Genomic DNA, 143,418 nt, shown 5'->3' on the forward strand with positions numbered 1-143,418 from the left:
ATCCATGATTTTTGGAAAGGCGATAATCCATACAGTCAAAAAAAGAAAGAAAGAAAGCTATACAGCAACAGAAGGCGATCCAGACAGCATCTTAGGTACAAGATCAAGCCCCTGTACTCCCCCTCCTCCCCTAACCCTTCTCTGAAAATAAAGTTGCAGTTTCCCTCAGCTTGGGCCACTAAGCATAAAGAGGGGAAGCTGAGGGCCTGGGATAAGCACCCTTTCTATTACCGGCTTCTTCCGAGCTTCTTCGGTGGTGCCTCTGCGCATTGCTGCTTTGGCTGCTCAATTTCCGTTCGGTCTGAGGATTTTTGCCAGCGTCTTTGGCATCCTGAAGCTGTTCTAATGCTGATACCACTTCATCCATGTTTGGCCTGTATTTAGCTTCTGCGGATAAGCACTGAACTGCAATACCAGCAGCCTTCTGGGCTCCTCCCAGCGAGTACTGCCCTCCCAGTCGGGTGTCCAAGATGCGGAAGATCTTTCTCTTGCTTGCGAGATAAGGCCTTGCCCACTCCACCAGATTGTGCTCCCCGGGTGGGCGGTTCTTGTCCACAGCCCTCCGTCCAGATAACATTTCCAGAAGAACGACCCCGAAGCTATACACATCGCTCTTGGCAGTCAAATGACCTTTAAAAATGCAACAGTGTTAAAAATATACACTCATATAACACCCTCATGCTTCAATGCCGTACAAAATGCATTCACACTTATCCAAACATAATTAGCAACTTGTATATTTAGAAGGCTACCAATGCATGTGAGTTAGAAATGCATGTCTACATCAATCCAGGCTGTGCATATGAAGTCACCGACGACGCAGAGATCTGATACCATATACTAACTACAGAACTTCACTTACCCCATTGACTTCATTACCTCATATTTTTTACTAAAAAAAAAACAATTCTATATTTCTGATTCTTTACTATTTAATATTTTCCATCAATGAGCAATGCCGATATCTGAAATTATTTAAGTTGTGCAACCTACATTACCGTTACATAAGCTGAGTGATCTAGCCGTCCAACAGTGCCTTGGATAACTGGTACATCCCGATTTGCTGGTTTATATACACACACAAGTTGTCAAGTATAGCTTGCATAAATTATGCTGGTTACAGCTTGCACCGCAATATCCTTTACAGCTTGCACAATGGTATCCTCTCATCAGGGCCATACACAAACCATATTGAGCCAAATCAACCCAGCAGCTCATATATTTTTCTTTCAAAAGGTACCCCAAATCTATACTCACTGTTTCACATTGTTTGGCTGACACACAAACTTAACAACTCGAAAGCAAAGGGCCCCGAGCATCCGCATCTATACAAGTAGAAAGTCACAGGATTGGCTTTCAGAAATAATTCAGCGACAGGAAATATTCAAGTTCAGGGAAAATATGAAAATTTTCAACAGAAGTTTGGCATAATTTTGGAATACATAAAATTCCAGAAAAATTTAAATGCAATACCATAAGTGAATCTTCAATAAAAGCCGGGTGGCTATCTCTGCCTCCCTTTCATTCAAAAAAATATATATATATATATACGTGAATCCATACACAAGTGCATGTATTAAGAAGATGGTAGTGGGGGGTGCAAGGGGAACTGACACAAGAAACAGCAGCAGCAACAGATAAAGTCCTCAATAACTTGACAATATTTTCATAAATTAGCTGCCATAAAATTTATAAATCCATGATCTAAATAATTCATTTTACAAGTATGATTTGCTGAGTCATTTGGTCAATGAAATGTTGCCAAATAATTGATCAATTTCAATAATCTGGAGAACTGAAAATTTCCACGAGCATCACAAGCATGCAGATATGTATACAAGTCAAGCTACAAGAGCAAGTTCCCCGAAGCATCAGATAAAAACAGCTTGAGGGCACTTAAATAACCATGTAGGCATGTACAAGAAATATACCTGTCGCAAGATATTCAGGAGCGGCATATCCATATGTTCCCATGATCCTGGTAGAAACATGACTTTTATCCCCAGTTGGACCATCTTTTGCCAATCCAAAATCAGAAAGTTTTGCATTGTAGTTCTGTACATAGACCAAAAGGATAAATTTTAAGTGTGAATATTAAAGCTGAATTTGAAAGAAAATAAAATGCCAGATCATTACGTACTGAATCAAGAAGGACGTTAGATGTTTTAAAATCACGATAAATAACTTTCGCGTTGTCACTGTGGAGAAAAGCAAGCCCTTTTGCAGCTCCAAGGGCAAGCCTCATCCGGAGGTTCCAAGAGAGAGGTTGAAAGTGTGAACCCCCTGCATCCCCACAAAATGCAATAATTAGGATTGATAAATCACATTAAGGAAATATTGCCAAACCATATCATCTCTCAAAGAGAATGATGTAGCATCTAGTAAAACATGAAGCTTCATACATCCACTATTAAAGCATATCAAAAGGCAAGCACGTAGTCCAGAAAGAACTTACTCCTGAAAAGATGATTTTCCAAGCTCCCCCGAGGCATAAATTCATAGACAAGAAGCCGTTGCTCATCCTCTACACAGTACCCAATAAGCTTTACAAGATTAGGATGAGCCAACTGGCCCAGGTAGTTAACTTCTGCCTGCAACATTCCAAAAAGAATTGTGTGTCAGAGTTAACCAGGAACTGGAAGGGGCAAAAAACTAATTTGCCATAGAACAGAATACACACTTGTCAATCCATGAGAGCAAGTATACCACATTTCAGCAGACATGCATGAAAATAATTTAAGCAATTCTGCAAAGTTAAGCAAATGTCTTTTAAAGAATACTTCTGAAAAAGATTAAATTATCAAGAAGAGGATACTCACCAACCATTCTCTGTGACCCTGAAAGCCTTCCTGGTTAAGCTTCTTCACGGCAATAACAATTCCAGTCCCAGGCTTGGTCGCTGCAAAAGTGTGCTCATCAATCCATCCCTTAAAGACTGAACCAAATCCTCCCTCTCCCAAAACACTGTCTGGTCGGAAATTCCTGGTGGCATTTCTCAGTTCATTGAATGTAAAGCTCTTCACGTTTGACGACTGCAAGATCTCACCCTCGCTCCGAGGGGTTGGAGGAACAGATGCTGCAGAAACCCGGCTGCTAGAAACACTTCCCTTTCCATCTCTACTACTGCATTTAGAGTTCACACCTAGGCATCCAAACATGATATCTACTAGTAATTCAGATTCAAGGCAAAAATATATTTTAGACATGTATCATAGTAGCAAACCAATTGATGAAAAAATTCCACTAGTCCAGATGAAGTCTCAAATGACCATTAAAATTTCAGAATACTACTAGCTGGATCGACAAATTCAAGTCTAAAGCAATTTCAGCAAAACTTCAGTAAAAACATTTCCATTTTTCCAAATGTATTTATAATGATACAACTCTAACAATGACAAACTTTCAGTAAATCCTATCTGTCTTTCCAAATGTATTTAGATCGAGACGACTCCAACCACGACAGACTTTTGGCAAATCAAACCCATCTTTCCAATGTAATTAGACAGACACAACTCCAACCACGACAAACTTTCAGTAAATAAAATCGATCTCTCCAAATGTATTTCGACTGGCACAACTCTGATCACAACAAACTTTCAGCAAATCAAATCCACAATACTTAGAAAAAGGACAAGAAATTCACTTTCCTCACATTAAAATAGCCTCAATAAATTTTAAAAAATGACCGTATTAGCAGTTAAATTTCAAAAAGAAAGTCGACAATATTGGTATGGATGCTAAGACGGAAATAAGATGTGGTTGAATCACTCATAACCTACCGGCAACACCGCAAATTTCCACATAGAGAAATTCCGTCTACTGCGCGAGATAGAAGACAAAGTTATGGCCGGCAGCTTCCGGAGTTACAACAGACAGATGTAATCACAACCCAAGCCCGAACCTCCTAATTGTCATTCACAACGCGGAAACGAAACAACGATATGATCCTTTTAAAAATCCTAAAAAAAGGAATTCCTTTTAGCATTGACCAAATGAGTCTGGAGTGACCATAAAACCATAATTTCAACTTAGCCCACCTAAAACTCAGCATCCACCAAAAAGAAAAAAAAAACTAAATCAGTACTCCATAGAACCCTAAAGAACCCAATCAATAAAAACCATCTTTTTGCCTGATCTCCGACCTCCAATTAAACCAGAAAAGAACTGGAAAATGAATCAACTTTAGTATTAGAGAATTGGTACAGGAATCTATTTTAGTGGTACCTGAAGCAGAGACGTTGTTGGAGGGGCTCTCCGCCTTGACCTGAGCGCCCCAGCAATTCCCCATCAAGAACAACTTTCGAGACCCAATCCCTCCTCGGATGCCCCTAATAAGCCTCGCCCCCACCAAGAGGACGAGAAAAAACCCGCGGCTGTATTCGTGAGGAAAACCAGCGAATCGAACCAAAAGACGTTCTTTTCGATAGAAAGTGAGGCCAATGAATCCACCAAAGCAACTCCCTGAGCGTGCCAGAAAGCGAGCCGACCACCACGTGAAACCCACCTCCCTGGAAGGCTCCGACTCAACACGGGAAAAAGATTGGAGACGCGAAATGATCCGAAATCACGAATAGAGAGAAGGATAGAGATAAGAAGAGGAGAGAGAAGCCCAAAGGTGGCTCCTTTTTCTTTCCCCCCTTTCCCTCGTTTCTTTTTCCCTTGGGAGCTATCCTTTTAGACCTTCCCGAAGGTTGACCTGGCTCACCTTCTCTCTCACCAACTCGAGGGGAGAGAGAGAGAGAGGAGGGGGGGGGGGGGGGGTGTGAGAGCTTATGGGGAGAGAGAGAGAGGGAGAAGGTGAGCGGCGTTGGATGGTGGGAAGCATTAATGGCCGACGGTCCCCAGCTCGGGACTGGGCTTATCTGCTCTCTTTAAGATACCTGAATACATCCCCAGACACAATCGCCAACTTTCTAAAAACCAGGGGATGAGATCCGAATGTCCGGTTCGATGGTGCGGGTAAATGTTTCTAACCGAAATTTCCGGTGTAACCACAGATATCGAACCGGCTTTTAGACTCCAGTCCGGTTTTTGACTTGTCGGAGATGAAGCGTGGGAGAGGTGAACGAGATTGTACCGTTTCTTTGGATTTTCCTTTTTCTCTAAAGTTTCTCTCGTATTGATTATTGGTGGCGTACGTAGGGCATTGCCTCTGCGTAACCGGTTTCCGGGAAGTGGGTCGGTGAAGCCTACGCCGTCGGATGGGCATCGGATGGACAGACACGCCATGGCAGGCGGCGCACCGGAAGCTCCGTGGTCTCCGCTGGACCCGGTTCCGTGCCGCCTCTTGCCTTAATCGTGCGAGAATGATATCCGCGCGCGCGATGCACGGGAGGCTAATGAAAAAATAAATATAAGTTTATATAATAAAAAGGAATGAAAATTTTTAAAATAAAATAAATAATCAATAATAAATAAAATATATTTAATAATTAATGATCAATCTACAACGCTGGGAGGTACTTTAATCTTCCCAAACATTTTGATCACAACCACACCGGCTGGAACATAAATTTTTAGAATTTGCTGCATATCAAATTTAAATAAAACTCAACAAAAAATAATTAGGAAGAATTTTTTATTTAGAAAAAATAAAAGTTTCTACATTTTCTACAATAGTTAATAAGATTTTTGTATTTTAAAAATAATTAAAAAATTTCTATAAGGAAGAAATTATTTCTAAAATAATTAAGAAGCATGCTTTTTGAAATAATTTTTTCCTCTAAAACTTTCTAGCCAGGTGGTTTCAAATAATTCTTTCCTCCTTTTTTTTAAAAAAAGAATTTGAGAAGAATCTATTAGTTGGTGACATTTCTAATGGTTTCCCATTCTATTTGGATAGTTTTAAATATTTTCTAAAATTTCTATGTGCCCAAAATAATTTTTTTATTTCTTACATTATTTTCTATATGGAGATTATAAATGGACACTTTTCTATCATTATATCTTTCTAAAATAATCTTAAATATACATAAATATATTTTTTAACACATTTAGATAACTTGAATATATATAGATATGTTTACGATATTTAAAATAATTTATGTATTTCCTAAACTTTATACATTCCTAAAATGATTTATGCATTTTCTAAATTAATTTCTACATGAAGATTATAAATGGACACCGTTCGATTATTACATTTTTCTAAAATAATTTTAAATAGTTCTAAACATTTTTCTAACATATGGTGACACTGACAAAAATGTAAATCTTTAGAATTTTTTGCATTTAAAATTTAAGTAGAGATCAAAATAATAATTAAGAAATTTTTCTATATTTCATAAAATTATTAATAAAATTATTATATTTTTAAAATAATTAATAATTTATTATATTTTGAACAAATAATTAAGAAATTTCTACATGGAAGATATCATTCTCTATAATCATTAAGAAGCAAGCTTTATGGAATAATCTTTTCTTCTAAGAAATTTTAAACAAATGGCCTCAAATGATTTTTACCTCATAGATTTTTTTTTAGAAAAAAAATGAGAAGAGTCCTCATAATATTTCTAATGGCATCCAATATGTAGAGATGCTAAATGGATAGCTTTAAATATTTTTTAAATTTTTGTATTCTTAAAATAATTTTTACATTTCTTAAAATATTGAGACAATAAATGAGAATATTTCTATTATTATATTTTTTTTCAAAATAATTTTAAATATTTATAAAAATATTTTAAATATATTTAGATAATTTTAAAATATATATATATTATAAATTTTTGAGATAATTTTCTTCTAATTTTTTCTGAGGGAGAGGTTCAATTTTTTATTTTTTTTATTTAATATATATATATATAATAATATGTTTCTCGTTATAATGGCTCTATTTATCTGACCTCTAATAAGAACAAGGGTAGTCAATGACCAGGTGTAAGAGGGATGAGAAGGGCCATTATTGCTCGAAAAAATTTTAAAATATTTATTTTTTATATATTTATATATACGGTACTTTCTCAATATTTTAATCTTACATATATTACGGATCCATCGATTTGAAAAAAATTATCTAATTAATTTATATATTAATTTTTTATTTAAAATAATAATTTTTTAAAAAAATAATTATTTATTTATTCTTCAATCTTCAATATAGAAGAGATTATTTAGATTTTTATACAATCAAAATCATTTTGTAAATGATATAAGATAATATTTTTTATTTATCTTTATTTATATATAAAATTAATTATTTATTAATATTTTATAATAATTTTAAATATAAAAAATTATTAATAAATTATTTTTATCCTTCTAATATTCGATGTCAGGCTCCGCCACCGTCGGTGACCATCTCATCAGCCGAGCCGCGACTGGGGCGTGGGAGGGTAGTTGGTGGAAGCGTGGAATATAGTCACCGGGAGTGAGCGGATGGTTTACGTTCTGGCTTCTTCGCAGGTGCTGCCGTCCGCTAGGAGACAAGGGGTTCATATTATATTACCATATTGGCGTAATCCTTTTCGGAAGGGGAAAGCTAACATTTGGGGATTACGGCATGGATTCTTGGTGGTTTACGTAACCAAGAACAAGGGTCAAAAGAGGGCTGCTACTTGGAGGAGAAGCACGGGATTCGGTGTGACCGCACCCACTTTGTCGAACTTTTGGGGGGACAGATAGTTTAGGTGCATGCTACCGGAGGCGCACTCACGGGAAATGCCTGATCCGAGAGTTATCTCTGCACCTAGTAGAAAGATCACTGAACTAAAGTTTGGCCAGATATGGGACGAAGACCCACAACATGACCTAGGCTGCTGAAGGAAGATAGCTAATGGACATTGATGCTGCCTCAATTGTACTTAAGATTCATTGAAGTGCATCATGCTTGGCACATCGACGCCTACGACCATGCATCACACTCGTGTTTGTGTCGCACAATGGTGGATCCATAATTAGTAATTTTCATAAATAATTTTTGAATATTTTTAAGTTGCTTCTTGTTTTGTTCTATTTTTTTTCTCTCTTCTTTTCTCTCTCTAGATGGGCAGAAGATTGTTAATAGCTAGCGAAGTTGCTACTATGATAATATTAAAGAATAATTTGGTTAGTATTAGTTCACTATCTAAGAGCTTCTATATATACAAAAATAGGAACTTGGTCAATTATACCAAGTAGTCTAGAGAAAAATAAATAGGAGAAACACATAATTTAAGAAATAGAATGTGTATTTCGATTTTCACTAGAAGTATTAATTAAGGCTGAGGTCGTTGCTTCAACTAGATGGATGGATGATCGATTCTTTTCCAAGTACAAGCATCGTTGCATTATAGTTCTTGTTTATTTCATTAGATATAAATATATGACAAACATATGCAAGACCACATTATCGGCCAGTATGAACAAAAACTACCCGCATACGCAAAGTGGATCAAATGGCTTAAGTTACAAGAGATCCTGGATTTAGTTGGGGCACACCGAAAGAGACCACCACGTGGGCTTTCTACCTCAAAGACATCTTTTAATCTATGGGGATCAGCGTGTGATTGTTAAATACCAATACCGTCTTCTTCTTTTTTTTCTTCCTTTTCTATCCTTTTTGTTCCCCAGGTTCTTCATTTATTTATTCCTCCATTAAAGAATGGGTGGGCGAAGGGGCCCAATCGGGAAGGGAGTATAATAATAGGTTGGTGTTGGCGTGCACCTTGATTACGAGATTGGACTTTTGTAATAGGCTTGGCTTTTTTTTTTCCATAAGAAACAGCCATTTCCTTTCGTCCTTTCGCAGTTAGGCAGAGGCAGGCAGCGCCCTTTTGACTCTGCTATCCTTATCATGATGTCTCTCTCTTCTTACTTGCCTCCTTCCTTCTATTGGATTATTTTGCTGGTGACGTTAGGTTGGAGAACAGAGAGGGGATTTAGATGTGCTTGGGTCAAAGGGGAAGGTCGAAGTGTTTGATTCGAGGAACAGTCATTTTGGTACTTTTATTCCATTAGACACTGACTTTTTCCTACTAAAATATTGAGAGTAACATGCCTATCAACTGGTTACAGTATTAAGTGGTGATGCATGGTGCGAGGCATATGTCAAACTCTCATTGACCATGCAGAATTGCATTCTAGTATATTGGCCAGCTACATGCATTACAGGTTCTTGCATGTGCTTAGGAACATTAAAATAATTCTTTCCCGTAATTTATGTTGCATCTACTGAAATGAAGCATCTAACAGAAGTGCTACGAATTGATGGAGATGATAAACCAAAGCACAAAACATTAATCAGTTGTCCGCCATTTCGGTCATAGTGATGTAATCACAGTGTCATTAGGCACTAAAAATTTGTCATTTTATGACGTTAGATGTTAACCACTCTACTGTTCATTATCTTTATAAAATTTATCTGTGTAAGCAAAATATAATGTTCTGTCTCTCAATTTAAAATGTGAATATGAAATGGTTTTATACACCCAACCGCATGGCGATGTGGATGGAGCATTCCAGCTATTCAATATTAAATAGTTGGTCTATTTTTTAAAAGAATAGTGACACAAGCATTCTTAATTTTGTTGGTAGAAACAAGCATTCTTAATTTAGTGAATCTCTATCATAGAACTTCATTAACAGCTAAGTAATCCATAAGAAGGACCATGTGCATAGGTGATGAACCCTGCTACGGCCTACGGGCAAAATTTCTATTAGAAAAAGGAAATCAGCAATAGGCCTCCTCGAGTTCCCTGTCGCAGCATTGATCATGTAAGGTTTTTGTCTACTCTCGCTCATTTATAATTGAGTCTTATCTGCCAACAGCTAGAACAGATGAACATAACAACTGGTTCATCAATCAATAGTTGATTGCTATGACCATTCATGCAGCTTATTGCTATATCATGTTCCTGAGTTAATTAATGACTTGGTTACAATGTATAAGATGTATTCTAAGCTGTACTTGATGATGGAGGACTGGCTCAGAGGAATCCAATGTTCTTTCCTGCTCGGATTACACGCTACGACCAGTTAAATCCTCTCACCTTAAAGCCAAGTCGGATATCACATGGACTTGTTCTTTTGGCATTATTCTATTAAAAAATCAGGCATCTTGTGGCCATTGGTTGCAGTAAAACATGCCCTGATAAGCAGATTTGTGAACAGTTAAAAGGGAGCGGTCAGCTCATGAGGTACTTCTTAGTGTCAAAATCCAATGCCATATGAACTAATAATCCAGAATCATTGTATTAGAAAAACGAGGAATTGTTATCTACTTAATAATGCAATCGGAATCACAGAATTCTCTGGGCCGTATACGTTATTATCAGTGCTTGGATTATTAATTTACAGGGCAGTTGGAACCTTAATATTCTTTGGATGCCATACACTCTATTAGAGGACATGACACATTGTTGCCAATGAGTGGATTATTAATTTGTATGCCCATTCATTTTGCTCATGCTGGTGCTCCATAGGAAAATTTACATTATCTAGCATTCATCGTCCACATGCCCAGAATCCATATCAACCATAAAATTGGCACCGAGGATCATGGAACACGGCTAATTCTCTCCATTAAATTAGCACTTCTCCTCACCAAAAAAGGATATTTACTCAGGATGGAATAATAAATCAAGAAGATTTTAAGCAATCAGGACATGGTTCTTCATATCATGGTCCAGTTCCATTTAACAAATTAATGTCATGAAGAATAGTAGCATTTTAATTCTTGCAACAAGGGCAAAGGCCAACCTGCCCCGTGCGGCCATATGAGCAACCTGAATGAAGATTCTAAAGATGCAAAATCTTAATATGGAAAAGTCCATTTGACAGTTTTGAATAACTAATCAGTTGATGCTTCCAACGTTCACAAAAAAGCATTGTCAAGTTTTATTAGCATTTGTAACCCACATCTAGTACCATGCAAAAACCACAAAAAGATTTCAGACAAAATTCAGGGAGTTAAACATAGAATACTGTTCTTAGATCCTGCAGATAGATTTTATAAGCATGAGTGAACTCCTTAGGCGGAAGACTTCACCGTAGCAGACTTGATGATGTCCACAAATTCAGCCTGTGAAAGAAAGGAAGCAGACAAAAATGAGAACGCAAGGATGACCAACACGACAAAAGGTCATGCTAACTTGGAAGACTAGAATAATTAACAAAAATAGTTGAAACTCTTCAGTGGTCTCTGTATTACGCGATGCCTGTGACAAGGTTGGAGGGTGAGAAAACACGTAATGGATTTACCAGCCGTAAGAGTACACACTGCTGCTTGTTTAGCAAATTAGGTGGGATTTCCTGTTATTATGTTCTAAATATCAGGAATGCTGTTCAGCATAATTATAGCAGTCAATCAACTTAGTTAGGCACACCAAATCCAGGACGGTATTTGCTTTATGTTATATCAAAGGTCACTATCTAGTGGATTGATAGCTCCAGTCTTGGACAGCATCCTTGCTATTCCAACCAAAAACGAGAAACTCTTACACTTGCACTAAATGGTGGCAGGGGCAAGCCCACATAAGCAAAGAAGGACCAGATCAACCAAGATTTTCATCTTGCCTGGCAGAGATCTCAGTTTGTATCAGCATTGGGTCAATACAAAACCAATAATCCGAGATATCATCCAATATACGATATCTCATATCAGCCAATATTTTAATCGCTTCTTGCTTCTTTAATTCGGACTTTAATAATAAATATCAAATCAATACTTAAATATAATTCTAAATCCAGATTTACCATTTCAGCTGAGATTTCTATATCTAAGACCAAAAATATTGACCAATGTCTCAGTTCGTTCCAAATTTTCTCATTTATCATGTCGGCCAAGATAAAACAACGTCTTGATTCATCTGGCTCTCGGCCACCCCACCAAGATACCCAATAAAATATATCAAGATTTTAAAAACCTTACAGATAACAGACACAACGTTAAGTATGGTATGCATATTGAGCAACCATCATGAGTAGCCTACTCTTCACAAATGTTGGTGCTTTGTCGGTAAACCTCAATATGCATTGAAAAATAAAGAAATAAAGGATAAAAACCTTCAAAGAAGCCCCGCCAACAAGAAAACCATCAACATCAGGCTGTGCAGCTAGCTCTTTACAGTTCGCTCCATTTACGGAACCTGCAGTCATTATCAGCTATCAGTGATCCGATATTCCATTTAGATGGAAATGCAGCCAAAAAATTTTAACATTCCATGCTAACAGTGAATTCACAACTTCAAAGATAAAAAAACATAATTAGTTATTTCTCACTCATAGTGTTAAATAAAATGAAGAAAGGAATTATATATACCAGTATATTTCAGAAATTCCTTAAAAAGATCAACATGGCTGGAACATTTACCTCCATATATGATCCTAGTTGATTCTGCAACTTGTGCACTCACATTAGTTTCCAGCCACTTCCTTAAGGCAAAATGCACCTAACATCAAAATTATGAAGGTTGAGATGAGTAGAAATCGAACAATTAAATGATGAAGTTCAGCAAAAATGCCTTGTCATGTAGAGAAAGAATTTAGAAAGAACAATAATCCTCCCCAAAATTGGAGTCTCATGATGTATTACAAATTGAAAAATGCCCCTCAAATTTTAGTTGCATCTAAATAAAAGACTTCTGTTGCAGGAAATCATCACATAAAATGTTGCTAGACACATATGATATATGCTTCAGATGTAGTTTAGAATTAATCAACATGAAGAAATACATGTTCATGGGATGCATGACCATGGGTGAAGCTCCACTGAAGTTATTCTTTTGTGAAAAGCATTAAGCATGTCCTTTAAGTGGGGAAAAAATCAATCAAATAAATAGTATTTTATAACGGAATGGTAGAATTCTGATTTCAGCATATGTTAGCAACCAGAATGGTACCTAGAAGTCCCGCATGATAAACAAGAGTCGATTCAATAGAAGTCTGATGAAAAGTTGGAGGACTTAACCTTCAAAATGATGGAAAATTGCTTTAGATATGCTATTCCTTTTCCGTTATCGCTAGATACACCAGGTATTTTATCATAAAATATGCCCTTCACCACTAAATGGAAACGGTTAAAGCAAAAGGTCTTCATTAATCAGAAAAGTAGCCTATGAACATGACAACTTTTTCAATAATTAATACTTATAACTGTGCTACCTTCTACAAATGATAAGCACAAACAAACATCCTATTATTGGAGCCATAAGAATGTGAGAAAACAGGTGCTTGGACATGTAGAATTCTTAGTGTGGCAATAAGCAATCAGTGGTTCGGCACGGGAGCAAATGTGGTAATGTTCTCATCTAAACACAGTACCATCCAACATAACATGAATTATTTGCATTTACTGAATGTGGAACTTCATTCGCTGAGCATCACTACTATAGGAGCTGGCAGACTAACTGGTTAAATCAGGTCCAACTGGAACCATCAGGTCTCTAGGGTTTCACTCAGCACTTCCCAGAACATTGTTCAGAAAGGTTGATTTTCAATTAATCCGTAAGGACAGATCAAGCCAGCAAATTTTAACTGAACAAGCCAAGCTGCATGTTGGAGGTCAGTGATATGTTTGATTTATTACAAGGTTGGGCTGAAAGCATTGACGAAGATTCAATTGAATGACATTTAATTTGACATAGAATCATTCAACCATCAAGCAATAAACCTAATTGAAACCACTAGGGCATTTAAACCTAATCAAACTTAAAAACTAAAGCCCCTGCACCTGACAAAAAAATAGCAACATTATTTGGTTCAACTAAAATGAAGCAGATTATTAGAATGTTTAGGACTGGACATAAAACTATCAACAATGCCTACACCAGCTTTGATAACACTGGAGCACAAGCGTGCAAGCAAAAAAATATTTCACAGGCATGTGGAGCACTTGCCTCAACGTGAAGCCATAAGTTCCTAGGATAAAGAATGAATATCTTGCAAACTAGTAGGACCATTCTTGTTAAAGTCACCTACTAGAGGATGATGCAAGTAACATAACAGAACATCTATCACACTTACTTCCTGAGCCTGAGCTGGAGTTGCAACCTTGCCGGTTCCAATAGCCCAAACTGGCTCATAGGCAACAACTACATTTGTCCAATCTGATATACGCTCTGCAAAACAAATCAATCTAGCATCAAACATAAAGAAATGGTGACACATTCACTGCATGCTATAAAACTGGATGCCATTATTTCAGAAGAGCTATAATTATTTGAATAAGGATACTATTCAATCAAAAATGAAACCCATTTATCTCAATAAAATACATGTAAACACCGTTGTCTGTTAGCATATTTTACAAGATTCCAATCTCTCCAATGTGATGTTCTTTGAACAAGAAACGTTCCACATGCCTTTTGAATATGATCAAACCATATTCAAAACACATGGCTGGCTCATTCTTCTCAAAGTGTATTAACACCATGCATTCCTTCAAGCCAGAAACAAATTTCACTAGCACAGATCTGATCATCTTCTTTCGCCAATAGCCCTTAGACAAATATAAACTTACATTTGAACTCCAAAAAAAAAAGTGAAATAATACAAGAAAAACAGCTGCAATGCACATTCTATATAAGCCATACTAATAGATATGCATATAACTACATTTTGAAATAGCAACACCAAGAAAAAGGAGAGTAGATTTTTTCAAGGACATTCCCAGTACCTGCAATTGCTTTTGTTTGTGCAGCAACTACATCCATAGTGGCTCCTGATTCCCGCTGTTCAAGGGTCTCACCAACACATGCAATCACCTTTAGCCCTTGAGACAGTGCATATGCAACTTTATCTCCAACAAACTGCCATTAGAAAAATGCAGAGTACATGTTAAATAAGAAATTTTTGAATGTCTAAAAATTCGATGAAATATCTGTTAGTGCATTATTTTTTATGTAAAATGATGAAACAATAATTAAAAATACATTAAATAGTGTAGCGCTTTAGGAAAGAGAAGTTAAATAGTCTAGTTGTGTTTACAAAATGCAAATTAATAATTTTCCTAATGTACCAATCTTGAAAAAACATTTTTCCAATGTATTAGATATCTACAATGGTGTAATGTAAGCAAATATTAAAACTGCAAATGATCAGAAAAAGACTCAAAAACGTACTACAATATTGTGCAATATTATTGAAAATTCAGAATCTAATGAAACAGCACTAAAAGCTGGATACACCAGTAAATGAAAACTACAACACTGGCACTGTTTCATTTTCATCAATCTCATGCATCAACTTTTCAGTGGATCAAAATCAAATCCTTTCTCCGTTTCTCGTACACCTTGCATCAACAAACAGTGATACAGTATTTCAAAAATTGTTTATATAAATCTGAAAATGCTTTGCTGCTTAGCATCCTTGCTAAACCATCATAGGTTTTTTTTGGTTTCACCAAACCACAACATCTATTCATTATTTGAACGTAACATCTATTATGAACTCAAACAAGATATACTTTTGGCTTAAGGTCAAAGAGAGAATACATTCAATAAAACAAATCCTAGTCACTATAGCCGCTGAAGATAAATGAGCATACAACCATAAACAATACTAGTTAATGCACATGCAAATACCATATACATGATAATAACTGATTTCCCTATAGTATGTCTCTTGGGGAGCTCACTTCATTTGATTCACCCAACAAGAGTCTTCGTTCTGAGTGTCCAAGAATGACCCAATGGATGTCGATATTTTTAAGCATTTCCGCGCTGCATAAACAAAAAGTTTAATCAAATTAATAAAGATTTTTATCACAAGTCCACATGCTGTCATACCAAGAGCTTGAATGCTCAGCATAGGCATTATTTTGATAATTTGACCTTTCACAGGAAGCCAAGATAAAAATACTAAAAGAAACACAGGGTTAATAGCAGACCTAGGACTTCAATACTTAATAAATGAAAGTAGGCACTTTTTTCTTGTCTTATTGTCGGTTGAACAAATACAATAAAGAAATAGGCTTTTTTTTGAGAGAAACAAGATATAGACACATTATAGTATAATAAATTTACATTTTGTCCAGTGGAACATTCTTGATATTTATGGCCATGAAATTATATTCAGCTTGCAATCAATCACTGATAGCAAAAGGTTCCCATATGCATCCTCCTAGAAGTTCTTTGTACAAGTCAGACTGACAACATGCATTCAGAAACTAAGCCTCAGAAGGTTAAGAATCAGGTATGGCTCATTAACTCAAAGGTCAAAATGAAGCTTTTACACTTCAAGACTCCATTGTAAATCTTCCATGTCATTATATGTAGACAAGCTGAGCTTTTTTTTTTTTTTTTTTTTCCAAATACCAACTGATTTTAATTATTTTTGTTCTGTAAACAGATACTACTCTTTGAAGGTATTTTTAGTAAATGCTATATAACACGTTTCTTCAATCACCTTTTTAATCATAAACCCTCAGATAAACCATTCTATTGCATAACACATGCTCATGTGAAGATAGCATCCATGATCAATGGTCTTCAACAATTTTACAATGCCTACAATTCTCTTGATGGCAATGAACACTCTTCCTCATATGATTGCAACATCCAGCATTCCCATTCGTCGGTGATAGCCTAACATATAATGTTTCAAGCCACATGAGATATGCTCTCTTCAAATGTTGCATCACCCTTTTAGAAGATCATAACAATCCCCTCTCTTCCATATCCTACTAACAATATCTACATCACCTTTCCACATGCTTTATCAGTCTTTCTCACCTGATCAAAAGCATACATACAAGCACCATGAGCGAAAAAACAATTTCCACACCACAAAGACAAATGATCACAATGTGATCAGAACAATGGTCACCACCAGCATCCACATATCACAGCTTTCCAAGTAAAGCACAGCACAACAAGCAGCAATATTCATCATTGTTATGAAAAATCAAGATAAAAAATGGATGACAGGGAAACAGATGATATAGGGTAGTCAGATCTTACCTAACCTCACCGGTGAATGCACCTCCTTTCTTTACCCAGCAATTCTGTGCAGCGACATGAAAATCAGGACGCAATGAACTTTTAACCAGAGGAAGAAACACATATGGAGGGCTTATCACAACCTCTACAAGATGACCATTTGCAACGTATTAGTAGTGATAAAGTAATTCTGCATTTGATAACTACATTATTGATCAAATATGAAAATGTAATATGTATTTATGATCTTTAAAAAAAAAAGTTCCTAGATAAAACTGCAAGTCCCACTTCTCACTATCTGCAAACAAGAAAAGATGAAGAGCATAATAAGATATTAAATAAGCATAATGGCCCTTTGAAGGCAATACGGTTGGACATTAAACAATAAAAAAGCAAATAGAATGAAAAAGCCTTGGCAATATAGATGCAGTGATAATATTTTCAAGATGTTATGCTAATTTGTGTCTATGTGCTCCAGAAATCCTACAACAACATGACGAGCTAAATTTCATATAATTAGTGATTCCATACCACTCACCAAGATACTCTACATTAAGAATTTGTATTATTAAAATTAAAGTATCTAGAAAATCTACCATCATGTATTCTAACAATGATTTTGGAAGGGATTGATTGCTTCATAGCTTCACAGGGATCAATTGCCTTTAGGTAACCCATTGGTTTCCCAGGAATTATTGAGATATCATAGACTGGAAAAATAAAATTAAACAAAATTCTACATTGCCCAACAATCAATGTAGCTCATGTCATGGAGTAGAGATGGTTAAAATATTCTTGGGAATGAAGGATTCCAGCATAAATTGATCGTGCATCAACGGAATATCACTAATCCACAATAAACATTTAGATGATCTAAAAAACTTCACAGCAGGACGCAACCACAATATCAGCATCCGAAGTGATCTGTTCTTACATAGTCGATCTCAACAAGGATGCCAGAAAAACAGCAATCAGAAATAAGCTAAAACAAAATAGCACGCAATGGATCGAGATCATAAGCTACATGTCCATACCCACAACATCTGACGAGGGGACTTGGCCATCGTTCAAGGTGCTGACTATCTTCTTAACCTCCTCGCTTGTCCCATTCTGTACAAACATCCAATCAGCATCACAGTTAAACAACAACTTCTACGTGCTAATCCAATAGGAAAATAATTGAGCGATGGCAATCAGAAGCGTGTAAAACAGTATACGTATATAAAAACAGTAATCGTGAAGAAGATTTTCCCCGATATTCAAGTTCTATCATCGACCTGTGCCAAAACTTAAAACTCCAGTGAAAAAAAGACGCGTTATTAAGATCTACTGCTGATCTAATAACGTTATCGGTTAGAAATAGAAAAATACAATCATCGTGTTTGGAGGGGAGAAAAACAAAGATCTGATTATCTTCGATTTAATCTACAAAGAATCCGAGTGAATCAAACCAGAAAATAAGAATCTAAGTGCTTCGATTTTGATCTACAAATGAAGCGCGACAGGTAATCGATTTTGATCGAAATTAAGAGAGTTGAAAGGATCGAAAAATTACGCATTTCCAGTTGCCACCGACGAAGAACCTTCTGCCCATTTCTGCGACTGCGAGGACGGAAAGCAAGGTTCAACCAAGGATTTGTTAGCTGGGAAAGGAAAGGGTTGAGACTTGAGATTGATGAGGTGTTTTTATACGAGAGAAAACGGGTGACATCAGAAAGAACGCCTGAGTGCATCAAATTACCGATATGCTCCTGCGATACATTGCGTTTCGGGTGATCGGACGGCGGCTGATCGATTTGAGGCCCGGTGGGAAATTCAATCGAGCAATCATCAGCCGTCCGGCAACTTATGATCCCAGGGACAAGAAAAAATAGAAGAGAAGTGAGGGTAATGCGGCCCAAGGGGTATAAGTCTTTTCTGGAGGGCGTGAACTGGGGTGATCAGATCCACTGTTACGCTCCCGTCTAGCGGACAGCATTTTTCTCTTATCAGTTCCGAACACGTACACGTTGTTAATGGGCCCACGTGGTTGAGGACTTCAACCTTTCTCGTGTCACGTGCCGAGCCGCACACCGAGGAGTGGTGGGATCGTGGCGGAGCGCCTCGCGTGGTGGATTCCACGTATTTGCTACATAAAAAAACAAAAGGCCCTCTTCTCGGGCTGCAATTACGTTAATACCATCCATCATTCGCCAGGCTTCGTGATCACTAATCAAGCAACGTGAAGGCATTCTTTCTGGTCGTGGATTGCTGAGTTGAAGACCATTCTTTTTCGTTCTCTTTATCCTCTTTTTTTTTTTTTTTTTTTTTTTTTAGAAAAAAATTTAATAAGAATCCCCTTATCCTTTCGCGATTCTAGTCGGTTGGAGGAAAGAAGAGAAGGATTTTCTCTCAAATATACAGACACACCCGTGCACGCACGCACTAAATTAGGGCCGTATCAAACCTGGTTCGATCCGACGGGCCTGACCAACACTACGAGCATATGACCCATTCAAAATTAATCCAAACAAAATTAGATGTTAAAAATTATATTTTAAAATAATTGAGTTCTTTTTTGTATATAAATTATTGATTAATGAATAAAAATTATTCTAACATTTTTCATTACAAAAGATTCATTTGGTTGACGAGAAGTGAAGGGAGAAGAGGCACTTCCTGAGAAGTGAAGAAAGAGCATCTTATTTGATTGAAGTTTTAAGAGAAAAGAGAGTAGAAAATGTACTTTTCATAGGAAGTTACTTCCCACATCTTATGGAGAGTGGAAACCTATGGAGAGGTGGGTTTTGGCACTTTCCGTGATATGAGAAGTAGTAATACTTTTTTTAAAATATTTTTTTAAGATCTATAATTAAAATTTAGTAAAATATCAATAGATGGTTATGAAGAAATACTAAATAGTAATATAATATTATATTAATATTATCATAATATTTATATAAATATAATATTAATATTTATTATATTTTAATATTATTTTAATATTTATATTAATATAATATTTTTATTAATATTAATATTATATTATATTTATATCTATTTTAATAAATTTATTATATTAAATATTCATATTGTATTAATATAATATTAATATATTAGTAATTATAATATATTAATATTATATTAATATTAATATAATATAATATTTATATTTATATAAAGTTTATAAGTAAAAATGTATGATTTTATATCTACTAAGGATATAATAGGTATTTTACATAGTTTTCTTAGAAAAATATGTGCTTATCCAAACATAAGCTATTTTATAATAAGTCATCTTCTTATGGTCAATCGAACATACCAAAATTCTATTCTCAATAAGTAACTTTCCATAAGAAAAATTTTTTTCACGAACCAAACGAGTCCAAAGTTGCATCTTTCTTGAACTCTTATGCAGTGATGAAGTCCTTAGAACTATGTTAGTATACGATAAAGAAATAATTTATCGTATAGTTCTTAAACATGTTCGTGACCAAATGATACATTATTATAGGACGATGATGTTCATCGAATAGAGATCATTATGTGCTATATAGGATGGTTGTCTTCTTAACCAAGGAGTGTGGTAACACTGGTATGACATACAGGTGAGATGTAGGAGTACATCATTACTAAATAAGTAACTCACATGCTGAGCGTTCGACTATCAAGAGCTGCTCACAAAAGCATATGGGTATAAATATCCCTCTGATCTGAAATCATCATAGTAACTTGCAAGCAACTCACTGTACTTTGATGTCGGACTATCTAAATTTCTAATGCAGTGACGGAAGGCTATTGGGTACAGTCAAGTACTTACGAAGTCTGTGTATAGATCAAGATGGGATTTATCCCTCCGGATTATTGAAACTGATGTATTGCTGTATTTTAATTTACTAAAATCTTGATCAGGATAATCCATGAGATGAATTTGAAAGGTTGAAATACAATGTAGATGAAGTGATCTCAGTTGACAGTTAACCTCAGACCATTCCAAAGCATCCAGGATCAAAATGATGAATTATGCAGTAACCATGTGTATGGATTCTAAAATATTCTTTTACGATAATTCAACATATCTGGATGTCGAAAATCATTGCTAGATGATATCTCGATTAGTGCAGGAATCGATTCCTATACTACTAGCTTAGTGTTTGAACTTATGAAGTCACGCACACAAGTCAGACACCATAGAAAAGTATTGACCTATGTTTATGTGTCCAATTTGGAAGTACTAGACTTGATCGAACATATAAGCTAACTTGATTGAGAATTAAGTTATGGATCAAACGGGATTGAAGAGTTGACTATATCTAGCTAGCACTACATATGAGGTTCAGGTTCAATCCCGGAGATAAATAGTTTCTGATCTATGATCTATGGAGCATATGAAAGATTGAATTTAAGCATTAATTAATTTTATATTAGATCTGAATTAATTAAGTATAATTGGATCTAAAATTTCAACTTATAATCAGTATAAAAGTCCTAAAGAGTTTGGGATTGACAGCCTTTCGAAATTATTTCGAACCAGCTTCGAATTAGATTCGAATCGGATCCGTTTTGGATGAGAGATATTAGAAATCCTACTTGCACTAAGATTTCTTCCTTTCCTAGACCGACCAGCACCTTGTGTAGTGCTGGTTGTGGGTATCCCATATGGGTGTGGGAATGGATGCAATGTGGTTGCCATATGTGATGACAATTCTATCTCATGTAGGAATCCCTCTTTCATAAGTATTGGACTGATTCAAAGCATGTTTGAATGAAGAGTCCTATACTTATTGGGTCATGTGAATCATCTATAAATGGAGAGAGAGTCTCTACCTATGGATGCATAAGAAATAAATCAGATTGAGAGAAGAGAGAAAGAGAGAGAGGCATAAGAAGAGGGAGCTCCTTCTTTTCTTAGCGTCTCCCCATCATTGTCACCCATCCTCTCCCTTGCCATAGGCCCACCTTGGGCGTCTTCCTTGCTAGTGTGAGGCGTCACACCAGCACCTCTCCTTCCTCGTTTGATTGGGTTGCGAAGATAATTTGATCGGAGTTCATCCTGCTTTCCTACGTTGTTTGGCGTGCATGCGAAGTAGAGGATCTGCACTTTCAGGCTTCTGCAAAGGTTTATTTCAGATTATTGGATATTTGATCATCAGTTCCGCTGCTAATTAGGTAAAGATTTGATTCTTATTAGTATAGATTTATAGAAGATTTTTACATGCAATCCCGGCTATCCGAAGAGAAACAGTTTTCCTTTCCTTCATTAGGAGCCCAATATCTCAGAGGTTAATAGCATAATTAAAATTTTTTATTTTTCTCTTAGAATTATAAAAATAGATAAAACTAAGGGTAAGGATTAATCAGGCTAATGACAATTTATGTATGGAAAAAACAATCAATCATAATTGATATTATTTATTCTTCCGTTAGAACCATATTGAACATTCAAATAGAGATTTGGAGCATGAAATAATAGATTTCAAATCAAGTTTATTTGTGAAAGTAGTAAATAGTAATTTATGATCTAATCTGCCAGTCCAACACACAACTAATTCATTTCAAATAGATTCAGATTTTGGCATAATTGAATTTGAGTTTTTATCATCCAAGTGATATGTGCAGATTCTTTGCCATCAACATTGCATGCGATTAATATGGTTACGAGGCTTTCATTTGATACAAAAGATTCCTTGACAAAAGGATGGGTAAGATAGTTGGGTCAACTTGTTGAGAGTCATTATTTAAACAGATCATGCTCAAATTTAGACTTTGGATATGCTTAACCTATTTTGACATCTCTAATAATTGATTAGATCATGATCCAATTTGTTTAGCCTGTGTAGAACGTATTTAATTTATTTAAAATCTAACATATTTCTATCATATCTAATCCAACATACTTAATTTATTTAATCTTTTTAAACCCGTTCGGCTCATTAAAAATCAACTTAATCTATCAGACCCATCTACTATAATTTGACTAGCTTAACAAATGGGTTGAGCTTGAATAGAATTATTTATTTAATAAATAGATCAGGATTGAATTAATAAATTTTTAACTATATTCAAATCCTTCGTGATTCATATCCGACTAAATCCGTCCCAATTATCATCTGTTTTAAGGATTCGATCATGTAGGCAACAAATATGCTCTATTTGTTAGGGCGCACCAAGCCCATCGGTGGACTGAGCCACACCAATTCGTCTCTTGAGTCTTGAATCCGACGGGAAGTGGGCCTTGAGATTCCCTCCGCGAGTGCAAGCAAAACCTAGTCAACGTGCTCAGAACGGCGCGAGGCAACACTAGAAAATTCCCACCTTCGTAAAAATGAAAATTCTTTTTTAAGTGCCTAAAAATTATTAGGGCATCATTTCTCCAGTCTCTACTTAGGACTGTCAAAATGAGCTTAGCCCACAGGGCCAGCCCAGCCCAACCCTATAAATGGGCTGGGCTAGGCTGCCATATGAATAGCCTAAATAATAACCGGACCTATTTGGCCCACCCCACATCAGCCCAAGGGCTCATATGGATTGGATCGGACTAGCCCGGGTGGGCCATAAAAATTAAAAAAAATCTTAAAATAAAAATTTTATTTATTTTTTAATCTCTGACTTCTTAACCCCGCTACCGTAGACCAGTAGGACAACCACCTCCGCCGGTTCTTCTTCCTTTCGCCTCCCAGCTCTACAGATCTCCCCTCCTCCTACTTCTCATTGCCAGTGCCGCCGCCTCCGGCCTCCGAGTCCAATCACGAATCAAGATACGTCGGCCCCCTCCTCCCTTCTATCGATAGATGCCCCTCCATCTAACCTTCGGGCAATGCCCCTCCTCCGAGCCCCTTCTCCCTTCCATCGATGGATGCCCCTCCATCCAACCTCTGGACGAACCTCCTCCTTCTCCTTCTCATCACTGATGCCGCCACCTCCGAGTCAAATCCAATCTCGGCTCCTCCTCCTCGGGCTCTCTCAGTTTCTCTCCACTCTCCAAGCTCGATCGCTCCGAGTCAAATCCGACTGCAGCTCCTCCTCCTCGGGCTCTCTTAGTCTCTCCACTCTCTGAGCCAGATCTGCACCGCCTCCGATCTCTCTTTAGGCTCTCTCGATCTCTTTCTACTCTCCAGGCTCAATCGCTCGAGACTCTCCCCTGTCGGGCTCTCTATCTCTCTTTTTTCACTTTTCAATCATTTGAGGTTCAAAGACTATGAGCTGGCCCGGTTCGACTCACAATCTTTAAAGAGCTGGGCTGGACCAACTATATTATATCCTATTTTTTGGCTGGACCTAAATCGATCCAGTCCATCAAATTATAGGCTCTTGTGGATCGGACCAGACGGGATCGGGTCAGTCCATTTTGGCATTACTATTTCAACTACTCTATTTTCCTACCTCTCTCGATCTCTCTCCAGTCTCTACGTCCATCTGGTTCGCCCAGATTTTATTAAGAAACCCTAATTCTCTACAAACCCAGGGCAATGGCGGGACAATCCGACCCACATCTCTCCATCTTTTCGGCTCCGGAGGTGCGCGACCCCTTTTCTAGGTCCCCAATCTATCTTACGATGATGTCGTCTTCCAAGAATTAACAATAGATTATGTTTTAGTTGGAGTTCCTCGCAGAGGATGAAATGGTGGAGGTTGTTCCCAACATCAGGATGGAAGCTCTGCACGTGATCTGCGTAATTTCATATCTTCTTTTTTTTTTTCCCCTTTAAAAAGACATTTTTCTTCTTGCAAGATCGCTGTAAATTGCAATTAGAAAAAAAGATAAGGTTTTGTAATCATGACTCAACTCAATGCATTTAGTGTTCGATTTGAAATGGTCTTGGGTCTCTGATGATAATGTTAGATTGATGTGCCATCAGGGTGATTTTGGCCCATTCTTTCCACAAATTGCCAAAGTGCCGCTTTGGCTTGCCTTAGCTCTGAAGAAACGTGACAAATGCACCATTCGCACTCCAGAATGGATGTCAGTTGGTGAGAGCTTAATTTCTTTTCCGGAAATGTGCTTTTTTTCTACATTCCTTTTGTTATACTTATATCTTTTCTTAACCATGTTCTTGTTCAATGGTTTTTCCTACTGATGATGAAGGATAACAGACCATTCAGATTACAGTAAGGTAGTCAATTGATTTTTGCTTTTGTTAGAGAGGTTAACACAGGTGCTGGAAGCGGAACGAGAGTCCCCGAGAGAATTTCAGCCACTGCCATTCCATTATGTAGAAATCTCCAGACTTTTATTTGATCAGCATGTAGTCCATACTATGTTTTCTTCCATGGTGTTTTTGTTTTATATACCATTTTAGGATGCTGAACTTAAGTATACACTGTTTCTAGTGCTCGTGATGACATCCCGGACATATATATGGTGAGCTCTGAATCATTCATAGACATGTCATCTACATTTTTTTCAACCATTAGTTTAGTCTACAGAGTTATAATGTAACAGGTTAGATCTTTGATCGAGGATATCCGATATGTGAGGTTTCACAAGGTCGAGACTGGTCTAGAGACAATATCTGGTCGCACACATGCAGTGAAGGTATACCTATGTGATTTAACTTTGTCATATTTCCATGCATCAAACTAATGGGATGTCTTATATGATCATTTTCTTTTTGCTTTGCCACATAAAATGCTGCTGAAAAGTGTCGATTCTTGTGAGTTTCCTTGGCTGGTAATTGTTTATGATTTTTGTGTTTCTTTGGTTGAGTCTTTTGAACTTTTACTTGAGCTTTGCCCCCATGTTGAAGAAACTGCATGTCCATTATGATTATGCATCTTCCTAATTGAAAAATCCTGTTCATACTCTTGCTCAAGGTTTAAAAGGATAATTGCTCCTCATGTGAAGTTGTTTGCAATACATGGAGAACTATTTGTTTATTGCAGCTCAAAAATCTCTCTGCAATGGAAGTTAATATAGTGCGGCCATTCATGGTCAGAGCCTTGCAAGCTTTCTATAAGCATGATAGCCCACAAATGATTCAGCAGCCACAGACAATGGGGAGCAGACGACCACAAGTGGTAGATCGTGGCTCACGAGTAAGTTGGCTCGCCTTCATTTTAGTTATCTATTTTCCCTACAACCGACCGTCAAGTTTGTAAGTATTAAGCCCAATATGAATTTTGTGAAGCAGATATTATTCCAACTGAATTGTTGAAACTGACCAGAAAGTAAACTTTATGTATCTTGATGAGGAAATAAGCATCTCATTTAGCAGAGGAGCTCGCTATTGGTGTAAAACTAAATGTGAGAAATTTTATAGAAAAAAGCTATATCATCTATTTTGTTCTTGCCAATAGTGCTGCTTTGTATGGCACAACATTTTTGATAGCATTCTAACTAGCTTACTGGGACCTAGTTCCTTTGTCTGTAGCTGCATCAGCACAGATATGATATATGGCAGACAAGGAGTTTATTTTGAGCTCAAGCACATTCATTACTTATGCTGGCTCAAGTTTACCCTAGCTAGCCTCATATGTCTTCAACTTCAGCCATCCTCCATTGTCCTAAAATCGAGGCTGATGTCAGAAGACCTGGGTTCCCACTCATCCAATTACGACAAAACACTAGCGAGCTCCCACCGCACTTAGATTCTTTTAAACCTGAAGCTGCAGGCTTCTCCTCCTTGTATGCATCTTATCCACCCTTAGTGGCCCAGGACTGTGCAAGTGGCATATGTCAATGGCAACTGGAACCTAAGAATATTTATACATTCCTGTGGTATTGATGTATATGAAGCATACAAGATGCCTCTCCAACTCTATAGAATTCTCAGTTTTTGTAAAATCCTAACACCCTTAAGTGCACCAGATGCTTCTGGCTTCCTCGAGAGAACTCTAAAAGCTTTTAGTGCTTCTTTTGGACTCCTTGGATACTGCACTGCTGCATGCTTTTTTTTGCTCGTTAGCATAGCATGCTAATGGCAAGGTATGGCTTGATAGGGGCCCAAACTATAATAAGATACATAGCTTAGGTTGGAAAAGGATACACTGTTAGACTTCTAGCTGGAGAGTTGATTTGACTACCTAGAAACTCATGGTCTATCACTCAATGTGGTTATATTAACTAAATTCTAGCTACACCATGGCTCTATTTGAACATGGAAGACTGCCACAAGTTTCTGATCAACGACGTCTTCTTGCTCTCTTTTGTGATGTAAAATTGTTATACTTATCCCAGAGTTTAATTTTGAACCCTTTAGATGCTATAATTTGATTTAGTGACACCGGTTTTTCATGAATCAACCAAGTGCCTTTTAGCTTATGATTTCCCCCATCCCTCCCTGTGTGAGTTCTGCTCAAAGGATGTGAGTTCTGCTCAAAGTATGGAGCCTTTTAAATGATCCTTGATCTTAAGAGTTGTGATTATTTTATATGACCTGATAGAAATGTTGACTTGAACTCTTTTGAATAAACTAATTAGGAATTGAAGGAAAGGTTTCTGAAGGTAGTTTATGTTTTCATATAAATTTTGCTACTATAGTATGCATGAGCGAGTAGCAAGGAACAATAATTCTGATGCATTCGAATCATGCTGATGCATCTTTTTCTTTTGATTGATGGAGCATCATGTGGAAATGTATTAAATAGCTGATGAAAGTGTCCTCAAAGTGCTATTCTGCAGTATCTTTTATAGGATGGTTGGACATTTGCTTAGTATCATTGTCACACACTTGTAACATGTTACTTCTGCATTATATGTATCCAATTGTATACTAAGAAATCTCAAACTTTGTGCCCGTGCTATATTGTTGGTGCTATTTCAGTAACCATCTCCACCCCCCACCCTCTTTTGTGAAGTTTAATCTGGAAGTATATTGCAAGGATCCAGATCACTCACCAAAATAACAAGAAAGTCACTAATATGAGGTTGCGATCATTGATAATTTTTATAACATAATTTTTCTGCTTTTCAGCGAGATCTCCGGCCCAGGTAGATAGGCAAGCTTTGTGACTACTGATGGGTTTTCCATCCATCTGACCATCTTTATCGAGAAAATAAAATGCATATACATCGATATGAGAAGGTAATTGTTGTTCACTTTGCTTCTCATGAAACTATGTGTATTTTATCCAGATATGTTGTAATATAACATGTTCTTTGTTATAAATTGTTCTAGGATGAAGAATTTTCAAATATCACTTTCTGTTAGCCATCTATTTATTTGATATAACAACCTTTCATTACAGTTTAATAAAGTTATTTGCTCCAAGCTTAACTGTTTAACTCCATCATATGCTGAATGCTACCTACATAAATAGTATCGACCTTATATTGTTGCCATAGCCATTTTAGTTCCTTGATTTTGGTTGGGGAATGTACTTCTATGACCCGGCACTGGCAGTTCCTGGACTTTTTAAGGCTACCAATAACTCACTTAGTATGTTGGTCTGACTGAATTTTAAATTGCAAGCTGTTTTTGTCTTACATCTATTACTTGGCATTATACTTGTTATCCTATTGCACTTTGTAAATGAAAAAAGGTGCATTATACTTCTAATTCTTCACAGTAAGAACTATCCAGTGCTTGCAACAAGAGCCATATATTCTGCACAATTTTGATGTATGAGCCTATGATATTTCAACAAATGCAGTGCATGTACTATTTTATGAACATTCCTGGCAATTTTGATGGCAAATGCCCGTGATTTGATTAGTTCGAGAGATCACACAAGAAACAAGAATATACCTGGTGGTTGATGGGATTAATGGTTACTAGAACTATTTGAAATGCATGAAAGTATAGCAGCATGGTAGATGGGTGAGCTCGTTACAGATCCTTACTGTAAATTAGAATTTCAGTTGGCTCCAGGAAGGTTCTTGCATGGAGGTGTTCTAAATCATTTAGTTCGTTGATGGTCAATGATTAGCACATGGGAGAAAGGTTGTCACATATTTGGATCTTAACAGGACTCTGATGCTGGAAGGGTCAGAAGAGGTCTGCACCCCTCTCTTAGTCAATGTTGGTCATTATGGTGAGTGATAAGTCTCATGACTATTAGCAAGGATTTGTGTTGGTCGCTTATCACTGTCCAAAATTTTTTTCCCGTTTTTCCTGAACTGTGCAATTCCCCTTATTGTTTGGGAAGTTTTAGAGTTTTATTAGTTATGCAGCATTTGGAGTAACAATTCCCTGATCAGAGCAACTAACAGGGAACATTCAGTGAGAAACTAATAGACATTATATCGTTCACTGATTTAAGATTTTCTATCAACTGATTGGAAATCTTTAGAGCGATTTTGTTTCTACATTTTGCACTTTGTGGTCTTGGAACCTGTTGAACACAGTCAGCTTTAGGTGGTTCTGGTTGAAGTGGTGTTGATCTTGTGGAAAACCAACGAGCTAGGCTTCAATATTTCAGCTCAGGCCTAACTCAATCCTACTTGACTTAATCGTGTCAAATCCTAGAAATCTCTGTTGCAATTTGCCAGAGATGAATTTAGATCTTTTGGTCGGAACATTAGTCTTCAACTGCAATTTTTAAGGTTTGGGTTGGTTTCAGTTAGGATACATGTTTAGTTCCATCAACTTAGTCTTCTACTCTATAAGACTACTATTGTTGTTAATAAATTTACAAGGAAATTGTAAAAAATACACTATTTATAAAATTTATGGCATGCGACACACACATTAGTTGCCTCCTTTCTGGTGGTTGGGACATTAGGTCATGCAAGTACAAGATCATGTAGCAATAAGATCAGTCCTTATCAATTTAGATGGCTGCTTTTTCATTCATCTTCTAAAGACCAGTCCGTGGGACAAAGGCCATCACTGTTCCTATGATGTAGATGCTTATTTATAATTACAATGTGCTGATGATTGAGAGAGAAGGTGGTTTGAGATAGTTGGTGAGGAGTAATGGAGATAAGACTGTTGAGTGGGTCAAAAAGACTGAATTCTTCCCTTTATCCGTTGAAGTTGTCCATCTGCATGTATTTTGAATGATGGAGTATGCTTGGATGGTGAACATGCAAGAAACCAGAAAAGTATAGGGGATTGCATTGTGAATAAATTGTACCTGATCATTTTATAATTAATCTAGTGGGGCTTTGATGTTGATATCAACAATGTAATCCTACTTCGCCAACATGGTATGAAAGAGCAGTATTTTGCAGTCACGATAGTCTTTATATATTTATATGTATTCCGCCACTAAAATCAATGGCTCGCTGGTGTTATAATGATTAATGCACCTTTCATAATCTCATTACAGCCATTATAATTCGCATTTTTCTACAAAATGTGCTCTTGATGTATCTCAGTTTGCAATCTAATTCTCTCCAACTCTTTAACAGCCGTGATTGTTTATATAATATATAGCACAAGCATAGTTACAATATTCTTCTGATCATTGAAAACTTTCTAACTGAATAATTCTCCAAACTATTATGTAAAAATGAGTTATTCTAAATCTATCCGATTATTTTTGAGACATACATGAATCAGGATTTATTCATGAATTGTTCATGACTAATTTAAGAAATTTTTATTGTTACAAAGTAATGATATCATGTATCATAGTAATTCTTTTGCTAGTGTTCGTTACTTTAGTCTCTCTTATTTTTCAACTAAATAAATTTAAAAAAATTTAAAAAAATCTGTATTTTAGAAACGTTATTATTTTTTCTAGTTCTTTTTTTACCAAAACTCCTGAATTTTGAGCTCCAAAACATTATTCCCAGGCAAATTGTCGTCGATAGCTAAACTTGTGATCGATGCAGGAATCTTTGCACGTTGTGGCAATCCTATCCGACAGCCATCTCCACCGTATGATTCCCTGGGAATGTACGAACAAAATAATTTGTGGGTCCCGCATGTATCATTTTCTCAAGGCCTTCTAAATGGGCCCAGTTGGCCGAACGTGTGTTGGCAAACAGGCCAAAGGCTAACATATGGGCCGAACTGCCAATGGCCATGGAAGGACCAACCTGCGGCACGCCGCATGGTGTCCCTCCATGCAAGCGTCTACCTAGCGGACTTCATGGCCTATGAACGTAGTCTCTTCTCTGGCTTATTGATAGTTCTTCAACTTGTCACCTTAACTTTTTTTAGAACGAAGACTCTCATGATCAGCGTGACAGTGATCAACAAGTGTCATCCTATTTAAAGTAACTACTGCATCCTCCTCTATAGTAAACAGTGCTAGCCTAGCCTGCTTGGCGTGCACAATGCACTTGGATGTCTTTTCACTTCTTTCCTTTTCTAACTTCAGGGGCTTGTATTGGAGTGTGTAACATTTGCTCAAAAAGGTAGCCTGAAGGCCCCCGTGTCCATGGATCCTTGAGCAGCTTTATGAATGATGCAAGGAATCGTATAAAAGATTATAGAAATCTCTGGGAATTACGTTGTTAATTGCATGGATGAGACATACCAAAATTTTATGGTAGATACCTTAATTAAAGGAACGGACAATGAAAAACCACAAAAGGCCAGCCTTTGATATACGTTTGTCATCGAAATCCAAACAAAGCCAGCACTTTTCTCCCATTCATCTCCTAAGTGATGATTTCAACAACTACACCAGAGATCAAAGCTCTCCAACAAAAACGTAAAAAGACAAAAACAGAAAAACGGAGGTCATTAAAAGGATGAAAACATGCTAAATATACAGTCTATTTCATGGTATCATGTCCAATGCTTCTGTAAGACATCTAATTAATTTAGGTTAATTAGTGTCAGTTTTTAAAATTCATGAACGAAAGGATTTTGACAGTTATAGTTGTAGAATAATAAATTTTTTTACTTTTTTGTGCATGTTGAAGGGCAAAAATAATTTGGCAGCACTATAACACGGCACATTCCATATTTCGGAATTCCAGGAGGATATCCCCTAAAGCTACTAGGTCGAAGCACGTCTCGCATGAGTTGCTTTGATAGCCCACGTAACACACACTGTTAAAATGTTGATCTAGTATCCGTTATCAATAGAGATCTGGGTCCCAATGTTCATAGTAAAAATTGATCTAACTGGGCCTCTTCAGTGCCCGATTGATGGCCCATCAGAATATGACTCATCGCCGTGTCATCAAGCTTACCAGAGTTGGTATCCACCGATCCATCGGATGCAGAGGAAGGCTCCATGTGGCATAGCGAGCCTCGTTCCCATGGAGTTGGATTTCATTGGAAGAAGAACAAATGAAGAAGATAAATGAGAGTTACCTTGGCCTGTATTTGTTACCGACCAGATCAATTGATTCGACTGGATGATTTGAAACGATGACCAGACCAGCCAACCAATAACAAGGAGCCACGCTGTTGGATTAGATGGCCAAATAGCCATGATGCAATGGTAAGAGAACCTTGCATAATGTATTTTCTTCTTTCATAATTTTATGAATATTTATTATTTAAAGCACCAAACAAAATGAGGAGTATTTGTTTGATCACATCGATTTTGTGGAGATTGATAGGGTCAAACAAATCATTTAGTAGCTGCATTTAACATGGAAGAGCGCTCATGATTGGAGGCTTTGAGACAGCAAATATCCTAATTTAATGTTGAGCCGATATAATGGATAGTTCATAAATATCCATCTAGTATTCTGAAAAGATGAGGCTCTATAGTTGAAAAATCTCTCTTGAAGAGAAAAAAAAAACCAAGCCATCGAACCGCAAAAACCGTACAATTTGCCTCTATCATTTATTTTCTTGCTAGCTTTTCTCAAAGATTGTTCCACACATATTTCAAAATATATTAAATTTTTTTTTTTATAAATAAATATTATAAAAAATTGATTAATTTTTTATTGACCGATTTATCTATATTTTTACATTTTTCAAGATAGATATGTTACTTTTTTATGGATACTATTTATCGAAAAAAAATCTTATCTATCTAGAAAGTTACTAAAATATTTTTCCATCAGTCAATAGAATAAATATTTAATTTTATTTTTAAGATGTTCCATTCTCATTTCTAATGTCTCTATCATTCAATGTCCAATAACTCAGTTTTTTATTTTTTCTAAATCTAAAAAATATAAAAGATATTATAAGAAATATAGATAAATTTTAGCAAGTTATTCAAAAAAATAGTAATGCAAAAAAATATGGATTAAAACCATTTTCTTATGTAAAAAAAATATGAATAAAATATTTTTTTATTTAATTATTATTTGAAAAATATTGTTTTGGATAAATATAGATTCTCAGATAAATTTTCTATTCACAAAAAGAATAGAATGTAAGGATGGTTACAGCTTGCTCTACGTATTTGGATAATTATTGTACATTGGAGTAGTTATTGAAATGTGACATCATATATAAAATATCCTTATCTCTTATCCAAACCATTTCTCAACAAATTCATTAACCTATGTTGCCGCAATGCTTTGAACCGAGGTGGCGTAGCTTGGTCGGCGAAGGTCCGAGAAGAATGTTTTGTAATCGGCAAGGATCTATGAATAATACATTACTTCTAAGATCTATAAGAAAAGTCTAGTCATTAGAAATTCTTCAGTAGAGGATTCTTCGATGTTAAAGTTAGTCGGAGCTTTGGAAACAGTAAGGAAGAGTTTAGCAAGAGAGTGATATCTCTTAGTCCAAAAAAAGTTTATCAAAGAGTCTTCTGTCATCTCCTTTTATAAGGGAGAAAAGATATACATTATCTGGATTATCAGTAACCGCTACAGAGAATTATGGCCCACGATAAGTTGTAAGTAACGAGTGATTAATGGAGTTAGTAGCGTGACATATTTCGTCATAACCATCGAGGATTTTATCGAAACCATCTGACATTCAAGGGATATGGGGTTGGCTCACGTTCTCCTTGTAACGACTCAATATCGAAAGTTTTTCTGAAGTCATCAGCTTAAGTCCAACGAGGTGATTAATAGTAGCACGATGCAATCATCTATAGACAGTCGAGGACAATGTCTATAAGCAGAGTGTGACAAGGTCGTTCATTTCTTTCTAGCTCCCAGAGACCCAACTTAGGGCTGTGATGATGAGGGGTCTTTCACAGGAGGCAGGCCATACAGATGATGCTTGCTATCAAGGGCTACTGAAGGATGTTGGTCATTGGCTGATGTATATTTCCGAAGATGAGCACCGAGGGCAATTTTCGCGGTGGTTAGACCTTGTAACAACCTACACTCACTAACATAAATTTAGGAGATTTATGAACGCCAAACAAGTGACAGCAACTCAGTCACGAGTAATGTTAATCTTGCTGGGATGTAAATAGAACGGAGATATTTCTCATTCCACAATCAGCAATGATACACATCAGTTTTTGACACCATCACAAGGGCCGGCAAACGGGGCTCCCTGAAAGCCAGCCGGCTCATAAATCCGGATCGGCCCACTAAATGCCGGCGTCCTCCAGCTGGCAGTTCAGCTGGACGGGGGCGCATTTCCAGTTCCCGCTGCCTACTCCCGACCTTAAAAATCTAAGGCGGTACTCAAAAATTTCTAAAGCTCGATCTGAGTCCGTTTTTCCCTCTAAAAACCTAGTGGGGGTTCCTTTTCCTCCTCCTAGGGTTTTAAAATAAATAGTCTCTTTGTCTCTCGGGTCCTCGGCTGGACGAAGCGAAATAGGAGGAGACAGAAGGTCTCACCAAAAATCCGAACATTTTCCCTTTTTCCTTGCTTGATTCTGCGATCTGTGACGTTTTCTCCGAAAGATTTCTAGCTTCCTTTCGCGATCCGTCGTTCCTCGATCTCGATCTCGATCTCTCGTTCGCTTCCTTTGTTTTCTAGGGTTTTCCTTCCATCTTATAGTAGCTGGCTGGTACTTTTGGCGAGAAGAAGACGACGGCGGGAGGAAACCAGATGGCTTCGGTGGATCTGACGAGGGGGGCGATAGCCATGATCTCGGAAGGCGGGGCGGAGGGCATGAAGCCGGTGCTCCAGGTATCGGACGTGAGGCTGGTGAACACCACCCAGAGCACGACGGAGAGGTACCGGATGATGCTGTCGGACGGGGTCCATACGCAGCAGGCGATGCTGGCCACCCAGATGAATCCCATCGTCAAGAACGGCACCTTGCAGAAGGGGTCCGTCGTCCAGTTGAACGAGTTCATCTGTAACACCATCCAGGGACGCAGGTCATTTCTCTTTCTCCTCGCTGTTTAGTTGGTTTAGTCTGATTTCACGAGTATTCGATTTATAATGCTGCAAAGATTGATATACATTATGAGAGAGTTAGTGATTAGAAAGTTTAAAGGTAGGAAACTAGATCGGCATCGTAAAACCCTGCTGGTCTGTGTTTATTGCTGATGAGATTCGAAACTGTCAAATCCCACAATAGAATCTTTAATGATTTTTTTTTCTTTTCTTTTCGGTTTTAAAAGTAATCGACTCTCAGTTCTTATCTCGAGGACGGGGCTGCGTTCCCAAAAAGGGTGGAAATCTTTGGATGGTTCACGAATATAACATTTACCATCATAATTAGATGAAAGTATTAGAGATTTGCTATATATTTCTCACCACAATCAAATTTCCCTTTGTTCATTCTACAGTTTTGGCAGTCATGTTTCAATCAATAGGGATCTGATTTATTATTTTATTGACACCTACATTTGCGTCTGATTTTGCTGTCAGTATGGAAAACAAAATCCTCCTTCTATGTTACAATTTTGCTTGCTGATACTCATATCGACTGAAAAAAAAAATCTTTTAAGTTTTGCTTGATAATATGGGAGAGCGGAGTATGTGTTGACGGCTTTAATTTTTGTTGTCTTTTGAAAATAGGATAATTATTGTCATCAACTTGGAAGTACTAGTCCCTAAGAGTGATATTATTGGGGCGCCGACACCCTTTGATAGTGGGGTTTCTGCTTCACAGAACCGAGCTCCCATGTCTGCTCAGTCAACTAGTATAAATCAACCAAGTATGGCTGCTGGAAATCCTCAACCTTATGGCGGTTCACGCTCTGGTGGTCTTCCTGCTGGACAAAATATGATGGGGGCAGCTTCTATGAGTCCCAAACCAGATCCTGTTGCAAATACATCATCTTATGGCAGTTCATATGGTACTGGTCTGACATCAGGAAGGAACATGAGTAACTTGAGTTCCCTACAACCAAAAGCTGAACAGGGTTCTGGGAGCTATGCCACTTCACATCCAGAATGTGGTAATCAAAACCAAAGGTTATCAAATCCAGGGATGACTGCAGGATATTGTCCTCCTCTTAGTACTTATGGGCGACCCCCAGTTCAGCCTACATATCAACAGCCCCCTCCATTGTACACAAATCGAGGGCCCATTGCTAAAAATGAAGCTCCTGCTCGAATAATTCCAATTGCTGCTTTGAACCCTTATCAGGGCAGGTGGACGATCAAGGCTAGGGTAACAGCAAAAGGGGAGCTTAGACGCTACAACAATCCCAGAGGGGAGGGAAAAGTGTTCTCTTTTGATCTTCTTGATTCTGATGGTGGAGAAATACGGGTGATATGTTTTAACTTGGTGGCTGATCAGTTCTATGACCAGATTGAGGTTGGGAGAGTGTACTTGATATCTAAAGGAAGCCTGAGGCCTGCACAGAAGAGTTTCAATCATCTCAACAATGATTATGAAATTTTTTTGGATTCTACATCAACAATCCAGCCTTGTTTTGAGGAGGACAACTCCATCCCAAAGCAGCAATTTAATTTTCGACTGATAAGTGAAGTTGAGGGCATGGAAAACAATTCCATGGTGGATGTAATCGGTATTGTGACATCGATTAGTCCTGCAAGTACAATAATGAGGAAAAATGGTACTGAGACACAAAAAAGAACTCTTCAGTTGAAGGACATGTCTGGTCGTAGTGTTGAAATAACTCTGTGGGGAAACTTTTGCAGCACTGAAGGGCAGCAGCTGCAAGGCATGTGTGACTCTGGAATATATCCTGTCTTAGCCATTAAAGCTGGTAGAGTTAGTGATTTTAGTGGCAAGTCAGTGGGAACGATTATCAGTAGCCAGCTATTCATAAACCCTGATTTTCCTGAGGCACACAGATTGAAAGAGTGGTACAGCGGCGAAGGAAAGAATGTGGCTTCCCATTCAATATCCAGGGATACTTCAGCTATGGGGAGGACTGACATTCGCAAGACTGTTTCACAAATTAAGGATGAGGGTTTAGGAAGAGCTGAGAAACCTGATTGGATTACTATTAAGGCAACAGTTACATTTATAAAGGTTGATAATTTCTGCTACACAGCTTGCCCCTTGATGGTGGGGGACAGACAATGCAATAAGAAGGTTAACAATAATGGTGATGGAACATGGCGCTGTGATCGGTGTGATCAGAGTTTTCCTGAATGTGATTACAGATATCTACTCCAGTTTCAGATCCAGGATCATACAGGTATGACGTGGGTTACGGCATTCCAGGAGTGTGGCGAGGAAATCATGGGTGTATCTGCCAAGCAGTTGTATTTGTTGAAGTACGAGGAACAAGATGATGTAAAATTTGCAGAAATCATACGAACTGTCCTCTTTAATCAATATTTATTCAAGCTGAAAGTTAAGGAGGAGACATTTAGTGATGAGCAGCGTGTGAAATCAACTGTTGTCAAAGCTGAAAAGGTGAATCCATCATCTGAGAGCAGGTATCTTCTGGGCTTGATTGAGAAGCTATCAGTGGAGGAGCCCAATGTTGTCTCAGGTGTGCATGGAAATTTTGCTTCCAGTTCTGGTATGTCCAGTGCTGGGTTTGGCAGTATGGATTACAGGCCTAATGTGTATTCTGGAACCAACAATTTTGGCAATAGTAGTGGTGTAGATCGATATAGAATGGAACAGACAAACCAATTTGGACAGCCAGTGAGTGAATATGGAGGTGTCGTGAAACATAACATTGGGAATAGGGAAACACAACTTTTCTGCAATAATTGTGGCTCTTCTGGTCACAACTTTCAGAACTGCCCAAGGGGCATCAGTAGGCAAAGCCAGTCTGTTGGGGGTGGCTTTGATAATAGGCCTCTGAATGCTGCAATGGATGGTGGCATTGGTTCTAATGTATGTTTTAAATGCCAGCAACCTGGACACTGGGCTAGAGATTGTCCGGGACTGACTACTGCAGCCTCAGCATATGGAAGCAGTGGTGTATCTGGAAGATACACAAAGCAATATGTTGGTGGTTTTTGAGATCTGTACTTTGCCGGGCAATGAATGACCGTGATAAAAGATTTGGAAATCATTAGTATACAGTTGAAATCTTTGACTTGTTTGGGTTCTGCGTATAGTGCGATAAAATCTATTTTGCCCTTATGAACAGATGCTTGTCAAAAAATTTTGCGAAGGTTCAGTTGCCAACTGAATACTGATTGCTCTGCTTGCAAATCTATTTCAAAAAAATTGTTTATAGTATGTTTTCCAGGACGTTGGTTTTGCTTGTAATATATTTTTGCCCTATAATCTGTCACTTGTGGATTTATTTGATGCTGCATGACATCCAGTGTCATTATCAGAAGGTTTGATAACACTTTCTTCATGCATCCGCAATGCGTGGCAAAGTTCCTTTTTTCTTTATTTTATTTTTTTAAATTGCATAATCATTTTTTTTGTTATGTTGAGAGCACTGCGGTAGAAGAAATTCATGTGGAACTGATGTCTATGGGATGTCCATGGAGGGATGCTTTTCTCAACAATCATTTGAAAAGTTGAGGTGGGAAAAGAGAGAGAGATCTGTTTTTTATTTTTGAGGGGGGGGTGGGATTGGTGGTGGGAGAATGAAGTGGGCATTTAGTTAATGCCTCTTGGTTGGTTTATGATTCTTTAGGGGTTGTTGATGGAGACCAAGGATTATGTGTATTAGCCTATGACTGCATTCAAATGCATTCGCCACAGAACTTTATCTGATGGCATGCTGTAATTGCATGGTTTGCTTGTATGGATGATGTGAGTGCAGGGTTTTGACAAGGGGACATTGTTGAAGATGCTGTGGCCAAATAGATATTCTAGAGGTAAGCAATGAATAAATTTTACATGTTGTGACTGCAGCAAGAAGTTGTGATTCAATACCTTAGTGCTATTGGCTGACGGCTTGTAATCATGTACTTTTGTATTAACTGTGTTCTTTTGATGGTCTTAAGTTATTATGTTATGAATGGTTGATGCTTAGGTGGATCAGCTTATTGGTTAGGTCACATTGAATGATTTTAGGGTTACATGTTGCTTCTGGAGTTCTGCACTGAGCCCTCATGCTGCAACCGAGAGCATGTTGACAGGACACTTTAAGAGGGTGATTTATACTGGTAGAGGCATCCAGAGGTAGAGGTGGGAATGAGCTTTGCATGCTAAGGTGGCTTCTATGCCCACTGGTTACTGTATGTTGGAAGGATTTGGCAGTCTGTGACTTAATATTACATTCTGAAGTGATTGATTGGTTTGCTAGGTGATGAGGAACATATTCCATTGGGGTCCCTTCTAGAGGGACATCTGTTAGGTTGAACTTGGATTCCTTCAGGCATCCATATAAAGGTGTGGCTTATATTCAATGACATTGAAATGAATTGTCATGCACTTTCCCAGGCTTCTTTTAAATTTGTTTCAATGGCTTTCACTCTTCTGCTGATTTTTTTGGGGTGTTGTGTTCAGTTGCTCTTTTCATTTTCTGGATTATTCTGGCCCTTTATATCATTAACTCTGCAATTGAGCTGAATAGGTTTCCATTAGGCATCAATGTATTACACAAGGAATTTCTATATTCATTTTAGAAGCATGAGACAGGTTCCTATGAATCCATGCATGGAGTTTACTTGCTTCTTGTGTCCTGATGCTGCTTTGGTGCCAACTGGAAAGTTTTTTTATTCCAGCTGCACTGTGGCAAAGATTGTGCGCTTTTACGGCCCATTTTTATATCTCTTGTTTGGTTAGGGAAGGGCTACGTTTATTGATCCAGCAGCTATGTGTTTTGCTTTCTGTTTAGTGGAATCTTGTTGAGGTATCGCTCATTATTGAGCAAGGAAAAAACTGCTGTAGGTGGCTTATTAAAATTTATAATATGAAAAAGAAATATGATAACCTGGAATTGGGACCAAAAGAAATGAAGGTGAGAGCTTTACTTGGTCTCTTGTTTACGGATGTTCAAATGATACACTATTCCAGGTAATTTTTGCTGATAATAGGTTTCTGAATAAATTGTGTTTTTTTCTTCCCAAATATGTTATTGTGTTCAAGGTGTGCTGGTTGGATGGTTGTAGTATCATCACCTGCTGTGTTTATCATTAATTTGAGATCTAAGTGGAAAGAATGATGGGTCGTTGTGATGCACATTACTGATATTGTAAGGGCATTTTATGGATGGTTAAAGCGCATAGGTGCATGATTTATTTTTAAACAATTATGACATGCAACTGTAAACAATTCAGGGTGCAAAATTCTCTCAAGCTTTTTGAGAAGTGCTAAAGCGGATCAGGTGTTGATTTGTGAAGCCCTGACGATTACATAGAGGAAACTGGTAAGGCACTGCCGATGCTAAATGTGGAATATAAAGTATCCATGTTTCCTGGCTAGAAATGCTACCGGGAGGTGAATGAATGACATGTTAAAATGCTCTTGTTTGAAATGAGTTAGCTGATGTCCTGTGTGGATGATGTAATGGCGGTGCTGTGGAGGTGACGGTGGTAGCTATTTTTTTTGGGTGAGAGATGGTAGCAGCTTTTTAATGTCACCGTCCAATAATCTTTGCAAGCGTTTCATTTTATCTGAATTTTTGCTTTAGATTTCTGTCACTTTGTAGTGTTCATTCGTAGCAGGCAAAAGGATTATCTTATGATGTCCCCCCAAAAAAAAGGATTATCTTATGCAATTTGTCATTATATAAATGTGGTTTCTTTTTTAATTTTTTGGGTGGATATGGTTAGATTTTGCATGATGTGTAGGTGGAGAAGCTTGCTCCCTGGAATGTTTTAATTAGTAACCGGGGATTCTAACGAGGAATGCGTTTTCCTATATGAAAGGAATTCTTGAGTCTATAACTTTCAGTTGGGTATTCTTGGATCAACTCTTGGTTGTTGCTTCGATTGGAGAATATGTTTAAAAGGGAAAAAATGCTACTAGATGTGTCTAAATGCTTTCCAGATAAATCATATACATTTAAGTCTTCCAACCAAAACACTGTTATGAACAATCGATGGGCTTCTTTTTTGGGACAAGCGGTACGTGGAAATTTTAAAAATTTTGAGGACTCGTGACGGTCACATGAGTTGTTCGCTAATTTTATCTAATGGACATGGATGAAAGATCTAGATTGCAATGAAAATAAAATTGGGGAATCTAATTGAAACTTTGTGTGTGCGCGCGTGAGAGAGAGAGAGAGAGAGGATGTCCGAACAAATAGCTAAAGATTGAGGGATAGATGCAAGGTGAAAGGTGTGGTGACAATTGGGAGAGCGGAGCTGAGCGGTTTGGGATGACGCTAGGAGATCAGAGGTTGGTTATTGAGGGAAATTTGGCTATTATGGTTGGTTGGATGTGGGAGCAATCTAGAGATGCTGTGGTGCATCCACTTCTGCAGGACACATGGCGTTTTTAATGATTGTAACTAGAAAGGAATGCGTCATACCCGGGCTACCTTTAGATTCTCCTTTGATGTAAGAAGCATGGATACTTTAAGTGGAGGATACGATGCTCCCGTGTGCATTCAAGTGAATTCCACATGCACAAGTCCCTTGATGCTTCTAATAGATTGTTATTTTCATCCCTTCTATTAGGTATTGGTTGGAGCTTTTAATTTAATAACTTTCCATTATTTGAAATGTTTGAATGTTAAAAGACGGGATTTTTTTTTTGGATAATATTTATTGTTGGATTGAGAAATTTCAAGGATGGAGACATTTGAAGATAAGAATGTTTAAAGAAACATGATTTTGAGGACCTTAACTCAAAATAAATTATTTAATTTATGATTTTATAATTTTGAAATTTTATCACAATCAAGTATTTCATATCACAAAATCGTAGTTAGTAATTACAAAAAAAATTAAATATCATAATTTTCGAAATATTCGAACATATTATTAATTTATTTTAAAAAATATTATCAAAAAAATCCTCTTTTGATGCTGGTTAATTGCATATGAAAAGCTCATTAAGCTCACGAATATTAGCCTACATAAAGTACCATATATGCTTCGTCAATTTGTAGAAATTAAACCAATTTAATGTATAGAAGGAGAATAACTCACATGAGTAAAATGAGTCTCATTGCTTGTATAGTGATGTGGCCTTTCAATTTTGATTATCGTATTTGTTTTATACAATTATATAATAATTTAAATATTTGTAGTTCATTATTTGTTGTCATGTTCTTATGAAAAAACCCATCATATTTCTATAGTTGGTTTTATATCTTAGCAGCAAAAATAAAATCCCATTCTAAGTGATAATGCTATAAATTAATATTAATATTAATGATTATGTATATTTACATACATTCCTTGTTGTGCTAATACATATGAAATGTTCCTGTGCCCTTTAAAATATTTTTATATTTTTATAAAAAATAATTTTTTTTATACATATTCTTGTATCCGCATGTCTCTTACCTTATTATTAGAATAGAAAAAAAAAAAACAAAACAAAACAAAAGCAAAATAGTGTTAGGGTTGAAATTGAATCGGATCGAATATCAGTATATTCATATCCATATTTATTTTTTTTGATGAATATAAATAAAGATATAAATATTATTTAGATATAAAAATTTATATTTATATTTATTTTAAATAGATACATGATAAAATAAATTAAAAAAAATATTTATATAATTATATATTATTTTTAAAAATTAATAAATAATATATAAAATTATATATAGTTATATGAAAATTTAAATATTTTGATACGGATCAGATAGTTATTTATTTCAATATTTATATTTTTTTATTAAACAAAAATATAAATATAAATATTAATTAAAATATTAAATTTAAATTTATATTTAAATTGATTCGAAGGTAAAAATAAGTTCGGACTGACATCATGCGCACCATTTTCTCCCGAGGCGGAGGCGGCGTGCATCCCTTATAAAAGAGGAGCTTTTATGCATTAGCAGGCGTCACGTGGGAACAATTTCCATCCTGCCAAGTGCCCTGTAGCAGCAAGTCGGTTCGGGCCGAATAAATACCGGATAGAGAATAACGCAGTGGCGGTGAACCACCAAAACGGAGGGTGACACTGCCTCCTTGAGTCACAGCGCTGAATACCGCCGAAGAGGAAAAGGGGAAGGAATGATCTCAGCTTCCCGAAACCATAAAAGGAAAAAGAAAAAGCTAGGGTTTGTTAGATAGGGAGAAGCCCAGCACCCCTTTCTTTCTCTCCCTGTCGTCTCTCTATCCGCGTCGCAACCCTGGGGCGAGGAAGCTCGAGAGCGATCTGCTGGAGTTGTGCGAATTGGCTTCGGCTCATGGCCGGAATGGAGGTTGATTCACCGCCAGAGCGGAATCCCCCGCCGTCCCCCGAGATCACATTGTCCAGGCACCACTCCATCATCTCTTTTTCCGTATTTTTTTTTAATAAAAAATTTAAGGGGGATTGAGGGGAGGTAATTAGCCGTCAGGAACCTTTCTCTCATCTTCCGCTTCAAATTTCATTTATTTTTGTATTTTTTCTCTCTGATTTTTGTCTAATTTTCTTCTTAATTAGTAAGGTTGCTTCAGAATAGCGTTTTCAATCTTGAGAGGCAATTTGCAAGGAAAGATGTGAGTTCTATCATCAAATCTTAATGCACAAGGGAAAGGATCTTTTAAGATAACAATCTGTGCGGTCCTTTTTTTTTAAAAAAAATTCCTTTCATCTTTTTTGGGGAACAAAGTCTAAAGAAAGTAGCTTTTTTCGGACTTTCGATGGAAACCCACTAAAAATTACTGTGTTATGTGGAGATTTGCTGCAATATTAATGGTAATGCACGAAACGTAGAACCGAGTTCATTTGAGAAATATTAATGAGTTTTACTGAAATGCCCTATTCGTCTGCACCCAGAAAAGGATAAGTTGATCATGAGGACGTCAGTTAACTAGTTGTTGACTAAAAGGAAATGAATCGCTTTTGGATGATAACGTTTCTTTTCTAATTGGGATGAATATCTTCTAGTTCTGCAGCTTTAGCTGATTCTACCAATGCATTAAACGTTTGTATTATCTTTCAAAGAAAATCTGTATTCTTGAATTTCTGATGGTGTGTTTATTATTTCACGTTATCTGAGCTTGATATATGGATTCTGTTTAATGCAATAATATTTTTAATCTTTGAAATTCCCAGAGACTTGTTCGGCAAGGGGTTCCCCTGGAGCTGCTCGAACAGTTTCAGCTGGGACTCGTGAATTTTGTGAAGGAAAACAAATCCCTTGTTTGGGAGATTGTGTCTGCCATCTTACCAACTGATATCCATGTATCAGAGCCTCAAAGATTATCTAAGTCAGAGTCTGGAGGAAGCTCCAGCAGCATCAATGTTGAAGAGTTTGGTGAGAGCATGTTGTGGTTACAATGGCTCATGTTTGAGGGTGAACCACAGGCGACTTTGCAGGATTTGGCTCAGAAAGCTGCTGGCCAACGTGCAGTGTGTGGGGCTGTTTGGGGACGAAATGATTTGGCATACCGCTGCCGAACATGTGAGCACGACCCAACCTGTGCAATATGTGTTCCATGCTTCGAGAATGGCAATCACAAAGATCATGACTACTCGATTATGTACACTGGTGGTGGATGCTGCGATTGTGGAGATATTACTGCCTGGGATCGTGAAGGATTCTGTTCAAAGCATAAAGGAACGGAACAGTTCCAACCTCTCCCTGAGGAGTTAGCAAATTCTGTAGGACCTGTTCTGGATGCTCTTCTGGTGTGTTGGAAGGACAAGGTTTCTTTAGTAGAGCATCTAAGTCACCTCAGAGAAGGTGACCACAAAGATGTGTTTTCCAATGTTGCAAATGAGTTAACTTCTGCGGTTGTTGATATGTTACTTGACTTTTGCAAATGTAGTGAAAGCCTTCTTAATTTCATCTCAAGAAGAATGTTTCAATGTATTGGTTTATTAGATGTTCTTGCAAGGGCAGAGAGGTTCTTGGACAAGGATGTCGTGAAAAAGCTTCACGAGTTGCTTCTAAAATTGCTTGGGGAACCTCTTTTTAAGTATGAGTTTGCAAAAGCTTTCGCAAGATACTATCCAGATACAGTAAATGAAATCATTAAAGAGTGTACGGATTCAGTGCTTGAAAAGTATCCACTATTATTGATTTTCTCTGTGCAAATATTCACAGTGCGTACTTTGACACCACGACTTGTGCGGGAGGTGAATCTGTTGGCTGTACTTCTGGGATGCTTGAGAGAACTTTTTCTTTCTTGTGTTGGAGAGGATAATATTTTACAGGTAAGATGATGATGCATTTTTCTCCAGTGTTACAGTATCACTCCCTAATTTATTTTTTATTATCATTTGAATAGCCTTCCTGTGAAAGTTTTGTTCACTACTTGTTAAGGTTCAAAATTTACTTAACTTGCTTGTGAGATTAATCAAGGATGTGGTACTCTTACCAGTACGTATGACAACTGGGTATTCAATTTGTTGTGTTCTTCAGGATATTCTTGTCATTCTCTTGAATCATAATGTATTTGAATGATTTGTTGGATATGTAATATCATTGTAAGATTTGATTGCAAACCTTTTGCAGGCAAATAAATGGGCAAATCTGTGTGAAACCACAATTCGTCTGGTTGAAGATATACGATATGTTTTGAGCCATGAGGAGGTTCCCAAATATATTGCTCATGAGCGACCTGATATTTATAGAACTTGGATCAAACTTTTAAGTCTCGTACAGGGCATGGATGCTCTCAAGAGAGCTACAAGTATTCATACAGAAGAAGAAAATGAAAATCTGGATGCACCATTTGTGTTGGGACACCATCTTGGCAATGTCCATGCTCTTTTGGTGCAAGGAGCATTCTCTGTTGTCGAGTCCAAAGAAATGAAGGATGTTATGGAAGTACAAGGTTTGAATGATAGTGATAGTGTGCGCCATGCAAAAGTGGGAAGACTTTCTCAAGAAAGCTCTGCATGTAGTTTAAGCAGCAGATGTAGCAGATTGGATTCTGGATTGCAGTGTCATGATGCAAACTTTGATATACAGAATGGCCTATCTATTCCATCTTCTGCAATATGGTTGATTTTTGAGTGCCTAAAATCTATGGAGGTTTGGTTGGAACTAGAAATTGCTCCAAGGAACAATTCCTTTGCTCCTGACGCTATTAGTAGCAGTGGTTGTAATCCCTTGACTTTGAGAAAAAAGTTTTTTAGAAAAAAGGAGGGTGCAAAAAATAATAAGGTTTACAGGATATCTGTGTCTGGTCAGGATATGAATGCAGACCAAGTGCCTACCCCTAGCGAGCAGCATGGGAGGCCTACCCATCCTCTTATTCATGGTATAACTGGTGGTAATGTGATGGATGTTGATGACACCACTGACATGTCTTCTGATCATGCTTCTACGAGTGGATTGTCCGATGATAGTCTTCTGGAAACAGACCTTGGTACAGAACCGGAAGCATTGGGTATCTTGAATATGGCTAACTGGCCTGATATAGTTTATGACATCAGTTCACAGGAGATATCTTTTCACATTCCTCTGCATCGTTTGCTTTCATTGCTATTGAGAATAGCAATGAAAACATGTTATGGTGAAAGTGAAAAGTTGGAGAAGGCAATTGTGATATCTTCAATTCCTTCATCAGCATATTACCATGAATTTTTTTGGCAGGCTTTGGGTAGTTTACAGCCTTATGGATTTTCTGCTTTTGTGATGGAGCATCCGCTAAGGTTAAGAGTATTTTGTGCTCAAGTGCGTGCAGGCATGTGGCGTAAAAATGGTGATGCTGCCATATTTAGTTCTGAGTTGTATCGTTCTGTGCAATCGTGAGTTTATAATGAATTTTATTGAGTTTACAGTTAGAATGAGATCTTGAGTAAGTTAATTTGAGGTTTTTTTTTTTCTCTTACTCTCTAGGTTGGAACAAGGGCTAGCATCTGATCTATTTTTGTTACAGTGCTGTGCTGCATTAGCTCCTCCAGAGTTGTTTGTCAGGAGGATTCAAGAAAGATTTGGATTATCAAATTATACATCTCTGAATCTGGCAGAACATAATGAGTAAGTATCTAGTATCTCCATGTTGGCATGTCAGCATGTCAAAATGTGCATTTACTGTCTTTCTTTTTCCCGGGTTTAAGTTTAGTCATGTTTGTTTCATGCATGCATTCCACAAATTTGTGATAATGCCCTGCAGCACATTTTTTGTTTGTGAAAGAGAAAAGCAAATAATGAAGCATCTGCCGCTAGTTTGATGTTTCCACAAATATTTAGATTGTGGCCAGCAAATAGTAGCACATCTCAATTGGATGCTATATTGCATTTGATTCGATAATTCGTGGTATCAAGTACCAAAGTGATTGTGGTTAGTAAATAGTATCACATCTCAATTGGATGCTATATTACATTTGGTTCGATAATTCAGGCCGAATTACAAAAATAAAATAATTAAAAACAGATGGAACCAAGCAATTTAGAAAAATAGAGAGAGAGAGTTAAATTTGCTATCATGTGCTCTACTAGCCAAGATAGATAAATTTATGTTGTATATATTGAGCATGGCTGTGGCTGAGCATATTGGAGAATTTTTTACCGCTATATGTTGGTTGATGTGTTTGGTGGCCATGGCCGATATAATTGTATATGTACTCTTCTGACCAAGATCCATGGAATCGGAATCGGGATCCGTGCTAGCCGGCCGGTGGTATGAGTTGGTATAGGTCCATACCTGAGCGGACTGGTGCGAATCGACTCAGGAGAAAGGAACCGGAGAGGAGGGAAATAGAGAAAGAGGGGAGGGAGAGGGTGGTTGGAGGAGATGCCGGTGGTGGTCATAGGTAGGCCGTGAGCACGCATTGAAAGGCCGTCAAGGCCTTCGCTTCCTTCGTGAAATCTCGATAGAGAGAGAGAGAGATAGACAGAGAAGGGGGGAGGGAAAGAGAAAGAGGGAGGAGAAGCTATTGGAGAGGCCGCTGGAGGATCTCTGACTGGCCGTCGGATGACGAAATCTTAGCTTGTGGTGCTGCAGGCATGAAATAGGGGCGATTGCCCCTGTTTCATAGGACTTTTTTTAAAAAAACTCCAACCACAGTGAAGTTGGCAATGGATGTGTCGGTTTCACTCGTTCTCTGTTCTTTTTTTAAAAATTTTTGAAACAGTATAGCTGGCAAATCCATTGTCGGCGTCAATATTTATCGTTATTTTTTAAAAAATGCGATGAACTAAATAGGGACGGTCACTCTTGTTTTGTGGCCACAGCTTCGCTCGTGCATTTTCCACCTTCTGATGGCTACGACAGCCATTCGGCGCCCTCCAGCGGTTCTCTGCTGGCTGCGCCTCTTTCCAATACCGTCGCTTTCTCCTCTCTCTATCTCAATTAAACATCCCATCGGGCGACACTAAGCCATGGAGGCCTCCGCGGTCCTCCGACGGTGTTGTCCCCACTTTTTCTCTCCTTCTCTCTCTCTTCTTCTCTTTCCCTTTCCCTCTCTCTCATCCGGTATTCTGATTGTCTGGCCGAACCGTTCTGATTTATCGTTGGTATGGCTTGGAATGCCCTGAACTGTCTGATTCGGGATGGTTTGGCGGACGCTGCTCCTGACCATTAATGTTGGCATTGGATTCTTTGCACAAAGGAAGTGAAAGTTCGAATGGAATCATTTGTTTGCTAGTGATGGGATCTTTTGAACGTGAACAAGGGCTGCAAAAGCTTTAAGCTTATATAGCCTTGGGGTTTGAGGATAAAAGCAGCATTGAAGATTCTTCTACCCTTTAAAAGTTTGTTGCAATTTTTATTAGTGATAGTACTGCAATATAGGATTTCTTTATTTTTTGGGGGAGTGGAGGGTGGCTATGTGCACAGGTTCCAGCTGATCAAATTATTTTGTTCTTTTATTTCCTCAATACTTTGTAATTATTAATAGTAGTGGTTCTGCAATATGTGATGGTGATTTATTTGGGGATCTGGTGGTGTCAGAGAGATGTAGGTGGGCCTATCTAGTTGTTTTTTTCTTTTTCTTTTCCAACTCTGTAATTATTGGTAGTACGGTATTATTAATTGGTGTGTACAGGAGGGACAGAGGTTTGTGGATTATGAAAATTCATCTTTCTAGGATTGGGCTAGTAACTTCGAACACTCTTTTTCTTGTGCTGGTAACCTTAAACTTGCAAACTTTGTAACTAATCTTAAAAGTCTCAAGGTTGTTTTTACTGAAAATGTTAATTACTTTTTGATGTGATATAAAATCCTTGTACCAGACATACACCTGCCTCTTGCTCCTCCTTTTTTTTTTGGGGAGGGGGGGGGGGGGGGGGGGGCGAGGTGCGGGATGTGGAAGGGGCATGAATGTAGGGGTTGAGAACTGTCCCTTATTTTCCCCAAATTGAAAATCTCCTATGTGATCGTTGTTCATCATGATTTCATTTGAGCATTATCAAGTTATAAAACTAACAAGCCACTAAGTTCATTTGTACTCCGCTAAGGGTTGCCGGATCTAGCGGTATAGGTGGAGAGAAAAAGAAGTTGGGGGAGGGGGTTGAGAAAGTGAAGGAGTGGGCGAAGGGAGAAAGATACCCAGGAAGAAGAAGAAGAGGAGGGGGGGTGGAGGGGGTTTCACGGCCTGATCCTATGGGCTTGGAGAAAAAGGACCTCTCAAGGTCCTTTTTTTAATCCGGCAGCAATCAGGCCTGTGACACAACTTTCTTCCCCACCCACTCCCCAGCAGTTGATTAATTTTTCCCAGCTATAATTTTTCAATGAAGCCTTTTGCCTTCCATAGTAAAACTTAATTTCAAAATTCCAACCTTATTTGAGCTGCACAGTGTTCTATAGTCTAATTTGATTTCAAATACACTTTGTAAGTGGAATTACATTTGACTTGCTGTCATGAACCTTTGGGGGATTGAAGTTTGCAATCTTCATTAGATCATAACAAGTGTTTGTAATAATTCCATTATATGAATCAGGTCCATTTTTGTTGAATATCATTGTGCTGCCCTGTATGTCTACATTCCAGAAATTTGTTTATTATTTTTACTTGTTTTTTGGGGGGCACAGAAATTCCTTGTTAGAGTCAAAACATCTTAGAATTGAATGTTGAGTAGATTGTATAATGAGCAAAAATTAGAAGACGTGTTTATGTCAAAAGCTTTTAGTGCCTAAGAGTTGTATATCATTGGGAATAGTTTTAGGAGCTATGTTTTCCTTCACATTGGTGTCCCTTATTATGTAGAATATTTTGCTGCATGCATTGAAGGAACAAATTAACATCTATTTCTGTTTTGGATTTTTATGTGTTCATGTTGCATGGTAGAAAACTGTTACTGTGGGCATTTTGACAGAGCAGCAGACTTCTTGGATGAAGATTGCACTTCCTAGGACAACTGTTTTTACTTACTGAAACTTTGATCTATAATACAGAACCTTCATATTTGTATTTTGTTTGGTGCTTTATGAACCAGTGTTTGAAAAAAAAGAAAAAAAGAAGTGTGTGTGCGTACGCACGTGGGTAGGTTCTAAACAGATCTTTCAGTAACATGCCTCAAGGAAAACATTGTTTTCAGGTATGAGCCGATTCTGGTACAGGAAATGCTCACTTCCATCATACAAATAGTAAAAGAACGGCGTTTCTCTGGACTTTCTCTAGTCGAAAACTTGAAGAGAGAATTGGTATATAAGTTAGCTATTGGAGATGCTACTCATAGCCAGCTGGTAAAAGCACTTCCTCATGATCTTTCCAAGAGTGATCAGCTTCAAAATGTTGTTGATATGCTTGCAGTGTATTCAAATCCCTCTGGCATGAAGCAGGTTGTGGTCCATGTTGTGGTATATGTTTGCTCTTTCTAAAATTTGGTCTGCAATCAATTAACATTGAACTGATATCCGCCTGCATTTCAGGGTAAATATTCTCTTCATAAAGCATCCTGGAAAGAATTGGATCTGTATCATCCCCGCTGGAATTCTAGGGATTTACAGGTTGCTGAGGAGAGATATTTCCGGTTCTGCAAAGTTTCTGCACTTAATATTCAGCTTCCTCGATGGACTGCTATCTTTGAACCATTGACTACAATTTCTAGAATTGCCACATCAAAAGCAGTTCTTGAAATTGTTCGCGCGGTTCTATTTTATGCTGTTTTCACGGAGATGTCGCCAGTATCTCCTGCTCCTGATGATGTTCTTATAACAGCATTGCATTTACTCTCTTTAGCATTAGATATATGTGATTCACAGAGTCGTGATAATCAGTCATGCATGAGCTTTTCCCATCATGCAGAAGATTCTTTTCCTATATTGAAGTATGCTAGTGAAGAATTTGATGTGGGTGCCTCTAATGAGTTGCCTTTCTGGAAGAATCAATGCTTGCTGTCACTGCTAGTTTCATTAATGAGGAAGCATAAGGAAGAAAGTTATAAGAGTTTTCCTGAGACAAGGCAGTGTGATATTTCTTCTCTGATTGAGAATTTATTGAAGAAGTTTGCTCAGCTGAGTACTGATTGCATGGGTGCCCTGAAGCAACTGGAACCAGATATGGTCTTTCGAATGCTTCAGCAGTTTCCTGACAATACCATTCAGAATTCGGCATCAGCTTCTGATACTGAGCGTAGGGCAAAAGCACGAGAGCATCAAGCTGCTATAATGGTAAGATATTGTTGCCTTTTTCCCTCCCCATGGTATTGACCTTTATTATTATTATTATTTTTTGATTAACTATTTCAGAGTTTAATTTATGTATTTCTCTTAACCCTCCAAGCTTGACTAGTCCTTCACCTTTTCTTTGAAAAGATTTTATGCCATAACTATGCAAAATTACATGGAAACATGTCATATCTTATCAACTTGATATAAATGAGTTATGCTCTCTAAGGGCTCATTGGAAATCAAAAATTGTTATGCTGAATTCAACATCTTGATTTTGTGAGTGTCAGTTGCAAGATTGTCTCCTTGGGACATTTGAAGGTAATGTTCCTGAAGATGAAAGACATGAGGAAGATGATTTAGGTGATTGAGGAAATTTAACTTTTTGTTTACTAACTTTAAAAAAAAAGAATTGTCATGAGCTATATGTATGTAGAGTTGTCGGCCTGCACATCTAGTTTCTGGTAGCTATGTTTGTTCCCTCTAAGAAGCTTTCATGAGATACTCAAAAATTTCATCTGTACTCAATTTTGTAAATTGTCAAAATCTGTCTTAGCCTGCTATTCTCAGACCGTGTGGCTCTAAACCAGGAAAAGATACATAAATCTTTCTCAGGTTATCAATCAAGAGGAACTGTGTAGACTTTTGTCTTTTGGTTTTCCAGTTGTTGCATCATTGGATTATCCATTTTTCAAAACTTCATTGTCACAATAAGCACTGACACTCCTGGTTATTGTATTATACTCTTGAAACAGTTTTCTATGTTGCTATGCTGTTATAAAGAAATGAGTGTTGGCTATTTTATGCATGATTTCAATATGTTATGGTCTCTCTCATGTGATGTGTGATGATGTTACATGGCTAAATAATCTATAGTTGCATTCGTTGTACCACCTTGAACCATTTGGTTTGGGATGTACTGAACTATACCGAGGGTGAACCAGCATGGTTCTGCCTCTGGGTTTGAGAAATCAAGTGGAGGGAGGAGGAGAGAGAGAGGAAAAGAGATAAAGGGAGGGAGGGAGAGAGAGTGGGATCAGAAACCCCTCGTATCTCATCTCGAAACAGGGTTCCCCTATTATTGAACGAAACAGGGGATACTATATATTTCTTTTGTCATTTTTCAGCTGAAATCGGCAAATAATTTGCGGACTTGCTATAGTGAAGTTGGCAAATCATTTGCAGACTAGTCCAAAAAATTCAAAAAAAAAAAAGGGTTCACGTCGGAATGACACGATATGGACTACCATTCTGGTTGCCGACCAGTGCAGATCCTGGTACTGGTTCGGCGAACCTTGAATTCTATATAAATGAGCACCGTAATATTTAATATATATCTAAAAGGATTTATTTGGCATTTGATTGGTTGGTGATGCAAAGCTATGATGTATATTAAATGTATGAGAAATCAGGCTTGATGTCTGTTTGATCCATATATGCCATTTAAGTATGCAATAAATATTGCAAATAATATTCATGGGGTGATGCATGAATGTAAACAGCTCCTTTTTTGTTTCAAGGAAATTCATCCTATTTGAGCATGTTGATGCTTACCAATAATTGTTATTTCACGACAACTTTGTTTATTTTCTGTTACTTGTCTTCCTTTCTCATTGGTTACATTGTAGGCAAAAATGAGAGCTGAACAATCAAGATTTATTGCCAGCCTTGAGTCCATGGTTGGTCATGGACAAGATGTTCCAATATCCAAGCAGGAAATATCAATTTCAGAAGTCGATCATGTCTCTGAGGAATCAGCACCACTTTGTGCCCTTTGTCATGATCCAGATTCACAGAGTCCGTTATGCTTCCTGATTCTTATCCAGGTAAGAATTTGTTGCTGATAATTTACTTGAGACATACTGATTAGCATGCCTTCACATAATTTTCACTTTTTAACTATCAGCAAATACTCATATGCCATCAATAAATTACTGATTTCTTCGTTATTTTCTACTATTGACTGTACTGTCATTTTTTTACACCATTGAAATTAGAAATCTCGGCTTACAACTTTTGTTGAGAGAGGTCCACCATCGTGGGAAGATGGAGGCCAGTCTGATGGGAAGATACAATCAGTTGGAAAAGAAGGGGTTGTTAATCCATCTAGTGCTGACTCAAGCAGTCCAGCACAGTTGGTTCAGAATGCAGGCGTTGATTTTTCTATTGATATAGAACCTGCAGAAGGCAATGCATTTCTTGACTTTTCTGAAGAACAGCTTCCTGATATTAGAAACATTCAAAGGCCTACTGTATCATGCGATAATGGCGCAGACACTACATTGTCTCTTGAGATGATGGAGGATGAAATCTATCAGTCTATTGTAGGGGACATGCAAAGTATTGAATCCCATACAGAGGCACTGAATGGTGAGCAGACACGTTCTACTTTATATGTTCCAGTAGGTTCAAAGAAAAGTAGAAACATAGAGTTTTCTGTGCTCGGGGAGTACATTGCATATTTGTCAAGAGAGACTTCAAAACATCAATCTTCCATTTATGGTCTGCAGTGTCTTGCAAATGTATCATCAAAGCCTACATCAACTGCTAAATTTAAGAGATTTGGTCCAAGCGACTGCAATGGGATTCATATTTCTTCTTGCGGGCATGTTGTGCATCAGGATTGTCATGATCGATATCTATCATCCTTGAAACAACGGTATGCTGTGGAGACTGTCAGAATATATTCATCTGTTATAGGCATTTCAGCTGAAATGGTACATTTAACTTTTGGAATTGTTTTTAAAAATTTGAATTTGTTTGTGAAGTTTCTTTAATCAGATGATTGATATCCTTCTTTTGGGAGGAAATGAAGAATGACTTTTGAGATAAATTTATCACTGAGTGCTTTCTTGGATGGTATCAACCCTTGTGGAGCAGGAATTTGATTCTGGTTGGAGTCAGCCCTCGAGGGATTTAGTGGGTACATAAGGTAGAAAAGAGGGGTTAGTCTCTCCTAATCTGAGAGATAGAGAGAGAGGGGGAGACTTTATTAGACAAATTTGCCTAGTCTGTGGTATGGGAAGCGTTCCACATATGAGAAAGCAATGTTCGTCATGTTTTTATATTCTGAAGTTTATCTTATAGCAGAAGAAATGATTGAACGATCATGATTTTGGACATCAAGTTTTTTTTTTTTCCCTGTAGATGGTTCCTGGTAACTTTGCTATATGGATGTTCACTAGAACTGTATATTATAGGGAATTTACATTGTTTGGTTACATAGTGAATTGAGAAACTTAAAAAAGATTCCTTCTTTTTGCAATGTGGTCTAGTCTGACTTTTGGCAATTAACATCTTCCAATCTAAGGGAATTATGGTGATGGACCAAAACTTGAATGCCTTGTGGTCGTCCTTCAACTTGTAATACCATTGATGGTAGGTGAGGTACGACATTCCTTTCCCTTCAAAAAGAAAAAGAACTTGGCATGATATTGACAAAATGGTGCTGAATTCCTAGTTTAGACAACCCTAACAAGTGTCGTACTTGTTATGAAATATAAAGGCTAGGTGGCAGGAATGTGACCTGTTTTTATGCATATTATTCTCATACATCAGCGAGGTCAAACTTTTAATTCACCTCTAGATTTGAGGAGAAATAGCAAGATGGTATTAGTAGGTGATATATTCTTGCAGTTAGCAAATTATTTCCTGCTTAAAATGGTTGTGTTTCTTTTTTCTTTACTTTTCCCCCTCTTGTTGCATGGTTCTGGTGGCCTTTTATTTTTTTTGTTTTGTTTTGTGTGTGTGTGTTGTGGGGGGGGGGGGGGGGGGTTTGATGAAACAAGGAAAGAGAAATTTCAAAAATGGCTCTAAGTTTTGGTTAAAATTTGAATCCTAAGCCAGAAACTGTTGGTTTTTGCTGGAAAAAATTCAAAATCAGGGTCTTCAGAACAAAGTTGATTTATGGAACCAAATATATCGTGAAAGTATAGACAATTTATGCTAATTTAAGTACACTTTTTAAATATATTTAGGCTTGGCATCTACCTAAACACTATGGTATAGCTGCCAATTTACCATATGGCTTTCCAAAATTACAAACATTAAAAATAAGAAAATAGGTGTAGGACAGTTGATATGTCCATATGTTAGTGAACAGCGAAGTAAGCACAGGAGGAAAAGAATGCTTGACAATTGTTCTTGAACTTCAAGGATCATTGAAGTTTTTGCATAATGACTGCATGACTATAATTTAAAGGGAACCATTCAGCCAGATGAGAAAGTACAAGTGTTTGCTAAGTCGCTGATAATTAAGATACCATCATGAAGGTGGCAATAGAACAAGCTAAATTCCATCAAATGAAGTTTGATGTGTTAATCATGCTTCATTTCTACGTATGTTGAGAAATATTGCTAACACTGCTCTTCTCAGACTTCTTTGTTCTTTACTCACCAGTTTCATACTTTTTCTCCTTAAGTGAAAGTAAACATCCAGCTTTTGGATGTTCCCAGTGACTAAGCAAATGTCATTTTCAATCTTCAAAGCCGTACCATCCCAATTGGTATCTCATTACTTTCTAATGGTGTGAATACTGAGCTCTTTTGCAGTTCTTGTACCTCAGCATTGTCAATCATATATTTGCCCAATATCGAACCATACAAGGTTGCTAGGGTCTTCCGACTGTTTGATAAGTTGTTCTGTAAGTTTTATTGATACAATCTTACACCAGAGGAAAGTTGTGTTGTGAAAGAAGGCCATAAGATTAGCCTGAAACTTACCTGCCAATACACGTGGAAACTGCATATTATGTACTATATTTTGTTGCAACTAATTTTTTTAAAAAAAGGTTTTTGGAGAAGGAAAACAGTATGTGTAGGAGAGAAGCCAAAATCGATATGAATGAGATCAGGATATCAACATCATGAGAGAATCAGTCATCTTGATTAAAATATTGGGACCTGTCTGTGAAAGGACATCAGATTTTAGATCTATGAGTATGGCGATTTATGTTATTTTGGTGTTGACTAATAAAAGTTATAGTCAAATATTATACTGATGAAATATAGCAATGTGGGAAGGATCCAAGTCCTATGTCCAGCCTGCATTGGATTTAAACTTACAAGATGTAGCTCATGTTTGAGTTTTTGTTGGTCAAATTAATACTGAATTAACATTAGTCTTATCGCACTTATATAATATAATTCATTTCATTTGATAGGGTTCGTAAAACTTTGTTGTTGATAGTTCACCATTGCTCGTCTTTTGCTTGAAAAGAAAATTCTTGATACTTTTTGTTTCCCTGCTATGTTTCAGATACATTAGGAGGCTTGGTTTTGAGGGAGTTCACATTGTGGACCCAGATGTGGTAAGATATATTTCTGTTATGATAGTGCTGCAATTATTTTTCATGACTCATTATCTTACCTTCTCCTTAATATTTTGCTTTTTTCCAGGGAGAGTTACTTTGCCCAGTATGTCGTAGATTTGCGAATTCTATCCTTCCTGCATTCCCTTGTACTTCTAATAGTGCCTGGAGGAATATGGCGACCTCAATCAATAGTGCAACACCGACTAATATATCATCATCAATCTCATCAGATTTGGTTGGTGGCATTTTATGCCTTCCCCTTGCATTATCTATTCTTCAAAGCACATCGAAAGTGGTTGGACAGAGCGGATTCCTCGAAGCCTACTCTGGAAAGCCAAGGGAAACCATAGAACCAGCTCTCGAGCCCACCCTTCAAAAATTGTTTATACTCTATTATCCTCGCAGTTATGGGAGCTTGTTAGCATCTGGTCGGCTTAGTCATTCCCTGATTCTCTGGGATACACTTAAGTACTCGATTATATCTACAGAAATTGCTGCTCGTGGAAGGCTAAACATGCATTCCACTGGTTCAAAGTCTTGCCTCGAATCTTTATATGGTGAACTCCATTCTTCTAGTGGATTCATATCATCATTGCTACTTCATGTTGCTCAATCTGCTCGCAGTTTAAATCCTCTTGAAGTGCTTCTGAGGTTCAGAAGCATTCAACTTCTAGCAGGGTCAATCTGTTCTGGTGTGTCAGGGGACAACAATTTATCAAATGCTGATAAGCCAAGAGGTATGAATTTGTCTTCTTTTGGATCTTTAACACTGTCCTTGTGAATATCAACCATGCTGTATGTTGCTTATTAATGATACTGTATTCAAAGCTGTCCAGAATTTGTAATTTACTAAAATAGGTGGGAGAAGGTAAACAGTCAGAGTTCTGGCTGTTGATGTTTATGAGCAACGGATAGTGAACCCAGGTTCCTATTGCAAGTATTTTTTTTCCCCCCTTTGAAGTTATTTTGGTTATTGTAATGATGCAGGGTAATGATCGAATATAGAAGGAAAATCCAACTGCCTTGTGGTTCATGTTGTGCTTCCTTTGCTTATTCTATCCAAAGTTTGCTGCTTATTAGATTGTTTTTCATGATGGTCTATTAGATGTTCTCATGTTGCACTAGGAAATGAAAGAGATTGTCATGATGATCTTTTTTTTTTTTTTTTGTGTAGTTTCTTGAAGAAAGTTCTATTCTGGGGCAGATAGGCATCATGGTGGGTATTATGCATTAGTTATGATGGATGAGCATGGTCAAGAAGGAAGATTTATGTGATACTAGGCTTGATTGTGAGCAGAATCATCCTTTCAAGCACATTTAGTATGTCCTATATCATGGACTTGTGTAATAGATGGCAGCTGCTGATCTAATATGAGGATTTTGCGATGCTCACTTCTATGGCTGTTGCTTTGTGGATGTTAAGATAACAAATAATCATAATGCCTATCTTTTTGAAATTAGGGGGCATATTTGTTTGTTTTGCTGAGGAAAAGGGCCCCATATGATGTCGGATTCTTGGTGAAGCTTTTAAGATTAGATGGAAGAAGAAACACAAAGTGGTGGATGCAACATTGCAAATAAGTTATATCTGGACATCATGGGCAAGGGGAAGATGTTATGGAAATTTGTAGTGGAGATCAAAAACTTGCCCTCTCTGCTGACTTTGGTGGCAATTTCTCCTTGGGCATAGCCTCAGCAACACAAAATGAGAATCCAAGTAATTTATTTGAGAACAAAAGCCAAAATAAGCATGTAATGTCAGAATGTATTTTGTTCGCCCATCAAATACTTGTCTTTACTCAGAAGTTTCGACTCTGACAAGGTAGACTGTCAAGTTAAGAAGGATCGCAGAAAGTTATTTTAAAGATAATGGCAGGTGAAATCAGGGCCTCATTTAATTATAGATTCTTTTGTATAAGGGAAAAAAAATCAGGTTATTTGGTTCTAGCACAAGTTGAAGTGGAGTGCAAGTTTCACCATTTAGGTAAGTGCTTGAGATTGGAGAAGAGCTTTGTGGAGTAACCACACTAGAATTACTTATTCCATAGGTTCGAGGGATTAGTTTTCTAATATAGTGTGGTTCTAATATACTGTCTCAAATGTGGATAGGGGTCTTCTGAGTTCTGACGAATGGACTTTTTAATCTTGGTATTGAGCTCAAATCAGCAGGGAGAGGGAAAACCCTGAGGGTGTGTTTGGATATTCCTGCAGGTTTGGGCTGAAAATCCTGTAGGAATAGGGCTTAGCCTGCCTAGCACATATCTTCTAAACTGTATGTGCAGATTTTGTCCAGTATATAGCATATGAGGTCTGGCCCAACTCATGTCAGCCGGACCTCTTCTAGTCCATTCCTATCGGATGGAAAAAATCATCCTGGTGAGGTCATTTTTTTTCTCCGTGAGGGATTTGGGCCGGCCCACTGAAAAAATTCGTTTGAATACTGTGTATAGGCCTTGCCTGGCCCTTGCTCTTATTAATCCTGTTGGATCGCACGGGATCATCCAAAGAGCCCCTAAGATATTGAAGAGACCCATGGGATGGCCACCAGTAATGTTGGATACATAACATGTTTTTGATTGTTATTGTCAAGGGTTGTGTTAAGAAAAGAAGTTCAACACAAGGACACACCTTAGGGATGGGTTTATGAAGATTTGGCTTTCTTAAAGTCCTAGGTTGGTCTTTTGTGGACCTTGAGATTTTAGAAATAAGAAGCTTAGTGGGACCTCTTGTTGAAACCTCTACCTTAGCGATAGGAACTGTGGATCAGTTTTGATTAATGTGGTTTTAGAACACGTTAGTTTGAACTTAATGCTGAAGTAAAATAAAGAATATAAATGTATGTATTTACTATATCTATGTATGTATTCTAACGCGTTCCAAGAAAAAGTTTTGGTAGTACAAAAAGTAAGGGAAAAGTTAAGCTTACTAATATAATAATATCATCAAATGCACTGAAGCAAATGCAGATTTTACATCCCTAATTCATTTTGTCTTGGGCAGGTACATTCTCTTCTGTACTGGAATGTGCTGACAGTGGAGGAGCCTTTCCCGACTCTCAGTTTTGGAAACAAGCTGCTGATCCTATCCTTGCTCAGGATCCTTTTTCTTCATTAATGGCTGTCCTTTTTTGCCTTCCACTTCCATTTATATCATCAAGTGCATACTTCATCCCTCTTGTGCATCTCTTCTACGTGGTCTGTGTTGTTCAGGTATAAAATCTAGAGTATTGCTCTGAAAAAACTTGTGGCTGCACAGTTATTTTTGAATGCCTTTTCATTTCTCTTCTTTGTATGCTGAAACATAAGGACATGATTCTTTGCAGGCATTGATTACATGCTATGGCAAACATGATTTTGACATATCGAGCTTTGGTGACTGCCTTCTTAATGATGTTTCCAAGACTATGGCGGAATCTGAACTTGTTAGACAGTATTTTGTCTCAAATTATATTGATACCTCTTGTCATCCGAAGGATATGATCCGCAGATTAACATTTCCTTATCTACGAAGATGTGCATTACTCTGGAAATTGCTAAAATCCTTGAGGTTGGTCCCACTCTATGGTAGCTTTTGTATGTGGGAAGGATCGAATCTATATACAAGCAGTGACGCATTAGATACTGCTAACTGCCTTACAGTAGAGCTTAATGGAATAAAGGAATTGGAGGATATGTTTGAGATTCACTCATTGGAATTGGTTCTGAAGGATGAGGTCGTGCATGCTTTATCCTTGAGATGGTGTGAGCATTTCCTCAAGGAGATCAGAGTTTGTGAAAATAGAGGTGTCTTATTTTCCACTCCGGCAGTTCCCTTTAAGTTGATGCAATTACCTCGGGTTTACCAGGATCTCTTGCAAAGGTTAGGATAAAAATATGTTTAGGCAGATGTGGTATTGAATGTTAATTTTTCAACTCAATGAGATTGATGGTCTTTAATTTAATAAAATTGGTACCACAGGTATGTAAAGTTACCATGCTCTGATTGCAAGTCTATCCCAGAGGAACCTGCATTGTGCTTGCTTTGTGGTAAATTATGTTCTCCAAACTGGAAGCCATGCTGCCGGTTCGTATGATACTTTTTAATGTCATGCACATAGTTTTTGTGCATGATTCCTTTCATCTAGCATTCTACTCTAATATCTCTGTAACTTCATAATTGTGCCACCCAAATTGCTGATTTCACCCCTTTAGGACGATGAGTAAATGCCAAAATCATGCGATGGACTGCGGTGCTGGCATAGGTGTTTTTCTGTTGGTCAGGGTAAGTCTATATAGTCAATGCTTGAATTCATAAAGTGATTACTTTTTGTTAGCTTTATGACTGATGATTGTTTTGGTTACAGAGAACCACGATCTTATTGCAGAGATTTGCAAGGCAAGCCTTTTGGCCATCTCCCTACCTGGATGCCTTTGGTGAAGAGGTACTTGGATTGTTTTATGTCTCCAAAACTATGATGAGAGAATCATGTCTGAACAATGCTATATGGTATCATTGTATATTTGACTAGCACCTCTCAAAATCCAAACTCAATCTGAAGTTTATATCCCTGACGGTTTCAACACCTCACTGCTCTGCTCCCTTTCCTCTTCAATACATGAGTGGGTGGTATTCATGTTTCTGAAGCCAAAGATTCAATACCTTCCAGGCATTGATCTTCATTTCAAATTAACAGCTTGGCTTAATCAGCTTAACATTCAAACTTAATAATTGTAAATGGATGAACCATGGACATCAAAGATAGACGGATTATAGTTTTTCATGGTTAAGCTATCACCAAAGCGATACTACTATGCAACATGAACAGTTCTTTATTTAAAGACTGAATGGCTTCTACTGATGTTAAATACACTGCATCATCCAATACTGCAGATGCGTAGTTTTGTACATGTGCATGAGTACAGACACAGACAATTAGCATCTCAAATGTTCTCTCAGACTCATGATGAATTTGCTCACCACTTGATATTCCATTCCTTCTCTGTTTGCTAACTTCTTTGTGCACCATACTCCCTCTGGGTGCAGGATCTTGATGTAAGAAGAGGAAAACCTTTGTATTTGAATGAGGAGCGCTATGCAGCTCTTACGTTTTTGGTGAGCAAGTTTTACTTCTATGTTTTCACATGATGTATATGGTGATGATGATTATCATTAGTTGAGAGCAAACTTTGATCATGTTGAAAGCCCTGAGACTGGATATTGCTGATCCTTTTTATTATGCTTTTAATTAAAGATGCTTGATTCTCTATATTTTTTTGTCGACTGACTTTGTTCAGGTTATTGTTTTTCATACCGTTGCTGTTTAAGTCTTATTGTAAATCTAATTCAGTTCCGACGTGTCATAGGTGGCATCTCATGGTCTTGCTTGGACCTCTGAAGTGCTTCGGCAAACAACCATTGGTTTTTGGGGTGCTGATTAGAACATTCAAATGAATTCTTTGCGAAGGTGAGAATTAAAATTTGGTCATGTTTTATCCTTTGAACTTGTTTGTCGTCTTCAATGGTAGTTGGTCCAGGACCTTTTTTTTTTTTTTTCTTTTTTAAAGAAAAAGCATGAGATGACAATGTCCCTGATGATGGGATTAAATGGAAAACTGAAATGCAGAAACAGGTTCGACAGATGTAGTTCCACTCATCCATCTTACACTGAAATCATCTTTGGAGTGCTGGCTGTTGGTGGAGAATGGAGCACTGACTCGCAGGCTTCATGCGTGACACTCTCATTGTCGGTTTCATGATGCATCTGTTTGTTGAGAGAGAGAGCACCTAGGCCTTCTATTTCTCACCTTATTATCTGCTAATTTCATACAATTTTCGGTACGAGTGACTGAAATTGTATGGCTTTATCCTACCTCTCAGTCTGCTGTATTGAGACTTGGAATCGTGTGGGTTTTCGACCCAGTTATGCAAGCTGTACAGTACAGGTGATATGGGATTGCGAAGTACTGTTCGTTTGCAATTTTATAGTGGAGTCCATTTTGGCTGCATGTGTATTTAATGGGAAGGATTCCATTGATTCTATTAAATCATGAACATGCTAATGTGTATTGGTGGAAAGGTATTCGTGAGTTGAGCATATGAATCTCGGTGTGTACATGCGGGGATTAATTCACTGGAAAGGCATTTCTGAATAGAGGAAAGGAATCTCAGCGTGGACCGACGTGGATTAATTAAGTGGAGGGTGCCGTTAAATTTGATACAAGCCACGGTTCCTGCCAATTTTCTGGCTTTTAATCGGTCTCCAGTTTCAAGTTCCCAAGTAACCATGTGTGTATGTAATACATCTGATAGGTTTCCCATCACTCAATTGGATTTAAAAAAAAAAAAAGGTGGTCTAGCATCCAATCTTCAGTATCCCGTCTAATAAGAAGTTAAAGGGGATGGTCGGTATTGATGCTTAACTGCTCGTTCGCTTTCGTGGGACAAATGTTTATCGGCGCGTCATCGCAGAATGTGGGGAAAGGATGCAGTGTGTGTTGAAGATATATTATATATGAAATATGGGATGCCCTATATATATATATATCTGTGTGTGAGAGAGAGAGAGAGAGAGAGAGATGTGGGAAAAAATTGATAGCTTTGATCCCGAGGTTCTAAGAGGGTGGATGGATGGAGTCGAAAGATAAAATAATTTTCATTCATCACTTAGTTTAAAAAATTTTATGAATGATGGATAAAAAAAGAAGGATTGTCCATTTATTTAGGTTGATCATTTTGCATCTTCTCAAATTGGGAGGATACAAGGAAGGATAGATAAAATATTGAAGATAATTTTTTTATATTAATAAAATTATTTTTTATTAACTTTTTATCAAAATCTAATATTTATTTATTTATTTTATTTATATATATTTATTTTATCTGTACTATTTATCATATACTACTAAATTTTATCATTAATTATTTTAATTTCAGTATATAATTTTTATAACTATAACTAAATAATTAAAATTATTTTTTTTATTTATATTCACTATTTTTTAGTTAATTATATATGTAAAATTAATCAACTATTTAAATTAAATTATAAATAAATTAATATTTATATAATTAATATATAAATAAATTTATTTATATATAATTAATTTATTAAATTAAAATAATTATTTATTTAATTATAAATTATAAAGATTATAACTTATATATTACTTTATTTTTTTAGTATAAATAAGTGTTATAAATTAATAATAATAATATTTTTATTTATAAATTTTAGAGAAGAAAAAAAGCAGCTCTTATCTCTCTTCTGGTTGTATATAGAGATTTTTTTTTGCATGATTTCTTATGCTATCGAACTCAATTACTCTTTGACGGAGCAGCAACTCTTGATTGTACTGTTCGATACCAAATCGGTTAAGCAATAACCAAGAAAAATACATCCTGAAATGTTAAGCTCTTTCGGTTGAAGAAGATAAAAGTAATTTAGTAAAAATATCTATAAATATTATTCATTCTTCCATTCATTTTTTTATATTAAATAAAAAAATTATTTATATATATTCTTCCATATTTTATCAAATATATGAGAGAATGTGGAAAGATCCATCCATTTTCTCCCTCATATATCTTTTCTCCTTTATCCATCCTTCTAATATATTTCTCGTACCAAACAAAGGATGAAAGAAAAAACAAAAGGGATAGAACTATTTTCTCATTGCCACCCGTTATACTCTTGCTGGCAAGATCCACTGTCGTAGTTGGTTGCTACTATTCACCATCGCTTTGTCGAAAATTTTCATCTCTATTGCTACTTGCAATCTTCTTACCATCTACCACTCCGCATGGTCTCCACCACTATTTGTATGGTGGCAATAGCCACCAATGTTGATTCCATCGCTATCACCTATTATCGAGATTAATTTATACGATCACGATTGATTGGTACAACCTTCTTAGCTAATTTTCTCTATTGGTGTCTATCATCACCGGCAATCTTTAATGTCTTTCACCAAAAAAAAAATATATTATGGCTTCCTACCAAAAAGGAAAAATCTTTAGCATCCTCTACTATTAATATTATTCGCAACTACTTTGAATGATCTTTATCACTATCTACGACCATGTTGATAGATTGTGGATGATTATTGTTGAATAAGATGCATGCGATGCATATATTATAAGCATATAGACTTGAAAGTATTTTTTGGAGATTTATTTTCTTGAAAAAACATAAATAATATCTAGGTATTGTGGTTTTTTGATCCCTATATTATTATTTCTATTGAAAACCTTAACCACCATCCATAATGGAAGATGATGTTAATCATCCACTGTCCATGATCTTTAACATCACCTATTTTTGCCCGTTATCTCCACCATTGCCCATCAATGATATTCCCTATCAGTTACCATGGCTGATGATCTCCATTGAGGATTGGTGGTAAATATTTATCATTATAGAAGATGCATATATTTTAAAAAAATAATGCTCATTGTAAATTGTTGATGCACATATATTAAACTAAAAGTATATTTTGAAGATATTTATTTTAAAAAAAAAATAAAAAAAATATCTAAGCATCATGGTATTTTGATCTCTATCATAACCATCACTATCGATGATCTCTAATTTTATCTATCATTAATGACAATTTCAACCACCACCCACTACCAATGATTATCACTAGCTACCACTATTAGCAAATCTCTGCTAATGATACCCACCGCTGCTTACATCATCGATAATGTCGACCATTGGTTATAATGATCATACATGATAATCATTATTAGAGACGATGTGGCACACATTATAAATTACAAATATATACATATGAAACTAAAGATATTTTCTGAATATATTCATCTGGAGAAAAATAAAATATGTAGACAAACTAGTATTTTGATACCACTAAAAATTAAAAAATAACAAATAAAAAATAAATATAAAAGATGTGATAAAGTAAGCTATTATCACAAAAATAATGAGCCAAGTGGATATTCATAGCGAATCCCCATTTGCATTGGGGATTTCACACATACTCAACTTTGTAATATGAATTATTTATCATATTTACAATTGTTGAAGTGATTTTGTCTGTATAAAAATATATGCATGGAAATTAAGCTGGATCATTTATTTTAGTGGATGCTTGGGCAATTTGGTGGGGAATGAGATTTCCATCGTTCATATTTGTCGGTCTACTTTATTCCTCTATTTTCATCTCTATCGTATGAGCAGGATACTTTGGGTTGTTTCTTTTGATTTATGTGACTTAGTTGATCATTTTTGCAAGTTTCTTGGTTGTTATAGGCGGAGGTGGTGTTGCTGTTTTACTTTACTATTGTGCATGTTCTGTTCTGATTACTAAGCTATTTTTGCTTGTCATATTTCATGTTCATCGCTGCCGCTTCTTACATCTCACTAGTTTGTTATTTGGGCAGGCTATTTTGGGACTCGGATATTATTATAAGAATCACTTTGACAAGAAAGTTTTATCAAATAGAGAAGTGTTTAAATAATATTTTCGATAAACTTTGAATATATCTAAACTATATGATATAGCTAAGATTTTTAATTGATTTATCTAGGATCTAGTTGGATTGGCCTATATAATTTAAGAAAAAAAATTTCAGAAGCATATGATCACTGTCCTAAGATAAATTTCTGATCTTCATGTTGGTGTTTATTAGAAATTCTATCCTAAGATATGATCGGGATACTCTCTCTTGAAGCATGATCATAGAGAGTATTGATAGAACTTTCCAAACTCAACAAAAGAAGAAGTAGAAGAGTGTTTAAATACATCAAAGAGAGAAAGTAAGAGAGAACGCAAAGACTTTAAGAAAAAAAATACAATCATTATTTTTTGTGCCCCATGCCATCCGAACACGTGATCTTATTTAAAACATGGGAAGATACGAAGAAATGGATACTTTAATTGGTTGACCATAATGAAAAATGACTGATCAAAGAGAGATATATCCGTTTGGTCAAACGATCAATTAACCATTACAGTAGTGATAATTTAAAATAATAAGATAAAAAATCTAAATATAATAAATAAAAAATAAAAAATTATTTTTGACTTGGATAAAGATGAAAAAAAAAGAAGGTAGATAAATATCAAAAAGAGTTTATTCTTTTCCAATATGGGACTAAAATTATAACAAAATTTTTACAAAATTTTAGAGGAAAGGAAATTCTTGAGTTTTTCCCTCCAACTCCGTGACAGATACAACTATTTCATGCTTTTTTTTTTTTTTTGTGTCTTGGTTGCTATCTTGTATCCTGTTGCACTTGCTTCTATAGTCTTAATGTATATGCTATCTACTGGGGTGGTCCCTTTGTTGGTTTTGATCTATATAATCTCTTCGGTGGTTGCTATTCCATTTCCATGTAGAGAGTCTCTTGTATTGTAACTATCATATATTGTTTTTATTTTAAAGAACTAAAGATAAATTTTTAGCTATACTTTCAACTTAAAAGTAACTATCTACTTGAGTTTCAAATAAAAATAGCTATCCATTTGAAACATAAATTAAAAATAACTATTCATTTCAGCTAAAATGATCCTTATACCCTTATATCCTTTAAAAGATTACAGTATTATATTATCATAGTATAGTATTCCTTTACAATAAGGTAGTACTATATTATATTAATATAATATTACTTTATAATAATACAGTGCTGCTTTATTGTATTATATTAATATAGTATTTCTTTATAATAATATAGTATTATATTATATTAGCATAGTATTCTTTTATAATAACGTAGTATTGCTTTATTGTATTATATTAGTATAGTATTCTTTTACAATAAGGTAGTATTACATTATTATAGTGTAGTATTTTTTTATTATAATATTATTTTATAATAATTTAATATTATTTTATAATAATACAGTATAATTTTATAATAGTATAGTATTATTTTATAATAATTTAGTGTTGTTTTATAACTGTAAAAGTAATTGGATTATTTCACCCCTATTTGGATAGTTGCTTCTAAGTTATGTTTCAAATCCGTAGCTGTTTTTACTTGAAACTCAAATTCAAATAGATAGTTTTTTCTAATTTATTTTTTTATTCAGATAATATAATTATTTTTTTTCTGATAGAAAATAAAAGAGTTATTGCACCAACTTTCAAAATGTGTATTTGGAGGTCGTTGACTGCGATTTATACTACTCAGTCTTCTAATAAACCTTTTCTTGTTTGATTTTCTTCGTCTCTCTTGGCTCAACGCTTCTCTCCAACACTCTTTCTTGTTTCTTTCTTTCTCTCTTTCCTTCTTTTGTTTTAGGTACAGCTCTCCATCTCTCATTTTAATGGATTGCTAGAGATGGAAGATCTCATTCATGGCTGAGGCCGAGTCATGATCCCGTGGATGGGCAAGGCTATCGGTTCGGTGGTCGAGGGTTAAAAAAAAAAGAAAAAGAAAAAGAAAAAGATTTCTTGGAGAGATGGGGCAGGGCTCGGGGCTTCACGATGAGCCAACCTTCGGTGATCCTGCAAGGCCAAAAGCGGTCGGTGCTGCCGCAACATTCAGTACCCGGATTCTGTGAGTGTTTTTTTCTTTTTCCTCTAAAAACTTTACTGGCTTCTTTCTTTCTTTCTTCAGTTTAGTTTTATTTGTTACACCATACAACAGACAACGATTTTGTTCTTAAATTTGGATTTTGAGCGAAGATAAATATGGTAGCTTTGTAGTTTTGTCTGCTCGTGTTGGTATTAAAATGCAGTATGTGTGCATTTCTTGCTGGTACATGGCTTGTTTGCTATTCTTCATGCAACCTAGGATGCCTTGCGCCTCTTTTTGCACCGAACTCGGTATTTTCGGTAGATTATTATGTAATATACTGATAAGTTGACAAAAGATTACTATTTTGATGAGAAGATGTGGCTAGTATTTGCTGCTATTAGTTAACATGTTGCTCCATTAAATTTTATGATATACAGATAAAACTTGGCTGCATGTTCTGTCATTCGGCTGGAAGTTGTTTTTATGCAACTTGTATCTCATTTTTGACTTTGAGTTGGAGCTCCATATATGATACATACCTACCCTATCCTAGTGATTTCTTATATTTTAGAACTGTCCAGGCTCTAATATTACACACACATATTTCATGACATAAATTAGGAAATTCAATGATCTTAAATCCTTTAACGACTATAACCGGATTTATCATACAAGATGTCTGCAGCAAGTTCATAGGATGGACAAAAATGCCGATGAGCGACTCCTAGCTGCAGCTGGAAATCCTCACATCCACCTCAAGTCCAGCTGCCTTTAGCCAGTCATCTTTTTGTTTGAAAGGGTTATAGACTTTGTTATGGGTATTTCTATTTGTTGGTGCATTAAACCAGCCTCAAGACACGTGACATCATCATACGAGATCAAAGAAATGTCAATTTAAAAGCGCCAGATTCTGACAGACAATTCAGTTCGGTATTTTACTGATATGAATAAAGGACACCCTTGTATTCTGTCCGGATGACGTCTCAGTTAACAAAAAAATATTCAGATCGAGTATTTACCGACCTGAACTCTGATGCCTCTTTATCCAGGATAAATATTATGACATCTTTATTTCACTCCGGTCATCTATCGAGGTGAACTATTGTAGTGACGGACTCAATCGCTCTGCGAATGTCCGCAGCGATTTTCTCAACCAAGCATAGCTGGCCACGATCTCATATCCAGCTCATATACACAGATGTCCGCTAGTTCATTTATAGGTGGTTCTCTAACCGTCTAACAGACTCCTCTAAAGACCTAACAAACTCTAAAACGGTCTTCTCAACCTCTCTATAAATAGAGGGTTAGGGATCTTTCATTGGTAAGTTCTGCTCTTTGAAACTAGGAGAGACTTTGCTGATAAAAAATTAGGCTAAATTCTTAGCTTCCATCCAGTTCTACTCAATTTCTCTTGCTCTTCTACTTTTTTCATCCTTGTTCTTAAGGCTCGAACTGACTTAAGCATCGAAGGATCAAGAATTGGAGGATCCCCATCCGATTTCTTGATTAATTTTGTAGATTGGAAGAATTCTCACCAAGTCACAAGGATCATTTCAGCCCAGGCTCACTCTAGTTGATCAACTCTACTTTAGATTTTGAGTCTTGCAGTAATAGATTGGCGCTAGAAGAAGGACCTCACCCTTCATGGATTGTGGGGCTCTTTTTTCCTAAACACCACTCTGTGGGAATACACAGACACAGTCTGTGAGAGTACATAGATTCCTCCTTGCTTGGGGGGCTATATTGTGGCGTAGAAAAAAGGACATCCTTAATCCCATATTAGTTTGAGTTAAAGAAGAATCTAGCTTATATAGGAAGGGACTATCCTTTCCAAATGATGCTTCTTTTAAAGGACAAAACGGTGAGGTTCTAAATGACCAAAGCCCACTGAAGCCCAAAGATAGTCATAAGCCAAAGCGGATAATACCTCACGTGCCGATCTATGAGCCCTTGACTGTAACACTATTTATTCTAATGCTTTGATTACAGACTATGCTTCCCATACTAATAATCTTATAGCTGTGGTATTTCAATGTGACTTGGAATTGGATGTATTCAGGTTCCGAAGATGGCACAGTAAAAATACGGGATTTAAGGTATCTGAAACAGCTTGTTTTCATTGGATCTTGTTGTGGAGGTGTTAACGTTGTCAATTTTCCAATTTCCAGTTAGCATTTGTTATCTGCAGATGTTACATATGTTGAATTGGTCCCTGACTTGCTGATTATCAAAAGTAAATTGACTTTGCATTTCGTATTCATGCTGTCACTTCATTGTTGATAGAAGCTTTCTAAAGTATGAAGAATAGTAAAAGATATAAAATTGAAGGATATTATTGAAAAACAAGAAGTTGCAAAGGACCATGTATTGCGCGTGGGCACACTAATACTATGGAGTTTCTAGTTATTTTGATCCTCTCCTACTTCGTGATTTATTTACTGCATCCCTGTTTCAGGAGTGCGACTTGTCAATGAGAATATGAAAGTCGAGCAGCTGTTAACTCAGTGGTTCTACATCCAAATCAGGTTCAACTTTAGATGCTACTTGCGGATCTTTTAATGATGTGATCATGCCGCAATCTGCTACTAAATCAGCTTTCTGATATCATTTTTATTGGACAAATTTTTCAAACATTTCACTAAAGGTGCCCACAGTTTACTTCCAATTCTACCAATTTCTAAACCATTACATCATAGAACATATTGTATGGTATAACTATTGATAGATCTTTGATTATCATTCAGTATCTCATACTTGGAGACCGAATGCTTCCCTTTCTGTGTGCCCTGCATGCATGCGGCTTTTTTTTTTTTTTTTTTGCTTGGGCCTAATACTCTGATCTAGCAATACCCCTCTCCTTTCGGAAACTGCTGCAGTTTCTATCCTGTTATAGTGATTCTAAGCAGGGGACCAAATTTGTCTTTGTCAACTTGAAGAATCCCTCAATGTGCACTATCATTTTGCAGAGACAATTAATATATGTGGTGATCAAAATGCAAGCATACGGGTGTGGGATCTGACTGCAAATTCATGCAGCTGTGAGTTGGTAAGTACTTGTATAATATAGTAAGATGGTGAAAGTTGCCAAGCGTCATTGCATGTATTCCTGAGAATTAACTGATCTTATTCAAGGAGACTTCCCCTTAAAAAGGGTTTCTGTTGAACCTGTTATTCACTTGAGTGCGGGTACCAGAGACTGATAACAGCTGTGAGGTCTCTAAGAGTAATATGGGATGGCAGCATGTTTGTTACTACAAATAATTGTGGAACATGCTATGTCTGAAGCATGCTCAACGAAACACAGGTATCTCAGTTCCGGTGTCCGGTTTATGCATAGCGATATGCAACATTTTGATTCTCAAACTGGCATTCAACCTGCTGCAGACTGTGACGTATTTCAAACTGCTCCATAAGCTGCAAGCACATGATGGCCACATCTTGAAATGCCTACTTTCACCAGAATATTGTGATCCTCAGAAGTATTTAATCTCAGACTTATCTAGCAGTTAGTAATAGAAAATTCATGTATTTTATCATCCAGAGTATAAACTTCCATCATGACATTGTACTGGGTAAAATATTTAAGATTGCTACATTTTCTTCGTTGGCATCTGTTGGGGTATACCGACCGACCCCTGTACGCCGACTTATCCTTGGACCAGTCCGTCTGTCAGCCTCACTCTCGACGGCATGCCTGCAATTTCAACAAAGGATCAGCACAAGTCCAAAGATGGATGAAGAAGACAAAAAACGACCGATAGACCAAACTGTACTTAAACGGAGAACCGAACTCAGACCGACGTCATACAGAGCTTGCTCGGTGACGAGCTCCCTCTGCTTCGGCACCGACACATCCTTCAGTCGGTGAAAGTCCTCTCGATTTTCAGCCTCCACCCGACTGTTTTCGTTTGGCTGAGTCCGAGGGTCACCCCAGCGAGAAGGGAACTCCCAAGGTAATGGAGAAAAAGCAAAGAAAAATTCGTTCTTCCACCCGTGGATCGACGATGGAAGACCGGTGATGAACGAAAGACCTTTTCGGGGGTTGAAGAACCACCACCCTCGGGCTTTCGGGTGGGGTCGGAGGATGAAGAACGCCCGAAAGAGGGAGATGTGGGGAAAGGTCGGCAAAAGCCGACACAACAGAGCAAAACTGATTATTAACCGGACTGAGTTCGACGCCAGTTGCACCGGACAAAGCCCGTAATAATCCCAAACGTTTCGGACAAACTCCAAATTCGGGAAGCGAAGACCTGTCCGAAGGTCCTCGACATAAAAGGCCACCTGGCCCGGAGGCTGGTTGTTAACCTGACCCTCAGCCCCAGGGGCGAAGAGCTCAAACTGCTATGGGATGCCGTACTGCTCCCTGAGCCGTTCGATGTTTGCCCCCGAAAGTGAAGAAACCTCCACCTTCGGGGTCGATTGAAAATCATCGGTCGGATTCTCCGACAGACTTCCTCGAGGAGAGGTTCTAGCCATAACGCTAGCCCCAGAAAGGACAACAAAAAGAAAATGACAAAGGAGAAATGAGGCAAGGAGATAGGAACGGAAAAGCTTCAAGAAGAGCTTTCAAAAGAAGAGGATGGAGACAACTACCTGGAACTGGGGGACAATTCGACAAGGTCTCAGCGCCAGGAATGGATTTGCAGCAAAAAGTGAAGTTTTGGATGTAAGTGGCCGTATATATATAAGGCCCTTCAACGGTTGAGATGAAAATGCGCCGAACGAGGGCTTTTCGGATGCCGACACGTGGCAGCGCCAGGATCCTTCCTCGGTCCGATGGTTCGACGCACCTGCCCCCAGATCAAGCCATGTCGCCTCCATCCGCGTGAACGGTACTGACCCAATAGCCCCCTGACACGTGGCGGGAAAATCGCGTCTCAGAATTCATTAACCGACGGCGGTTTGTGTTCCCAAGGTGATGGCGGTTCGCATTCCCAAGAGGACAGCGGTTCATGTTCTCGAGGAGACGGCGGTTCGTGTTTCCAATAGGACGTCTGACACCGGATTGTTCGTTGGTACGGTTGTCAGAGTCAGAGCATGGCGTGATGGAAAACCAGTCCTTTCGCCCAAAGCCGTCGCCCACGTGGAAACGCAGGCCTACGACATCCGACTCAGGAGTGGGGGGGGCAACTGTTGGGATATACCGACCGACCCCTGTACGCCGACTTATCCTCGGACCGGTCCGACCGACGCCTGACTTTACCGATCGAACCGATGGATGACTCCGACGATGGCTGCCGACGATATTCGACCGAAGATATGTCGACCGAACAGACTCATACTGTTCTCGACTGGCCAAGCGGTCGAGCCGAAATTACCGACTCACTGTAGGGGGTGGCAACCAACGTCCGACTTCCGCAAGGCACCAGACCAGCCGACGGTGTCTCCGGGTCATCACCCGACGTCCCCACAGTCGATTACCGACATATAGTCGGTCAGCCCACCCAAACACCGTACGACCGCTGTAGGTAGTTGTCCTGTCAGGGACATGCGGTATGGCCGTCCTGGGATATTGTCCTGCCAAGGACATGGACTAATCCCAATGATTGATAACCCACGACGATTTGACAGCTCCCGACGATTTGACAGCTCTCCAGTTGTCTGCACCATTAATGACGGGACCATACCGCATTCTACTATAAAATGGGGTAAGGCAACAGTCTTAGTAAGTTTTGAAGGGAGCAAGTTTTCTCAAGCTTTCTAAAGCGCTCCTAAGCTCTTGAGCTCTCTCTTCCTCTCTCTCTCTCTCGCTGAGCCCCTGATTTTTCACTGTTGCCTAGTCTCCTCTCTGACTTGACCGTCGGAGGGTCCCCACCGGAGGCATCTCCGGTCTATGAGGACTTTTTTTGCAGGTGTGCGATACCGGTGATCGAACGGGGGATTGGCCGCAACAGCATCCTTCAAACAATCGTCCACAGAGCAATTTGTCCGGAAAACTCAGGTCCTTTTGAATGCAGTATTCATATTTTAGGATCTTAAAATGTGGAACTATTTCTAGGTATCTTGCCACTGCATTATCTGATCATCCTGTTAAAATATCTGATGTTGATGGTTTCACCTTGGAACGAACTTTAACAGGTAAGAAAACCTTCATCAGATAGCAAGCTAGTTCTCAGCTCTCTCGATATTCTGCCCAGATCCCTATGTTTGCTAATGATCCCTCATGGATTCTGAACACCTCAGGACACCAGCACTGGGTCCGGGATTGTGTGTTCTCCATGGATGGTGCTTATGGGATCAGAGGTAGTAGATACAGTATACCCAACTATTCTTGTTTTGCATCTTTGATTGGGCAATCCAATTGTGTGAACATGTACATAATCAAATTTGGCGATGCGCAGCTTCTTCTGATACAACTATGAGACTGTGGACGATGTCCAGGGAAGCCATTAGAGTTTATCAAGGGCACCACAAAGCAGCTGTCCGCTGCGCTGTGCTCGATGATGCTGCATCACCACCATCATGATCTTATCTGGGTACAGATGTCATTCATGGGTAATAAAATTTGATAGTTACATCCTCTTAATTGTTTCTGGTCTTATTATTTTTCAGTCTCATGAAGTTTCTATGACCAGTCAGCTTTGCACATGCCTCTTCTAGTGTTGTTGGTTGGTTGGTTGGTTGGTTGCTTCTTCCGTTGGTTTGTGTCGGGGCCGGGGGGATTGTTAATTGATATGTCAGCAGTCAGCATGCAGAGCGTTCATGAGCATCTTCTATTGTTGTGTAATTCATGCTTAAGAACTCATGCTTACCATTCAATCATTCAGTCAGGTCAATAGTCCAGAAGCACCCTGACCTTGCTTATGCCCAAGTACCGTCTTCAGTCTTCAATTGATGATGGAAGAAATCAAGTCCCTATCTTTCACTTCCCAAGTTGACTAAGAAGTGTCGACCAATTCTGGGTGGCTCAGACGGCAGAATTCGGCTGGATATCCGGATGTGAGAATGAGAGGTTGCCCCACATCTGGATCTTGTATCCATGGATGGACACCCAAAGGAATGGAACAGTGATCCTTTCACGAAGTGCGCCTTCATTTATTGAACAAGTCGGTGGCCAACCAGCAGAATTCATTTATTTATAGATTATTATGTCGTGAGATATTGGTTGGCATCGGTGAGAATCTGTACTCATTACATTACATCTTCATATTTTCTGTCGGCCGAAATGAATAGAGCCTTCCCTATTCAAAGGAAGATGCTATGCACGAGATTTCTGCTGTTCTCGCTGGTTAATTTGTACGAGAACAAACTCGTGATTTGTTTACATCTGCTGACGTCGGAAACAAAAACCTTATCCATTAGTTATGAAACAGCCATCACTTGTTAGCAGACAGATTGTCCAAAAAAAAAAAAAAAAAAAAGACAGCAACGTGATGCTATATTTATGAACGGATCCAAGAACACCCTCTCGTTTCTAGTACCAACACCAAGTGAAATCTACAATTCGATAGGCCGATTCAATCTACTATTGTCGGCCAAAAAGGAGAGAGAGGAAAGTGGGTGCACACCAGTGCAGTGGCATCAGCAGATGCTGGGTCGTTGTTGGATAGACTAGAGCTTCATTAATCTTGTCATGGAAGCATCTCCGATCTTTTGATGAAGAGCAGCTAACTTTATGTCACACCTACTTACCAGCAAACAATGGTGGTTGATCAGTCCCTCATAGACCTTTCGTTCTTTGTCCCAGCCGAGTAGGTTAGCTGCGCTGTGACATATGGATATAAATCTTGAATCACTGTGAGAAATAGGCAATACTATGTCACTGCCTTTTGCTTTCATTACAAGGAATTTAGTTCGCTTGTTCATCTTTAGATCTGTGACACCCCTGAAATCGTACTGATCAGATCAAAGATCAGGCATTTGGACAATCACCATTTTAGAATCCAAAACTTCAAGGAATTAATGAACCTGAATCAGTGGTTCTGCTCTGTTATTGGCATGCTTCCATGATTATGGGGCTCTAATTGCGAGGATTTTGGGGTAATCCACATGTACTTGGATAGGATTCACGCACACAACTGAACGATGCCAGCTTTAGTTGGATAGAATACCCATCTGCCGTGGACAAATAGTAACGGAAGCCATCATTGCTCCGTTGAAACACCAACATCCCATAAAGGGCAAGAAACACGCTGTCCGATGATTAAACTCTCCAGAATCCCAACATCCACACCGAATCTCTCATCCCCCGTCCAAAAGAAAACATTAAGAAAATACCATTAGTTTATAGTTTATAGAAGCAGAAGATGGCCTTTCCTGACGTCTCTACTCTTTTGGTAACTGGCCACCTCATTAATATTTGGTAGGTCTAGTCCTCTGGAGGTGCAACAAAACCTTCAGCTACACCCACCAAAGAGTAAAGACCAAGCGGCTCCATGGAAGAAAAGGAGAAGAAGAAGCAACAGAAGCAGACCAAGAACAAATCCAAATCCAAATCCAAATCCACCACAGATCCTCACTTCAAACCGAGCTCCGACGTGAAAGGCATCCGCTTCGGTGGTCAATTCATCGTCAAATCCTTCACCGTCCGCCGCGCTGCCCCGTTCGAGCTGCTAAGCCTTCTCGACGTTTCCAGTTCCCACCAGAGCCGGAGCCATGGCCTCCCTTTCCCTTCCACCATCACCTACTTGCCTACCAACTTCACCATCTTAGCACACCACGCGTGGCACACCCTCACGCTCGGACTCGGCACCAAGAAGTCCAAGGTCCTGCTCTTCGTCTTCGAGACCGAGAACATGAAGCTGGCCATGGACCGTCTCTGGCCACCAATGATTCCGCTAGGGGAGGTGAACCGGAAGCTCATACGGGGGCTCACAGGGTGCGAGATGGCGAGGTTCAAGTTCAGGAAAGGATGTCTCACCTTCTATCTCTACGCTGTGCGGCGGCTGGGTATGGCTGGTTTCCCTCGAGCTGAGGATCTGAGAACTATTCTGGAGTCTGTGGTGGAGCTCAAGGATTTCTTGGATCACACGGCTATGCTTGCATTGCCAAGCCAGAGGAGCATTTCTTTCTCGCCACCCGTCGCCATGGCGCACTGAGATCTTCTCCATTTTGTTTGAATCCTAGCATTTCGAGATTGTTATGCTCTTCACTCTTCTCTTGTTTCTTCTACATTAATTTCTTCGTTCTTTTTCTCACTAGGTGTGAGATGGTACGTCTTCATTACAGAGTGAATTGGATTTTGTTGAATGATGCTTAGAGAACAACTGTACCTCCTTGATTATAAAATTTCGAACCCTGTTATACAAGCCCTGAGTTATTTCTTGCTTAAGCCCAAACGTTTTGTGTTTTGGTTCACATTGCTTATCCAAAGAGACCCCACTAGGGGAAATAATGAGCTATGTTCCAAAGCTGGAGTGATGGATCTGTTGCCACTTGCCAGTCAACTTAGAGATCCAAGGATGAAGGGTGTCAGAGTTTCTGTATGCAAGAGTATAGATGATGGTTTATGGGAAAGATTATTTCCAGTGAGTCAAGCGGAGGGGACTCTTTGGGGTCTTAAAGAAATCCTGGCAGGACAAATGAATGAGGTATGAGCCTCGAGAGTCGGAAGATATAGGTACTGGCTGATCAGAGAAGCTGAATGCTCCAGAGGAGTCCGGCATTGCTAGATGCACCATAATCACCGAATAATTATAGTGTTATCAGATTGTTCATTAGATTTCCTTCGGTGTTTCATGAATTGTACTCAGATGATCCTAAAAATTTCTTTTTTCATTTATACATGCACGTAAAAGTGAATTCTGTAAAATTATTCAAAAAATTAGATGTTCATAAGCTTCTTGTCTCAACCCGCCCCATATATACCAGCTACATCAGCAAGCAGTTGTACCAAATCATTCTCAGTTATTTATATTCTTTTATATGTCATCCAATCTTATCAAGTGTTTTTCCCATTTTTCCAAATCTTTGATACTTTTCTTAATTTGTTGTTTTATAAATTCTTAGTTCTTCCTATTTCCTGAATGATTTCATGACACCCACCGAATCTCCACGATGGGCGAGGGGGGATACTGAAATTAGCCGGCAGAAATGATGCTCCGAATGGGGAGATGACGGGGTGCTTAAACCTTGAGATGAAGATACAATGATGAGTATGGTAAGAAAAAGGTGGCTGGCGACTTGCAAAGGGAAAGGTAAAGAGAATCCAACTTTCTATCTCTTTTCCATGCCTTTGGCCCACCAAGCAGCATGCACCTGGTTAGCACATGCTTTTGAGCATGCTCAGGTCCCAGAGCCAGCCCATTCCGCAAACCAAACAGGGTATCAATTACTATATATTATTATGTTCTTGTTATCAAGCAAAGGCATCACTTATTACTATTTTGCTAAGGGTAGCCTTCAAGTATCTAAAGGTGTTAGCATGCACCGTGCTGGTGCTCGAGTACAGGCATACATGCATATGGGCCACACTGAAATCAGCTATCAATGTACCATGATGGTAATATACTTCAAATTGTGGGAAAATTCTCTTTAATTATGTCTGAAGATTAAATGATGCTTCAAATTATTCATGAAAACTTTAGATGCTTTTTGGAACTCATGACTTTGACTAACTACTCACGAATTATTATTGGGACGATGACTCCCACATGAATTTTGCATCAGTTATTGTCACAACTATGCATATTTGTTCCCAAAGGATCAAGCCAAGCCATGTGCCAGTTTACATTCTTCGAACTAAAATCTTTTTGAATGTACTAGTTAGGACACATTAGTTCAAATTGCATTCCTAAGCCTAACACTAAAAAACAGCTATATGTCCCAACTTTTCTATCCCCCATATGAGGTCACCCCGGTCCAGCGACACCTTCGTAGTTGGTGGTATTGGGCCGTTTAAGGCCCCAATCAAGGAAAGCTCGAGTGGGTCGTCCTGCATCCGGCCCATTTTCGACCAGGAAACGGAGAGAACGTAAAACCCCAAAAGCCCTAATGGGAGAAGCCTCCCTCCCCGCAAGATGCTCTCCCGCCTCATTTCTCGACCTCTTCACCTCCGCTTCCTAACCCTAACCCTAGCTTCTTCCCCCCACCCCCTTCCTCCCTCCTCTACTTCTCTCCCTCCTCTCCCTCTGCCTCCTCCTGGTCTCCCTATCGGCGAACCCAATCCGGGTTTCTTCTCCCGATCCCTGAGAGCCTTCTCGACCAACCGTGGTGACGATGGCGGCGGCGATGGTGACGGCACCTGGAAGTTCTCGTCGGAGAAGGACGAGGTGGACTCCGTATTCGGCGACGAGGAAGGTAGCCTCGCCGGGTTTGCGGAAGGCGGCGAGGATCCCGCCGGATCGGAAGCGGCCGCTGGAGCCGGCCTGAAGGGCGGCGATCCCTGGTCGACCCAGGATTCCATTTTGGAGAAGAAAGGGGGTATATTTGACGAGATCGATCGGGAGTTTGCATCGAAGGAGGAGCTAGGAGGAGCTAGAGAGAATGAGTGGGAGACGGCTGAGGGGTATAAGCCGTGGACGTTGGGGGAAGAGGAAGATAAGGTGAATTTTTTTGACACTGAAGGAGAAAAAGAGCTGGGGCTTGAAGGGATTGAGGATGGTGGGATTGAAGATTTGGAGAAGGAGCGCATTGAGGAGCAGAAGCAGTTGGAGAAGAAAGAGCAAGAACTCTTAGCTACACTGAAAGGTAACAAAGATACAAATTTTTTGCTGCTTTTGGATCAAGTTGGGAAATCTAAACTTCCCCCCTTCTGTATTGTGCTGAAATTTCGTGGTTGCTATGGGTCACTATTTTTCTGGTTTGTGTGTGATTAGAAGTTTGGTACTAAAACGAATTCTTATGGAATTCATTGGTGACTGTTCTATGTTGAAATTGCATGACGTGAACTGTATTATGATTGGTCTGTCAAGGTTAGAAATAGAGGAGGGAAACATAGTGCCTGGTGCTCGAAAAATTGGGTCATGGTGAATGACATCCAACTTATGTGTGGTTGGGAACCTTAATTGGTGGTTTTGGAATGAGTGATATCAGGTTTATACCGACTCATATTATGTCTAATGGCCTTCCAAAGGCACTTGACGTCCATGATGGATGCAGAGTAAGTTTTTTATTTGGTCGATGGTAGGAAATCATTTATACATTTGGTACAACAGTCTCATTGAGTGGATATGCTTTTGCTATTTAGGGCTGTACATTTCACAATGGAGCCTTTCCATTAAGAGATTGATTTGAGTTGAGTTATGAAATATCATTAGACAAGTTGTAGACATTGTTGTTGGCTTCCATTCCTCATCATCCTCATCTTCTTTTCTATCTTCATGTTCTTGTTTCTTTGTTGCATTCCTTTAGACTCTTTTATCTTAGTCTTGAAATGCAGTAGCACATGACCTAGCACTCAGTTTTCCTGAAATTGAATATTACTCCTATGACAGTGTATTAGCACAACACACAACCATCATATGTAGTTTGTTTGACAACTTGTGGAAAAGGAGTGGCTACTTGGGTTTAGCTCTCTAGTGTAGCTTGGCTCCTCAGATCAGGTGGACAAATGAGGAAGGGTGCTTGGATTGGATAGCTGCAGAAGATCTTATAGCCTAGTAGAGTGATAAGACCAACTAGTGGAGTTATAGATGCTATGGGATTGCCCCTAAGGAGAGTTAAGGCATCGGGAAATTTAGGAGCTCACATTGGCATTTATCTAGAATTCAAGGGTTCCCTTATTCACTCAGGGAGGACAGGAGGCTTGGGATGGAAGCCCTGTAGGCTTCACTCAGACATTCTGCAGCTTAAATGCATTTTATTTTATTTTTATTTTTTATGTTTCACCTAAGAAGACATCGCACTGGGATGTGAATTCCTATTTGCCCACCTCATGACAATTAAATGACCATTCATGTTTTCTTTTCTGTCTATCTTTCTTCTTTTGTTTGTTCTGTATCCTTTTATAACTGAACCATTCCATTTCTCATTGGAAAAGGAATTAAACTATTTTCTTGCATTTTAGTTTCAACTGCTGCAGTTTTAATTCTTACTTTTTGGCCATCATGCTGGAAACTTCCTTTAACTTCATTATTTATTTTTAGAAGTTGTGTTTTGGCAGGCGATGTTCAAACATGTTTCTAAAATGATTTATTCCTGAACTGGGTGTTTTTTTTTTTTAAAAAAAAAAGGTTCAAATTGTTCATTGCGCCTCATCCATTCTCCACTTGTTGATTGTCCAAACTATAATTTGTTGTTGCTTTCCCAATCTCTGATTTCGATGGTGCAATTCAAATTTCAATTCCGCTGGCTGTCTCTTGAACTTTGTTGCCAAACATTTGAATTTTGTTTTGAGTCAGAAGTGGGGCATGGACTACAAAAATTTTTAAAGCATAGACATGGTTTCAGAAATATCTATTTAATTTTTTTAAAAAAAAGAGATTTTGATTTAAAGCATCCTGCATAATTCACTTGCAGATTTGATTGCATCGAGATCCAAACTAATGCTTTCTTGGGATTCCATTATTATAAGTGCAGGTCCAAATCGGGCATTTGGGGATCTAATTGCGGCATCAGGAATTACAGAAGATATGATTGATAGCTTGATTCTTCTAAAGGATGTCAGAGGTATCAAAGGATTGCCTCCTCTACATGAAATAGAAGACAAAGCCATAGCAAGAATGAATGCAACATCTACAAGAGCTGAAATTGAGCGAAAGAAGCAAGAGGAAATTGCAAAAGCACGGGTTAGACAGGTTGACGAAAAAGAAAGGGCTTATGGAACTGGAAGAAGGAAATGCAGTGTAGCTCGTGTATGGATTCAACCTGGCCATGGGAAGTTTATCGTCAATGACAAGCAATTTGATGCATACTTCCCAATTCTTGACCATCGAGCTGAGCTTCTTCGTCCATTTACTGTGACGGAGACTTTGGGTCTTTGGGACATAAATTGCACTGTGAAAGGCGGTGGTGTCTCAGGTAAGCACTGTGTCTTACATTTTCGAATGCTGTCACATGCCTTAATTAGCAATCACTCCTGTACCTGCTTGGATGACATGAACCTTCTGTTTAGCTTGATGAGACTTCATTCCTTGTTTGTGTTATATAGCATTTTGCTTCTGGTTGCTGATTCTGTAAGGCATCATTATAACATGATTAGATGAATTGCTTCATGATAAGACAACTTTTTGTATGGAGTAACAAGATCATGTGAAAGACATGCTGTTGTAATTTGGCTGGAGAAGAAACTATTATCCTCTCTCTTATTTGAGCATGCATTTGATCTAGCTACATATTGCAGGTCAGGTGGGAGCTATCCGCTTGGGAATTAGCAGGGCGCTGCAAAACTGGGAACCAGGGCTTCGGCCATACCTTAAAGCAGGTAAAATTTTAAAAAGCAACATTCATGTAGAATATCTTGTACCTGTTATTTGGATAACTAAGCTGATTCTTCAAGATTTTAAGGTTGCCGTTGCCCTCTTTCTACTTGTGTCTTTGATAAATTTTTTAGAAAACCTGTTATATTTATATATTGATATTGATCGCTCCAGTCCCTGTGACTGATTTTAATTTAGCCAATAGTAGAGCTAGCACTATAATTTAACTAATGTTTCTTTTTCTATTAATTGCTGAATGCTGACATGGCATCTTTTGCATCAATCTAGCTGGGTACTTGATGAGGGATCCACGTGTTGTTGAAAGGAAAAAGCCTGGAAAGGCAAAAGCAAGAAAGAGCTTCCAATGGGTCAAGAGATAACAGGTACCATTGTTTTATAACTTTTATGTAGTGGTCATGTCCTGCATCACTTGAAGTTTGAAGGCACTTACCCTGAATGTCATGTACAGCTTTCAGTTTGGCAGCTTCTTCTCAACCAGTTCACCTCACCAATACCAAGCCTTGCGAATGTTATATTTGTGGGTGATTTTGGTGTACGTACCCAAAAGTCCTTGTCGTATGAGCCAGCCGTGATGATTAAGTCAAAATGTGGAGAACCAAGTTTCATGCCTGTCCTGGCACGCACATGCCTGCTACTATTTTGGAGCCTTGATCTGCTACTTAAGAACATTAATCTTTGCGACAATGCGACCATGATGGGCAATTGTAATGGTGTCAGAATGTCTGTTCCTGGTTCTCAGGCCTATCATCCATCTCCCGTACTTAAAAAGTTGATTGAGAGATTCCATTCTTTTTATTTTCTGTTTGAAACTTCATCTGTTAAGTTTCTATTATTTGAACATTGGCGATTGGGCCGCTTTGAATCATGTTGCCTTTTATCTGGGTCCAATAAAGCGGCTATGAGCAATGTTGTGGTCACAACATTGAAGCACGTGAATCACCGTCCTAAAGCTAATGACGCTGCTGCTGGTTGATTTCCAATGGTTCTTGGACCTTACTGAAAGTAACATCCTTACGCTGCTGCTGGTTGATTTCCAATGGTTCTTGGACCTTACTGAAACTAACGTCCTCTTGCCACATGCTTTTCGTGCTACTGTCTTTAGATGCCCCATCTGAACATCTGAAGTCTCACTGCAAATGTAATCACCTCTGAATAACTTTTTTTGACGAAAATTTAGTTCTTTGATGATGGTGGGTTTATTCTTTAGTCAAACCGCATGGTTTATTTTTGCGCGCCGCTAAATTAACAAGTCTCGGAACGGTTGCAGTTCTGGAACTTTGTTATGCAGAAAAGGATGTTCAAAAATAATAATTTTATTTAAAATAAAAAAATTAATAAAAAATATTTAATTAAGTTTAAATTTAAAAGTAGTTATTAATTTAAGTTTTAAATAAATTATTTTTTATTTAAAATATAATTTAAAAATAATTATTCAAATAGGATTAAATGATCTAATTATTTTTGAATGGATAGTTATTTTTATATAAAATTTATTTAAAAAATTATTTTTAAATTAAAAATAAAATTGCAGATTTATTTTAAATTTTTTATTAAAAAATAAATTAATAAAATTTTAATAATTATTGAGAGATGGAGTTGCTCTAATGCCTGCCGATCTTTTATCATCTTGAACTCCAAACCCCAAAAGGGAAGAGAGAGAACATTGCTGAGCCGTGATTTTTGTATTCCAACTTTGGACCGCGCGACGCATATTTTGTACCGCAAAAGACTGTTTTGCACCGTGGAGGATTGTGCATGCTTGTCAATTATTTCAAAAGCGGAAGCGGATGGGTATCACCCATCTCTCGACTACCATATTTGCCATGTCACCTCTGTTTGGTATAAGAATTCAATGAGGGCACATCTTCACCTCCGTTTGGTATGAGAATTCCATGGGGGCACATCTCCATTTCCGAGATGGACCACATGTCGTACATCCAAGTATGTCTTTATTTCAATGCAAAAGACGTACTGTTTGTTGAGGATACGGGGGCAGAATTCTAGTAATATGACAAATCCAATCCTAATATACTAAAAGCACTGCTGCTACTCTGAAAAAAATCAAAATTGCAATAGGATTCATGAGGTCACGGAGTTAGCTCCATTTCAAAGCCATAAAGTTGGTAGGTGATCACCGACTAGTGTGGATGAAGTTGATAAAATTATCATTTGCATTATGATGATTCTATATAATAATAATTTTAAATTATTTTTATTTTTTAAATCACCATCCAACTCAAAGGATGGTCCTCAAAGTCAAATACTGAGACCATCCATTCATCCTAAAATAAAGATTCCAATTGGAATTTAGGAATAGAAATATCCTTCCCTAATATATTATATTGATATGATACAACTTATATCTATAATATATATTTATTATAATATATTATTCATCATATTATAGTCATATTATTATTAAATTATAATTTTAAATTATAATAGAAACATATTATTGTACTTTATATTTCTATTATGAAATTATATATTTCTTCTATTTATCTTATTTTTTAGTCAAAATAAATTTTAGTATCAAAATAATAATATATTATAAATACAAATAAAAATATTAATTCTATCATAATAATTAATATATTGATAAAAATATTAATAATTTTATTATAATATATTTTTATATGATTGATAAATATATTTTGTGGGATATAATAAAGATAGTTTCGGTATTATATGAATCATGATTTTATATTTTTATAGAACTAGTTTTGAGTCCACGTGTTGCGTATGGGGTCCTATGATAAATAATTGATCATTTGTTAAAAAAAATTATGAATAACAATATAATGATCATTCAAATTTTTAGTATCAATAATAAAAAAAATTATAATTTAATTTAATACATATAAATGGGCTCCAATGTCATTCTTTAATCATATAATATTTTTATTTAATATTTTAAAATGAGTTTTAATATTATTTTTTAATAACATAATATTTTCATCCAATGCTTTAAAGATTATTAGATAGGAGAGTCCGACATGCGGTATTGGGCCACCGATGCCCCCAAAAAGCACGCGAGTTAACCAAAGAATGGTTCCGATTAGACCGGAAAACAATACTTAGCGCCTCCTCACCAAAAAAAAAAAAAAAAAAAAAAAAAAACAATACCTAACCCCTGGACCTTGCTCAAAGCGTTTCTCCTCCCGAAGGACGGCGAGGCATTGTCGCCGTCATTGGACCAGACGGAAGGAGGAATGAGCCAAAGAGAGGCCTAGGAGCAGCGAAAAAAGAGCTTTTTTTTTTTCCTTTTATCTCCATCCCTCTACACTCTCTTCAATCCAAGTTCAGATCTCTAGGTTCCTTCCATTTCCTCCTCCCTCTTCAAGAATTCTTCATGTGATTGATGTCTGAATTTCTAGGTTTTTTGACCTCTACAGGGTTTTAATAAATTCATTCGCTATCATCGTCTTCTCACATCAATATTATGAGGCCTGTAGGATTTATATTGCATTGTATCTTCTCCAAGTTTAGCCGTGCCATGTTTTCTCTGCTGTCGTAGTTGTTGTTAGGGTTTAATCATATGGTTGTGCTGACTAATTAAGTCTTTTTCTTAAATTTCATATCTCTAATTCGTTCGCTCTTGATTTAAATCTCGATCACGTGTCTGCTTTCTAGTGTTTTCCCTTGGACGAATTTGAATCCACTGCTGAAATATCATTCGATCTATTTCTGATTGCCAGAGCAAAAATTCGGTGTCGGAAAGATGGCCGGCAGTCCATGGATTCAGATCTCCACTTGCAAATCTTTGATTATCTCCCCTTCGATTTCCCCTATTCATAATTCTCAGAATTTTATGCCCTGTCTTCCCCCCAAACCTTCGAAGAAGAAGCTTTGTCAAGTGAGGGCAAGTTCTGCAAGTGCGGGTCAGAATCCATCATCTCCTCCGAAAGGAAAGAACCCGTTGGCACTTGTGCTTGAAGCTCCTGGGACCATCTGGAAGCAAGCTTTCCAACCACTTAGTGATTTTGGGTTCGGTCGAAGTAGCATCTGGGAAGGTGGAGTCGGACTGTTTATGGTGTCTGGGGCAGCTCTTCTTGCCCTCGCACTGGTGTGGTTGAGGGGGTTCCACATGAGGTCACGGTTCAGGAAATATCAGACGGTGTTCGAATTCTCCCAAGCTTGTGGGATTTGTGTGGGAACACCAGTCAGGATACGAGGGGTGACTGTCGGAAGTGTGGTCCAAGTTGATTCATCTTTGAAAAGTATTGATGCAACTGTCGAGGTCTGTGTGCTTTTCTCCATCAACTTCCCATTTACATGAATATCTTTGGATCTGTTTTCATTTATATTACTTATTAGTCCCTTGAGGATCACTTATTTTTGGCTTCAATGAACTTTATAAACTGGATTATTTACTAGCATTCAACTTATTTTTGATTCAATAGTATATTCTTTTCATCTATCCTGAGCTAATCATCTTCGATATCATCTTTGGTTTTTATGAATGTATCATTTCTTTGTAACACTGATATTGTTTTTGCCAACAATTCAATGCGTTTAAAATGAACCATGATAAATTCATAAGACTTGCATTTTTTTTAAAAAAAAATGCCGGTAGATTCAGAAAAATATTTAATACTGTTGGCTTCTGGGGGCTATTTCTATAAAAGAACAGGCTAGAATGGTCCCAGGAAAGAGGCATGAGGAGTCCAGGGGTGACAGAATGCTTCAACGAAGATAATGGGACATTATTCAAATGCAGTTTGCCATTTCAAGAACTTGTCCTTGAATAGGAACCAATGATAAAATGTTAACCATAAAAAGTGTTGACGTCTCATGTATATCTATTCATTTAAATCTTTTATTAATTTTCTGACTGCTCTTTTATAATCAAAGAGAATGGAATGGTTTAGAAATCCAGTTACACTGCATGCATCAAGTTAGCTGATTCTTAAGTTTTGATCTTCATCTTCTGAATAAAAAATAATGTTTTAGTCTTTTAAAGTTCATCTTTATTTTTTGATATTTCCATGACTGCAAAGTAACATTATTTAAAGTCATGATTCAATTGGTGCTCTTTCAGATTTAAAAGCTTTTGTATAGCATTAATTCTGAATACAGTGTTTGATATTTCTAGGATTCTAAGGTGAAATTCACAAATTGCATATAGAAAAGCTTTAGACTCTAAAAGCTTGTCATTTGTTTTAAACGATAAAGGACATGTATGGAAAAGAGTTTTTGAAGCAATTGCATGTTTGTTTATGATGATTATGAGCTCAACATCCATGTACAAGATTTACAATAACATAACATCAGATTGTTATGTGTCTGCAATTGTTGCATTTTATAATTGATCAAAAATTTGAAATTGACTTATAATTAGTCCCTTAACCTTTTGTTTGGCAGGTTGAGGATGACAAAATTATTATACCTCGAAATTCTTTGGTTGAGGTTAATCAATCTGGCCTTCTTATGGAGACCTTGATTGATATTACACCACGAAAGCCACTTCCTACACCATCTGCAGGTCCTCTTGATCCAGATTGTGCCAAAGAGGGTCTTATTGTTTGTGATAAAGAGAGGATAAGGGGAAAACAGGGGGTAAGCTTGGATGAATTGGTTGGAATATTTACCCGTCTTGGACGAGAAATGGAAGAAATCGGCATTTCTAGAAGCTACAGATTGGCTGAAAAGGTTGCATCTGTTGTAGAAGAAGCACAACCGCTCCTTGCAAAGGTGCGGACATATATATTCTCTATCCATTTTACCTACTATTTGAAAGTCTGTTGCATCTTCAATCATTCTGATTATTGAAGATCTGTTGTCATCGATCTGGTTTCGCACACTTCTCGACCCAGTATCAATATAGATTGGATATTGAGCTACAACAAGAGCTTCTGGAGGAATATATCTGTTGTCATCGATTGATTTTCACACACTCCATTAAACCAAGATCAATATACATTGCATATCAAACTACAAAAGCATCTGGAGGAATATATCTCAGAGACTGAAGTTAATCACTTGTCTTGCTAACACATGCAATATAATTTCAATAATGTGGTAGTTTTTTTAATGACCATCCTGCAATAACTCTGGTGGCGTATTGATCATGAACAGTTAAAAAGATTGTGCATCCTTGATGACTGCATCATCTTGAAGATAGGGTATGCCCAATAGCCATGTACATGCAGTTTTGAACATTGGTTGAAATCATGGAATGCCGTATCGTCTTGTACCATCCGGTACAGACAGTATGGGGCATACTGTACCATATCAGTATTGTCTCGGAGCGCATCGATACTACTGTACCGAACCACATATCAATATTACAACAGGATTTTATGGGTAGGAGATCTGGTACCAAGACGGCGAACCTTGTTGAAATAAATATTTCATTTGCATTAGCACTAAACATTATTTTTAGTTAGGCATGACACATTAGCCTTAGAGCTAGAAAAGAGTTCACAATGCTCCAAGGGAGTTATCCAAGTGGTTGGAGTGTTTATCATGGGGAGGATTGTATATTCTTAAGCATTTGAAATATTGTTCATAGCTATGGCTGAAGTTGGGCATCGCACCTATATGGTTGTTGAGTTGTATGGTGACATTGTGGAGTTCCCCCACCAAGGTGGTAATTTTGTACTGATACCCATGTGTGCTAGCACTACATGGACAAGACAAGAATCCTACTCAGGAAAATCACTGCCAAGGGTTGAGGTGCAAACTAGATGCCCAGTTTGCAAATAATTCCTTGAAGGATGAGACACCATGCCGCACTCTGGAGGTCAATAAATTTGGGGTCAAATCTATGTGTTGGCTAAAGGTACCCTGGACTATTTTCTTGATAGGGAGCATACTAGTTGATTGGGTTGAGATGTGAGTGAGGGTTCTAACTATCCAACAAAGGAGCTGTCATATGACATTGTGTCCACATTGAGATAGGGACATGTTCAGACATTGGAATCTTGGGGCCCAAGCATTTATTTATGGTTTGGAAAATAATTAATTTAGTTTTTCAATATTATTATATTTAGTATTCAATTATTTTGCAAAAGGTTTTGTGCGAATAGCTTTACCTCAATGTGTGTGACATGATCCTGGTCCCCGTAGGCCATGACATCACATGATTAAGGGTTTGGACTAGGTCTATGGGTTGGTAGCCAAGAGAAAGCTGGTGACCAAAACCTAACCCTAGTCTTATACATACATGAGATGGGGTTGACATAAGGGTGTAGAAAACTTGTGAAATCATGTAGAAAATCAAGAAAAGTGGTGCTGTGGGCTTGTTCTCTGAGAAAAAGAAAGTAAGGATGAGAAGAAGGCTATATCTATAGTAATAGGTACTATTCCTTCAAGCGTTGCATCCCCTTGACACAGCTGGAATTTGGAGTCTAAGAAAGCTTCCAGAATTGTGCATGTGGACTGACATGGCTGTGGATAATAAAGATTGGGGGATCATATACTTGTGTGATCTTAGTAGGCTCTTGCGAAGCAAAAATCAACTCCAAAAACGCCTAATGACTCAGTAATTTTTCTTTAAACCCTTTGAGCATGCTTTGGCATGTTTTTAGATCATGAGCAAGGTCCTAGACTTCCACCAAATTCATCTAGGATGGATCATCAATGTCCATCAGCATTAACTTGCAGCTTAGATTAAGAGATGCTTCTCATACCCATGCAATTAAGAAATATGAGCCAAAATAAGGAACATCAACTTCTTTGATTTTCTGGTCAATTTTTCTTTCCTTTTCCCTTAATCTCCAAGCTCTTAACTAATTCAATTGATTTTGAAGTTCAGATCTTCATTACTTAAATGATATGTCTTAGTTAATTATTCTCATGACCAAATGAAGAGTCAAGTATGTGTGGATGAGTTGGTCGTGGAGGAATCCCAGTTTGTTTTCTATGCACTTCGACGATGCTGAAACTCAAGCTTTTTTTCCTTAAAGAAAAAAACCTACTTGTCCAGCATATTAGATTTAATAATATTATTAAGGATCTAATCTTAATACCCTGTCTGGGACCAATATTGTGTTTTCTGTATGTTAAATCATTCTTGCTAACTCGTCTTTATGGCTAGAAAATGTAGTTGAGTTCAGTGAAGTTGGTTGGTCATGCAAGAATATTTCCATGGTTCTACCTGGCTTTCAGAATCTATTGGTTATATTGAAAGGGTTTGAGATTCAAGAGGCACTAATTTCATTTAATTTCATACTAGGTCCTGAAAGTACACCTTTAAATTTGAAACATTTCCATGAAGTTAGCGAACATACTCACCACTACTATGACAAAATCTGCCATAGCTTTTTTTGCTTCCTTACGATCAGACTTCACAGCGGAGGAGCATTTTTCATGCATAATGTCATTATGTTAATGCATCTGTATTTTATATTATTGTCATCAGCTGCTCTTGAACATGACTTTATAATTCTTGCTTTGTCTTTGAGGAATCATGATGTAGCTACAAATTAAAAACAACTAGGTATGCTTACATGCATAAGTTTTTGCTGTAGTGATGTAGCAGATTGAAGCCCTGTCTGAAAATATACAACCTTTGCTTGCTGAGGTTCATGACAGTGCTTTACTGAAGGATGTGGAGATTTTAGCCAAAAGCCTGGCTGATGTAACTAAGGATCTGAGGTATAATTACTGAACCTCAACTTTCTGAGCCAGCTATTTATCAGCAGCTCAAAATATTTAATGTTTATACAGGTTTATTGATACTTGAATTCTTCATATGTTGTTTGAGTGGTGAGGTCATAGGATTTGTATCTAGTTGCACAAAGCCACAAATATACGTGCATAGATTTTTTCTGGGTAACTTTAAGGCGTTTAACAAGATTGGATTTTTCCCTTTTATTTTTTAAAACAAAGCATAAACTTGTTTATGACCCTTTAAGGCAAGTAATAACCTTCAAGGCTTTTCAGAACTGATCTCTTTTTATGCTTCATAAATTCAGTCAAGTAATTACAGATTCCAGGAATTAGTTTAAGTTTGGTGGTGACAAGCTTAACATTGATTAAGATTTATTGTCACTTGAACGTTGGTTAAGTGTACAGACTTTAGTCATTATTCTTGGTTATGATTAAAGCAGTTATCTTGAAGATAATGAGATTGATGGAGCAAACAACTCAAAATCTGTACTGCTATTCAAGATTGCATTTTATAGCTGGCCATGCCTTCTGATAGAACCTTCTTGATTCTTCTCCTAGTCCGAGCACCTTTTGGTTGGTTTGAGTTTCCTTTTTTTTCTTTTTTTCTTTTTTTCGAGAAGCCTTGATTGGAGTCCATTGGATACTGCAAAATAGTACAGAAAGAAGGCATTTATCAACTCTTCTGATAGCCATCCAAGTAGATCCTCTTCACAGATATCTGAGTACGGTTGACAAAATAAGTCCTTGCTAAAATAGTTCCTTGGAACCTTTGTCCCTGCACACCTTTTTCTTTTTGTGCCTGAGACCACACTTGCATGTTACTGAAGGCCTGCTCTAGTTTCTTATAGTTAGCTGCATAAATCATGCTGAGAATTATGGAACAGCCTAGCATTCGGTAACCTCTTAGGAACGAAGAAAAATTCTTATTTGACTCTGTAAATTCTTTAATGTAATCTTTGTGAACTGAAAGATACAGCTATGAGCCTATGAGGGATTGTTTTTGGATTTTGATTCAAACTTTAATATCTGATGCATTAGATTATATGTAATTCATCTTATGCTAATCCAGTCCATACATTTATTTCTCGGTATGTGGTTGTTCATGCATTCTAACAGAAATTAGATAGGTAATTGCACAAATTCTTCAATGGAGTTTTCTTTGACCTATGTTTAAACTCCATTGATGTGGTTGGCATGACTTTAATCATCTTTTCATCGCATCACTCTAGCAAAGCCCTAGTGAAAGCAGGGCTCGATTTTATGCTAATAGAGAGAAGTAAGATTCCCCGCGTAGTAACCTTCTTTACTATTATGAAAAATTAATGGAAGACTAAACTTTTTTGCTTTTTTTTTTTTTAGTTTTTATTTTTTGTCTAGACTCTCACTAACTTATGGGGAATCTGAATCTTGGATGTTTCCTTTCCTGGTTGCATTTATTTAACCTGGAAAACATCAAGGTAGATTTTTTTTCTCCCCCTGCAAAATGAATTTTCTGGATTCAGGGTAGGCCCTTCTTTTGCTTAGTTATGCGGCTCATGAGATGAGCACCAATTCATGGAGGGCTGTCAAACATATATCACACTTAAGATAAAGCTGAACCATTATATTTAGAATAGGTCTTGCAAGTTATTTCGCATCGTCTTTGTATAATCTGTTGGATTGGGTACTTCTTCAGAAGTCCATCATGCCTTCCATGTTATAGATTTCAGTTCTTGTGGAGATTTTGCATGTTTTGAGTAAGAAAATCTGGAAGGATTTCAGAGTATGCATATACCTTTCCTATTCCAATCTGTTTGAAGATTGGTCTTCTTATTCTATACTAGAAACAAAAATGTTGTAATTTCTAGTGATCCTTGAGAGAAAAATTGAGGTCAGCATTCAGTTTAATTAGAACAAAACTGATTGTCTGCACTCTCTGGAATCTAATTCATGATAGACACGTGACAAATCACATATCTAACCATGCAGGTTACAAAGGTAATTTGAAAAAGATGGAGTCATGTAATTTTGTGATGCTTACTTTTTTTCTTGCAGTGTGCGAACTTATGGGTTTTGCCATTAAAAGTAGATCATCTTAATGCTCAATTTGCACCTATGCCTAGGTGGTCTCGACTTTTATTGTACGTAGAGTCCATACACATCAAAATTCAAATTGTTCAGAATGCAATTACTTTGAAGGCTAGAATGGTAATAAATGCATGTCATCTACTTTTCTTTTTGAGTGTTCAATTTATGCTTAGATTTTTTTTCCTCAATTATGCCTTCTGTTTCCTTTTTCTATCAGACTTCTCAATATGTTTTTTTTTCCCCTTTTATCCTTTTTAAGATTAATATTCAATATATCACTTTTTTAGGTTAAGGATTATGCTGCATATTTTCCCCCTATTTTTTTCTGTCAAAATTATATGTGAATGTCTATGGAAATGAAGGATTGAAGATTCAAATATGAGTAGATAAATACTTTTATTTGCCAAAGGTGTAGAGGTGCAGCACTAGATCTTTCCATTTGGAAAAATCTTGGATCACCATATCTGGCCATCGCTATACGGTAATAGCTGGAAGATTATGGGACACCGGATCAAATCCAATGATCGCCTGCTTGTATTGTGTTAGTTTCCCTTCTATTTGGATGGAAGACTGCACGATACAGGGAGAACATTGGATTATATCCGCCACTCTACCCCTTCATTATTTCTCTTAGAGTCTTATTGCGGTCACCTGGTAGGGCAACATAAACTGGTTCCCTTCCCACTAATATTAAACATGGTGGTTGTGCATGTTGCTAGCTACTAACTTTTACGGTCTTGCAGTGAGGTGCAGTCTGCCATTTTAACTCCTGAGAATGCTGAACTTATCAGGCAGTATATTTTCACACTTCAGTTTACACTGAAAAATATTGAGGTGGGACCTTTGTCCTCCTCCTTATTTCCTATTTTTGAGATTAAGTTTTTTATTTATATGTTAAGTTTCTCCATGCATTTGCAGAGTATAAGTTCTGACATCTCAGGCTTCACGGGTGATGAAGCTACAAGACGGAATCTGAAGTCGCTAATACAGTCTCTTAGCAGGATTTTATGAAGATTTCTGAAGCCTGACTGTCACCAATACCAGCTAGACTTCTATGTTAAAACTTTTGACAGGAGGAGGTTGCATATGGGAGGGGAAGCGGGAAGAAACATCGGTCACGTCTACAATTCTCGGGGCTGTAGTTTGAAGGAGAACTTGACACATAATTTATGTCAAAAAAAAATGTGAAATTTTGTTCAATTTTTCCCCTTTGTAGCTCTAAGCTTTCTTTCGGTGCAACTGCTTTCAGGTCTCATGCTGTGATACCTACATGCTGTGATACCTACATGAGACAGCTGGAGAAATTTTTTTTTTTTTTTCTCAAAATTTTATCATGGAACATTGTAAGAGTTGTCAATTTTATTTGGTGATGTATAATTTTCTTCTGTCATACTTGACCATTTTGTATTGTGAATTGGCATGTATGAAGTTACCAAGCTTGCTATTTGGCTGAGTACCTCCAAAGCATAGATATTTGTTTGTCTTGCACCTTCCACGGTGCACCTTGGTATGATTTGATTCGATTTACGATGCTATATTTACTTCCGAATCATCTTATCAAATCCTCTGTTCTTATTGTCAAGGATTTTCAATCCCATCTTCTAAGATCATTTTGGCGACTTCTTGTGTTCAGTCTGGATGCAGTTGTTATTCTGAATTGATTTGTTTTGCATTTTGCATGCAGCAGCATCATGCTGAGCTTCCCAACGTGGTTAAACGTTTTGATGGAAGATATGTCACGTTCATAGCGAGTTTCTTTCTCAAGACAAATTAGGAAAACTCGAGCAAGACGTGCAACAAGTGAGAGGAAATATGAAGCTGACGTGATGTATGGTAACAAAAGAACATGTTATGGCTGACTAGTTTCTCCGCATGCTCTTGTCCATCTCCTCCCCTATGTTTTTTGAGAATTGGGAACGATGGGAAGCTTGGAGTCGTTGTTTCTTGTCCTTTGGAATGGATATTGGACACGAACCAGAGCCATTCCACCATGGGACGTCCCGGGTGGTGACAGGGCGGCGGCGGTGAGACCATACACATGCTACGTTCTCTGAACCGGTACTTTGTTTCCGAAACACGGATCGACGCACCGGCGGAGCACTTTTCTTTTTGTCTTTCTTTTCGACAATCTCACTTTGGTCCTTTTGTTGGGGATGAATACCATGCACCCCAGTCGCATCCCCAGTAGGATAAAAACCGTTAAAGCATCGGTCTAGTGAGGGGTAAAGTGGGAATACAAGCCGGAACACACTTTAGCGGGCCGGTCACCCTCCATTCTCCTCGCGGTTTCTAGCAATTCGGGGCTTTCATCGGGGTGGCCTTGCGGGCGGATGTTTTCGTATCCCTTGCTCTCTACTCTATTCCCCCCAGCGTATCAGCGGAACGAAGAAGGCGACCGGTGGATCACGGCGAATTAGGTTTGGTCTTGTGGCCAGAGAGAGGGCTCTCGTCCGAAGAGAAGAGAGCGTGATGCCGATGAGTGTTTTCTCCGGATTCCTGTACTTTCCCCATATGCACTTCGACATCTCCTTGGGTAATCCCTTCTTCAAACGCACAGTCGAAGGATTCCTAAAGATCGGAGCTGTAATTTTTCCTGTCTATCTCTTTCCCATTCCATACCCTTTTTTCCGATTTCAGATTTATGATAGAGTCGGTTTTGTGTTCTTCCCAGGTTGCTGCTTCCAAGGTTGCAGTGGAGGAGACCTATGACTGCCTCAAGAAAGGTCCTTCGCCTTTCCGTTTTACGTGCATTTGCTCTGAATTATGTTACCGGCAAGTCGGTTTGTAATTGGCGTCTGGCGTTTGCTTTTTCTGGATCATTAGTTGGCCTGATATCTTCTTTTCCTCATGGAATCGCCATAATTCGCGGTTGCAATTATTGCCAAGCGTCGCCTAGATTGGGAATGGTACTGGAACAAGTAGCTTAACGTCCTTCTTGGGAAAATTTGAAGTATAAGATTGAAATTTTGACAGAAAAACACTAACCAAGACACCTGAAACAACTGTTATGTACGGTTTCTTTCTTTTTTTAGAGGTGCCGTTGGTAATTTCCAATCAAGTGACTTCATTGAGTTAAAATTAGTAGTGCTTGGCATGTCTTAAGGATTTTTTTCTTTTTTTTTTCATATAGTGGGTTCCTTATGTTCACAAAATATGGATAAATTTGTGCTTTTGTGTACTTGTTCAAGTACAAAATGGTCAATAGAGATGGTACTTTAATAATCATTGCCATTATGGCCTGTCTCCATGATGGTTGGTTGCTATCTTTCAATTAACAGATATTGCATTAGAATTACTTCCTAATTCTAATGGCAAGTTATCTGCTGGCTCGGGCTATTCAAACCATGTGATATGAATATATGATCAGTTGTCACTGAGAAGGATCACAAATATTTGTATTTTGATTGTTGAGGTAGAGCAAATGACTCCAAAATGGGTACTCGAGGGGCTTACAGGGCCATGTGCCAGCTGAAAAGGATTTGTGTATGATAACACCACTTAAGACGTGAATTTTTGCTTGGTTGGCCATGTTGGAGATGGTCCTGAGGTGGGACAATCTATTTAAGAAAGGAATGATGTTATATCTATCTGTTGTTATCGTGTGAACGAGATTGAAACATCTCATCTAAGTAATGCCATGTTTGACCTCTCATTTTGGTTACAGATATAATGCAGGAGAAACTTGTTGCATTGAATTGTTTGTTTAAATGACAGTGCTAATAGAAATTGTCAATAGAATCCTAGAAGGTGCAAATCATGGACAAGGTCTAGGATTTTATAATGTTATAAATGGCCTTATGGCCTGGTTGATGTTTTTCCCCAGCTGTTTTTTATCATCTTATTTCCTCTGCATCTCTTGATTCTTTTCCCCTCCTCTGTCTAGTCACTTTTTTTTATTCTATTTAATCTTGTCCTTGCATCTCAGAGAATGCATTATGACAACTACTAAATCTCAAAGTCCTATTTCTTGTTGTCTTCTAATGTATCATGTGCTTTTTGTTTGAGCATTTCTACACGCTGCTTCTAAGTGAGAATAAGGTTACCCTTTGTTGTTGACCATGAGATATAATCTCTTCAAAATGTAGCTGTCTGTTTAGATTAAATCTTTACAAGTTAAGCCAACTTGTTTATTACTTACAAAATTTAACTTATATTATTATTTTTTGTAGGACAATTTTCAAAGGCGACACTTGATAATGCAGTAAGTGTTCCTTGCTTTCTTAATTTGTATAGTTCCAATGAACTTTAGTATAGCCTTAATGTATTTCCTGCTTGTTATTTTGTGCATCACATAGCTTTTTAATGACCCAGACATGGTCAATATTTTAAGAAAATTGCATTATGACCCAGAAATAGCATGTGAGTGCAATTTATTGCTTCAGTGTCTAAAATTAAGCTTAGTAAATGCATGTCATGAAAGCACAGAATATTGCTAAATAGGAATCACAAATAAAAAACAGGTGATAGATATGATGTCTTCTTCTTTCTAAGACAGTTTCTTCTCATAATTTGTTTTTGCTGCATTGACGTCTCTCAAATAAGTAATGCAGACTGTGACTTGCATGTGGTTGCTGAGATTTCTATGATAAAAGACATGACCATTGCCCACCATTGTTTCCAATCAATGCTTCACGAATACATGTATGGTTAGAAGCCTTGTTTGTTTATGACATGTTTGTCCCCTTGTGTAGCCGCCCTCAGTTAGCTAAAATGATGGCAGAATGGAGGATTAAGTTACGCAAACCTGATGTTTGAAGGCCATATGTTATATAGAAGGTCATGGCCCAAAATAATATGCTTTTGTCTTCTGATTCACTGATCGCTTTGAGATAAATGGATAAATTCTTCTTTATATATAATTGAGAAGATAACTATGGAATGGTTACTTCATCCAGAAGGATAGCAGTTATCGGAACAATTAGAAAAACAACTTTAAGCTTGCAAGTGGGGCATTGGCCCACCTGTTGGCACCTTTCTCCTCAAGTCAACTGGGGAGAGGCCCTGAGTTCAACAAAGATGATCACCGACTGTTATTTTATTTTATTCTATTTTTTGAATGCACCCACTCTAATTGTCATGATGTACTTTGCAATGTGGAGGAGGACTTGCATTTGGCTTTACCTGCCCTCACTGTCTAGTGTAGCATGGAAACATGTCGAATTGGTGTTATTTTTTCTAAGAGATGGATGACAAAGTGTTGATTAGTGATCAATTACATATGCTCAGGATTTTTGCTACTGATACAATACTAATTCAGATGAGCCTCTGCATCTTTGACCACACTCCTAAATCAGGAATTTTAAAACACAACTGGTTGAGATAGTTACATCTTGACTTAATCAAGTTAATTCAATTGCTAAACTCAGCAAAAGTTGCTGATATTTCTGTTAAATACATGGTAACCCTCAAATTTAAGAGTTTTGTTTGGGAATTCTGCTTTTTTGGAGTTTCCATATGGATTCATCCAGGGAATTGAATTATATTATTTGTATTTTACTTCACAAAATAGAGGAAAAATGTACAAAAACATGACATGTTCTTACACTGATGCTGTTCTATGACTGCAGCTAAGGAAGATGTGCAGAGAAGGTGCATATTGGGGTAAGCTTGACGTAGTTTTTGATGTCATGTTTTTTGACAATTGGAGAAGCATTGTAGCATTTTCTGTCTTCATTGTTTTACACCTGACGCAATGTTTACTGTTCACTTTTGTTTGTGTTGTGCCTTTGCAGGAACTACGGCTGGAGTGTATGTTGGGATGGAGTATGGAATGGAAAGTATCCGTGGTACTAGGGACTGGGTAAATTCTTCTTTTTGTATTATTTTACTTTGGTTTTACTGTTCAATTCTATCTTCGACTTGCTCAAGAATGATAAAGAAGCTTTGCCCTGGCAAATAATTATATTGCCCACTTGTTGGTCAAGTGGCAAATAGCTCATCGGTTGTTTTCCAGTCTCTTATCCTTGTTTTCTCTCGTGACTTAGTGTTGCGGTCAATCCCCTCATCACCTAATCGTCGAGAACGTGCATCTGCAAGAAAAGTCCTCATTGATCGGAGATACCTCCGACGGAGATCCTCCGACGGTCAAATCAGAGAGGAGACTAGACAACAGTGGAAAAAATCAGAGACTCAGCGAGAGAGAGCTTGAGAGCTCGAGAGTTTGAGAGCTTACCAAAACTGTTGTCTTACCTCGTTTTATAGTAGAATGCGGTATGATCCCGCCATTAATGGTGCAGACAACTAGAGAGTTGTCAAATCGTCGAGGACTATCAAATCGTTGTGGATTGTCAGGTCATCAGAATTAATCCATGTTCTTGACAGGATAATGCCCCATGGCGGTCGTACAGCATGTCCTTGGCAGGACAACAACCCATAGCGGTTGTACGGCATTTGGACTGGCTGGCCGACTATATGTCGGTATTTGATCGTCGGGTGATGACTCGAAAATACTGTCGGCTGATCTGGTGCCTTGTGAAAGTCGGATATCGACTGTCACCCCCGACAGTGAGTCGGTGATATGGGTTTGGCCACTCGACCGGTTGGAGACAGTATTGGCCTGTTTGGCCGATATACCTTCGGCTGGATATTGTCGGCAGTCATTGTCAGAGTCGTCTGTCCGTTCGGTGGGTAGAGTTGGACGTCGGTCGGACCGTTCTGAGGATAGGTCGGCGTATAGGGGTCAGTCGGTATATCCCAACAGTTGCCCCCCCATTCCTAAGTCTGATGTCGTGTTGGCCCGCGTTACCACATGGGTGACGGCCTCGGGTGAAAGGAGTGGTTTTTCATCACGTCACGCTCCGACTCCGTCGACCGTATCAATGGATGATCCGACATCAGACGTCTCATTGGGAACGCAAACCACCGCCAGCGTCAGACGTCTCATTGAGAACGCAAACCGCCGTCGATTAATTAAAACCGCCGTCGGTTTATTAATTTCGAGATGCGATTTTTCCGCCATGCGTTGGGGGGCTATTGGGTCAGAACCGTTCGCGCGGATGGAAGCGACGTGGCTCGATCTGGGACAGATGCGTCGAACCGTTGGACCAAGGAAGGGCCCAGGCGCTGCCACGTATCAACATCCGAAAAATCCTCGTTTGGCGCGCTTTCATCTCGACCGTCTTATATATATGCGGCCACTTGTATCCAAAGCTTTATTTTTTACTACTCTGTTTCTGGTGCTGAGGCCCTGTCGAGTTGTCCTCCAGTCCCAGGTAGCTGTTCCTGTCCTCCTCCTTTGAAAACCCTTCTCGAAGCTTTTCATTCTTGTCCCTTTGCATCTTCGCTCCCTTTGCATTTTTCTTTTCGGTTTCTTTTCTTGGGGCTAGCATTATGGCTAGAACCTCTCTTCGAGGAAGTCAGTCGGAGAACCCGACCGATGATTCTCGGTCGACCCCGGAGGTGGAGGCTTCTTCACTTTCGGGGCCGAGCGTCGAATGGCTTAGGGAACAATATGGTATTCCGGAGCAGTTTCGACTTTTCGCCCCTGGGGTGGATGGTCGGGTTAACAACCTGCCTCCGGGCCAGGTGGCCTTTTACGTTGAGGACCTTCGGACTGGTCTTCGTTTTCTGATTCCGAAGTTCGTCTGGAATGTCCTGGATTATTATGGGCTTTGCCCGGCGCAACTGACACCGAACTCAGTCCGACTAATAATCAGCTTTGCCTTGTCGTGTCGGCTCTTGCCGATCTTTTCCCGCATCTCTCTCTTCCGGGCGTTCTTCATCCTCCGACCCCACCCAAAAGCCCGAGGGTGGTGGTTCTTTAATCTCCAAAAGGGCCTTTCATTTATTACCGATCTTCCATCGTCGATCCATGGGTGGAAGAACCAATTTTTTTTTGCTTCTTCTCCGCTACCCTGGGGGTTTCCTTTTCGCTGGGGTGACCCTCGAACTCAGTCGAACGAAAACAGTCGAGTGGAGGCAGAAGACCGAGAGGATTTTCACTGACTGAAGGATATGTTGGTGCCGAAGCAGAGAGAGCTCGTCACCGAGCAAGCTCTTTATGATGCCGGCCTAAGTTCGGTTCTCCACTTAGGTACAGTTCGGTCTGTCAGTCGTCTTTTGACTTTTTCATTTGTCTTCGGACTCGTGCTAATTTTTCATTGAAATTTCAGGCATGCCGCCGAGAGTAAAACTGACAGATGCCGACATTCGACAGCATGCGGCGAAGAAGAGACCGGCGCCCAGGGTCGGACCTTCGCGGCCACCCAAGAGGCCCCAGACATCATCCCCGACTGCCGTGGCGATGGCGGCTGCACAGCCTAACATCGGACGAGCATCGGGCTCTGAACTAGTCATCGCCCTATCGACGTCGGCGGTGCCACTCGAGGCGCCGTCTGAGGAAGGGGCTGCGGAGGGTGTGGCCGAAGGAGTACCGACGGCATCGCCTGTGGAAGAGGTTCGGGTCGAAGCATGAGAGCCCGAACGACCTGCGGCGGCTCCCGTCGCGCCTTCGGGAGGAGCTTAGTCGAGTTGAAGCTTCCCAACTTTCTTCGACTTCAGGGCCTGGGCGACTGCTTGGGGGAAGGCTCTGATGGTGCCGGCGGATGACTCAAGGTCGGTGGACCGCGTCGCATCATCCGACGCTCGGGTCCTCGAGGGAGCGTCGGTTCTCACCGACCACAATTTGGCCAGGAGGTTGTGTTAGGCAACCATTCTCATTCTCCCGACCGATCGAGAGCTCTTGAAGAGTCGGCAGGTGACCGAGATGCTCTCTTCCTTCTACCCAACCATGATCGGAGTGAGTTCTTCTTTTTCTTTCCTCTCCATTATTATTTTCATCATTTTATTTTTCTGACGACCGGCCTTCTACTTGCAGGTGATCCACACCATGTCCAAGTTGGAGGCTGGGTACCGGAGGTTCGACGACATCCGGGTGGCCTGGAAGGACAGGGCGGAAACCGCCGAAGTCGAGAAGGCGACGCTGGTGGAACAGCTGAAGCTGTCGGTCGACCGCGAAGCCAGGCTTGAGGAAGAGATTTTCCGACTCACCGACGGCCTGGCTGCCTCGGAGGCCGAACTTCAGTCGGCCCTCGAGCAGGTCCAGCGCAAGATCCATTTCGTTCATCAGCTGCAGTGTGAGCGGGACGGTTGTATCAGCGAGTTCGAGGCCAAATGCGAACAACTTCGGGTCAGTCTGGAGAATCTGGCCAAGGTCGAGGAGAACTTGTCCTCCGCTTAAGCCGACGCCGACATAGCGAAGGCGGAAGTAGAGTCGGCCAAAGAGGCGTTGAGCTGGGCAGTGGAGGACTTCCGTGGCTCGGACGAGTATTGGGAGGAGCTTCTCGAGAGCGGCTTCGCCTCCTATCGAGTGGGGTACGAGGACCCCCGGGGTGCAATTCTGGGGCTATATCCGGAACTCGACCTGAGCAGCGTCGTCCCTCCGGGGTCGGAGGAACAAGCTGCAGAGGATGAGGCCGACCCGATACCGGAGGATCAGACGGCTGCAGAGGAGGCCGTCCCTGGACCGGCGGAACGAGCTACCGAAGGTGAGGCGGCTCCGACCTCCGATCCCACTCCGACCTGAGCGGGTATACCGGTCGCTCCCGAACTTTTTTCGGTCCAGGAAGTTGACTCCGACGAGTAGTCGGTGTATCTGTTCCGTCATTTTTTTTTGTTCCGCCTTTGATACTTGTAATCGGATTTCGGCCCAATTTTGTAAGTCTAACTTCAACTAAATAAAATTGAAGACTTTTCAAATTTTTCACTGCATGCGGTTCAAAATGTATATCTCGTCGAGACATCCCCGAGGGTATAGGTCGTAAATCCGACATACCTCGTTAGGATATTCGATAGGATCCAGTGTAGTCGACCAAGGTAATCAGTAGCGTGCGCCCTGCTAAGGGCAGAGCAAGCCCCGATCGCAGATCGACATCCTGATTGTCACAAGGATGGCGTAGGATCCGATGGTCGAGAGCCGTTCGATGTAGTTAGCTCGGGTGTCGACTGTAGGTCGAGCATCCATCGCCCAGTCCTTGACCGGGCGTGCACGTCGAGCCGAGTGTCGATCAATCTCCGAGCGTAGCTCGTTGACACGACCATTCCATAGAATCTGATAGTCGAGTGGTATCCGATGTATTCGGTTAGGATAACGATGACAAGTCGAATATCCATTGTCCGACCCTTGGTCGGGTGTATACGTCACGATGTATGATAAACGGTGGCAAGCCGAATATCCTTCGACCGATCGTGACCAAGTCAGTATGTCGCAAGTGCGATGTAGCTTGTTGACACGATCGTGCCGTAGAATCTGATAGTCGAGTGGTATCCGACGTATTCGGTTAGGATAACGATAACAAGTTGAATATCCGTTGCCCTGCCCTTGGTCGGGCATATACGTCGCGATGTATGATAAACGGTGGCAAGCCGAATATCCTTCGATCGGTCGTGACCAAGTCGGTATGTCGCAAGTGCAACGTCGGTCGTCCTGGCATTTTATCCTTCTTAGTCGAAGCTAAGTCGGCAAGTTAGCCAGCCGCGTTGATCGAGAGTCGACTGTGGAAAGAGCGCGGCTTCAACTTAGAGAGGTTTCATTGCCAGTGCTGGCCTTCCGTTAGTGTAGACAGAACGGTTCTCGTAAGAGTTCGATGTGTCGTCGGCGATCGGGCCGTAGGTTCCCAACGAAATATTGGGCCCAAGTCAGGGCGTCGGGGCTCGTACTTCTGATGAGGGCCTACCCGCGGTGGAGAACCGAACTTTGCTGACTCTGGGGTTTTGAAATTATGTTGTATTCAGAACAAGGGCATACAGAATTCACTGATGGTATAATTTTAGGTTATCGGCATTCCAAGTCCGAGGAATGGCTGTCCCTTCTAGGGTCTCAAGTCGGTAGGCGTCAGCTATCCTGTAGGGTCCTTCCCAGTTCGGGGACAGTTTTTCTTGATCTAGAGGCTTCGAGACTTCCGCCTTCCTTAAAACTAGGTCTCCAGATCTAAAAAACTTTGGCTTAACTTTAGCATTGTAGTATCGGGCCACTCTTTGTCAGTAGGAAGCCATGCGGAGTTGAGCTTCGCATCGGAGCTCGGGTAGGAGGTCCAAGTCAGCTCTCCGACACTCGAAGTTGCCTGGTTCACAGTACTGCTCAACTCTAATCGATGGTAACCCGATCTCGAGTGGGATCATCGCTTCCGTCCCATAGGCTAAATTAAAAGGAGATTCTCCGATCGGAACATGGGGTGTGGTTCGATATGCCCATAGGACCGAGTGCAATTCCTCGACCCAGAGGCCTCTGGCTTCGTTCAGTCGAGTCTTCAATCCATGGAGGATAGTCCGGTTGGTTACTTCGACTTCTTCGTTGGACTGTGGATGTCCGACCGAGGTCAACTTGTGTGTGATATGAAATCTTGCACAGAACTCTCTGAAGTCTTGGTTGTCGAACTGTCACCCATTGTCGGTGATGATAGTGTGTGGCAGTCCGAATCTGGAGATGATGGACTTCTGGATAAAATCTTCCATCTTACGCTCGGTGATTTGTGCCAGGGGTTCGGCCTCCACCCACTTGGTGAAGTAGTCGATTGCAACGACTATGAACTTTCTTTGGCCAGACGCCGGGGGGAAAGGGCTGAGTATGTCGATTTTTCATTGGGCGAAGGGCTATGGGGCGACAATAGAAGTCAGCTGGTTGGTGGGCCGGTGTTGTATGTTGGCATACTTTTGACATGGCTCACACCTCCGAACCAAATCAGTCGCATCTTTCTTCATGGTGGGTCAGTAGTATCCTTGCCGTAGGACTTTGTAGGCCAGGAATTTGCCCCCCAGGTGATTTTCGCAGATCCCTTCATGCACCTCTCTGAGTGCGTAGTCCGCGTCCGTCGGTCCCAGGCACTTTAGCAAGAGAAGGGAGAACGACCTTTTGTAGAGTCGCCCGTCCATCATTACATATTGGGAGGCTGTCCACCGGAGTCGCTTGGCTTCCGCAGGATCTTTGGGGCTGATTCCGTCGGTCAGATACTGAACGATCGGATCCATCCAGCTTGGCTCGATCATCACTTGTAGCACCTCCTCAACTTTGTCGACGCTCGGTTGCTCGAGACTCTCTACGAGTGTCCGGCCCAAAGCGCCGTAGGCGGATGTCGCAAACCTGGAGAGTGCGTCGGCCCGAGCATTCTCCGTCCTGAGAATGTGGGAGATCTCGAAATACTTGAGGTGCGCCATGAGATCTCTCACTTTTTGAAAATATTTCACCATGGTTGGATCCCGCGCTTTGAATTCGCCTCTGACTTGCCCTACAATCAGCTGGGAGTCGGAGAAGATTCTGAGGCTGTCGATCCCGAGCTCCTTCATCACTTTCAAGCCAGCGAGAAGCGCTTCATACTCGGTTTGATTATTAGAGGCTTTGAAGTTGAATCGGAGGGTGTACTCGGTGACTACTCCCTCCAAGTTGGTAAGCAGGAACCCGACTCCGCTCCCTTGAGCATTGGAAGCTCCATCTATGTGTAATACCCAGGTTGACTCGGGTTATATTCAGAGGTCGCAGCTTTTTTGGAGCTCCCATCTTTCGACATTTGATCGGTTGTCGGAAATTCCGCAATGAAGTCGGCCAGGACTTGAGCTTTCAAAGTGGGTCGCGGTCGATACTGGATGTCGAACTCGCTCAGCTTCACCGTCCATTTCACCAGTCGTCCTGATGTGTCGGGGGATGCAGGATCGCCCTCAGGGGTTGGTCGGTGAGGACCACGATGGCGTGCGCTTGAAAATATGGACGGAGTCGTTGCGCTGATATGACCAAGGCAAATATCATCTTCTCCGCTCTTGAGTACCGAGTTTCGGCTTCGTGGAGCACTTTGCTGGTATAATATATGGGTCGGTGAATTTGACTCTCGTCCTCCCAGACGAGTACCGAACTAACCGCCTCCGGAGCGGTAGCCAAGTAAAGGTACAATATTTCTCCGACCTCTGGCTTTACAAGCAGAGGTGGAGAAGTCAAATATTTCTTCAAATCTTCGAAGGCTTGCCGGCACTCATTCGGCCAAGAGAAGTCCTTTGTCTGCCTCAGGGTTTTAAAGAACGGGAGGCATCTCTCAGTCGATCGAGAAATGAATCGGTTGAGTGCGATGATCCTTCCATTGAGCTGCTGTACTTCCTTTTTGGTGTTCGGATGTCGATGTCGATAATCGCCTTTATCTTCTCGGGGTTGGCCTCAATTCCGCATTGAGAAACGAAAAACTCGAGGAACTTCTCTGAAGTCACCCCGAAGGCGCACTTGGTCAGATTTAGCTTCATCCGATGTCGTCGAAGAGTGCGAAAGATTTCTTCCAAGTCCTGGACATGATCTGAAGCTTGTGCGCTCTTCACCAGCATGTCGTCCACGTACACCTCCATGTTGCGCCCGATTTGAGCTTTGAAGACCGTATTGACGAGTCGCTGGTAGGTGGCTCTGGCATTCTTCAGACCGAAGGGCATCACTCTGTAACAGTAAAGGCCCTTGGCGGTCACGAAGGCCGTATGCTCTTCGTCCTCGGGCGCCATCCGGATCTGGTTATATCCGGCAAAGGCATCCATGAAGCTGAACAGTCGATAACCGGACGTCGCATCCACCAGTTGGTCGATCTTCGGTAGTGGAAAGCTGTCTTTCGGACAGGCTCGATTCAGGTCGATATAGTCGATACAGATCCTCCACTTTCCGTTGGCTTTCTTCACCATGACGATATTGGCGAGCCAGTCGGGATATGTGGTTTCTCTTATGAAGCCCGTCTCGAGTAGTTTGTCTACTTTCTCGTTGATGGCCTTCTATCTTTTGGGGTCGAAAGACCGTTTCTTCTGTCTCACCGGTCTCATGCCAGGGACGATGTTGAGTCGGTGAGTTATTGTTTCCAAAGGGATGCCGGACATATCCGCTGCCGACCAAGTGAATATGTCGGTGTTGGCTTTCAGTAGCTCTATCAGCTGCTGTCGCTCCGGGTCGGACAACTGCGATCCGACCCAGATCACCTGTTCAGGATTCTTGGCTATTAGGATGGAAATCAGCTGTTCAGTCGGTTCACCCTATTCCTCCTCTTCCCGTTGGTCCAACTTGTCGACTGACAGAGAATCCTCCGATTTATTATTTTGAGTTGAGATTTGGAAGCATCGTCGAGCGAGCTGTTGATCCCCGCGCATTTTTTCAGCTCCATTTTTAGTCAGAAATCGGACCAGCAAGTGGTATGTCGAGACTATCGCTCTTAGAGCGTTTAGTCCAGATCTTCTAAGTATGGCGTTGTAGGCCGAAGGTACTCAGACGACCGTGAAGGTCAAGTGAATGGTGCTTTGTCGTGGTTCGGCCCCAGCTGTCACAGGAAGAGCAATTTCTCCTTCCACTGCGACGGCATCTCCGGTGAAACCTACTAGGGGCGTAGAGACTCTCCTGAGTCGGTCGGTCGACAGTCACATTCGGGAGAAGGTCGAGTAAAATAAAACGTTAGTCGAGCTTTCATTATCAACAAGAATCTTTTTTACATCATAATTCGTTATTGTTGCCGAGACAACAACAGTGTCATCATGGGGAGTTTGGATTCTTCGAGCATCTTCATCTGTAAAGATGATTACAGCATCCTGGCGTGGCTTCTTTGTCGACTTTCCTTCAGCAGTCGTCCCTCGGTCCAGTCGTTTGGAGATCATGTTGATGACTCCGGTAGTAGGCTGATTGTTTGTTGCCTCTTCAGTCGGTTGGGGTCGTCGGTCGGAAAGGGATCGAGCCGGTGGGTCCCTTCGATACTTTTCGAGATACTCTTATCGTATGAGGGCCTCTATTTCATCATTAAGTTGGATGCATTGCTCGGTGTTGTGACCGTGGCCCCGATGGAATCGACAGTATTTTCTCCGGTCGAGGCCCTTTGCCTTCAGAGGCGGAGGCCGTCGCAGATATTTCGCTCCTTCGATCTCCATCAGGATCTGCGCACGAGGAGCAGAGAGAGGGGTGTAGGAGTCATACCTGCGATGCATCGGCCTCGAACTCCGCCGTCGGGGTGATCTCGGGCTCCGTCATCGGGGCGAGACCTGTTTATCGGTCGGGGTCTGCTGGGTTCGGCAGGAGCTCGATTTTTCTTCCGCTTCTCCTTCTAGTTCGTGCTCTCGGTCAGGCGCTAGTCAGAAGCTCCTTCGTCCGCGCGCATGTATTTGTACGCGCGCTCCAGCAATTCGGCATATGTCCGGGGGAGGATCTGGTCCAAGGAATATGTGAATCGGGACCCCCTTAGCCTCCTCTTCATGGTCGAGATAGTCATGTCTTCGTTGAGGTCCCGAACCTCAAGTGTGGCCGTGTTGAATCAAACCATAAAGTGTCGGAGTGTCTCATTTTCTCCCTGCTTGAGAGAGAAAAGGCTGTCTGAGGTTCGTGGCGATTTTCGGCTAGTGCTGAAATGGGCCACGAAAGAATGCTCGAGCTGCCCGAAGGAGTGGATACTTTCTGAGCGGAGGTTGGAGTACCAGGCCCTGGCAGCTTTACGAAGGGTGGCGAGGAAGCCGATGTAGAGGAGGGCATCAGTTGCCCCTTGAATTGTCATGAGAGCTTTGTAGCTCTCCAGATGGTCCACTGGGTCGGTGGAGTCGTCGTAAGGCTCTACATGAGGCATCTTGAACCGACTAGTGATCGGTTCGTCGAGGATAAATCGGGAGAGAGATTGGGTGGTCTGGAAGTCAACGTCGTTTGAAGACTTCTGACCATCCGCCTGGAGCTGGGCAAGCTGACGGTCGATTTCTTCGAACTTACGTTCGTAGTCGTCCAACCGTCGGTGTTGAGAAATCTCAGGAGTCGAGCCTCCCGACGAATTTGAGAGGGAGGCGGACGGTGTCCGCGGCCGCTTCTCCTTTCTCGCTCGCTCCAGCTGGGAAGGAGAGGGACGCCGAGATCGGTGGGTGTAGCGCCGTGGCCGCCTTCCCCCTTCTCGGTGGGAGTGCTGAGATAGTTGCTCTTGAGAAGGAGACGGAAGTTGATGTGGGCATCGGCGGCTGCTTTTGGACGGCATCGGGTGCGCCGCCAGTTGTTCCGCCGGCGGTTGCGGCAACTGGGTCGGTCGTTGTTGGAGGTTTTTGACCGCGTCCGTTAGAACAGTCATTTGCCGCACGATCGTCGTAATCTGTGCCTCCGTGGTCACCGCGGGATGCGGAGAACTGGGTTCCGCCATAGAGGGTGAAGGAGGGGCCTCTTCCTGGTGGAAAGAGCGCCTCGCCGATCCGGTAGCTCTCGATCGCTGAGCCCTGATTTTTGTCATCTCGAGAGATTTTTCAAGCTCTATGAAGTACGAGCCGCCCCCTACCTGGCGCGCCAAATCTGTTGCGGCCAATCCCCTCGTCGCCTGATCGCCGGGAACGCGCATCTGCAAGAAAAATCCTCATTGACCGGAGATGCCTCCGACAGGGACCCTCCGACGGTCAAGTCAGAGAGAAGACTAGGCAACAGTGGAAAAAATCAGGGGCTCAGGGAGAAAGAGCTCGAGAGCTTGAGAGCTCGAGAGCTTGAGAGCTTACTAAAACTGTTGCCTTACTCCGTTTTATAGTAGAATGCGGTATGGTCCCACCATTAATGGTGCAGACAATTGGGGAGTTGTCAAATCGTCGGGGGCTATCAAATCGTTGTGGGTTGTCAGGTCATCAGAATTAACCCGTGTCCTTGACAGGACAATGCCCCATAGCGGTCGTACAGCATGTCCTTGGCAGGACAACAGTCCATAGCGGTTGTACGGTATTTGGACGGGATGGCCGACTATATATCGGTATTTGATCGTCGGGTGATGATTCGAAAATATTGTTGGCTGATCTGGTGCCTTGTGAAAGTCGGATGTCGGCTATCACCTCCGACAATGAGTCGGTGATATGGATTCGGCCGCTCGACTGATTGGAGACAGTATTGGTCTGTTTGGCCGACATACCTTCGGTCGGATATTGTCGGCAGTCATTGTCGGAGTCGTCTGTTCGTTCGGTAGGTAGAGTCGGATGTCGGTCGTACCGTTCTGAGAACAGTTCGGCATATAGGGATCAGTCGGTATATCCCAACACCTAGTTTAACAGTTCGTTAAGGTATAAAGATATCTCTTCCACTAGTCAAAAGTTTGACGGGGATTTTTCAATTCCTGACGTCATTTGATTTGTGCTTTTATGCCATAGGCTTGTTATCTGGCCAGTTCATTTGCAATTTGCTATCATCATATTGCTAATTAATTCTTGATAACTTAAGTTACCTTTTCATATACGTCAAATCTGACTCGGCCAAGACTGGGACAGTATCTGAATTTAGGGAAAGAATAATTCAAAAGAATTTATGGACTAGTGTGTTCAAAAATTGTGTGCAAAGACTATGTTTTGATGTTTATGTTAAATTGAATAAGCAACGAATCCAGCACATTGCATTATTAATTTCGAGCAAGTGAACAATATTTTCCTCCAAAATGATCGAGGGGGCTCTACATTTTTTTGTAAAAGAAAAGCTATTGGTACTATAGTAATAGTCGGCTTTTGTGTGAGAAAAAGTTTTCAAGTGGCATTCTTGTTTAAAGATATTGTATTCGGTTACAAGAAATAGGGTTTATTCTCTAGTTTTATGTTTTGGTGGTATATAACGGCGGATTGTTGTCTGAATAGGATTGTCATGTACTTCATGTATCTAGTGAAAGTAACAATAGTGGCTTTGGAGATTGTTTTGTTCCAGTCACAATGAGTTCAATGTTCCAATTAGTTACTCGTGTCACAGGATGGCATGCAACTTAGTTATTCAATGTTGGCATGTAACTTAGTGAAGTGCAGGACATGCAGACTGAATCGCCGGACGTGTACAGCAAGACCATGGCCTTCTCATTCATTTGTTTTTGCTGCTGCAGAAGAATGCAATGCTTGGTGGTGCAATGACTGGGGCACTTATATCGGCTGCTGGCGGTCATGGTCGAGACAAGGTTATCGCCGATGCCATCACTGTAGCTGCCATAGCTACTGCTGCTGAGTTGATCAACAACCTCGCTTGAAGGCTGTATTAAATTTGCACAATGTCGCCAGCGCCCTACTGCACATAATTGCGTCAAGTCTTTTGCCTCCATAACAAACAATCAGTTTCAGTGCTGAATTTATCTTCCTGTCATCCAAAGTGAGTATAAATATGCCAACATCTGTTGGATTGAATCGAAGGTGAGAGTAAGGTGAGGTGATATATCCATCCAAATCATGAGAAACTTCAGAATTTAACCTAATATTTGATGCTGTGGCAGTCCTCGGCTTGCCCAAAGTTGCTTTTGAATACCATGCAGGGGCTTAGAGTTAAAGATCATTGATTATTCCGAGGTGAACTCCTTCATATCAGATATGTACCAACAACTCCTTTGTTAGATGCTTCAATTTAGTTTAGATTTTGTTGGACCTGCCCTCCGCCTTCGGGCCATGAAGCAGGAATTATTTAGGATAGCGCCGCGACAACCAGCATCGTCTCTCGCTTTCTTTTCCCATGTGAAAAGATGTGCGCGTTCCTGGAAGGGGACCATTACCCACATGATGATGCTACTTTCCTACACGCCACTCTTTTTATTGCGAAATGGAAGTTCCTTCAAATGCTTTTAAGCTTCAATCGTGGAAGATAAGATAATATCTGCAGTTTTAGTATCTAGAGCCTGACTACCAAACTTCTGGGTCGTGGTGACGTGATGGTGAGAACCAATCAATCCAATATGTGTGCGCCAAATGGACCCAACCATGATGTTCAGATCGAGTTAGGTGCTTGTTTTCAGAGCATTTTCAGGTCCAATTACCAAGGCCGGTGCTTTTTATTTCATTCTGTTCAAATCCGCATATGATTTCCAACTTCAGAGGCAGCTCAGATGGTAAATCTGCGCTGCAATTAGATTTGGTGGTAAGTTGGGCTGTAGGTGAGTGAGGGCACTCAGAGGGTGTTTATCCAAGTCAAACTGCTGTCGCATGAGTTATTGGAATGATATCCTTCTATGACAAATTCGCTGCAGCTCAGAATTTTCTAGTACCAACAATCGAAACAAATGAACCGGTCCGAGTCCCATCAAACGAGTCAGTGCGGAATAATTAGCCTCCTTCAGCTTGACTTCTACTCGCTAATGCTAAAATTGTTCGTTCTTCAAACTCAGGGAGGAGCTACGGCTACCTGGCGTGCCATGAGATGATCTTTGTCAACAAAGGGAACAAAAACACAATTTTGATACGCTCGATTTCCGTAAAGACAGCAAGAGCCTTCTTGGCATTAGAAAAGCCCTGACGACTTCAAATCAGATTGCAAGCAGACAAACTGGTTGTGAATTGTTATAGTCGCTTCTGCCGGAAATTTGGTATCTGCCTTTAAAGAAACTTTGTGTGACATGACCCATCCGCTCCAGTCGAGCCTTGTAGGTGTATGTAGAGAGATGCTCGTATCGTTCACGCAAGCTGCCTCTCAGCAAGAAAAAGAGTCCCACCCTTCTCGAAACTTTCTCGCCCGCCCACGGCCGCTGTTACCAAACCTTTTTACCAGATCCGTTTTGAGTGTGACCTATTCGATTGTTCTTCCATTCCAGTGGATAATGGCATGTACCACCAAAAAGATGACATTATTTTTTGGGTAAATCACTTATTATGAATTCTAAGATTATTTTTAAGATTAAATAAGCTAGCCTCAATCAATCATGTGGACGGTCTGTTTCCACGTTCCCCGAAGAGATAACGCAAACCAAACCTTCTCTAGAAATATCATAACTTAATCCATGGCTAACATAGCGACTAATCCATGGCAACATTTTTAGGTGGCACCGCGCTCGGCTGGGACGCTCGTCTATCGCAGTCATTATGAACCGAAACCCGTCCCCAGACGGGGACCTCGCGACAAGCCGGGCCACATGATAGCGATGCCGTTCATCATATCAAGCCAAAGCAAAAGAAAGAAGACAAGGTCACACTGGCACGTTAAAGGCGGAGCCCAAGGTCTTTTTCACATGGCAAAGAGACACAACATGAGAGATAGAAAGCCGGATAAGCTCTATTTCTTTTTCATAAAGTAAAGCAGCACAGCAGAGATAGAAAGCAGGATAAGTAGACGAGAGAGAGGTGATTTTGTCGCCGGCCATGGCAAGACCCGCTCCAGAGCCATAGCCGGTTATTTTTAGCACCAACACCCTAGTTCTAAGTACAGACAAACTACAGGGCACCACACAGACACTAGAAATTAACAACACTAGCACTCATTAACTCCCTCCCTCCCCGTCTTTGAGGCTTTTGCATCTCATTTACAGTTGCAGGGATCGCAGGTGCAGTTGGATCCGCACTTGCAGCCGCCGTTCTCGGATCCAGTCGCCATCTCGAACCCTTCAACTTGCCTGCAAAACAAAATCGAACCCATTCCAACAAGATAATATCAAAAGGGAAGGAATAGAAAAAAAGGAGTAGATGGGTAGAGTAGGAGAGACATGATACCCCTTCTGAGGTGCAACCCCCATGATCACGGTTTGAGTGGTGGTGCTCCTCTCCTCAGCCATGTCAGGGTACATCTTGCATCTGCACTCAATGATCCATCAAAAAAAGAGAAGATACGACATGAGTTTTGTGGGGAAACAATTAGAGCGTGGTTATACAACAATTTTTATGTAAAGAAATATAGCTTTTGTAAACTCTGGGAGAACCCCCATGGGATCGGAACAAAGGCTGACAAAAGGACCATAGAAAGCCACCTCCTCCTATGGTGCAGAAACTCCATAATCCCTCAAAAACCAAAGAAATAAAAGGGAATAACGCATCAAAAACACCAAAAGTCGAGAATCGTCTCATAACAAAACTAAAATAATAGCTTATTTTGCCAGAACCCCTGATCAGCTAAGCAGGCCCAGGAGAACCAAGAAATCTGATTTTTTTTAAAAAAAAAGAAAAAAGAAAAAAAGATATGTGGGAGAAACTGAGAAAGAATTAAAACATAACAAATCATGGAGAAATTCCTGAGTTTTTACCCTCCACATCCAGTGCCGCATTTGCAGCCAGATCCACACCCGCAGTTCCCTCCGCAGCAAGACATTTTCTTCACTCTGAAAATGAAATATAAACTCTCTCTCTTTCTCTCAAACACGGCCCCATAACCAAGGCCAAGGCCTCTCATTTATAGAGGCCCCCGAGGGGAGAGTGTGGCGTTATCGCCATCCACGTGTCGTCATCCAGTGCCTCGGGTATCCCCTTCGCCTCGGTCCCATAATTGCACGTATAATTGAGTCCGGATACCCCTCGTCGTTTTTATTATCAAAACAAAAATTCTCTCTACGGTGCCTCGTTTTCCAACTTGCTTAACTTCGAAGGCACTCCTTCTTTACTCTAATAAAAGATTATTATATTTCCGAGTTTTGCATCTTGGGAGTGAATCCAGCTTGCCAGATAGCCCATAAGAAATTTTTGTTTAGCTTAACACAACATTGCTTTCTTTCTAGATGATTCAGAAGTGAACGGAGGGAGTCTCGAACATGTTACTCGCGCGAATGGACTGCAAAGTGGTAGAGTTAAGGGGGGAGTAATCTTTCTTTTGGTTCGTCAATGTGCTAAATACTTTAGTTATACATTTATCTGACCAGAACTATAAGGTATTAATGAAGTAAATAATACCATTTATTTTTTTAAAATAGAAATGCTACATCCATATATTATATTTTTAATATGCTGCTTATAGTAACTATCGATCGAAATGCATCTATCAGCTATCATTATCATTAATAAATACTTTATTTCCTGCTGACTATTCTCCTTCAATATCAGAATCAAGGAAAATAACACGTAAATAAATGCGATGCACGTCACTTCTTGGCTTAACAAATTAACTTCCTGTGTCCACCCAAGAAGAAAGAAATATATATACTTTTCACAATTCGAATTATAGATACGAGAAAATACAATCTGCGAGATCTCTTGCTAATTTTGAGATATTAATACGTCACTTAGGCAAAGTAGGTGTTGGACGTGGCCTTCGAAAAAATTATTTATAACTTTATCTTTGCTGTGAAGATAAAATTTCAATATATGTATCTTCTCTGCTAATTATTAGTCAAAGGGTGACCCTTTAGATGTAATTTTTAGTTATAAGCTAAGTACTTTTCGGCATCCACGAGACTCGGCAAGAAACAAAGGATTTCTATTATTTAATCCAATATACTTGAATGAGAATATTTCAAAGACAAATGTTGTTTGGAAATATTCATTTAAAATTTTACAAAACTAAACCTGCAAGATAAATCTCTCTCTCTCTCTTTCTCTATTATATGTAGAGAGGTAGAGGTAGATTGGAATAAGATCAATTGGATTTATGATCTATTATTTATTACTTTATCTTTGCAGTGAAGTAAGTGGTTTAATCATTGAATTTTACATACAATGGATGCCATAACATGATATTCTACTCCAGCAGGTGAACAATAAATAATATTTTATTTTTTAGACTTATATCATATCGTACTGATACTATGGAAGGTAAAATATCTGATAATAGATGTTCAAAATGTGAGGCAATATGTTCGATCCTAATCTGAATAAGCAAAAAGAGATAATAGGTTGGAAGAAAGAAGAAATGATCGGGTCTTGATGACGATTTGAGGTAGCAAACCACTTGAAGTACAGCTTTCCAACGAAACTCATGAGGAGCATGGATTGGCTCAGAGCATCCATAAGATAAAAAAAATATCTGATCTGATGATAGCAAGATAGCGTAAGCGCAATATAAGTTTGAGATAACAAGATGGATCATCAAAAAGAGCCTGTCATCTTGAGGTAGTTAGGATCTGTACGAACATGTATTTAATCTTACATTGGTTATTCATCGAAAAGATATTAAATATTATATAAAATTTAAAAATTTAAATAATATTTTTTAATTAATTTTTTTTGGATGAGATTGTGGGTTGATACAGATAGCATCAGATTGGGCTCTCCGTGTGAATCATAAGGATGACGAGATCAACAACAAAGGAATCATCACCAATTATGATCATATCATCCACATATATGAAAATAATAGTGAAGAAGGTACTCTCCGTATAAGTGAATAGTAGATACCATCTTAGATCAGAAAAAACCAGCAGGGAGAAATATAGCAAAGAATTTGGCAAATTAATTGCGAAAGGCCTGTTTGAGCTTACGAAGTGACTTATGAAGACGGCGAATTCATGAATCATCTTATTTAGCAAATCCAATAGAAATCAAAAGAAAAAAAAAAAAAAAAAAAGGCCAGACTACGTTACGTTATTGCTCCCAATAACAAATATGTATAAAATATACAAGATCGCATAATTACAACTGTAAGACTATTTTGTTTGACACCACAAAGCCATTTCATCCCTAGGGTAGGGAAATATTACGATCATGTGGCTATAACAAACGATGGATGTTCTATTTTGATTCAGTGGTTATAACTAACTGATATTTTTTTTTATTCAATACTTGATGGATGACCAAATGATGGCCAAGAAATCGAAGCTCATATGTTTATATGTCTTCACAGTCAACGTCATGAAAGGAGCATAGGGAACAACTACAAGCTGAGGGCGCCTTGAAGAGGGACGGTTTATTATGGGGCAGCACTTCCAAAACACATCCTATATAAACTTCAGCTTAATCTCATATTTTAGTGCTTCTCATAGTTGTGTGTTATATTTGCATCATCCCTTGCGTCACTCCCACATTAAACAATGGAATACACGTTCTTGAGGAACACGGCGGCCTCGTTACCGCCGTGATGGATTACATTGTCAATGACTCGCAGGTTGTGAAAGCGGGCCATAGTTGTAGGTATTTGTCACTTTCTTTGGGCAATTTAATTACGTATGCAAATGGTTTTGCACCTTTTTTTTGTTGCAATCTCGTCACACTTGTAATAATATGCAACCGAAGCAAACATGTATGTCCAATTAGCTTTGGTTGTAGACTCTGTTCTCCCTGAATAATACTCGTTCAATTTTAAGAAAATAATGTGATGCACTAAAATTTAAAAAAATCGAGCCACAACAATGTATAAATTACATTGACACTCAACCATGGTTGCAAAAGTCGAAAGCTCGTGATCTGGTGCTTTTGAGGCATGTAGGTTGGACCTTTTTCTTAAGAAATGGACAAAGATCTCGGCATGGGAATTTCTATTGATCTCCACAGTAGACTTCGGCTAACATCTTGTCACCCTTGGCGAAAGATGGTGCTGGACAGAAAAGTAAGAAAAATTAAGGACTAACATGCTAGTAAATATCTATTTAGTAGACTCTAATCAAATTTATATTGCTTCGAGAAAGTCGAGTGACGTGGGAAAGGACATGAAGACAAATTAAGGTGAAATGGAACCAAGTTTCCTTTCAAGGATGGGGGGGTTTGCACTTTCTTTTCTCCGCAGAAGAAGTTGCATGAAACTCCAATTTTTAGGTCTCTCAGGTGACTTTCGGTAAAATTGAAAAGTCAAATTTTTTAAAATATTAATAATCTAAGTGTGTTTCCAATCAGCTTCCATGGCCATTCACCCTTTTGTGTTTCTCATCAACCTCGATGGCTATCTCCCCCTTGTTTCTCCTCAAAACAAATTACATGAAGCTCAATATTTTAAAAATATTAGTAATAAAGAACTAAAGATAAATTTTCAGCTATACTTTCAACTTAAAAATAACTACCTACTTGAGTTTCAAGTAAAAGTAGCTATCTATTTGAAACATAAGTTAAAAGTAACTATCCATTTTTGTTGAAATGACTCTTATATTCTTATATCCCTATATCCTTTAAAATACTGCAGTATTATATTATCATAGTATAGTATTCCGTTACAATAAGATATTATTACATTATATTAGTATAGTATTACTTTATAATAATATATTATTACTTTATTGTATTATATTAATATAGTATTCCTTTACAATAAGATAGTATTATATTATATTAGTATAGTATTTTTTTATAATAACGTAATGTTGCTTTATTATATTATATTAGTGTAGTATTCTTTTACAATAAAGTAGTATTATATTATCATAGTATAATATTTTTTTATTCTAGTATTGTTTTACAATAATGTAGTATTGCTTTATAATAGTGCAGTATAATTTTATAATAGTATAGTATTACTTTATAATAATATAGTGTTGTTTTATAACTGCAAAGATAATTTGATCATTTCGCATTCATTTGGATAGTTACTTTTAAGTCATATTTTAAATGGATAGCTGTTTTTACTTAAAACTCAAGTGGGTAGCTACTTTTAAGTTTAAACACAAATGGATAGTTTTTTCTAATTTATCTTGTTAGTAACCCAAATTGTATTTCTTATGTAAGAAAAAATAGATGGAGAAGGCGCAGCCATATGAAACTTAATTTTAAAAATATTAGGATAATTAATAAACACCACTTTATAATTTTACTAGTTTTGTAGATACCTCCTATATTTAAAATTTAAGCAAAGTCAACCCTGCATTTAATAAAACATTGTAATTTGCCCTTCCGATGATCTAATTTAGGTCTAAGGCTTCCTTCGGCGATTACGTGATACTATTTTTGCCACATCGATACCCTCTAATCTCACTTCAACTGTGATGTGGATAATAGAGAGTCATGTGAGTAGTACGATCAGATATTTCTACCTTTTCTTCCCTCGTATATCCGATGGGTCACTTTCAACCCTTTTGCTCTGCCCTTCCACAGAATCCACTCATTTCTCTGGACGTGTTCGCTGTATGGATTGATTTCGGACGATAATGAAGAGAGGATTGCTGCAATCTACATCTCATTTTGGTTCTAGATTATAGATGATTTCAACGATGAGATTTTTCATTTCTCACAGGTATGTGTTCTTGCATCTCAGTGCAATAAAATGGTGATGTTTTTGATTTTTGCTTCTTTGTCGTTCTACATTTCATTAATGTCCATCCTATTTAATTATTTTTTTATTCATGTCTTTGATATTTTATTTAAAAATTAAGATTTTGAAATTGGATACCATAGCCTGTCTGATATAATATTCCGTTAGTGCTCTGTACATTTTTCATCCCTTTGTTTATTGTTATTGTTATGCTATTATAGTCCCAAGGAGTGTTTAAGAAGATAATCTAAGGTATACAAATGTGGACTATGGGAACGATAACTTTTGTTTTGTCATTCATGCAAAAATAGCAGATTCGAATGTTGTGTCTTTTCGAGTTCATTATGGAGAGCAGTTTGTTGATATGTCCCGCAGAGGTATATAAATGGACAGTTAGGATTTTACTATGAATTTAACATAGATTATGTTTCCTTTTTGAGATTGAGGGAATTATAAAAAATTTTAGCTATGTGAAGGAGAATAAGTTTTTCTACTTGCTGCCACATAAACTAATTCAAATTGATATTAGACCCCTTAAAGATGATAAGAACTGTATAGAGATGTTGGCTTGTTATGAAGGTAGGAAATGGATTGACATTTATGTACAGTCTAGTAAAAAAAATGATCAGTCTCAAGTTCTGAATATACCTAATAGTGAGTTAAATTAGTCGGCTGTCACTCAAGTTTTGAATCTACCTAACAGTAAGTTAAATCAGAGTGACAATGATGCTGATAATAAAGTTGAATCAAGTGATGATAAAATTGAAAGAAGAGTACCCTATAAGTCAATCGTAAGTGTGTTGCGATGAAATTTTTTTTTATAATTTTTCAACTCATGAAATGATATTTATTATTTGAGATATTGATTCATCATATTAGCTGCATCTTATTATGTCTAAGATTATGATGAACCCTAAAGATTAGGGCAATGATTTTAGGAGACATGAATGGGTCATGTTAGTAAGACCTAAAACCTTAATCTTAAACATTCATGATCGTAGGAGCATTGAGTCGGAGATCAATATTTCAGATAGACTGACACATCCTATGTATGCTCGATAGATAGGATAGCAGATCTCACTAGTCACTTGTGTGGGACACTAATACAAAGATGTGGGTGCTTATTTGAAAAATGAGTCTACTGAATTGACTCGATGAAAGAGAACATCTTATAGAAGCCTTACTTGCATGTCAAAGATAGTTCTCTAAGTGGGAGTTGTGCAAGTGATCTTTAGATCTGAGACCACTATAGAATCTTGTGCATATGAACTCATATTTTGGTTCATACCCAGGCATGGCATTAAGATATGTATGGAATATTTTGGATATGGTATAGTGTATATGGAGGTTGTAAGTAGGTCAATATGGAATCGATCACTCCTAGTAAGAGGAGATCGCATCCTGTGTATTCTCAATCCTAGTTGACTTGAAAAAAATCTTTTGGCCAAAAGCAGAAAGAAGATTAGAAAGAATTTCTAATACTTCTTCATTGGAGTCATCATTGGTTAATTGAGAATCGATATGAATATGTGTTTGAGTTTGACATGATTCCATACTTATGAACATATTCAGGGTGTAGAGATGATCGAAGGATTGAATTGTATGGTAACTTATCACTGAAGGATATATTTGATATTTTTATCAAAATTTTATATCTTCTGTATAGTCATGATACGTTGCTAGACGTCAATCTTGGCTTATAGATTTTTGATCAAATTAAAGAGTTTAATTCGATCGTCAATTAGAAAGGATTATAATTGTTGAACTCGGATTAGCTCGATTGGACCTAAATCGATTAGATTGAAATCTAATCAAATTTGGTCAACTTGCATCCAGACCTACTGTCAGCTAAATGTGAAACCCAATGGATCACACATATATAGAAATTGGCCAAGGACCCTTTTGAAAAAGATTGATTGAAATTTTGGATTCAATCAGGGCTCCGGTAAGCATGCTAGCATGTGTGGAACTTTTGCTCCTTTGGAGGTTAATTTGGTCTCATCTCTTACTAATTAGCTAGTCCAATTTATGTTAGATGTGTGTCCTAGATGCCAGATTGGCCGACACATTCCTGTACAAATCTAAGGATAAATTTATAATTTTGACTATAAATCAATAAAAGGGTTATTCTTCTATCACATTGTGTATATTGTGTCTGTGATACATCCATTGAGTTAGTAGGAATGTAAATTCATATTTTCAAGAGTTGAAAATTTAAGGCATGAATTTACATAACTAACTCATAAACAGCTCCTGACCATAGGATCATCACGAAGATGGTGATCGATCTAAAAAGTTGGTGTACGATCGCTTTCTTAGGGTAGATGTGTCTTGAGTCTACGGTGTGGAGACACCAGAGCGAGAGTACAGATATTCGTTGAGAACGAGAGTACTAAGCGTGACCACTTCGAGCAGTCATAAGAAAGTCTACCTTCTCGTCAATGACTAGCTCGATGCTGTAGTTGTGTGTCTAATTCTTTGACTTGAGGTGCATCGACAGTTCACCTTGAGTGTGTTATAGTTTGACTACACCATAACTCGATCTCCTAGCCATTCGAAACCCTGAGGTGTATGTTGGCTGTAGCATATTCATTGTAGGAACTAGGTCGCACCAAGATGGGATCTATCAACCTCGGTAGATGAGAGGAGTAGTCCTGTGGTGATCAAAAGATTGAGTCCTTAAACCCATGGCCATGACAGAGTGAAATAATAGAAAAAGAGTTTTTCATTAGAGTTTCACATCGAACTCTGATCGATTGATTGATTCATATGACTGATGTTGGGTTTGACGAGTTCACTTTAACCCTAATTCAGTCAGAACTCATGATAGAGGAACTTAATCACACAGGTAGCTGCACCGAGAGGTTCGTCTTCAGTTCTGATGGGTTGCCACTATATACTGCTAGGTGTCACTGATGAATTTTGAGAGCAATTAGAATAATATTGATGATCGATCATTCTAATTGTCTGGATCAGAAGAGTTCTGGTCCATCGAAAGAAGTTTCGATTATGTCGATGATGAGATCACGACATGTCTCATTACCATACGGAATTAAACCTAACTGGGTCACACAAACAAGGGTTAGGGTCTGGATGTCATCAATTGGGCTAACCCAATTGATTTGGATAAGATCCAATTAGGTTCAAAGAAATTATGCTAGCACACGATTGAGCCTAACTTTCTCCTCATGTAATCTTTTCTGTCTCTATTGAGTCAAATATGATTTAACTCATCTAGAGAACTTTAGGAAGGTTTCTCTCAGTCTAAATGAAGCTTGTCCAGCTCAGAAAAGGTGTGTCTTAATTCATGAGATGAATTTAAGACAACACCTGCTAATTCCTAGTACCTGCCAATTTCATTTTAGGACATCTATCAAAAGTTGATATATGGGTCTTAAACTGAAGAGGGCTCATTGAAAGATTTTTGTGAAGTATCCACAAGCCAAGCCACATCAAATTGGGTGCCATAATCAGATTATGGTGTGAGCCCAATTGGATTAAAGTGGGTGCTCCAAGTGGATAAGGATTGGAGAGTCTTGATCAATTTAAACTCTTGGGCACCACCTCTATTTGTGCTTATCCAATGTTGGCGCCATCTTTTAGAGATAAGGTGAGGTTCTTATCTGATATGATCAGATGACATCACTCCATCAATCAAAATTTTTTTGAAATTTATTGAAATTTTTTGATTGGTTGAATGATGTGGCACTGCGCAGCATACAGGGTCTATATAAACCCTGCTGCGCCTAGGGTTTCATGGAAGAAGTTATTTTTTGCACAAAACCCAAAAGCTGCTGCCCCCTCCCCTCTTCTCCACATCCTTCCTGCTCTCCTTCCTCCCCTCTTCACATCCAAAGAGTTGGACGTCCATCTGGAAAAGATCCAAGACGTGGTGACGCCTGGAACAGAAGGCTGCAGGACATCTTCGACAGGCTGCTACTCCAACTTCAAAAGAAGTTCTGAAGTACTTTCAAATCAGATAGAGATCTGATTTTTGGAGCATAGATTTATGAAGAGAAGACGTTCTAGATCCTACCTGAGTGGATACTGGTAGAGGCCAGGCGCTTACGTGGCTACATCAGAATCTCGGGCTATGCAGAGATCATCTACAGGGTAATTAGATTACCCTTGAGGTATTACTTATTTCCTCATCCCTTTTAGATTTATTTTAGACTTAATATCAGATATGAAGATTAGATCTAAAGACTTAGATCTAAATTATATGTAGGATAATTTTTTTTTAAATTATTCCGCCCTAGATTTGATGAAATCTGGAAGATCCTACGAGGAAAAGCGGTTTTCCTCCTTCAACTGGTATCAGAGCCAGGTTGTTGGCTCTATTTCAGATCTAATTTAGATTTGATTTTAATTTTTATTTATCTGATATTAAAGATTTTAGATATCACATCAAATATGATAGAATCTAAAATTAAAATATTTAAAAATTAAATCTAAGAAGATCTAGCATGCATGAGATGCATGACTAGACTAGGATTAATTGAATCCATAAATAGTCTTAAGTCTTATGTTTTAATGAGATTAAAATATAAATTAAATCTAATTTATTCTTTATTTTTATGATATTATAAGTGTTATAATCAGATCAAAAATAAAAAATAAAATTTTAATTTTTTTATAAAATTGATCTGCTGCATGTCTAGACTAGTTGTAGAATTGTTCTAGTAACTTATTTAGAATAGATTTAATTTTGAATAGTTTAATTTAAATCTTATTTTTCAGATATTACATGTGATGTATCAGATCTGAAATCATGTTAATTAGATCGATTTTTGATACATAAGATGTATGCAAAGCATGTATTAATTAGATCTTAAATTGTATATGTGATATGTTAATTTAGATCTAACTAGTTTTGTAGTTAAATTTATATTTCTGATTAATGTGTTCTTCATAGTCGTCCGGTCATAAGAATGAAGTAAGATTTTAAGACCCTCTCTTTCCATTCAATGAGGTGTTCATATGACGTATAGGAGAACCGCGTGTTCATCCTTAATCAGAAATCAAAACTTACTTTTCTGCAAAACCCTAGATCCTGAAACCCTAAGATTTATTTTACATGCTTTATTTATGAACCCAAACTTAATTAATGAATTAAGCTTATGAAATTAAGTTAGGTCTAAAATTGAGAATTTCAGATCTAAGATATTTTCATAAAATTGGATTCGGACTCGGATAGCTCAATTAGGTCTAGCGGTTGATCAAACTGAATCAAGAGTTGGTTAGGTGGGATCATGAAAGCTAATAATTGACCAGCCTAATAGGATTAAGTCTGGGTCAAGGTCGAATCACATTTAGATGTGACCCGATCAAGTTAAGACCTAATTTGGCTCAGAGGTTAGAGTCTGGATTGTAGGCTAACCCAATTAGTTCTGGTTCGATAATTTGATGTCTAAGATAAGTTAGACAGATGCGATCGATTGATTTTTAATTGAGAGCTACTCGACTCGAATGCGTTCTTATCGAGTTAATGGCATATCCCTCCCATCGGTCTCACTTATCTGGCCATATATGTCGACTCAGTTCTGATTAGAGGTCGCTAACAATTCGAGCTAACCCATGCCACTAGGTTAGTCATAATTGTTATGACTATGTCAAATCAAGTTTAATGAGATCTAAATCAAATCTCTCTAAGAAAATATTAAATCTAGGTCTTCCACCATTGTGGATGTGCGAGCCCTTTCCGGGTTTGATTGTTCTCGACTGGTTACAGTGGCTCAGTTGCACCAGGAAGACGCAACCATATCCATTAGGCATTGGATGTTACGAATTAGAGGATGAGTTGGGCTCAATATTCTGGATACGGTGAGGGACCCAATCAGGAATCTAGTTCGTACAAATGGTGGGTTTGACTTAACTAAGGATTGGAGCAATATCCCGGGCACGGTGAGCTTCATGAATTAGAGACCAAGTTTTGGATGCACCATGATTAGAGAATTATTGGATAAGAGTTGTCCACTCATCGATTGACCCATCACCAATAACTGTTAGGTGAGGTGGTGAGCCAGTTGGTGAGACCGCACCACCCACTAGAAATCACTGATCACAGAGATTTTCACATCTCTACCAAGGGAGTATAGGGATCTGAAAAAGTAGTAGGAGCCTAATTTGTTTAAAAATGAAACCCCTAAACAAATTGGTGAAGTTTGATTATAAAATCTAACTAGAAACTTTCGACTCTTTATAGGAAATATGTTTGCCTCCAACCCCCTGACCAAAATTCTAGACACCTATAGACTGACTGGATCCAATTTCAAAGACTGATTGAGGAACTATAGAATTATTCTGGGTTTTAAAAAATTAACTCATGTCTTGGATCAGGACCCACCTGCCATACCAGCACGTCCGACTGTTGAACAGAGAGCGTCTCTGAAAAAGTAGACGGATGATGATAACAAAGCAAGGTACTACATATTGGGTGCAATGTCTGATGACTTGCAGCACCAACATGAGAATATTTTGACTACCCACCAAATATTGGCTCATCTGCAAGAGTTGTTTGGTGAACAGAGTCGCGCGGTCAAGTATCAAGTCTGTCAAAGACTTTTTAAGGCCAAGATGCGTGATGGGCAGTCAGTCCAAAATCATTGTTTGACAATGACCAAGGATCTTGAGGAGCTTGAGAAGCTCGGTATCATCTTAGACAAGAATTTTCAGATTGATGTGATCCTTCAGTCCTTGTCCGATGCATATGGTCAGTTCATCATGAACTTTCATATGCATAAGATGCAATGTACCTTGGCCGAGTTAATGAACATGCTGGTTACGACTGAGCTTTCTATGAAGGGTTCAAAAGGCTCAGTTCTTACTGTGGAGCGGACTTCTTCCAAGAGAAAGTTTTTTGGAAAGAAAAAGAAGTCTGCGAAGAAGCAGAAGATGGATGGCAAGAAGAAGAAGACAGAACCGAAGAAGAAGGCTGCTGAAAAGGAAAAATATTTCCACTGCCAATCAGACGGCTATTGGAAGTGAAACTGTTCTCAGTACCTGGCCATCCTAAAGAACAAGAAGGATGGTCCTTCTGGAGGTATGCTCATTTTAGAGTCTAATCTTACAGTTTTTTCTGCATCCAGTTGGGTGCTTGACTCTGGTTCTAGTGCTCATTTGTGCACTTCTATGCAGAGTCTTGAGGAGAACAGGAGGCTGAGGGATGGGGAGATGATCCTATGCGTCGAAAATGGAGCAAGAGTTACTGCTGTGGCCGTGGAAATCTATCCTCTGCGATTACCGTTAGGATTAGATTTATTTCTTAGAGATTGTTATTATGTGCCTACAACAAGCAGAAATTTGATTTCTGTTTCATGTTTAGCACAAGAAGGCTATGTGATTAGCTTTCATAAGGACCATTGTAATATTTTTTATAAAAATAATAAAGTTGCAGATGGTTTTTTTATTAACAGTCTCTATCAGCTACATATTGATGTATCTGTATTTAATATTGAGCAAAATGTGAATGCCATAGGAATTAAAAGGCCTAAAGATAATCTAAATAATAAGTATCTGTGGCATCTAAAGCTAGGTCATATAGCAGAAGACAGGGTTAACAAATTGGAGAAATCTGGACTATTGAGTTTGTTGACTTCCGAGTCATATTCAGTTTGTGAATCATGCCTTCAAGGCAAAATGATCAAGCTTCCTTTTGTGGGACATGGGAAAAGGGCCACAGACCTACTTGCCCTAGTACATATGGATGTGTGCGGTCCATTTGATGTGTCGGCTAAAGGCAACTACGTCTACTTCATTACCTTTATCGATGATATGTCTAGATACGGATATGTATTTCTAATGAAACATAAGTCTGAAGCTTTTGAAAGGTTCAAAGAATTCAGACATGAGGTAGAAAAATAAACAGAAAAACCCATTAAAGTTCTTCGATCAGATCGAGGAGGTGAATACCTTAGTCGAAAGTTCCTAGACTATCTTAAGGATAATGGCATAGTCTCTCAATGGACTCCACCTGGAACGTCTCAACTCAACAGAGTTTCAGAACGGAGAAACCGGACCCTATTAGATATGGACCGTTCCATGATGAGCTTCACGGACCTCCCTGAATTTCTTTGGAGATATTGTCTCATGATAGCAATTTATGTATTGAATAGGGTTCCCTCTAAAATTATTCCTACCACACCGTATGAGATATGGCATGGTAAGAAGCCAAGTCTGAATCATCTTAGAATTTGAGGTTGTCCGGCTTATGTCAAGAGACAACAGGCGGACAAATTAGAGTTCAGATCTTTTAGAGCTCGATTCATAGGATATCCTAAAGAGTAATTAGGATACTATTTCTATATTCTGAAAGACCACAATGTGATTGTGAGTCGAAATGCTATTTTTCTTGAAAAATAGTTTATTCAAGATGGTGGCATCGGAAGAATAATTAAGCTTAAGAAGAATGTCTCTCAAGAGCAACGAGCTAAAGAATCTGAGGAACCAAATCAATCAGAATCAGTCCTAACACAACCTCTTCCACCTCGTAGATCGACTTGGGTTTTTTGTCCTCCTGAAAGGTACTTAGGTACCATACAAGAGGATGTAGAGAAAATATTTCTCACGAAAAATGGGGTTCATGGTGATGATCCCAAGACCTATGACGAGGCGATATCAGATATCGACTTTGAGAAATGGTTAGAGGCAATGAGATCAGAAATTGACTCGATGCACTCAAACCAAGTCTAGACCTTGGTAGATCCATCTGAAGGTATTGTACTTATTGGGTGTAAATGGATCTTCAAGAGAAAGATAGGTACAGATGAGAATGTGAAGACATTCAAAGCTAGGCTCGTAATGAAAGGTTATAGTCAGCGCGAAGGTATTGACTATCAGGATACCTTTTCGCCCGTAGCCATGCTAAAATCCATCCGCACATTGCTTGCTTTTGTAGCCTATTTCGATTATGAAATATGACAGATGGACGTAAAAACGGCATTCTTAAATGGATATCTTGAGGAAGATATCTATATGGAACAGTCACTTGGTTTCACATCCAGTGATGATAATCACAGGATCTGCAAGCTGCAAAGGTCCATTTATGGACTTAAGCAAGCATCTCGGAGTTGGAATACTCGTTTCAATGATGTGATCAAAATGTTTGATTTCATCAAGAACGAGGAAGAACCATGTGTATTCAAAAAGATCAGTGAGAGTGCAGTTGTCTTCCTCGTATTGTACGTAGATGACATCCTCCTAATTGGGAATGATATTTCCATGTTGACCTCAGTCAAAGTATGGTTGTCTAAGGAGTTCTCTATGAAAGATCTAGGAGAGGCATCTTTTATATTGGATATTAAGGTCTATAGAGATAGACCAAATAAGATGCTCAGACTTTCACAGAAGATGTACATAGAGAAGGTGCTAAAAAGGTTTAGCATGAAAAACTCCAAAAGAGGTTTAGTACCTTTTAGACATTCATATCTCCAAGAAGATGTGCCCTAGCACACCTGAGGAGATTGAACGCATGAGCAAGATCTCTTATGCTTCGACAATAGGGAGTCTCATATATGCCATGCTATGTACACGACCTGATATAGCCCATGCTGTGAGTGTCACAAGCAGATATCAGTTGAATATAAGCGAAGAGCACTGGACTTCTGTGAAATGTATCTTTAAGTATTTGAGAAGGACAAAGGATATGTTTCTAGTCTTTGAGAATGGAGAACTCCAGATTCAGGGATATACAGACTCAGACTTTATGTCTGATATAGATGATCGAAAGTCGATATTTGAGAGTCTGTTCATTTGCAATGGTGGTGCAGTTAGCTGAAAGAGTTCCAAGCAGATGGTGATTGCCGATTCCACCATAGAGATAGAGTATATTGCTGCATCGGAAGCTGCGAAGGAGGCATTCTGGTATAAGAAATTTGCCGCAGAGCTTGGAGTGATGTCATCGGATGCCATACCTCTTTACTGCGATAATAATGATGCCATAGCCCTAGTTAAGGAGCCAAGGTCTCACCAGAAGTCCAAGCACATCGAGCGACGATTCCATCTGATCCGTGATTATCTCGAAAAGGGTTATGTCGAGGTCAAGAGAGTCGACTCCATAGATAATGTGGCAGACCCGCTGTCTAAGCCATTGGGCCAGCAAAAGATCGAAGCCCATCTTGAGAAGATGGGACTTAGATATGTAGCCAATTGGCATTAGGTCAAGTGAGAGTTTGTTAGATGTGTGCCCTAGATGCCAGATTGACCGACACATTCCTGTACAAATCTAAGGACAAATTTATAATTTTGACTATAAATCAATAAAAGGGTTATTCTTCTATCACATTGTGTACATTGTGTCTGTAATACATCCTTTGAGTTGGTAGAAATGTAAATTCATATTTTCAAGAGGTGAAAATTTCAGGCATGAATTTACATAACTAACTCATAAACAGCTCCTGACCATAGGATCATCACGAAGATGGTGATCGATCCGAAAGATTGGTGTACGATCGCTTCTTTAGAGTAGATGTGTCTTGAGTCTACTGTGTGGAGATACCAGAGAGAGAGTATAGGTATTCATTGAGAACGAGAGTACTGAGCGTGACCACTTCGAGCAGTTATAAGGAAGTCTACCTTCTCGTCAATGACTAGCTCGATGCTGCAGTTGTGTGTCTAGTTCTTTGACCTGAGGTGCATCGATAGTTCACCTTGAGTGTGTTATAGTTTGACTACACCATAACTTAATCTTCTAGCTATTCGAAATCCTGAGGTGTATGTTGGCTGTAGCATATTCATTGTAGGAACTAGGTCGCACCAAGATGGGATCTATCAACCTCGATCGATGAGAGGAGTAGTCCTATGGTGATCAAAAGATCGAGTCCTTAAGCCCATGGACATGGCAGAGTGAAATAATGGAAAAAGAGTTTTTCATTGGGGTTTCACATCAGACTTAGATCGATCAATTGATTCATATGACTGATGTTGGATTTGACGAGTTCACTTTAACCCTAATTCAGTCGGGACTCATGATAGAGGAACTCAATCACACAGATAGCTGCACCGAGAGGTTTGTCTTCAGTTCTGATGGATTGTCACCATATACTGCTAGATGTCACTGGTGGATTTTGAGAGCAATTAGAATGATATTGATGATCGATCATTCTAATTGTCTGAATCAGAAGAGTTCTGATCCATCGAAAGGAGTTTCAATGATGTCGATGATGAGATCACGACATGTCTCATTACCATACGGAATTGAACCTAACTGGGTCACACAAACAAGGGTTAGGGTCTGGATGTCATCAATTGGGCTAACCCAATTGATTTGGATAAGATCCAATTAGGTTCAAAGAAATCATGCTAGTACATGATTGAGCCTAACTTTCTTCTCGTATAATCTTTTCTGTCTTTACTGAGCCAAATGTGATTTGACTCATCTAGAGAACCTTAGGAAGGTTTCTCTCAGTCTAAATGAAGCTTGTCCAGCTCAGAAATGGCTTGTCTTAATTCATGAGATGAATTTAAGACAACACCTGCTAATTCCTAGCACCTACCAATTTCATTTTAGGACATCTGTCAAAAGTTGACATATGGGTCTTAAACTGAAGAGGGCTCATTGGAAGATTTTTGTGGAGTGTCCATAAGCCAAGCCACATCAAATTGGGTGCCATAATCAGATTATGGTGTGAGCCCAATTGGATTAAAGTGGATGCCCCAAGTGGATAAGGATTGGAGTGTCTTGATCAATTTAAACTCTTGGGCGCCACCTCTATTTGTGCTTATCCAATGTTGGCGCTATCTTTTGGAGATAAGGTGGGATTCTTATCTGATAGGATCAGATGACATCACTCCATCAATCAAAATTTTTTTGAAATTTATTAAAATTTTTTGATTGGTTGAATGATGTGGCACTGCGCAGCATACAGGTTCTATATAAACCCTGCTACGCCTAGGGTTTCATGGAAGAAGTTGTTTTATGCACAAAATCTAAAAGTTACCACCCCCTCCCCTCTTCTCCACATCTTCTCTACTCTCCTTCCTCCCCTCTTCACTTCCAAAGAGTTGGACGTCCATCTGGAAAAGATCCAAGGCGTGGTGACGCCTGGAACAGAAGGCTGCAGGACATCTTCGACAGGCTGCTGCTCCAACTTCAGAAGGAGTTCTGAAGTACTTCCAAATCTGATAGACATCTAATTTTTGGAGCGTAGATTCACGAGAAGAAGATGTTTCAGATCCTATCTGAGTAGATATCGGTAGAGGCCAGACGCTTGCATGGCTACATCAGAATCTCGGGCTGTGCAGAGATCATCTATTGGGTAATCAGATTATCCTTGAGGTATTACTTATTTTCTCATCCCTTTTAGATTTATTTTAGATTTAATATTAGATATGAAGATTAGATCTAGAGACTTAGATCTGAAATATATGTAGGATAATTTTTTTTTAAATTATTCCGCCCCAGATTTGATGAAATCTGGAAGATCCTACGAGAAAAAGTAGTTTTCCTCCTTCAATTTAGTGGATATATCGGTCAAGTCATGCCACCTAGAAGTAGTATAAATTTGGATGCTATATCTTATTTTAACGCCAATTATGAAGAGTCTGAGTTGCGAAGGACTCTTGGCGCAAAACAGATTTTGCATACAAGTGTTGGTGTGGGCAGAAGAAAAGAGTCCTTCTGACATGGGATTAAGATGTATGTGGTAGCTCATATCACCCTGTATCCTTTGTTGCACATCTAAAAGTATGAGATATATTTTTTTTGGAATTTTTGGAGTGGAGAAAAATTGGAAAAGGGAAGGAAGTCTCACACGCATGTGCAGAAATGTCGCATCTCTCTAAGATTTGGAGAGTTTTTCTTCTCATCAAATACTTTCAGAATAGAATAATTTTTGGTGATAATATTTTATATTTAATAATATATTTTTGATAATTTTTTTAAAATTTTTTCAGATTTATCTGGATGCTAAACGGGTGCCATAAGTTCCTCCTCACACCTACACATGCGGTGATCAGACTTCACATGAAAGGATGTGAGAACACATCCATTTGTAGAAATTTTTATCCACTCATTATATGTTTTGGAATTAGGATTGAATCTTCTATCCACATAAATTTTTGAGAATTTTTTTGATTTGCGAAAGGATGTAAAAATATCCTTTCTCTGGTCATGCACGCAGAGCAGGGTGCTGATCGACGTATCATTGATAAGAGTCCTTCTATTTGAAGGAACTTTTATCTCTGATAATCAGATCAGATAGGCCTCTTGGATGAGACGCATCTCTCTCTTTTGGCATCTCTCTAGTGGCTATAAATTGGCTGGGGCACTGGGTGTCCGAGGTCATTCAGAAAGAGTTTCCAATTTGGTCTCCGTTGCTCTCCTTTCTTTCTTACAACCTAACTTAGTTTTAGGACAAGGCTTTGGGATTTAAGACAAAACCTTATCTGATCCTAACAAGGGTTGTGAGGATCCTAAAGAAAGAGGAACAGAAGTCCAGAAAAGATTCTAAGAGGGTGGAGTCAGTTTCTTAGAGAAATCTGATCGATATAAGGCTAGTCAAGTTCTAGTGGCTAGAACTCTTGAAGCAAGGTGAAGAAGGAGCACTGTCCTTGGTTCAATTTTCATGTGGATCACCATTGAAGGGTGGACACTTGAACACCTTATAGAAATTGAGATTAACGCTACAAATATTCTTCTTATCCTAATTTATATTTATTATACTTTAATTATTATAGTCAAGGGTTTTTGGGTATTGGGATTTTTCGATGCATCGGATATTTTGAATAAAAATTTTAAATGTCTAATCCTTCCACTACACCATTGAAACCCAATAGTGGTATCTGAGTCTACCTTGATCTATATAATCAAAGGTTAAATTACTATCTTGATTGTGATCAAGCATGGGTTTTTAGTTTGGTTCAAGTCGGCTCAAGGGTTGAACCCGATTGAATATCCAAACCCTAGTATGTCTTAGAGATATGTTTTAAATATAAAATGCATGATGTATGTGTAGAATTTTCTTAATAGTTTAGTACTCTAATTGAGATTCATCACCAGAACATCTGGTCATAAGAGCAAGTAGAGTTCAGAGACCCTCTCTTCCTATTCAATAGGGTACTCTTATGGCGTGTAAGGGTGCCACTGTGATGTTCCAAGAAGAAAAATTGTGAAAAGAGTATTTTGTATTCATGCATATTATTAGAACTTCATGTATATGTGATATGTTTAAAATGTTAATTATAATCATATTGAATGATTATGATTTCATATCTTAGAGATATGAATAGATGCCATGATTAGTTGTTATGATTATTAAGATATAACTATAATAGTACATCATTATGATTAAATTAGGATGCGCTTGAGACCATTAAAGTCTTTATAAAAATTATATTAAATCATAGTATTATGAATTAATAGCTAACCTATTTCTTGAATCAATGAATCAATTGGTGTCTAAGGATTGTTTCAAGTGCGATGGTTATTTAATTAGTTCCGTTGCTGGCCTGGCCAATTTTATTGATGTCTAAGAAAAGCAACGGGAGGATCCCCACCAATCTTAATAATTTTCTGATCAATTAGATTAGTTCGAATCTTGAATGAAGATAGCTCAGTATTTAGAACACTACATATGCCTTCTTTCATGCCTAGTCAATATCCTATCAAAAACTATAGTAGGTTTATTGTGATATCTATAAGGCTTGCTATGAAGATTGATGTGGGTTTGTCTTGGTGCATATTATATACTTTACGGCATATTTGGATATGTTGCTTTGTTGTGATATCCACAAGGACAGTATTTTTCAGATATGACTGTATAGAAATGAAGGGTCTAACTTAACTAAAAATACTATAGTTTGTTATGATATCCATAAGGCTAGGAGTATTTTTAGAGGCAGATTATATTGAGAGTTCCATGAGGTGCAATTGGATAAATTTTTCTATCTTTGAACTCATTAAGGTTTGTTGTGACATCCATAAGGCTTCATTAAGAGATTAGGATCTCAACCCCATTAAGAAATCAGATTAGAATTTTTCGTTTACCATAGGAGCGGGCTATGGTATCCGATAAAATAGTGAGAGACATAACTAGTTTAAAAGTCTTCATCTAGTTATATATTTTAAATATGAGTAATCTGCTTATACTATTGTTCTTTATTTATGCAGATTTAAGTCTGCATTATGACCTCTTTATTTTCACTGCATAACACCATAAATAAAAATATATAGGCCGATCCAACTCTGTGGATTGGTTGAAGAACTTGCAAATAAGGTTCGTATCGGAGAAGAACTCCAATATTCTGGATATTTCTGACCTTGAGATAGTCAGTAATAATGAGAAGGTAAAAGATGTCCATATGGATATTAGCTATTTATTTTGTGGTAAGTTTGGACATTGGGAGTATAATTGTAAGAATAATCTTGCAAGTTTGAAATAGGATGCAAGTATAGCACCAAAAGATGTGTATATAATACAAACTTATTTTTTATTGAGTGGCTCGGACTCTGATACTTGGGTATTAGATACCATCTGTGGATCGTATATTTGTAATTCATTACAGCGACTATAGAATATCAAAGGTCTAAAAAGAGGTGATCTCGAGCTTTATGGCGCAAGTGGAGAGTCCATTAGCGCAAAGACTGTGGGAACCTGTATGCTTGATTTACCTTCAGATAAAATTTTAATATTGAAAGACTATTATTATATGCCAAAGGTCATTATAAATATTATTTCTATATCTTTGTTATTAAAATAAGATTATGAAATAAGGCTAATAGAAAATAAATGCTCTATTTTCTTTTCTAATAAATTTTATGGTAGTGGTTATATTGATAATAATCTTTTAAATTCGTGCACTCAATGAAAATATTTTTTATATTGAAAGAAATATGAAAAGAAAGAGAGAAGATGTGAATGTCACATATCTCTAGCATTGTCACCTTGGTCATATTAGTGAGTCAAAGATTAACAAGTTATACAAAGAAGAATTCTTTGACCCATATGATTATGAATCATTGAAAACTTATAAATCTTGTCTCATGGGTCAGATGACCAAGACTCCATTTTCTGAATAAGGAGAGAGGGCGAATGAGTTGTTAGCCCTAGTACATACAGATGTATATGGAGCAATGACAACTCAGGCCAGAGGAGGATACTCCTATTTTATCACACTACGAAAGATTTATCAAGGTTCGGATATGTGTATCTTATGAAACATAAATTCGAAACCTTTGATAAGTTCAAGGAGTATCAATGTATGATCGAGAAACAAACTGACAAAGGTATCGAGGTTCTTTGATCTGATCGAAGAGGAGAATACTTATCTAATGAATTTTTTGATCATCTTAAGAGTAAAGGTATTCTTTCTGAATGGACCCCTTCTTACACACCCTAATTAAATGGTGTAGTAGAAAGGAGGATTCACACTTTGATGGATATGGTATAGTCCATAAAGTACTTCACCGATCTTCCAATATCTTTCTGGAGATATATCCTAGAGACTGCAACATACACATTAAACAGGATGCCTTCAAAATCTGTTGCAAGCGCACCATATGAGATATAGAAGGAAAGAAAGTCTAATCTTAAACATCTTAAGATTTGGGGTTGTCCTGCTTATGTCAGAAATCTTTTTGGACATAAGCTTAATGCTAGATCAAACAAGTGTAGGTGTATAGGATATCCTAAGAAAACTAATGGATACTACTTTTACCATCCTACTGAATAAAAGGTGTTTGTTAGTAGGCTCGCCACTTACTTAAAAAATAAACTCATCCAAGAAGGATTCAGTGGGAGGAATATTGAACTTACTGAAGTTCATGATCTACAAATCGATCCAAAAATACCAGTGGTTGGACCACAAGAAGATCCTCAATCAGAAGTACCTAAAGATGAGGTATATCCATAATACACACCTCCTCTCTGAAGGTCAGATAGAGTGCATCATGTACTTCTGAGATTTGATGACAATATGATCAACATCATTCTGGATGATGATCCACTGACCTATTCGAAAGCTGTCATGAGTAGAGACTCAGACAGATGGCTGAAAGTCATGAAATCTGAGATGGACTCAACGTATATCAACCAAGTGCGGATCTTGGTTGATGCACCTAAGGGTGTGATCCCAATAGAGTGTAAGTGGATCTTCAAAAAGAAGATCGGAGCAGATGATCAAGTAAAAACCTATAAAGCTAGATTGGTGGTGAAGAATTTCAGTCAAAGCTAAAGAATTGATTGTGATGAAACCTTCTCACCAGTAGCTATGTTCAAGTCCATCCGAATTTTGCTTGCTATAGCAGCATACTACGATTATGAGATCTGACAGATGGATGTCAAGACTATATTCCTCAATGGTAATCTAGAGGAAGAAGTCTATATGACTCAGCCAAAGAGATTTGTCTCAAGTGGGAGGGCAAATCAAGTATGCAAGCTAAAAAGATCCATCTATGGATTAAAGCAGACTTCGAGGAGCTGGAATATCCAATTTGATCTGACAGTCAAAGAGTTTAGCTTTATCAAAAATAAGGATGAACCATGTGTGTATAAGAAGACAAGTGAGAGTGCTATTCTCTTCTTGATTTTATATGTCGATGACATACTGTTCGTTGAAAATGATATCCCAATAATGCAATCGGTCAAGACTTGGCCATCGAATAAATTTTTTATGAAAAACTTAGGTGAAGCATCCTATATACTAGGTATAAAGATCTGTAGAGATAGATCTAAAAGGATGTTAGACTTATCCCTGTCATGGTACATAGGTCTCATATTAAAGAGGTTTAATATTGAGGCAAGTAAGAGAGGTTACTTGTCTACAAGACACGGTATACGTTTCTCTAACAAAATGTATCCTAAGACACTAGAGGAGAGAAAGAGGATAAATGAAATTCCTTATGCTTTGACTATGGGATCAATTATATATGCCATGCTATGTACCAGGCCTGATGTAGCTTATGCTTTGGGCATAGCTAGCAGATTCAGGCTGATCCAAGAGAGGATCATTGAAAAGCTGATGATAGCAAGTCGATATCAGGATATGTGTTTACCTTAATGATGGGACAATGAGTTGGAAGAGTTTCAAGCAGCAAATAATATCTGACTCAGTTACTGAGGCAGAGTACATCGTTGCTAGTGAAGCCATTAAGGAAGCTGCCTGGATGAAAAAAGTTCATCATGGATTTAAGAGTTGTTCTTAAGAATGAAGGATCAGTGTCACTCTATTGTGATTACACTGGAGCCGTTATTCAAGCTAAGAAATCTAGGTCTCATTTTAGATCCAAGCATATCCTCAGACACTTTCATCTCGTTAGAGACAAGATGTTGTCCTTGAATGAGTAGACAGAAAGAACAATATAACAGACCCATTCACTAAGGCCATACCAAAGCAGCTATATAATCGCTATCTTGATTGTATGAGATATAAAGGCGATTGACTTTAATGCAAGTGGGAGATTGAAAGAAGAGTGCCCTATAAGCCAATCGCAAGTGTCTTGCGATGAAATTTTTCTTTATAATTTTTCAACTTATGAAATGACATTTATTATTTAAGGTATTGATTCATCATATTAGCTGCATCTTATTATGTCTAAGATTATGATGAACCCCAAAGATTAGGGCAATGATTTTAGGAGATATGAATGGATCATGTTAGTGAGACCTAAAACTCTAAAATTTTTATCTTAAATATTTCTGATCGTAGGAGTATTGAGTCAGAGATCAATATTTCGGATAGACTGGCACATCCTATGTATGCTCGATAGAGAGGATGGCAAATCTTACTAGCCATTTGTATAGGACACTAATATAAGGATGTGGGTGCTCATTTGAAAAATGATTCCACTGAATTGACTCGATGAAAGAGAACATCTTATGGAAGCTTTACTTGCATGTCAAAGATAGTTCTCTAAATGAGAGTTGTGCAAGTGATCCTTAGACCTGAGACCACTATAGAATCTTGTGCACATGAACCCATACTTTGGTTCATACCCAGGCATGGCATTAAGACATGTACGGGGTGTTCTAGATATGGTGGAGTGTATATAGAGGTTGTGAGTAGGTCAACATGAAATCGATCACTCCTAGTAAGAGGAGATCGCATCCTATGTATTCTCAATCCTAGTTGACTTGAGAAAAATCTTTTGGTCAAAAGCAGAAAAGAGATTAGAAAGAGTTTCTAATACTTCTTTGTTGGAGTCATCATTGGTTAATTGAGAATCGATATGAATATGTGTTTGAGTTTGACATGATTCCATACTCATGAACATATTCAGAGTGCAGGGATGATCGAAGAATTGAATTATATGGTAACTTACCACTGAAGGATGTATTTGATATTTTTATTAAAATTCTACATCTTCTGGATAATCATGATACATTGCTAGACATCAATCTTGACTTATAAGTTTTTTATCGAATTAAAGAGTTTAATTCGATCACCAATTAGAAAGGATTATAATTGTTGAACTCGGGTTAGCTCGATTGGACCTAAATCGATTAGATTGAAATCTAATCAAATTTAATCAACTTACATCCGGACCTACTATCAGCTAGATGTGGAACCCAATGGATCACACACATATAAAAATTGGCCAAGGATCCTTTTGAAAAAGATTGATTGAAATTTTAGATTCAATCAGGACTCCGGTAATTAAGCATGCTAGCACGTATGGAACCCTTGCTCCTTTAGAGGTCAATTTGGTCTCATCCTTTGCTAATTAGCTAGCTCAATTTAGTAGATATTTAGGTCAGGTCATGCCATCTGGAAGCAGTCCAAATTGGGGTGGCACATCTCATTTTAACGCCAATTATGAAGAGTCCAAGTTGTGAAGGACTTTTGGCGCAAAACAGGTTCTGCATACAAGTATTGGCGTGGGCAAAAGAAAAGAGTCCTTTTGACATGGGATTAAGATGCGTGTGGAAGTTCATATCACCTTTCATCCTCTGTTGCACATCTCAAAGCATAAGATATATTTTTTCTAAAATTTTTGGAGTGGAGAAAAATTAGAAAAAGGAAGTCTCGCACGCGAGCGAAGAAGCGTTGCATCTCTCTGAGATTTGGAGAGTCCTTCTCCTCATCAAATACTTTCAAAATGAAACAATTTTTGGTGATAATATTTTGTATTTTACAAGCTATTTTTGATAATTTTTTTGAAATTTTTTTTGACTTATCTGGATGCCAAATGGATGCCATAAGTTCGTCCTCATGCCTGCACATGCAGTGATCAGACTTCGCATGAAAGGATGTGAGAACACATCCATTTGTAAAAATTTTTATCCACTCATTATATGTTCTGGAATCATATTGAATCCTCTATCCACATAAATTTTTGAGGATTTTTCTGATTTGAGAAGAGATGCGAAAATATTCCTTCTCTGGTCACGTGCGCAGAGCAGGGTGCCGATCGACGTATCATTGATAAGAGTCCTTCTGTTTGAAGAAACTCTTATCTCTGATAATCAGATCAGATAGGCCTCTTAGATGAGGTGCATCTCTCTCTTTTGGCATCCTTCTAGTGGCTATAAATTAACCAGAGCACTGGATGTCCGAGGTAATTCAGAGAGAGTTTCTAATTTGGTCTCCGTTGCTCTCCTTTCTTTCTTACAACCTATTTTAATTTTAGGACAAGACTTTGAGATTTAAGACAAAGCCTTATCTGGTCCTAATAAGAGTTGTGAGAGTCTTAAAGAAGGAGGATCAGAAGTTCAGAAGAAGTTCTAAGAGGATGGAGTCAGTTTCTTAGAGAAATCTGATCGGTATAAGGCTAGTCGAGTTTTAGTGGCTAAAACTCTTGAAGCAAGATGAAGAAAGAGTACTGTCCTTGGTTCAGTTTTCGTGTGGATCATCATTGGAGGGTGGATACTGGGACGTCTTGTAGAAATTGAGATTAACGCTACAGGTATTCTTCTTATTCTAATTTATATTTATTATAATTTGATTATTATAGTCAAAGATTTCTAGGCATTGGGGTTTTTCGGTGTATCGGGTGTTTTGAATGAAAATTTTAAATATCTAACCCTTCTGCTGTACCACTGGAACCCAACAGAAATAGTTGAAAGTGAATATGGGAAAGAAGATAGTGTTGAAGAAGATGATGACAGTCAAGGAGACAACGAAGGGGGTGAAGAACTTGATGACAACGGCATACACTTCAGCGAAGAATCATCTGAAAGTGATGATCTATTTGATATCGGGGTTAAGGTAGCATCTAAAGATTTTTCAAGGGATTCAAACATTGGCCCCAACAGTCAAATTGCTGGATTGTATAAGGGTAAAGAACCAAGAGTTGATGCAGATGAAAACCTAGAGGAAGCCACAGCTGATGAATTGTATATCCCACCGCCTTCAGATGATGATACCCTTAAGCCTCGTAGGGATGTTGAATTTGATGCAAGTACCATAAATGATCCGTATACCAGTTAAAAGAAGTTTTAAAAAATTATATTATCAAAGATGGAACGGATATAGTGTCATAAAGAATGAGAAGAATAAAGTAACAATTGAGTGCAAAAACAGTTGTGGATGGAGGATGCATACATCAAATGTTACTGGAGAGGCCTCTTTTCAAATTAAGACTTTGAATCCTGTTTATAAATGTGGAAGAAGTTTCATGAATAAATAGGTCACTACAAGATAGTTGAGTAATAAATATATGGAGAACTTGAGGTCTGATTCTGATTGAAAAGTCAAAGCTTTTAAGGATCAGGTTAGATGAAAATATCATGTGGATGTGAGTTCACATATGATTTATAGAGCAAAAAAGCAAGCTGTAGAAGATGTACATGGAGACAACAAGAAGCAATACAATAAAGTTTGGGACTGTATCGAGATCTTAAAGAAGCATAATCTCAATAGTTGGATAAACATTGCTGTTGAGAGGACTGACAGAGCATTGCATCCTAGATTTCAAAAAATGTTTATATATTTGCAAGCTTAAAAGCAAGGTTTTCTAGCTAGCTGTAGACTATTTATCTATTTTGAGTTATGATACGAGTTATTTATATAGAAATATGATGTGCAGGTTCGAGGTGAAGCTAATACAAGTTGTGGCCCCACATATGTTGAAAATACCATTGGATTTGGTCTTGTGTACAAGGTCAAGAATGTAGCTTTTGATTCATGTCATATGATTTTATAGTTAACTAACAATGTATGTCATTTTTTGTAAGATTTTGGGAGAAAGAGAAGATCAAAATTTGTAGCTAGAAAAGGTGGACGAGCTCCCAACTCAAGCGCCCGTGCTATCGATCAACGGATCATTTCAAGCCAAGTAGTCTTCCAACTCAAGAGAGGCATCACTTGGTCGTAAAGAAAATTGAAACCGTAAATGGGAGAACTGAGAGAATTTTCAATGTTTATTGAATGAATGAATCAGCTCTATGTTTTATGGATGTATTATGACACTGTGATATATTTTTAAACTGAATTTCTAAGTTTTATATATTCTTCAGTTTTGTTGAATGTGAAAGTAGATTTATATGTTCTGTAAATTGTCTAGTTTGTTGAATGTGAAGTTAGAATTTTTGTTGAATGTAACTGGGTTTTGGCTGGTGATTAATAGTAAATTTATCTTTTTGATTAATATCTATCAAACTGGTTGTCGTTTGGACAATGTGAATGATATTGAAACAGAGGATGAGTACTAGGCTGCTGATTGCTAGAAAATTATTTACAGTGACTTTACATGTATCTCAATAGGAAACAATAGTAGGTTTCAGAGAGAGCTCAATGGTTCTTATAAAGCTCGCATAAAGCAACTAGAGCAAGACTTATCTGAATCCAAGGTGGAAGTGATGAGAATTGAGTCAAGCATGGCTGATGCTTTATCTGTAAAAAACTCCGAAATTGAGGCTCTTACCATATCAATGAGTGATTTGAAGAAGCAAAGTGTTGCTGCAGAAGAAATAGTTGCATCCTTACAAGTCTCTACTTTTAGTTCTATTCTTTAGTTTAGAGTATGGCAGATATAACAATTTCTGATGCGGTGATGTTTCGTGACTATTTATTCACATTGTAGAATCTAACGCAGATTTCAGAAACATGACATTCTGAATCTATTTAAAATATCTGAGCATTAAAATCTGTCATATTGTAGAACCAAACAGCAGGTTTCTGTGAATCTGTAAACTTATAAATCTTATATTATCTTTAAACAATCTTGTGCCATTTAAAATATCAATGTGTCGGCAGAGATATATTGATAGATAATGCCAAATACAATCTTGTTTCAGATTAAACAAAATACATAATCAAAATGTGATATAGTATGGTTTCAAATTAAAAACCCTTACAAAGAGACAAATACGCTATCATAGCAAGGATGTTTGACAAAATGGTACATTAGGCCTATAGGCTAAGAAAATCAGCAAAAACATAATTAAAAAACCAAAAACACCAAACATATTACATCTGTTCCTATTTTCCTAAATATTAGCTTGTCTTTTTAGATAAGCCACCTGCTTTTCAAGGTTAGATATCTTAGATTCTGAACTTTTCTTCTCCACCCGCAAGACCTGCTTATCAGTCTCCAACCTGTCAATCCTTTTCTGCAATTTATAGATAATTTTGAATGCATAACCATTTCACTCCAGATCCAACCATAAAAAATAGTTACAATCTCCACCAATCTGAGAAAGAAAACAACTACAACTGTAATACGCATTCATAAGTGTCCACGATCCTCAAATCGAGTAAAACAAAAAAAAAAATCAAACTTCTTACCTCATAATAAGGGTATGCCCAAAACCTCCTTTTTAGATTCATAGATGTCCATGATGTCTTCACTATGACTGCAAGATAGCAACGGCACGTCTTTGGGGTTGCATTAATGACGGACGGTTCTCCTTCCCACATGCTCGACAAGGACGAACTCATCTCTAGTCCGTCTGAAACCTAAGCAGGGAGAGGGATAGAGACAGTAGGAAACTAAAAAATGAAAAGAAATGTCTATTAATAGCAGAAAGTTTGGTACCAAATTGGGAGAAGGCCAAGTCAGGCAGATAAAACTGACTTTCTGACCATGTAAGCCATCTACGGCAAAAATAGTGCTACGTAATCACCGGCGGGAGCGTCAGATCCAAATTGAAAATGTTCTGTTAAATGCAAGATTGACATTGCTGAAATTTTAAGGGTAGAGGGATATCTGCAAAACTAATGAAAATATAGGAAGATATTTATTAATTATTCAAAATATTAATAATCTAAATTATATTTTTTATTGATCAGGCCCAGCTGGCTATTCATGAAGACCTAAAAAATCACATCCATCAAGTCTTCTCTAGAGTCTAGATAATAACAAACCAAGATGCCTTGATGATTACATTAAAAAAAATAGAGCTATATCGTAATTGTGCCTTCACTATGACATGAGGTGTCACATAATTTTTGATTGAGATATACTACTTTGCGTAATACTAAAGTTTGTGCTAATATTTTGTGGATTGGACTTTTAGGTGGGGTACTTTCAATATTATAGG

At 38.6% G+C, this 143,418-nt stretch overlaps 10 protein-coding genes and 1 pseudogene across 15 annotated transcripts in view; 8 read left to right on the forward strand and 3 right to left on the reverse strand.

The window, feature by feature from the left end:
• The window catches only part of LOC105044399 (receptor-like cytoplasmic kinase 176), a 4,859-nt gene extending 48 nt beyond the window's left edge, over window positions 1-4,811 (reverse strand). The window contains exons 1-6 of one of the 2 annotated variants that reach the window (XM_010922276.4): window positions 4,225-4,811; window positions 2,820-3,163; window positions 2,456-2,591; window positions 2,141-2,283; window positions 1,932-2,055; window positions 1-630 (exon numbers count right to left, since the gene is read on the reverse strand). The exon at window positions 1-630 is cut by the window's left edge and continues 48 nt beyond it. In XM_010922276.4, coding sequence (XP_010920578.1) covers window positions 179-630; window positions 1,932-2,055; window positions 2,141-2,283; window positions 2,456-2,591; window positions 2,820-3,163; window positions 4,225-4,288 — 1,263 coding nt within the window. In that variant the 5' untranslated portion in view covers window positions 4,289-4,811 and the 3' untranslated portion in view covers window positions 1-178. The remainder of the gene's footprint in view (window positions 631-1,931; window positions 2,056-2,140; window positions 2,284-2,455; window positions 2,592-2,819; window positions 3,164-4,224) is intronic. The other variant, XM_019850810.3, reaches the window with a different exon arrangement.
• A 5,930-nt stretch (window positions 4,812-10,741) lies between these two features.
• Window positions 10,742-18,572, reverse strand: LOC105044400 (triosephosphate isomerase, cytosolic). Its single transcript, XM_010922277.4, has 9 exons — window positions 18,415-18,572; window positions 17,894-17,969; window positions 16,881-17,004; window positions 15,557-15,641; window positions 14,597-14,729; window positions 13,945-14,039; window positions 12,293-12,371; window positions 11,986-12,068; window positions 10,742-11,002 (listed from the first exon to the last, which is right to left on the reverse strand). Exons 1-9 carry the CDS (start codon window positions 18,451-18,453, stop codon window positions 10,952-10,954), a joined length of 765 nt encoding a protein of 254 aa, XP_010920579.1. The 5' UTR covers window positions 18,454-18,572; the 3' UTR covers window positions 10,742-10,951.
• A 5,616-nt stretch (window positions 18,573-24,188) lies between these two features.
• LOC105044401 (DNA replication complex GINS protein PSF2) lies at window positions 24,189-31,195 on the forward strand. 3 transcript variants are annotated; one of them, XM_010922278.3, is made up of 9 exons: window positions 24,189-24,355; window positions 24,437-24,511; window positions 24,698-24,809; window positions 24,981-25,080; window positions 25,170-25,200; window positions 25,282-25,374; window positions 25,722-25,874; window positions 27,752-27,862; window positions 30,559-31,195. In XM_010922278.3, exons 1-8 carry the CDS (start codon window positions 24,308-24,310, stop codon window positions 27,770-27,772), a joined length of 633 nt encoding a protein of 210 aa, XP_010920580.1. In that variant the 5' UTR covers window positions 24,189-24,307; the 3' UTR covers window positions 27,773-27,862; window positions 30,559-31,195. The 3 variants fall into 3 exon arrangements, 1 of the variants encoding a protein (XP_010920580.1); XR_012141307.1 differs by lacking the exon at window positions 30,559-31,195 and having other exon boundaries at window positions 24,332-24,355; window positions 24,698-25,051; window positions 25,282-25,874; window positions 27,752-27,770; XR_012141306.1 differs by lacking the exon at window positions 30,559-31,195 and having other exon boundaries at window positions 24,332-24,355; window positions 24,698-25,051; window positions 25,170-25,874; window positions 27,752-27,770.
• A 2,863-nt stretch (window positions 31,196-34,058) lies between these two features.
• Window positions 34,059-38,187, forward strand: LOC105044402 (replication protein A 70 kDa DNA-binding subunit A). Of its 2 annotated transcripts, XM_010922279.4 has the most exons (3): window positions 34,059-34,388; window positions 34,538-34,884; window positions 35,531-38,187. In XM_010922279.4, the coding sequence occupies exons 2-3, from the start codon at window positions 34,610-34,612 to the stop codon at window positions 37,908-37,910; spliced, it is 2,655 nt and encodes an 884-aa protein (XP_010920581.1). In that variant the 5' UTR covers window positions 34,059-34,388; window positions 34,538-34,609; the 3' UTR covers window positions 37,911-38,187. The 2 variants fall into 2 exon arrangements, with proteins under 2 accessions (XP_010920581.1, XP_073113236.1); XM_073257135.1 differs by having other exon boundaries at window positions 34,059-34,884.
• Window positions 38,188-42,905: 4,718 nt separating this feature from the next.
• On the forward strand, window positions 42,906-62,774 carry LOC105044403 (E3 ubiquitin-protein ligase PRT6). Its single transcript, XM_010922280.4, is given in 19 exon segments — window positions 42,906-43,207; window positions 43,210-43,244; window positions 44,028-45,131; window positions 45,433-46,673; window positions 46,765-46,905; window positions 50,407-50,650; window positions 50,741-51,481; window positions 53,107-53,304; window positions 53,476-54,137; window positions 56,736-56,787; window positions 56,876-57,527; window positions 59,791-59,999; window positions 60,113-60,648; window positions 60,748-60,852; window positions 60,981-61,050; window positions 61,133-61,210; window positions 61,813-61,881; window positions 62,133-62,233; window positions 62,393-62,774. Coding segments are annotated over 18 exon segments (6,246 nt in total). The 5' UTR covers window positions 42,906-43,173; the 3' UTR covers window positions 62,208-62,233; window positions 62,393-62,774.
• A 5,345-nt stretch (window positions 62,775-68,119) lies between these two features.
• LOC105044549 (target of rapamycin complex subunit LST8-like) lies at window positions 68,120-74,720 on the forward strand (annotated as a pseudogene).
• A 1,674-nt stretch (window positions 74,721-76,394) lies between these two features.
• LOC105044404 (uncharacterized) lies at window positions 76,395-77,502 on the forward strand. Its single transcript, XM_010922282.4, has one exon. It carries the CDS (start codon window positions 76,630-76,632, stop codon window positions 77,290-77,292), a length of 663 nt encoding a protein of 220 aa, XP_010920584.1. The 5' UTR covers window positions 76,395-76,629; the 3' UTR covers window positions 77,293-77,502.
• A 1,689-nt stretch (window positions 77,503-79,191) lies between these two features.
• On the forward strand, window positions 79,192-83,508 carry LOC105044406 (small ribosomal subunit protein uS9m). Of its 2 annotated transcripts, none has more exons than XM_073257137.1 (5): window positions 79,192-79,882; window positions 81,713-82,153; window positions 82,476-82,556; window positions 82,840-82,934; window positions 83,028-83,164. In XM_073257137.1, exons 1-4 carry the CDS (start codon window positions 79,213-79,215, stop codon window positions 82,929-82,931), a joined length of 1,284 nt encoding a protein of 427 aa, XP_073113238.1. In that variant the 5' UTR covers window positions 79,192-79,212; the 3' UTR covers window positions 82,932-82,934; window positions 83,028-83,164. The 2 variants fall into 2 exon arrangements, with proteins under 2 accessions (XP_073113238.1, XP_010920585.1); XM_010922283.4 differs by having other exon boundaries at window positions 79,193-79,882; window positions 83,021-83,508.
• A 2,172-nt stretch (window positions 83,509-85,680) lies between these two features.
• On the forward strand, window positions 85,681-94,719 carry LOC105044407 (protein TRIGALACTOSYLDIACYLGLYCEROL 2, chloroplastic). Its single transcript, XM_010922286.4, has 6 exons — window positions 85,681-85,886; window positions 86,271-86,812; window positions 87,937-88,266; window positions 91,058-91,173; window positions 93,999-94,089; window positions 94,174-94,719. The coding sequence occupies exons 2-6, from the start codon at window positions 86,294-86,296 to the stop codon at window positions 94,264-94,266; spliced, it is 1,149 nt and encodes a 382-aa protein (XP_010920588.1). The 5' UTR covers window positions 85,681-85,886; window positions 86,271-86,293; the 3' UTR covers window positions 94,267-94,719.
• A 793-nt stretch (window positions 94,720-95,512) lies between these two features.
• LOC105044408 (outer envelope pore protein 16, chloroplastic) lies at window positions 95,513-111,421 on the forward strand. The gene is made up of 6 exons (XM_010922288.4): window positions 95,513-95,838; window positions 95,927-95,978; window positions 97,425-97,456; window positions 98,823-98,856; window positions 98,988-99,055; window positions 111,042-111,421. Exons 1-6 carry the CDS (start codon window positions 95,725-95,727, stop codon window positions 111,180-111,182), a joined length of 441 nt encoding a protein of 146 aa, XP_010920590.1. The 5' UTR covers window positions 95,513-95,724; the 3' UTR covers window positions 111,183-111,421.
• A 1,739-nt stretch (window positions 111,422-113,160) lies between these two features.
• Window positions 113,161-114,301, reverse strand: LOC105044409 (metallothionein-like protein type 2). The gene is made up of 3 exons (XM_010922289.3): window positions 114,147-114,301; window positions 113,620-113,700; window positions 113,161-113,522 (listed from the first exon to the last, which is right to left on the reverse strand). The coding sequence occupies exons 1-3, from the start codon at window positions 114,290-114,292 to the stop codon at window positions 113,429-113,431; spliced, it is 321 nt and encodes a 106-aa protein (XP_010920591.1). The 5' UTR covers window positions 114,293-114,301; the 3' UTR covers window positions 113,161-113,428.
• Window positions 114,302-143,418: the final 29,117 nt, after the last annotated feature.

The sequence above is a fragment of the Elaeis guineensis genome, chromosome 5 (assembly GCF_000442705.2).
Source record: "Elaeis guineensis isolate ETL-2024a chromosome 5, EG11, whole genome shotgun sequence".
Lineage (NCBI taxonomy): Eukaryota > Viridiplantae > Streptophyta > Magnoliopsida > Arecales > Arecaceae > Elaeis > Elaeis guineensis.

What these genes read in the sequence shown, in the direction of transcription:
- LOC105044400 (XM_010922277.4), bottom strand. Translation starts at nt 18,453, where the DNA reads ATGGGCAGAAGGTTCTTCGTCGGTGGCAACTGGAAATGC. An exon ending in CCCCTCGTCAGATGTTGTGG is followed by an intron (nt 17,005 to 17,893) that starts GTATGGACATGT and finishes GTCATCTTGTAG; the next exon opens with AGGTTGTGATAAGCCCTCCA. An exon ending in AACTAGGATCATATATGGAG is followed by an intron (nt 12,069 to 12,292) that starts GTAAATGTTCCA and finishes TAATGACTGCAG; the next exon opens with GTTCCGTAAATGGAGCGAAC.
- LOC105044409 (XM_010922289.3), bottom strand. Translation starts at nt 114,292, where the DNA reads ATGAGAGGCCTTGGCCTTGGTTATGGGGCCGTGTTTGAGAGAAAGAGA. An exon ending in TGCGGCACTGGATGTGGAGG is followed by an intron (nt 113,701 to 114,146) that starts GTAAAAACTCAG and finishes CATTGAGTGCAG; the next exon opens with ATGCAAGATGTACCCTGACA. An exon ending in GGGGTTGCACCTCAGAAGGG is followed by an intron (nt 113,523 to 113,619) that starts GTATCATGTCTC and finishes TTTGTTTTGCAG; the next exon opens with GCAAGTTGAAGGGTTCGAGA.
- LOC105044407 (XM_010922286.4), top strand. Translation starts at nt 86,294, where the DNA reads ATGGCCGGCAGTCCATGGATTCAGATCTCCACTTGCAAATCTTTGATT. An exon ending in GTATTGATGCAACTGTCGAG is followed by an intron (nt 86,813 to 87,936) that starts GTCTGTGTGCTT and finishes TTTGTTTGGCAG; the next exon opens with GTTGAGGATGACAAAATTAT. An exon ending in GATGTAACTAAGGATCTGAG is followed by an intron (nt 91,174 to 93,998) that starts GTATAATTACTG and finishes ACGGTCTTGCAG; the next exon opens with TGAGGTGCAGTCTGCCATTT.
- LOC105044402 (XM_073257135.1), top strand. Translation starts at nt 34,610, where the DNA reads ATGGCTTCGGTGGATCTGACGAGGGGGGCGATAGCCATGATCTCGGAA. An exon ending in AACACCATCCAGGGACGCAG is followed by an intron (nt 34,885 to 35,530) that starts GTCATTTCTCTT and finishes TTTTGAAAATAG; the next exon opens with GATAATTATTGTCATCAACT.
- LOC105044404 (XM_010922282.4), top strand. Translation starts at nt 76,630, where the DNA reads ATGGAAGAAAAGGAGAAGAAGAAGCAACAGAAGCAGACCAAGAACAAA.
- LOC105044408 (XM_010922288.4), top strand. Translation starts at nt 95,725, where the DNA reads ATGCCGATGAGTGTTTTCTCCGGATTCCTGTACTTTCCCCATATGCAC. An exon ending in GATTCCTAAAGATCGGAGCT is followed by an intron (nt 95,839 to 95,926) that starts GTAATTTTTCCT and finishes TGTTCTTCCCAG; the next exon opens with GTTGCTGCTTCCAAGGTTGC. An exon ending in CAGAGAAGGTGCATATTGGG is followed by an intron (nt 98,857 to 98,987) that starts GTAAGCTTGACG and finishes GTGCCTTTGCAG; the next exon opens with GAACTACGGCTGGAGTGTAT.
- LOC105044406 (XM_073257137.1), top strand. Translation starts at nt 79,213, where the DNA reads ATGCTCTCCCGCCTCATTTCTCGACCTCTTCACCTCCGCTTCCTAACC. An exon ending in GAAAGGCGGTGGTGTCTCAG is followed by an intron (nt 82,154 to 82,475) that starts GTAAGCACTGTG and finishes TACATATTGCAG; the next exon opens with GTCAGGTGGGAGCTATCCGC. An exon ending in TCGGCCATACCTTAAAGCAG is followed by an intron (nt 82,557 to 82,839) that starts GTAAAATTTTAA and finishes GCATCAATCTAG; the next exon opens with CTGGGTACTTGATGAGGGAT.
- LOC105044401 (XM_010922278.3), top strand. Translation starts at nt 24,308, where the DNA reads ATGGCGGGACAATCCGACCCACATCTCTCCATCTTTTCGGCTCCGGAG. An exon ending in AAGCTCTGCACGTGATCTGC is followed by an intron (nt 24,512 to 24,697) that starts GTAATTTCATAT and finishes ATGTGCCATCAG; the next exon opens with GGTGATTTTGGCCCATTCTT. An exon ending in ACATCCCGGACATATATATG is followed by an intron (nt 25,201 to 25,281) that starts GTGAGCTCTGAA and finishes ATAATGTAACAG; the next exon opens with GTTAGATCTTTGATCGAGGA.